General features: G+C 41.6%; 4 protein-coding genes across 9 annotated transcripts; 2 read left to right on the forward strand and 2 right to left on the reverse strand.

Annotated features, from left to right (window-relative positions):
• Positions 1-11,733: 11,733 nt before the first annotated feature.
• Positions 11,734-27,832, reverse strand: NSUN3 (NOP2/Sun RNA methyltransferase 3; the record flags this gene model as incomplete). The annotated part of the gene is made up of 6 exons (XM_081908529.1): positions 11,734-12,001; positions 20,384-20,505; positions 21,366-21,520; positions 23,303-23,646; positions 25,225-25,334; positions 27,695-27,832. 6 exons carry the CDS (start codon positions 27,830-27,832, stop codon positions 11,740-11,742), a joined length of 1,131 nt encoding a protein of 376 aa, XP_081764655.1. The 3' UTR covers positions 11,734-11,739.
• A 671-nt stretch (positions 27,833-28,503) lies between these two features.
• On the reverse strand, positions 28,504-68,140 carry ARL13B (ARF like GTPase 13B). 6 transcript variants are annotated; one of them, XM_081908516.1, is made up of 12 exons: positions 67,980-68,133; positions 67,256-67,416; positions 65,777-65,847; positions 61,320-61,569; positions 43,014-43,119; positions 41,763-41,965; positions 38,209-38,323; positions 36,062-36,317; positions 34,186-34,302; positions 33,128-33,199; positions 31,965-32,008; positions 28,504-30,097 (listed from the first exon to the last, which is right to left on the reverse strand). In XM_081908516.1, exons 2-11 carry the CDS (start codon positions 67,312-67,314, stop codon positions 32,001-32,003), a joined length of 1,257 nt encoding a protein of 418 aa, XP_081764642.1. In that variant the 5' UTR covers positions 67,315-67,416; positions 67,980-68,133; the 3' UTR covers positions 28,504-30,097; positions 31,965-32,000. The 6 variants fall into 6 exon arrangements, with proteins under 6 accessions (XP_081764642.1, XP_081764641.1, XP_081764643.1 ...); XM_081908515.1 differs by lacking the exon at positions 31,965-32,008 and having other exon boundaries at positions 67,980-68,132; XM_081908517.1 differs by lacking the exon at positions 33,128-33,199 and having other exon boundaries at positions 67,980-68,130.
• STX19 (syntaxin 19) lies at positions 43,482-53,964 on the forward strand. Its single transcript, XM_081908557.1, has 2 exons — positions 43,482-44,218; positions 50,792-53,964. Exon 2 carries the CDS (start codon positions 50,848-50,850, stop codon positions 51,721-51,723), a length of 876 nt encoding a protein of 291 aa, XP_081764683.1. The 5' UTR covers positions 43,482-44,218; positions 50,792-50,847; the 3' UTR covers positions 51,724-53,964.
• Positions 68,141-69,689: 1,549 nt separating the features above from the next.
• Positions 69,690-101,875, forward strand: PROS1 (protein S). Its single transcript, XM_081908471.1, has 15 exons — positions 69,690-69,956; positions 77,208-77,365; positions 79,251-79,275; positions 81,924-82,010; positions 85,466-85,588; positions 85,729-85,860; positions 86,704-86,829; positions 90,994-91,115; positions 92,577-92,695; positions 92,907-93,096; positions 93,650-93,817; positions 96,077-96,245; positions 97,797-97,948; positions 99,620-99,836; positions 101,338-101,875. Exons 1-15 carry the CDS (start codon positions 69,878-69,880, stop codon positions 101,523-101,525), a joined length of 2,055 nt encoding a protein of 684 aa, XP_081764597.1. The 5' UTR covers positions 69,690-69,877; the 3' UTR covers positions 101,526-101,875.
• The last annotated feature ends 42,304 nt before the right edge of the window (positions 101,876-144,179 follow it).

The following is a 144,179-nucleotide window of genomic DNA, read 5'->3' on the forward strand; positions in this document are numbered from 1 at the left end:
ATCCCTCTGTGGAACACTTCCATTCGTATAAGCTGCTTCTAGAAGTAAGCATGTAGACAAGTGTGGAACGTTCCGCAAACTCATACATTCTTTACAGACTTACATGAATCCAAATATAAAACTTACAAAGGGAAGATGAAAGAGACTTCATATAAGAAAAGGTTTAAAAAGCTGCATTGAAAACAAATTTGATTAAAAACTGCTAGAGGAGTGTTTAATCAGCAGTTATTCTACATGAGGACTGGAATTTAAGTATTGTGCCAGAAGCAGTTTAGTCATGCTGGCTAGCCACATGACCCGGAAAGCTGTCTGTGGACAAACGCTGGCTCCCTCGGCCTGAAAGCAAGATGAGCTCTGCACCCCATAGTTGCCTTTGACTGGACGTAACCATCCAAGGGTCCTTTATCTTTTTAAAGGTAAAGGTAAAGGTAAAGGTAAAGGGACCCCTGACAGTTAAGTCCAGTCATGACCGACTCTGGGGTTGCAGCGCTCATCCCACTTTACCGGCCAAGGGAGCCGGCGTTTGTCCGCTCCACAGACAGTTTTTCTGAGTCAGGTGGCCACCATGACTAAGCCGCTTCTGGCGCAATGGAATACTGACATCAGAGCAGTGCACGGAAATGCCATTTACCTCCCACCGGAGTGGTACCTATTAATCTACTTGCACTTTTTGGTGTGCTTTCGAACTGCTAGGTTGGCAGGAGCTAGGACCAAGCAATGGGAGCTCACCCCACCACAGGGATTTGAACCACAACCTTCTGATTGGCAAGCCCAAGAGGCTCAGTGGTTTAGACCACAGCGCCACCTGCGTCTTTCTACCTTTACCCAAACCAATGGATTCAAATTACAAGAAAGGAGATTCCAGCTAAACATTAGGAGGAACTTCATGACAGTAATAGCTGTTTGACAGTGGAAAGTAGACAGTGGCCTACATTGGAAGGTGGTGAACGCTCCTTCACTGAAGGTCTCAAAGCAGAAATCAGATGGCCATCTGTTAGGGATGCTTTGGCATTTCAGGGGATTGGACTTGATGGCCCTTCCAACAATCCAGTTCTCTGATTCCAACGCAGGAACTGCTATCACAAAACAACCATAACGTGCAATTCTTATACTTTAATCTATTGGGGGGGGGCAGAAGTGAAGAACCAGTGTAACCATAGTAGAGGCAATCTATCCTCTTAATACAGGAAATAGCTTCTTTTCATGCTCATTTATTTATTTATTTTCAGCTTTGACTTTGGCTTGTTTTTAATCTTTGAAACCTCCAGAGCTCACGGTATTTTACAGCCACCACGGTGGCATCTGCTACTGAAGGTGAGGAAAATTAATTTGGAGAGTACCAGCAGCTGCTGTGTATTGCCAAACAGAGTACGAGATGAAATGCCATAACCATTCCCTTGATGCTGGATTTGAACTACCTCATGCAAAAATAATCATTTCCCCCAATTAAAAGCAAAGCACACAAACACATACTGTAGTCTTAATAAAAATATACTGTCACAGCTATCCTAGTTTTAACTGACAAGCATGTGATCAGAGTAGAATTATTAAAATGCTGCTATAGGCAAGGGAGGAGTTGTTTTTCATACAGTGTCTCTATCAAACACTCTGCAGTCTGATCCAACCAGAGTTAGCTTCGGAAAATGTAAATGATGTCCAGTTTATGTCACTGGCGCTAACCAGAAAGCGTCTGCTACTAGTCATTAGCTTCATTCAATTGTCTTCTAAGCAATAGTGGGTAAGTGGAGAGAAAGAAAAAGAGACTTGCACTTAACCAGAAACAGCAGAAACAGTTTTCCATGATGATGACAATGATATTAGAATTAACAACAACAACAATTTATTTATACCCTGCCCGTCTAGCTGGATTTCCCCAACCATTCTGGGTGGCTTCCAACAAAATATTAAAAATACATTAAAACAGCAGTCATTAAAAACTTCCCTAAACAGGGTAATGGCTGACCAATTCTCTATTGCTAAGCAAATATCCCCCATTTTGATATAGCAACATGCTTAGGGCCCAATGGGATGTGACAGGACAGTCACCCCTGTCTTCACTGTTCACATGTAAAGCAGGGATGGAGGAGGGTGAGCGGCTCCTCTTTTCATGAACGTGAGTTAAACTGGTTCTTCTATCACCTCTCCTGTCTGTGTTCCACTTCAGGTGTTTGGGACTACAATGCTCATCATCCCTGGCCCTCACAGCCATTGTGCACCAGATTGGGCTAGAGTGCCTGAATTTCAAGTCAACTCCCACACCTGAACTCAGAGAAAATGTGCAGCATAATGGATCACAGTGAGATACGTTAGTGGAAAGGGGCATGTTTTAATTCCCCCATCCCCCATTGCACATTTTTCAGAACAAAATAGACCTCTCGCATTCCCCACTTTAATTGCAAATGGAAGAGATCCATGGAAAAAATGTATGTGGCAGCCCTGTCATCTATAGTTTGGTCATCTGTGCTGTCTTTGCTTTGAAGATTTACACATAAATAGAATCACCATATTTTATTTTATTTTTTGCTGTCCTCTCATTGGCTTGTCTGTACATTGAACAAACACACATTGATGTAACACACATTGAAGTTATCCAAATTACCCCTCTGTTGGCTTTCATCTCTCTTGATTTGTGAAAATGTCCCAATTGATTTTTGAGATTTATTTTCTGACCTTAACTGTCTCTGTTAGGGATAGAGAATTAGGATAAAATCATGTCAAGCTATTACTTGATTGCATGGATGCATGGTGCTGCCATCATCAGTCACCATAAATAATTTCCATTTATCTGTCAGGCATATTATCTCCAATGGAAGCCTAGCTAGGAGATGCAAATAAGGGCTTCACAATGTGTCGGTGCACACTCAATACTTTAAATATGTGAACTCCCATTAGGTCAGGGGTTGGGATCCTTTTTCATCCCAAGGGCCTCATTTCTGGGGGCCTTAAATACAGTGGTACTTCAGGTTACCACTGAAGGTTAACACCTCGAGTTACAGACTCTGCTAACCCAGAAGTAGTACCTCGGGTTAAGAACTTTACCTAAGGATGAGAACAGAAATCTTGCGCCAGTGGTGCAGTGGTAGCGGGAGGCCCCACTAGCTAAAGCGGTACCTCAGGTTGAGAACGGTTTCAGGTTAAGAACGGACCTCTGGAATGAATTAAGTTCGTAACCAGAGATACTACTGTATGAGGCCAGAATATGGATGGGACTAGAGGCAAAAATGGACAGAACAGTGGACAGAACCTTTGTATCATAGACTAGTTTCCACACCTACCCAAGCAAGGTGTCCTGAACCCCTGGCCTACTTGGCAGCAAGTCAGGATATCAAGTCCCCAGTCCAGAGTCAACCCACGTGTCCAAAGTCCAGACCAAAGCACAGTGCCTCAGAGATCCTGGTGCATTCGAGCTAAAGTCTATCAACATAGGCAGTTGAGCAGACCCACCACTTCAACTCTGCTGCCCAGTTATACTTAACATGATGATTGTAGCATCTGGGCTTGATGAGGCAGGTGACCCTCACCTGTTCCACGCCTACTCCAGCTGAGGACTCACACACTTCCTCCTAGAGCTAGTGAACTGGGCCGTGGGCCCATGCCTGCCTCTGCCTCCTGGAGCACCCCACACCTCAGAGCCCACTATGTTTATGGAGACAGCAGCTCCCCTGGCTCTCAGAATGGGTCCTGCTGCTCTGTTTCCTGTGTATAGGCCTCCATCCCCTTGCCATCCTCCGTGACCCTGTGAGTACTTCCTATGTCAACCTCTCCTCCCCCATCCCCAGCTTGCCCCAGTGTGTCCCAGTCCCAGCTCCATCCCTCGCCGGGATCCTCTTCTTCCCCACAGTCTGCCAGTTCATGACACAAGAGACATTATCATAATTCAAGGACACAGGACAGCTGGTCAAAAATTTGCAGGGTGTGAAGCAGGGTGAGTCAGGAGTGTGACCTGGCAAGGAGTGGCCTAGAGACAGTTATAGGAGCCAGATAGAAAGGCATGGAGGGACACATTCGGCACCTGGGCCTAAGGTTCCCCATCCCTTCATTAGGAGGCCAACTAATACGAAGCATGATCTGTTAGTCTTATCTAGGGTCACTCTAGACTTTAACATTATCCCTATTTGGAAGCCCTCACCGTAGCAGCTCTCCCTGTTTGCAGCATTGGATGTAGCACATCCCATGTTTATCCTTACCCCAATTGCAATGTTTCAAGCTGTCCAGTTCTTTGTGTTATTTATTCCTTTATTTTCTGTTAAGATTTAGATTTATTAGTTGGATTTTCTCAAGGTCTCCAAGTGACTTACGTTTAAAAACACGAATACTGTTAAAAATTTACATAAAACAATAACAATTCTCATACAAAACGCAATTCATACACAAACACACACACACAAGGACCTCCTACTGGAGTCAGAGGCCAAGAAATTGTGGATGAAACAGCTATAATGGACAGTTTTTAAACACTTGTGGTCTTGAGTTCCATCCCAGAGTTATTAAATGAATGCTGAACCACTGGCCGTGAATCACACAGGTGTTCAGACTGTAATATGAAATATTTAAGGACTATTAAATATTAATAATACATAATCCAAATTGAATATTTTTTGGATAAAATAAGTGTATAATTGTGGGGGAGTGGGAGGTATCTCTTTGTTGCATGTTAAGGGGAAGGCTGTAACTCTGAGCAAAAACTAGAAAAATTCAGTGCACATGCACATAAATAATGAAAGCTATACCAAGCTCGGTTTTATAATTTGACACCAGCCCCTCCCCTTGAGAATGGTTTCACAGCCACTCAGCCATGAAAGAGAGTTATGACATTTTTGCTGAAGAAGGAAGTCATTTTATTTTAGTTACTACCTACAATGCATTTTAAATAGGGCCCTCTGAGCTGTGGGATGTCTGCCACACACTGCATGTGGTTCTGTAAACTGTAAGGGGTGGGGGAATCAGGAATATTATATATATATATATAGCCAAGCCCACTACACCCCCTCAAGGGCTCAACAGGCATTCTGGGAAGGCTGAAAGACTAGCCGATGAAAGTCCTTTTTGACAGATGTCTCTTTGCTGTTAAGAAACAGTTTATGCAAAATTTTCCTCAGTCAAAATTGTGTATTGGAGACACGACACAGCTTCAAAGATGAGAGGAGCTCACGTGTAGTCCCCATGCTTGCCTTTTCAGTTTGACAACCTGATTACTGAATAGGTAAATAACTTCCACATTTACCTTCATTTGTATTTAACAGTGGGACGCTGTCAGAACCGCACGAATCCCCGCAGCACACACAACTGTGGAAGGCTAGGCAGCAAGGCTGGATTCATGGTCAATAATACTTTGTCAAGTTTCCTACACAATGCCAACTTGAGTGGCTTTAAAAGACAATTAGACAAATTTGATTTGATATTTGTACTCTGCTTTTCCAACAACAAACATTAAGCTCAATGCAGTTCACAACCATCACAACAACATTATAAAAAACACACACCAAACAGCACGATTATTGTAATATCAAACACAATATTATGTAAATAAAGCAAACAACAGCAACAAATTCATCAAAACAACTAATACAAATTCAATAACATCATAGTAACTCAGAGACAATTACACAGGGGAAAGGGCTTTGGGGAAATAGATTTAACTGGTTGCTGTATAGCTACTTTTGTATTGGTTTCCATGCAGCTGAGACGGTTCTTGCCTTGCTTTATTTATATGTTGTAGTGCTTGTTGTATTCTATAGTTATTTTATTGCTTATCGTATTTTTATGGTGTTTTAAATTGTTAACCGCTTCAGGGTAAAGAAAAATGAAATGGAGTGATGAGTTGGCACCAAGGACATGATTTTCCTAGAACACATTTTGTATTATTCTAGGACTGTGGAGGACACAAGTGTCTCAATACACCTTTAGTCAAATACACCCATTCTTTGAGATCACATTGTCTGGAAATAGGAATTGAGAGTGATTGAGAATAAATTGCTCATTTATGTATGCAATTAAAAGATGTAAGCAAGTCTGAAGGAAATACTGTATAGAGATGGCATATGGAAACACCATTTGCATCCCAACATTGTGCACACTTACAGATAACGTGGCTAAACATAGACCCAAACAACCATTTACTACTGTTCCAGGCCTTCTCTTTTTGCTACTGACATAATGCTATCAATCTAGCCCTAACTCCCCATTTAAATACAACCTCCTTGCTTAAATCATGGTTCTTTTGCTGCCTGGTGGTTGTTGCTCCTGCTACAGTTGTCATTTTTTGCTTTCTCTCCTTCCATACTAAAATTCCAGTGTCCAGATTGCACCCAATTGTACAATATCCACATTCTTTATTTCTGGTCTGGGCAAAGCTAGGCAAGGCAGCTGAAACAATGAATTAACTGTATATTAATTGTCATTGCCCATCTTCTCTTCTTCTACTTTTATTACACGCAAAAAAAAAAAATCTGTCTAAAGAAACAGTAGGGAAAATGGGAGAGAGGAACAGGCTGCAAATCATTTAGGAGACCACCAGCTGTATTTTTTTCTTAGAACACTTCATAGGAACATAGGAAGACTGACTTGCTAGGCTTTCAGATGGGAGTTTTTCTCAGCCTTATCTGGGTACTGATGTTCTAAGCAACACATCTCAATGATTTGTTACCATACATTTCCGCATCTCCTAGGACATTTCCAGACATTGCATTGCTGGACTCCAGTGTGCGCTCTCTTTCTTGTGAATGGTTAATGCAGTGTTTGACACAGAAAAAGCCAATTCTAATTCTAATTATGTAATCCCAGAAATGTGCTTATTAAATTTGAGAGAAAGAGGCCTTTTAAAAATTAAAATAAAACTGCTCTGGTGATAACACACAAAAGGTATAGCAAATGCATGTCTTGTCTTTCTTCCATTTGAGTCCTTCCAGTTACCCTGGCAAAAAAAGCTGCCTGGCATTCCCTGAGATGCTTTTGTTGTTGCTGTCTCAGGCTTCTCATCCTCAAAGGCAAAGCTAAGAGTGCAGCCTGGCAGCTCAGCAGAAATCTCTAGTTTGTATTAACCATATCAATCACTTTGCAGGCACCCTGACAGGATCCCTTTAGACTGGGAACTGGAAGCTGTTCCCAGATCTGAATAGGATGCCAACTCACTAGATCTTTGCCTGACCCAATCATGGCTGGTTTTTTGTGGGGGGGGGTTTTGTGTGACGGGTTTGCCAGTTGCTGGAAGTTTTGTTTGTTCCCTAGTTTTTAAGAACAATTCCTTGTATGTCCAGGTATGACTGGAAAACAAACACTGGAACTTGCTGTGAGCTGGATGGACCAATTGTTTGACTTCGTTCAAGGCAGTGCCCTGTGTACAAGCTGATCATCAGAGTCATAAAGGTTATAAAATTGCCCTTGAAACCTGAAGAATAATCACACGAAGAAACACAGTTCCTAATACATTCAGATGACAATCTGAAAACACCTAACAGCAGTAATCCCTAGAATATTACATGTAATGCCAGAATTTGGAATCATTTCAAGATACAAATTCAGCTGGGTGAATCACAATATCCCCGTTGCAACACTTTCCATCAGTTTCATTTACCATGTAGAAAGTGTAGCAGAAAAGCAAGAATATATTTTATTCAGCACACAAATCAAACACACAGCTGAAAATAACTTGAAGCAGCATAATCCAAAATACAGTGGAAGAATGTTTGAAAAGCTGGGCTTCATTACAGATCTGCAATCTCAGGCCCACTGAAATCAAGGTTATTTGTTTTTCAAATAAGCATGGGTAGAACTGTGGTGGAGAACTGATTTTAATATGGCCTATGGTCACAACCATACTGTTCATTGAAAACACATTCATAGGTCATTCTCTCAAAGAATCCTGGGAACTCTAGTTTCCACCTCACAGAGCAACAATTCCCATCACCAGTAAGTACAGGTCACAGGATTCTTGTGGGGGAAGCCATGTGTCATTAGGCTGATAAATGCATGTTGACACCTAGATGCGGTAAAATCCATTCTGAGAGCTTTTAAGGGTTAGATTGGGGCGGATTCTGTGTTTAAAGGGCCTCTGTGGTCCGTACAAACTTTGATCTGCACATTTTTATTATTTTTGGCAGTTTTATGTGAACATGTTGCTTCATGAATTGCTGGGTTTTTAAAAATTATGTTATAGCTTGGTGGTGCCTTTTAATTGCTTCGCTGTTATGTGGGCTGAGGGAGCTTTTAAACATGCTGTTACTAAATGCTGTAGCCTTGGAGGCTAGCCCAATCTATTGGCACCCTGCATGGAGGACTTCTTAGTCTTAAACAACAAAGGCTGCGAGGCTGTGCAGTTACTTAAGAGCAGGCCTCACTGACCTTACTAAGTAAATACCAGTATGATGCTAAAGGAGACACATAACCATTTATGGTGGCGTGAATTCCTGTAAACAGTTTTAGTAAACTGTGGAGGTAGAACATATCCATCAGTGACTACTAACCTTCATGGATGTGTTCTGTCTCCATAGTTGGAGTATGCTTTCCATACTCCAGAAGGGAAAGCACAGGAGGAAAGAGTGCTGTTTTGCTCAGATCCAGTTTGCGGGTCTCTCATTGGGCATCTAGTTGACTACTGTGAGAACACGATGCTTGACTAGATGAGCCACTTGTCAGGAGCTCATCCTACTCTTGAGTAGGACCCTTGCAGAAACACATGCCAGAATGGGGTCAGTGTGGTGTAGTGGTTAAGAGCGGTAGACTCATAATCTGGTGAACCGGGTTCGCGTCTCCACTCCTCCACATGCAGCTGCTGGGTGACCTTGGGCTAGTCACACTTCTTTGAAGTGTCTCAGCCCCACTCACCTCACAGAGTGTTTGTTGTGGGGGAGGAAGGGAAAGGAGAATGTTAGCCGCTTTGAGACTCCTTTGGGTAGTCATAAAGCGGGATATCAAATCCAAACTCTTCTTCTTCTCTACCTCCTGGTATTTTGTTCGGGAGCTTCAAAAGCTTTCTTCTGCCCAAACATCACAGCGACCAATGCCAACAGACATCGACACACTTAGGGATCCACAGAGTCTTCGTAGCTTGCATAACAGACCTCAGCATTTTGGCTAATCTACTTTATTGAGATATAAACACTCAAGGAGCACTGCAACATGGCTCCCTCTCTCTCTAGCATCAGACAGCAAACAGAAAAAGAACAAAGGACAATAGTCCCACTTTATGGAACACAGTAACACAAACATCCTGTCTCCATCACTTCCCACTCTGTGGAGTCAAAACATGCACCGTCATGTGATAGACAAAAATCCCATGACTGCAATCATGGAGCAGGAATTCTAACACCACTCACCTAATCCAGCAGACTCTTCTTAGGTTTTAGGAGAGCTATTCTGCACATGAGTCAGTCTTAGGCTGTCCTTGTGGGAAATCCTAATGGCCTGGGAGCATAGGTCCATTGGAAGTGGCCTTGGTCTATTGAAGTATTGGTCCATCTATCACAGCATCATGTATCAGGGACAGGAAAGCTGTGACCCTCCACATGTGGTTGGACTCCCAACTCCTCAGCCCCAGTCACCATGGCCAATAATGGAAGTTACAGTCCAGGTGTTGTGCCCCTTTGTTGTCATTACTTGGGTATCTCAACTCTATTTCTCTTGTGTATTTTGCTCTATTGCTATTGTAGAAAAAGGTGGGAGGTTTTTGCTGGGGAGAATTGAGGCAAGGGTTGATGTCACTCGGAGTGAAAACCTGGCTGGATCGGATACTGAGAGTGATGGGTGGGAAGCTGCTCATAAGCTCTAGAGTGAAAATCTGTTGGCACAGAGTAGTGCAGCCTTCTTTTTGTGAAAAATAAGGGGAGTGGATTGCTCCAGTTGAGAGATGGGATGGGAACAACTGCTAAGGCCGTTTGGTTGTTTCACTTTGAATATCCTATTTTCTATACCCAGATACTTGGTTAAATTGGAAATGCTAATTGTTGCCTTAACATCAGTTTAGTTTTGTTTTATGATGGAGCTGTTAATTTATTTATCGATTGTTTCTATGGATTCTGTAATATTTGTATATTATTTTTGGCATGCTGCTATTATTTTATTTCATCATTCCCTGCTTTAAAATTGAAATATTCAGTGATGAGCGGGTGATCAATACTGAAGAAATAAATATTAGTATTGTTTTGCAATAATTCATAAATTATGAGTGGACATTTGCTTGAGAGTGCCATTTCTTCATTCTCTCTTGCTTTCAGAATAGAGCTGACATTGCTTTAGACAAGCCATTTGTTCAGGATTGTTTATACCAGTAATTATGGCTGAATTTGCGTAGAAATGCTCTTGTAACACTGTGTGGCGGCTACTGCCATTTGTCATCCTAGTTTCATTTCAAGTATTTTGTTTTGCAGCTGCCAGATAAGATGCATTTATGTCTCCAAACTCCATGCCAAAGCACCACATTTGCTTGACAATCTGCTGTTTTAGAGGCCTTTCAACACAATCAACTCTTTCATTGCATATTCTGACAGAGGTAAAAGCAGTAACAATAAGCAGGTCTCCATGTGTCATCTAGAACCTCCAAGGGAGGCAGAAAACAATCCTCTACGGGAACAAGTTACTTCATAATAAAACTGATTTTGTTGGCACATGACACAGCTTCACCATAAAGGGACAAGTTCTCCATATAAACCAGATGCTGACTTTTTAAAAGTGCACAATGATATGCGTAATCTGGTGGGATAGTGGAAAATAAAACGTTAATAACTTTAAATCAGTCTCTCATTGTCCTGAAAACTGTTCCAGCACATTGCATCTGAAAATCACAAAACCCAAGTTACTTCTTTGCGTGCAAAAGAAATGCTATCCAGCGGCTGAACTTTCTATTTAACATACTTACTTGCTAATAAGCAGTCGAAAGTTAATGTTTCTAGAGCTAGCTAAAGAGATGCCTGCTCAGCAACTTTTCCCTGTTAAATGAGGTTGATGGCGGCTGTTTAGGATTCACTGAACATCCTTGGAAACGGAAGGTTGGTGAAGCAATTCCAAAACAAGACTATTTTGGCAAACCAAATTTGAGCTCTGCAGCTGAGCAGAAGGATCTTGAGCAAAGTGGATTCCAGTTGTCATTATTTGCAGGGTGCAGGTGACACTGCATTATAGATTAGTGTGATCTAGGTGTTAACTTGCTGTCCACTGCTCAATGTGTGCGCAGAACTAGAAGATACCACCAGAATATCCAACTCTACAATTCTACGATTCTAATAGGAAGTCTCCACTCCTGTTCTATTAAAACAGAGAACATGTTCCCCTGTTTTGTGTAGTGAGGTGCTGTGAATACATGAAACAGTTGCTTCCATTTTTATAAACTGTTTGCTCTTAGTGTCATCCTGTGTTCAAATAAGTTTCTACAAGCAAATATATTTAAACTGGATTTAAAATGAGTGCTCAAATTCTGACAATTCCGTTACAAGCTACAGGCAAGTGCACACACATGGCCCACAGACTAGTGAACTGGGTGTTCTTCAACATGCCTACAATTCACATTCGGAATTGGAGCAATTACTGAAAACACATCTCTGCGTGTCCCATTGGGCATCCCCCTGTTCCTCCCCCAATCTTCCAACTGGGTACCGAAATAGAAAAATGGAGGGGGATGCTGCCAGCAAATAGAAGAGATTGGATTTCAATCTCCTGTTCAAGTTTTCACTTCAAAAAGTTGTAACCCCGAAAAAAAGGATTGGTCATTATGACCTGAAAGAACTGCAACCACAAGAAGAATATCAATCATATTTTCTTTAATTTAGATACATACATTGGTCCCCAAGCTTTCCCCCTTTCTGGAAGTACTAGAAGTTCATGCTGCTGGACACCAGAAGCAAGAGTGAATTCCTGGGATGCAGAACTGGCCAGGGCGCTCATATCCACTGGACAAACATTGCTGCAGGAGTCGAGGATGTGTGTTATGACATCACTATTCTCTGCCTTAGAAAGAGTGCATGTGGAATAAACCAGAGATCCTCCAGGGCGCAAGGCTTTAATTGCAGACCTGTGTGCAAGGAACAGGAAATGTTGAGTTGGATTGATTCAGCGTATGCACTTCAAATGAGGAAGCCTTGTAATAAGATCCACACTTTCTGTGGACTGGGCATTGCCTAGCTTATCAGCAGCAAGTCATACACTTCTTAACAAGCAACTAAGGAATATAAAATCCGATTTAATTATATTACAGAAACCATTAGTGTGTTATTTCAGAAAATACTTTTAAAGTCTTAATTTTGTATCATTAAATTTTCTATTAGAATAGCATTTTGGGGTTCTTATTATTAACTGCATCATGTTATACCTGCGATGCTGACTGTGCACAGAGAACTGCTAAAACCAGATATGCATACTGAAAAATGAAGTAAGTCACATGCTCATAAAAAGTCCTCATTTGTGTTTGCATTTACAGTTGTTAAACATCGATTATGGTGCATCTCTTTCCGAAACTCACACCCAATATTGCTTTTCACTAGAAACTCGCCTTTTCATTTCACCATCTTACAATGTACCTATTTTGAGGGCACCAGCTTGCTTAGCAGTACAGCATTCTAGGGCACAATGGGCAGACTATCCACATACACTCCTGATGCAGAAATATTACATATCCTCATACACTGCTGTTATTGGGAATGATATTACATGCTACTATTTAAATTGTGCTGTAGAATACGAGGGACAAGGTCAAACTGGCTTCTGTGTATCAGAACTTCGCCAAATGATAAACCATCAACAAACGGTTATACAGTGTATGTGAAAGTTTTAATTTGTTGAAGAGTTGTAGTGAACCAAAATTCCGTAGCAGTAACCTGCCAACAAACTGGGAAAAGACATCACGTAATATAGGCCATACTCTTACATTTGGTTGATTTGTGCCAATGACACTAAGACTACTTTTAGGGAGACGTGATAGAAAGGACAGGGAGATAGAAGGAGGTGGAAGAAAACATATCTGTATCCTGGGTCAAATCCACACCATATATTTAAAGCCCATGGCTTCCTCCTGAACAATCATGGGAACTGTAGTTGAAGGGTCCTGGAAACTGTAGGTCTGTGAACTACAGTTCCCAGGATTTTTTGGGAGGGCCATGTGCTTTAAATGTATGGTGTAGATGTGACCCTAATACAAAGTAATTTAGTTGCACTTGTATTCCATTGAAATCACTGAGAAACAAGTTGCAACTACCTTGGCCCAATGTTGGCATAACCAACTTTCTTGAATCACCCCTTTACTTCCCCCACAGACTGTAATATGGTAATAATACTGGTCAATCCTACAGGGCTTCTTTAAGGATTACTGATATAAAATGTGAAGTGTTTTAAGCATTCTAGGAAAGGGCTATGTAAATTATATGCAGCATTATTATGAGTTTAAGCAAGGCTCAGTTAATCGCAAATTTAGCGCCAGCTCAAAGAATGACCGTTGAACACGATAAATGGATCGATCACAAAGCAGGGAAGTTGAAGAATGTGGATTTAAGCCATGGATATAAATGGGACAATAAACATTTTTTTATCCCAAGCGCTCTGAAGACTTAAAAGCTGTTAACGCATTCTGAATATCCTTTAAAGGCTTCCATTAGCAGTAGCTGGAGAAAAAACAAACACGAAAAGAAAAAAAGAAAGGCAAGAAAAGCAAAAAAAAAAGCAAGAGAATATAGGAGCAATAAGTATCACTTCAAATTCTCACCAACTTTGAAAAACTTGACATTTTAAATGTCAGCTCACCCTCCCTCCCAATCTTTTGTTGCTAGGAGTTGCCAAAAAGCAACTCCTTCACATAAAGGCACATTAAACTTCGTGATAGATTGCTATTTATTTGCTCTTGGTCTCTCTCTCTCTCTCTCTCTCTCTCTCTCTCTCTCTCTCTCTCTCTCTCACACACACACACACACACACACACACTGTATAGAGAGATAGGCATACATACATACAGATAGGGCAATAGAGTTGGCACAGTCATTCACATTACAAACTCCACTTCCTCAGCCCACTCCTTGAGAGACTAATTGCATGTTCTTTATCCTGTTAGAAGGACCAGCATTAATTATGTCCCTAATTTATCCATTGTTCGTATTAAAACAGCAGCAAGAAGAGAAAGCAAAAATTCCAGGCTGAGTTATGGGAGATTATGCTGTACTTCAACGCTGCCATCTCGTGTTTGCTATTAGAAGTCGTTTTCTGAGAATGCCGGGCTGCTTCTGATCAGCAGAAAAGCAATCCCCTCTAAGCCACTCAAGCAGCTGAAATCACATTTACTTTCATCCCCACATTCCTTCTTATGAAAGTGATCATAGATTTTGTTTTCCTTTTAAAGATCAACCTGTCCTAGCCACATCACAGTCACTCCACTTACATTCCCCAGTTATTGTAGGCTTTCCCCTCCCATACAAAATCAATCCGAAAAGGCCAGAAAATCCCTTCTGTATCCACAATATGCAATTTATCATATGCCTCTGAAGCGTGGCGACATGCTGGCATTGGTGATGTGCCAAAAACAGTGCCAGAAAGCTTCATACATGTCTCACCTCTCGTTATGGAGGTGATGATAGCTCCTTTTGTATAAAACTCAGCCAAGAGAAAACAGCATTTTAGGTTGAAAGGGATACATAGGAAGTTGAAATATTAGCTGAACTGTTATAATTCACAGTCATCCACTGTTTTCATCTAATTTTTGTTATCCAAAACAGACCATGCCTAGGGAGGGAGGGGGAGAGACAGAGAGGCTGCAATCTTGATTAATCTCTACATTTTAGTTTATCCAGCTGGTATAGCTACAATATTGCTGCCCTTAAAGCCGTGTATAAGAAGCTCTGTAACTTAGTGTAGCTTTTCAACCTATGAAATGAAAAAGAAAGATTCTTCTGTTTCCTGGGGGAGGAGGGAAGCATTGGCAAAAAAAGGGGGCTTCTGTGGGGGATCTGTCACCGCTCTCAGTTTACAGGGTTCTACAGAGATGGGAGTGTGCATGTTGCGAAAAGGATTTGTGTATGTGTGTAAAAAAAGAACAAGGCTTTGATGGATGCTGTAGGGAACTGTGGCTAGGGCTGAAACCCGACTGAACTGATCATATGAGTTTTAGCTGCATCATTAAATTTGCATAGAGGTTGCAAAGCATTTTTTCTGAAGTGTTGTTTCTTTGTCATAACGGCATCAGAAGAGGCATTCATCCTGTGCATGAGAGAAGGGGGAGCACCTCTTCTAAGATGATGCTTATATCCAAACATACATTAAATTCCAAACCTAAGTCCAGTCTATATATCTTTTATCTAGAGCACTGACAGCATTCTTGGAAATCTGAATGGAGGCAAACCAAGAGAGGTATTAATAGACCCAAGGGACAGAAAACAAATACTGAAGAAATTCCCATCATTCCTGACTGCTGGTCAAGCTGAAGCTCATGGGAGTTGTGGCCTAGCAACATATTGAGGGCGTCAAATTGGCTACCCTCGTAACACACTATGAGTTAGTCAACTACCTGGTCCCGCAAGCGGAAACCCATATAAGTCCTTCTCCTAGGGTGATGGGGCTTCACACTAAATTTCTCTACATGGTCCAATATTTAGTTTGAATGGGCACTAAAACTCAGCACTCTCTCGTAAGTAGTGCAAGGTGAAAGGAAAAAAATATGTATTTTGAAAACATGGTTGATGTATCTTGTAGCTATTTTTGTTTTATTGTACATTACCCTAGGATCTTAGGAAGGTGATTAATGCAATGAATTAATAAATGTAGCTCCACCCCTTCTCCTAAGAACATGCCCAATTAACACTTGGCCATGCCTGCCTTTAAAGAAATGAAAGATTCAAAGGAACATCTGATATAGACGGCTAGATTAATATTCGTAACTCCAAACCAGAGAGAAACTGGTGCCATACTTTGTCCAAACTATAGATAGAACTATACCTAGAGAAATGTTTGAACGATCACAGCAGTACTTTGTGCCTCACTGTACATCACTCACTTCTCCCACTGTGTGTTCCAGCATTGCAGCCATTTATAACATGTGGAAAAAAGTAAAGCTCTAAATTACTGTGATTCTTTGATCAAAATGAAGTGAGCTGTTAGGTCCGTTTGCATGGCATAGGAAAACCACGGTCTGGCTACCAGTGCTATGCCTCAAATCTGTGCAGTCTCACCCTCCTTCTTTCCCAGATTAGTTCCAATGTACTCCTTCACTTTCTGGCCTCCAATAACTTTGAGGTTACCATAATGTCCAAATTTAGCAAGCTACGGTTACCTGCAATCCAGACCCGGAAGCACAGTTGAAGCTAGCATTCTTCACGGCCAACTAAACACCGAGGGCTGTGAGCATGCCAGCCTACCCCCTTCTTCACTGTTGCTAACCTCAACAAGTGAGAGGGCAACTGTGTGAAGTGGGAAGCCAAATATCACACTCGCCCTCCAACAGTCCCTCCAGCCAAACCATGAGCTGTAACCAAAATTTGTTTGGAGGAAATGAACACAAGCTCAGGGTTGACTATAACGCTAAGCCAGACCACAGCCTAGACCTGGTTAACGCGGCAGCAAGACCTGAGGAGAAGCAGAATGGCGGTGATTTTCGCTCCAGGACATTAGCCCTTAGCCAGCGTGTTAATATGTTAATGGGTAATAAACCACATGGAGTGATCTCATGCACACACATACGCTGTAAAATCCCACTGTTTCAGAGTCTTGCTGATTCATGGCAAAACAGTGAAATGTTATAGTATTAATAACTTACTTTTATTTGTTTTAGCCAGAAGCCATAACAGAAAAGGGATGTATAACAATGGATTAATCAATGCATTTATTGTTTTATTTATTTATGAATAACGAGAGGTGGGTGGCTGAATTAATATTCAAAACTATAGCAGAAAAGTTATTGGTTTGCAGCTGCTATTGCTGTAGCCTGGTATGCTTTCATCAAACACACAATTTCTCTCTCTTCTAGACAGCAGGCCCAATTGGATTAAATGTGCTTTGGGGAGATGGGCAATTTTGGTTTGTTTGGATTTTCCTCTACCAACAAGGTTCCTGCTGTCAAGAATGTTCCACTTCAGCATTATAATCTAGAATGATTTATACAAATTTGCAAAAAATTCACTGAGTGATGTATGCTTCCTTGAGCCAGGAGTTCACAAATTGGATTTTACATGTCAAATATTGGAAAGAGAAAACTGAAGGAGGTCAGTGTTTTAAATGTGATTGATTTCTCCAAAGGAAATGGGTGACATGATGCATTACTGCAATAAGACACTCATATTTCGGTTATAAATCACAAGCTTCCTGTAGACCTTTTCTTGAGGAAGTCATGCAAAGAAAAGGGGGGAAAACAGTCCCCAACCTTCTCTTGTGCTGCCATTTATGAGAGCGTTCCATAAAGAACACTACTTTTAGGAAAACAAACTATTTTATTTCTCTCTCAATTCATCCTGACAGCTGGGATACTTCTGAGGTGAAACATAGCACTACATTAAAAAGCTTTAGTATTTGATCAATAGCCATAAAATAATATATAGCAGGAGAAAACGAATGAGGAAGAGGGGGGGGGGGTCCTTGCTTAACTCATTGGCCTCCTCTTTCATATAACCTTATCATATTATATGGCTCTACATTTTACATTTCTAATCATTTCTACTTGCCTCAGTAAAACATAAGGCAAGGGCAGCAGTATAAGCAACAGTAAACCAAATACACCTAATTCAAGCCATGAATTTTCTTGAGGACAGATGAAAAACCTAAAATACATTATTTGGAAAATTAATCTAATTGTATAGGTTTGGCTAGCAATAACCAAGTGCTGTTGAAAGTTGCAATCCCACATAAAGTAAATCAGGATATTAGTCCCACTAATTTTGATGGTACCAAAGCAGGAATAATGTCCTCTGGACCCAACCCACTTGTTTTAATTAGGCACGCAAGAAAAAAACCTTCCTGTTAATTGTTTATCTATTACAGCTCCCTTCTCATTTTTCTTGAGGATTTCTGGGAATTCTACTTCTGAGAGTTGGCTAGGTACTCCACACACAGCCTAGATCCCCACCCTCAAGATTTTCAGCATTGTACAGCACTGTACAGTCCAAACTTACGATTCCCAGGAGGTTTTAACAATGAAAATAGCCTGAAATGGGTTCTTGTTTATAGTGCAGGCCAACACTATCCAAGCCCGATGTTGGCTGGAAAGAGACCATGTAAACACCACCACTCTCCTGCTGGCCTCATGATCTGGCTAGGAACACTGATAAAACACAGCACCAGGGCTATACATGGTATAGTATAGGGTCCCACTGGGAGCATTTGTGAGTATGCTCTTAGGGCAAGATCCTAGCTGAAAATGCCTCCTCTGGATAGAACATAATTTTTCTTTATGACGAAGTAAGTGATGCCCTATTGTCCAATACAGTGATGCCCTAAAAGTAAGTGATGCCCTATTGTCCAATGCAGTGGTACCTTGCGAACGGGATCCGTTCCGGCGGCCCGTTCGCAACATGAGATGAACACAACCTGCTTCTGCACATGTGCGTGACGTCATTTTGTGCGTCTGTGCATGTGGCAGAACCTGGAAGTATCCCTTTCCGGTACTTCCAGGTTGCTGCAGGACGCAACCTGAAAAGGCGCAACCTGAAGCAAACATAACCTGAGTTATGACTGTATGACACATGGAATACTATAGAATATATCCCATATTACAAAGTTGGTTAAATTAACATATTTGGTAAGAATTGGGAATAGTAAGATAAGTAAGCCCTTTCCCATATGAGCCTGATTAGATACAAATAAGCAAATCTGATCCGAATTTTAAAACCCTTTTCCCCCAATTAGAACTTGCCTTGTGCCCCAGCAAACCTGTCCCCTCTCCCATCATAGCCAGTTGTAGAATTTATGTTGAGTGATACGGATTCTGCTTCTGTGATCATTTTGAGGCCTACATCTGTAAATGTTTGCAAGCAACATGGACCCTCATCTCAACAGGTGGCCAGACTTAATGGCAATTTCCCATCAAGGGCCTTTAGGTGATCCCCTTCTTCTGTTTACAGGAAGATCTTTCCGAAATGTGGTGTTGGGAGTTGCCTCAAGCCTCTTTGTGAGCAGTCAGCCTGAGCGGCTCATAATCTTGGCCAGCTTGGTTGAACAAGAAACTTAAGAACCCATTTACAGGGTTTTGCACAGAATATAACAACTAACAGCTTTCTGATCAGTGTGCCGCCAGTCAGAAGGTTGGCTAAGGAAAACATGACTCGGAAAAACAATCAGACCAGAAATGTGGCCACAAACCCTTGTCTACAAATCCAGAAGTGTCAACAGCAGCTTTCTTGGTTTAGAAGACTTGACACTTTTGTTACGTGCCAAAAAAAGAGAGAGAACAGTGATTCTCTTCCCTTCAGTGCATAATGATGCAGCAATTTCAGATAGAAAGCATGAGATTGTTCTTTATTATAATAAAAGAGAAAGTATTGTGGATAATTCCAAATGCATGATCAAATGGTGACCAATAGTGGTTCCCCTCTCCTCCCCTCCCCAAACATAGTACGTATACATTTCCTGCTTAAATGCTGGTATTATTTGGAAACTGAACAATCTACAATGGACAAAACAACCCCAAACCAACTCTTCCTAACAGATCTGGAGGGGATCAAATCTTAGGCTGAGTCTAGAAACATACTCAGCTTACCCGAAATGTCAAGAGTAATGCCCTACCACTGCGGTCACCAAGAGAAGGGCAATGGCAAAAATAATAATGCAGCAGCCAATGTTTAATGCATGTTAATGATGCAATGTGCTATTTCACATTTTAGAAACTGCAGGGTCAGTTAGACGCTACATGCCATTCTTGTAGGTGTACATACTTAACATTGTGGGGTACTGTTGACCCGCTGACTTACAGGCAACAATATTGTTATACCGGAAAAGGGAAGTTCTCAATACAGGTGCAAATGGTCTTGCATTTCATACCTTCACTCAGGTAATGTATTTTTTATGGCTTTCTTAGGATACATTTGTTCCCCCAAACTGTACTGAGGTGATAAAAAATTGTGTTATTTTTTCTACAGGTAAAGAAAAAGCTTTTTGAAAAAAGGTTTAGGAGACTGTGTTGTACTGAAGCACATTAAAAGGCAAGTAAGCGCAAACTTGTCCCTCTGCCTCCTGTGACTGTCCTAGTTAAAGAACTATTGCTCAGCATGAAGAGCAGAATCTCTCTCTCTCTCTCTCTCAACCATTCCAGTTATTGGGAGACGACACTGTAGCTGTATGCCTTCTTAAATGATGACTGGCTCTGTGTGGCTGCATATGGAGAGGATAGTATATGGGTCACACAGACACCGAGCCTCAGAATACAATTCAGCACGTCCTTCAGTGCAGGGCTGAGCGTTATTGAATTTCAGTCGTCTTCCTTTGTGTTTCTTACCTTAGCAGCTGTATCTGTATAGCAGATAATGCCTTCCTTTGTGCTAATCGGAGGGTAGCCTGCCGGGTATCGGAACAGAATAACCAACTTCTGTCATTTGAGCATGGAGCATCCACTAGTACCTGAGTGACCAATAGCAAAGTAAAAATAAACCGAACATGGAAACTCTGGACAGAAAAATCTCATACTGTGAGAATACACCCAATGACAGTGCCATCTCCCTACAAATCAAATATATATATTTTTACTGCATTTCAAGCACTACATATATTTTATTCAAACATTTATAGAAATGCAAAACAAAAATGTTTATTAAAAAGTTACTAAAACAGTTTGCACAAAAGGTATCAAAGCAGCATACAACCATTAAAAAAATAAAGCTTCACAAAACTATGCAAGAAATATATACGCTATACACTACACTAATAATAAATAGCGAGCCCTTATGTTGGTGATCAAGGGTCCCCAAAAGCTTGGATGAGCAAGAACGTCTTCAGCTGCTATTGAAAACTCAGCACTGGCGGGGTGTTCTGGTTCTTGGGAGTGGGGAGGGATTGTTCCATAATGTAGGTGCCATTGCGAATAATGCCTTTTCCCTAGTTGATGGCAGATGAATCAAGGCAGGCCACGGTACCACCAGGAGGGGTTATTCTAAATATCTTAGAGAATCATATAGTTTGAAAAAGCATACTTGTTTTTAAAATATTTTCATATTGCTGTGTCTGCCACCCTGGGCTCCTTCTGGAGGAAGGGTGGGATATAAACTGAAAAAATGATGTTAATATCAGTGCCCTGATGAGAGATCTGATGAAACCCTCTGCGACCCAAAGGATAAATGCATAATTAATAAATTACAGTTTTTATCTTCCTATTTTATTCAAGAGCCATCACTGAGAATTGTGATATCCCTGATTTGAAAAGGGGTTGATGGGAGAATGAGAAAGTCTGAGCCCCATGAAGCTAGCAGCCATGATAGAGATACCTTATCGAAGCCTTCAGGCTGAAGATTTCCAATTTGCCTTCCATCCAACTGTGAAACAGTAATGAGACTCATCAAAGATTCTGGGATGAAGGATTCTAGTGTCTGCTTCAGCCAGCGTGATCTCAAATGGTCATACTCATTGCAGTGCAGAAGCCCTAAAGAAATAGAATCTCAGATAAGTTAACACATGCAGTCAATTTGCCACTTGTCCCAACAAACTTGGCAAGGTGGCATGCAAACCAGACCATCAGAACAATCCCTGTGAAATTGGAAGCCGAAGCTAGAAGTAGCAACATTGTCTCAAGAATTAGTACTACTTTAAAAAACACACACATCAGCATGTAGTGGTGAAGCAATCAATTGATTGGTCTCTCCCATTGCCAGATGATTTGACAGTACACAATACGAGGAATGGAAACAATTTGCTGAACAGTGATCTAGCCCAGGGGTACCCAAAACCTGGACCACTGCTTGGTCCATGAGCTTCATTCAGGTGCTCAACAGTGTGTCTGTGGATCTGCGGTTGAAGGCAGGAGACAGGAAATCCTTCACATTAAATATCAATACTAATTTTAATTGTATTTCACTTGCTTCTTTTATTTGTCACATTGCATTTTACTGTATTACCATTTGAATTCTATGTAAGAAATAAAAGAAGCAATAAAAACATAATTAAAAATAATCATACAGCCCTAGCACACAGCATTACATTTGCTACAACACAGAGAAAAATCATTTTCAAGTTGTTGGGTGGGAGATGGAGGTTTGGGAACCACTGATCCAGCCAAATGGTCAAGCAGTCTCTTTTGGAACACATATATTGACAGTAGTATAAAAATATTGTAAGAATTGCATTTGGTGGCAAACTACATTATACTCCAGGTGTGTGCAATGAAGCACCTACTGTCCCTTTTTTATTGCAAAGCACCCACAGGAAGGGATGATCTGAGGGTGATGACAGGACAGCATCCTTCACCAGGTCTGAGGGCAGCAGGCTAGCTTATGGGAGTATAGGGTGGGGGAAAGGTAAAGGTGAAGGGATCCCTGACCATTAGGTCCAGTCATGACCGACTCTGGGGCTGCGGCGCTCATCTCGCTTTATTGACCGAGGGAGCCGGCGTACAGCTTCCGGGTCATGTGGCCAGCATGATTAAGCTGCTTCTGGCAAACCAGAGCAGCACGGAAACGCCGTTTACCTTCCCGCTGGAGCGGTACCTATTTATCTATTGCACTTTGACGTGCTTTCAAACTGCTAGGTGGGCAGGAGCTGGGACCGAGCAACAGGATCTCACCCCGTCACGGGGATTCGAACTTCCAACCTTCTGATCAGTGAGCCTTAGGATCTGTGGTTTAGACCACAGTGCCACCCGCGTCCCATAGGGTGGGGTATGTGCCCACAAAGTATTGTCCTCCAATCAACTTCCCCTGAAACATCTGCAGCTTGAGGCAGCCTCCCCAGTCTGCCAAATAGGAGCACTGCCCCTGCTAATCCTCTTACATTCTCTTTTCCTTTGCCTCGTGCACTCAACAAACTGGGAAGTGTTCTTTTAATGTATCAGCACCTCGTGAGCATGCCAAGGTTGCGTTGTTTCCCTCTCTAGCTGACCCTGCAAAATTAGAGTACCAGGGTATCACAAAGATGATGTGAAAATATCAGAGGACCGCAGAGCACTTCTTTTCATGTGCCTTCAGACTAATGCACAGAAAAATTGGTGTCAGGCAGCAAGGGCATAATATGCAGATTGCGTTTGAAATAAAAATTAGACAGCTCCGATTCCAGTTCCTGATGTGCTGGGTTTTGACTGCAATAGGGAGGGGAAAGAATGCCGCAAGAGCTTTCTTAATGAATGCCTCTGAATAACCTGCTTAATAGGTTATTTAAGCAATCTAGCAACCAATTTGTGTGTTCTAATTGGTTTAGGAGTGCAGGGGTTTACCTGGCCAAGCATACTGAAGCGTTGCTATCGATTTACCCCCTGGAGCAGCGCACATATCTAAAACCTTCTCTCCATTCTCAACTTCCAGGGCCAGCACAGCCAGAACTGACGCTGCATTCAGCAGGTAATATTCTTTCAGTTTGCCAGCTCTGTGTTTCTGAGCAGGGAATCTTCCAGGACTGCTACTGATGTAACACTTGAGTGACTGCCGAAAACACGAAGAAGTTTCCGGGAAAATGAGGCGATAGCCCTTTAAGCGCAAGTCATTCTCCACTTCAGAGGAAAAACTGAATTTATTAAGGAGGACAGCATACTGCCAGCACTGAGGTGTTGAAAGCACTTGACTGGAGATTAAAAAAGAAATATACATGTTACACATAGGCATGCACTGGGATATAAGAAGACAAAAGTGTGTCAACATCAGGAAAAGGGGAGAGGAAACAGCTCAGCACCAAGCAGAGATTTATGCTAAAATGATGGGCTACAGTTAATTTGCAGACTGCATTACATGTAAATGCATTTTCATCATGATCATTTGGATCAATACACTGAACGAAAGGCTACAGGAGGGTAACATATTGCACCTAATTTTTAGTCTTGAATGAGTCACTCTTAGCGTGAGTTGGATTACAGAAACTGCCTTTGAATTTTTCCATGATCACATGATTTATTTTCTGTTTTCTGTGGTCTTACAGGAGAGTCAGAGCGGTGTAGCGTTTAGTCGTGATGGTGAAGACACAGGTTTGAATGGCATGAAGCTTTCTGGGTCAGCTTGGGTGGGCAAGTCACTTTCTCAGCCTCGCTAGCTGGCCACTGGGAGAACAGGATGCTAGACTGAGTGAGCCATTGGCCTGATCCTGCAGGCTCTTATTATGTTCTTAACAGCACCCGAGAGTTTGAAGTAAAGCTCAGGGAAATTTCTAAAATGAAAAGTTCTAGGCTGAAATCAGCCTTGTTCTTCTGTCCCAGAAGCATTATTCCAGATCTACAGGTTGGTTTGCATCATCTATAAACAAAGAAAAGGCATTGTGCAAATCCCCAAAGGCTATCTTACATTGCAAGAGTCATTTTTTTAAAAAAGTGCACAGCTTAGTCCTGGCTGAGCAAACCCAGACAAACATAGAATTTAGTCCATTTGTCTGTATTAAATAGAACTGTTCCTGTGTCATTTGCATGCATACTAGGCTTCCTGTGTCTAATTATGAACTCTTCTTTTACATTAGGGATGGCCAACTAGCAGTGAACGGATCATATCAAATCCCTGGGACAATTCTTCCAGTCCCTGGTGATCCAAATTTAATCAAGGTATATTCAAATGCTTACCCATAATTTCATTTGCAACAGTAACAATATTTTCAAGTTGTTAACAGTTATACTCTACATCTTATTATGAAACCAGAAAACCGATGAACTGCCATGTGAATGTTTTTGTTTTTGCTTTGAAAAACAAGGTATGTCTTCCTAAATAATTAGATAAGTAAGGTACATGGCAAAATGTACTTTCAGCCCCGGACTACTCATGAAAAATAGAGCAACATGGTGCCATCCAGATGCTGTTTGACTTCCATCAGAGATCTGCAGAGTTGGAAGGGACTCTGGTGGTCATTCTAGTCCAATCCCCTGCATTGCATCCTTGACCACTGGCCATGCTGGCTGTTGCTGATGGAAGTTGAAGTTCAACACTTGGAGGGCATGATGTTGGCCCCTAAAAACCCAGAACTTTGTCATCCCTTTTTTATGCAGTCATCAGATTTGTCCCCCGCCTTCTCAGTATAAAAGACTGAGGAAACAGAAAGCACATTTGAAAACTCAAAACTTTGCATTAGTTTGCATTCTGAGGAGCTATGCTTACTGTAATTATTTTATGGTGCATTGAACAAGGGGGGGAGGGTGTGAGAAGAGAAAAGAAACAGAAAATTGACCTGATTGAGTTCCACACTTCTCCCAACTCTTTGGAGTATTGTTTCTCAAAATGACTGAGAACAACTTGGCATATTTTCTTTTGAAGCTTTGTTTCTGATTTTGTTTCCAACTTGGAGAGAATATGAAAAAAAAAGCATATATGAGTACCAATTACCCAAAGGCTATACTGTACTTATACTTTAACTCTATGTGGTACAGTTTAAGAAGCTGTATTCTCAACAAGTAACTGATGTTTCTATGTCAGCATGGATTCTTAAAAGGTTAATACAAAAAATTTGTGAATAAGTTCCCCTTCCACTTCACTTGAAAATAACTCTGTATTCCAACCCCCCTTACCTAGGAGAGGCCTGATTAATTAAGTAATGCTTAATTCTGAGCAGACATGGTTAAGATTTCACTGTAAGTTGTTTATTATTACTGGCTTGCTCGTTGCTTCTTACCAGGTTTCCCCTCCCCTCCCCCCAAGCATTTTACAATACATTTACACATATAAAAACGCAGAAGCAACAGTAAAAAACCTCTAGAATGTGGCAGCAAAAACCTCTAGTATAAGCAAGCAAAAGACTGTTTCTTCCTGCCTGTCCACAGAACCAGTTCAAAATATTTTGCAGCCTGAGGCAAAGGACAAGATGGTCCATTTGCCCCCAATTCCACGTATGGAAGCTGACAACACTGGCAACAGAATGGCATCTGTTGCACCAGGGCGTGTGTGTGTGTGTGGCTCTGATCTCCAGCAGAGGGAGATCAAATGTCAGAGGCTCAGGAGTGCTAAGGACACTTCCCTCCTCCAAGTACTTGCATCTGAGGTGATTGCCTCACTCTGCCTAACAGCAGGGTTGGCCCTGCTCAACCTCAGCCTTTGTCAGGAAGGGCTGAGGTCGCTGGGCCCAAGTCCCCAATGCTGCATCATCCATACAAGAGCCAGCCGGTGAGAGGACAAGCCAGCTTCCCCTTGCCCAAACTTCCTTGCTGGACCCCAAGCGGCAGGAGGAAGCAGTACACATACTACTGCTCTCTCAAGGATGCATCACGCCCAGTCTTTCCAGTCCTGGTTCCCCAAGAAAATACACACAGAATCCATCATTTCTACCTACTTGCTTACCCCCACCCTCTCTCTTGAATGGGAGTGAGAGCAAATGGACCTCTTAAAACACCTGCTGCCAACAATCTGCTCATAATCTCCTATACCAGCTGTGCTAACCGGGACTGATGGAAGTTGAAGTGCAAAGCATCTGAAGGTCACTCGACTGGGGAAAGGTATTCTAGACAGATAATCAGACGCCTCTCTCCAGTTTCTCTTTATCTTGGTGGGTGCAGTTAAAGGGATGGAGGCAGAACCATTGTGGTTACTAGGATTGCAAGGAACAAGGCTCAGGGGAAATCAAGCTTCAAATCCCCACTCAGCCATGAAGCTCCCTGGGTGACTTGGTTTCTCTACCCAAAATTAATTAACGGGCTTGAAGGGGAGGATAAAATGGGGAAGGGGAGAACCAAGGAAGCTGCCTCCAGCTTTTTAAAGGCGGGATATAAATGTAATAAATAAACATGGCTGGAGTTGGAACTGGCCATGCCTGATGATGGCTACTTAAAATACCATTGGCAGATTTACTCTCCACTCGGACCCAGTTGGGAGACAGGTGGTGGTGAATTTATCAGAATTCTGTTCCCCATCTTCTACTGTGTTCACAGACAGCAGCGGGGGGGGGGGGGGGGGAGGGGCTTCAGTTCTTTGTAGCTCAGGCTGCCCGAGAGTGGCTGTGCAACTTGGTGTGGAATGAATATTGCAGGGTGGGGTGGGGTGCACACTGAAGCTCAGTAAATAAGCAAGCAGCATGCAGCAATCCAGAAATATAACGAAGTGCTTAAGGTCGCCTCTTGGAGGCGGGGCCGATCCTTGGGTCTCCAGGCCAACCTTTCCCCTTACCAAGCAACCCGGCAGGTTCCCTACGCGTCTCAACCCCTTGCTCGGTCGCGCAGAGACGCCTTAACGCACACGCAGGAAGGCCGAGTTTTACGCGCGAGGAAATCCTCTGCAAGTCTCCTTCAGAGTAAGCCGCAACTGCAGCCAGTGAAGGAAAGCGCGCAGGACTGCAGCTTCCGAAACTCTAATGAAAGACCCGCGTGCAAGAACTGCAGCAGCGCCTCGCCTTTTTGCTACGACGCGGGGTGGGGAAAGAGGGGGGAGGCACGAACGCCAGCTTTAAAATAACGGATGGATTTCAAGGGGCAGCCCTTTAAGGGGGAAAGAAAAAGTTCTATCGAGTCCGGAAATTGGCGCTGCATCTTTCAATCTATATTTTAATACGTCTATAGCTGCTTCAAGGAGTTTTAAAAGCCTTGCGGGAAGAGGGGAGGAGTTAGCGGCGCGCGGCCGGGAAGGCTCTGCTTTGCGATTGGTTCCCGCAGCGGCCCGGAAGCCCGGGCTGCGCCTTTTTCCGATGGAGGAGGCGACGCCCGCTCGGCGCTCACCTGCTCCTTGGCCGAAGAGTGGGTGTCTCTCCGGCGACAGACGTCTATCCAGCCACGGAGCCGCCGGGCGAGCCGGCCCAAGCGCCGCAGCGCACGCATGGCACCCCGTGGGCCCGCCCTTCGCAGCGGAAATGGCATCGCCGAGCGCGCCGGGTCATCCGAAGGGCGGGGCTGCAGCCCCTCCTCCCGCGGCTGAGAGCGGCTTGGCTTCTTCGCTGGGTTTCACAAGGGACCAGGCAGGGCAAGGGAATCTTTCTCCCGACGTGCAGCTCGAAGCTACGACCCGGAGGGGAAAGCAGCGTGGTGCTGGGCAGGACAGTAGCTTCCTACTTCACAGGGTTGTTTTGGCGAATTAAAGGATTAAGAATGTAGGCGGGAGGCAGCGGGAGACAGGAGTGCCTGGCATGCTCTGGTCCATGCGGTCACGAAGAGTCGGACACAACTAAATGACTAAACGACAACAAGAATGTAGGCCACTTCTGAGATCCTTGGGAGAGGAGAAAATGCAGGAAATAAATGCTTTTCAAAATGATGCTGCCATGCTCTACCACCACTTTGGACAAAGCATGTTTTTATCACAAAACACCCAGTTAAAATACCCCCCCCCCAAGACAGGATCATCCTCAGATCTGGTAAGAGCTGGTCCTGTGGTTCCTTGCTTTTCCCAGGCAAGGGGAATTAATCAGTCAGTGGATGGATAACATCCACATGCAAATAAAGTTTATATTCACACAAGTTTTTAAGTTAGATATATTTCAAGGAATGAAATTTACAATTATGCAAAATTCACAGAAGCTGAAAGTCAAATGTGAGGCTTCAACTGTCAGTTTTATTTCTGGTGTACAAGTTATTCTCTTTAACTGATATCCAAACACACATAAACATAGTACCAAAGAATTATTTTCATGTTCCTTTCCTGTCCAGTTTGTTTAAAGTTTAGAAATACGTTGTCAGAACATGACCGTTTTCAGAGATCCAGAGGGCTCCAACAGGAGAAGAGATTTCCTTATTCACTTTAATGCTAGTGTGAATTTGTACGCACTGTGCACAAAAATATTCAGAGCTGCGCATCATACTTAAATGTACAGGGGCTTCCCTGATCATATATTCTCATATGCACAAATCTGAACACAAAAGTGTGAAAAAGTACCATTTCAATGTTATCTTAAGAAAAATGCATACACACTAAACCTGTGGCCCTCCAGATGTTATTTGACTGCAACTCTCAGCCAGCTGCAAAGTGATGGATGACAGAAGCTTTAGTCCAACAGTATCTGGAGGGTGACAGGTTCCCAATTTCTGCAATAAGTGATTTAATTTTCCAGGAAATTTAAATTATTTTCAACTTTTTATTGCTTGTAGTTTCCATCCTTAGACCTTGGGGCTTTTGTTCTCAGATAATTCATTTTAGGTTACTATAGTCAAAATCAAATGATTCCATGAAGAAAACGCTCATAATTTTGGATACAATTCCATTTGTTGCACAAGAGCAACACAATCTAACAGGAAGAAATGAAAAATCAATTCCAGGAATGGTCGTTGCACACAGACTATTACTAATAATCTGTTTGAAATCTTGCCTCCAGAAGATAGAAATGGTACTATTCCAGAAAGTCTAGCTGTGGTTCACTAAAGACATGAGCACAACATCCATTTGCACTCACATTTCCTCTTGGCGGATCAGAGCATGGCAAAGTAACAAGACAATTTGTGAGGCAAATCACATGCAAGAGTGAAGTGCTGTGAAAATGTGACATTCTTAAATATGTTCTGCTTATGAATATAGCTATGGACTTCAATATTTCAAAATAGTTCTGTTAACCAAATAGTTCTGTTAAAACAAAATACTAGAAAAATATAAAAATAGTTAAAATGTACACTTTATACCCCCCACTTGAACATGCATGTATTTTACAACTCCCCAAAAAGAACAAAAGAAAAAAAGTCTCCTTGTTGCATTGAGCCAAACTTAAAAACAGTCCTTGCAGGTGCACAGTTAAGTTGCATTTGGTCTTGAAAATGTTTTCTTCAGGATTGCAACTATCCTTTCCAGAAATGAAAAAAAAGTGTTCCATTTCCCAAGAGTTTTACTTATGTAAGTTCTCTTGTTCCATATTAACCCTGAAGAAGAATTGGTGAGTCAAGAAGGAAATAGGATAGTTTGTGAGGGCCATCTTCACGGCTGAGATATCAAGGCAGCCTTACTGTCCTTGCCCAGCAACGTTTAAGAAAAGCAGGTGTCTCTGGAAACAAGAACACAGTGTCTTATACAGGTCTTCCCTTTACATGATACATGCTTCTTTAAAAACTGCCACATGACTGTTGGTTAAGAAATTACTTCATGGGTATCGCTGTTAGGTCTTTGCCGTATAGTCAGTGGAGGCAGCGGCTTTCCATAGAAATCTAACACATATCAGAAAAGAAACCAAGTTAATATATAAAATACCATATATCTAGCCATTCTTTTGAAGAAGAGGAACACCAATGTCTGCTGGTTTATTAAGTATGGGGGCATGGCAAAACATACAATACTGAAAAGGTATACCTTTGCCTGTAACCTTTTTAACCCATATTTTGCAATTTCTCCTAGTGACATTATTTTCTCATGAAGGCTTGCGGAAGAAAAATGGTAATGCTTGAAACATTTCACACCAGCAGATACTTTGTCTACAGGTTAATGTATTCCAGCGAGAAAAATCATAGTATGTTAAGGAAATATAGGAATAGGGTCAAAATGTAATATGAAGAAAAAAGGGGACGGAATTGAAAACTTGTCTAACCTGAATTGTTGGGGTGATAATTTTGATTATATACACAGGCGCACCCCAAACTGTTGCTGCTGCTATTTCCCCCAACTGCTTTATAGTTAACCGTGTGAAGCCCACATTGACCAGGAGCAATAAAGAAAGGGGAAGGAAGAATTTCAAGCGACCATTCACCTGCAGGGTTCCCCCCTCTCTTCCACTGTTTTCCACATCAACATAGTTAGCTAGAAAGCAGCAGCAAATTATAGTAGGAGCTTTTAAGTGGACACCTTCAACTGTAATGTTGTCCAGACACACTAGCTTCAGATTTGCTTGTACACTTCTGAATAGTCATTTAGGGAGTTCTTTTTTTAAGAAATACAATGTGTTTCCTAAGATAAACAGGATTTGGAAAAGGAAAAAGGAGACATCCCACCCCTCACAGCCAAATTAATAAATATAGCTAAGAAAGAAGGAAAACATTCATCTTTACACTCTAAAAAAATCCATGTGTGAGACATGCAAGCTTAATACGTGCAAAATTATCAAGTAAGAAAAAGAAAACTATTGGTTTATGTGCTCAGCAGGAAAGTAAGAGAACAAACAGGAAAAGTGCATGCAAGCAGCTCTTAGGATATTTTTGAATCTGTGGCACCAAAAATAGATGGTAAGCTACATACATCTTATGCCCCCTAGTTTTGATTCAGTTTGTCAAGTTAATTATTTTTTCATACATGACGTTGCATGACGTTAAGTATTGTCATAAATATTTGCTACATAGTTTTCTCTAGTAAAAATATACATGAATCCAATGGCTTTTCTTTCTTTTTTTGCGTAGGGGAGTTTTTAAAATGGTCTGAATTTTAGGGAAATTGTCTCAACATCCCCCAAACCTTGTGCCTTCCTGATGTTTTTAATTACTATTCCCATCAGCCCTGGCTGGCCATGCTGACTAAAGATGATGGGAAGTGTAGACCAAACCTTTTGGAAGATTGATGAAGTCTGTTGTTTCTCCTGAAGCTGAAAAGTATTGGAATTCTGGCAAATGCACACTTTCTAACAGAAGATTCTAAACTTTCATTAGTGCCCATAGTAGCATCAAAAAAGCCATGGCACATGACTCTCTGTTTGTCCCCAGATTCTGTTTTATCATCTCAAATCTAAGTTGTGGGTCTTCGTTAATGAAATGTAGACAAGAATGCAAGGAACTCAATGACAGATAAACATTATTAACTGTATTTCTGGGAATCAAATCTATGGGTGATGAATACCATATGTATTCTTGTGTCAGCAATTCACCAAGCTGAGTTACCAAGTGCAATCAGAAGTATTTCTTGCATGAGAAGATTTTCCATTTTGGCTCTACACATCAGAAACAGAGGGAAAGTCGCTCTGTTTTGGGTCCAAGGATATATATATATATATCTTTGATTTCCATTCTCATGCTCCAGCCACAAATCGGGCTGCCTTGTTTTGAGCAAAGGGAATGAAATCAGTAGATGCAAGCCCTTCACTCTCCTCCCTACCTCTGTTGTTCTCTCTTTTCTCTTGCTTTCTTCTCTTTATACTCCTTAAAAAGAAAGATGCATTTTGTTACACAATTTTGTGGAAAGGCATATTACGTAACTGTTTCATTACAGTGCAAAGTATTTGTGCTTACCACTACAAGTATTAACATTTTTAAAAACTTTTTTTGGAAAAATAATAGTTCTGCAAATGTATGAAGCTGCTTTCATCCATCTTGGTATGAGCTTTCGTGTGCATGCACACGAAAGCTCATACCAAGAACAAACTTAGTTGGTCTCTAAGGTGCTCCTGGACAATTGTTTTTAAAAAAATTATATATATTTCTACTGCGTCAGACCAACACGGCTACCTACCTGAATCTTCATCCATCTTAATATTACGGTACCTATTCTGGCTTGTAGCAGTTCGCTAGGACATAAATCATTTGCAGCCTTTTCTAGGGGAAATACTTTAAAGTAGAGATATGAGGTCTGGCCTTGTATATACAAGGCATGTGCTCTACCACTGATCTAAGGGCATCCCCATTTTTTTGAAATATTGCTCAACAGAAATGCTTAAGCAATGAGGATATGCTATAGTGCAAAAACATCTGGATGTATTTCACAGGTCTTGAAATACTTTCCCTCCATTAGTCATCTGAGAAGAAGAAAATGGCAGCTGAATTTTTAAAAGAATCGGTTCATTTATTGTACAATCAATGAGATTTAGGACAAAGGTCTATTTTAAAACAGATTTATCCCTACACCCCACCTGAGCTTTAGGAATTCATTGATATATGTAAAGCTGGCAATATATGCAATTTGTTTCATTTTTTCCCCTCTGATCTATACCTAAGTACATATTTAGTATTATATGCAATGGGATCCGTTACCACGGGGTGCTGGTTGCTTTATTTGTAAATCATGGTGCAGGGGCACACCAGAGACCAATTTGTATTGAAGCAAACAGAATGAAGCAAATACTGTATAAGCAACATGCAGCCCACACTTTGCTTTAAACAGGAGAGGGGGAGCTAGAACAAAGAATGAGCTCTTTTCAAAACTTGAAAAAATATGCTATTAAAGCTGCACATGGTTAGATGAAATGAAAGAAAAAAGCCAGCATGCAAAATGGAATAGGTTTCTGAGGAAAACCAACAAATTGTGATCTCCTCTGAAATTACCATTACGACGGGTTTCACCAAGAGGTTCAAGTTTTCGAATTCTGTTAACTTTAGTAGGAGTTTCCCAGCCAACTACAGGAAAAAGAATATCAAAGAGCAACACCACATTGTCAAACAGAAATCTACTGATGCAAACATTCATCTTTGTGAAGATGGAATGTATTCATTCATTCATAACCCAGAAAAGGTTACACGCATATATTTAAAGGCAAACAAACAACATATCACCGAGACAATCAAAATATGCAAATTACACAATCTCACTGAGCATTTTCCTTTAGGTGTCAGTGGGAACCAAACACAACATGTCTGCAGAGAAATTCATAATATAAATAAACTGTGCATTGAAAATTCCATTTTAAAACAAGCTGCCAGGGATGAGAAAGAACGTAAGAACAGTAGTGCTCCTTTTTTGTTGGTATTAATGACAAGTACCATCTGTAATGGGCCATTTAATCCAGTTTTCTGTCTCTAGCGGTAACCAGCCAATATTTCTGGGAAACTTGTAAGCAGGGCATGGAGAGAAAGAGATTCCCTATATGCCCACAGTCATCAGACTATTTCTAATCTGTGTCACTTTCACATCTGTTCACTTATTATTCATTCTGTCATGTTTCCCATTAAAGGGCACAAATGCTTGTATATTCCTTCAATTTTTATTCAATATTTCAATATGGCTTTCACCAAGAACTGCCACCAGAACATTTGGGAAGTGGAAAAAGTGGTGGTTAATCCATTAACCCCAAGAGTTTTGAATCAGGTCAATTATTGTCAGAATTATGGTAACGGAGATCCAATTCCTCAAGCATCTTAATTCCAGGAGTTGTAAAATGATGCTCCCAACTATCTCCCAGTGTGTGCTGGGTGGGGTGGGGTGAATTCCTCCTAGCAAGAGTATTGTTCACTCTGGAATAAAATCCAACAGCAGCAGGTTTATTCTTAAAATTTCTGTATGTTATGAAAAAAGCCATGTGAGATCTATTTTCTTATTATCTGAAAGGTCACGTGAAATGGCCTTTTTGAAACTGACATACCAGTAGTTATTCATGTTTACGAACCTGGTGCAAGAGGTGCTACTGGTGTAGGATTCGGGGAAACCGTCTCTTCCGTATTGACTGGTTCTACTCGATGGCTCCTTTTCAATTTTAGTTTCTTTGTTTTCTTTTTGCTGTTCTCTAAAGCAAAACACAAGCAGCACTTGCAATTTAGCATTTGCATCTAACCAACTCTAATGTTTACTTGTTCGTTTAACAAACAGGTATCCTGCCTTTCTATTTTCAGAACGGCTTATAGTTTCCAAATGGTAAAAACGGTGTAATCCTTTGAAACGACAATCAAATAAAAACAGCGAATAAACTGCAAAATTAAAAACGACCTTATCAGAGGTTAAAAGGCCTGAAAAAAGAAAAAAGTTTTCACCTGGTACTGAAAGGACATCCACATGGACATTGGGTAAGCCTCCCTGGGGACAACCATTGAAAAGCTGGCTGTCATAATCAAGAAGGCTATCTACAGTTTTCTCTCACCTAAGATAATGGGTACATCTTAGGGAGAGCCTCCAAAGAGGCAGGCCAATCTGGGAATACCTGACGATTTTCAGGCTAGCCTTCCCTACCCTGGTGCCCACTGAATATTTTGTTCTACAGCTTCCAACATCCCTGACCGCAGACCAGAGTGGAACATCCTGATGGAAGTTATAACCCAACAACACCTGGGGGGCACAATGTTGAGGGAAAGTTAGTTTTGATTAAAGAGCCTCTGACTAACAGCACAAAGCAGAATGCCCCAGCAAGTGTGTTTAGGATGCATGGTAAGACTTTTGACTTTCCATCAGGCAGGATGAGCAAGGTTCCAACTTCTAGCCAGAATGACCCTATCAATCCAATGCCTGCTTGCTCAGAACAAGCACAAGTGCACTCTGTGAAATATAGAGTGGTACCTCGGGTTAAGTACTTAATTCGTTCCGGAGGTCCGTTCTTAACCTAAAACTGTTCTTAACCTGAAGCACTACCTTAGCTAATGGGGCCTCCTGCTGCCGCCACGCTGCCAGAGCATGATTTCTGTTCTTATCCTGAAGCAAAGTTCTTAACCTGAAGCACTATTTCTGGGTTAGCGGAGTCTGTAACCTGAAGCGTATGTAACCTGAAGCGTATGTAAGCCGAGGTACTACTGTATACAGAATTGCAAACTTATTTTGGGTTTGTTTTATTATTGTTGTTATTATTATTATCATCGTCATCATCATTCAGAATAAAAGATAAAATTTGACTGTGCCCATCTGGCGGTATGGGGAAAGGGGAAGTTCCATTCCATGAGTGACTGTCTGCTTGCATGATGTTGGGATGTCATCTTATAATAAGTTACAACTTATACCATTACCACTTTGCCCTTAAATAAACAAGGCAAACTTTCATCCTAACGTACCACAGAAACATATTGCATACCTATTATCCAATTTAAACAGTCCAATCTAAGTTTAAAAGCAACATTTGTAACATGGTATCACAACTGGAACCCATCAGCTTACGAAGGAATTAAAAATAAAAACCCACTCAACAAGGGCCCCCTTAGGCAACAAAGATGAAGGATTTAGAGCAGCTTTTAAACCCCCAACCCATTCACTTCATCTCTGAGCTGAAAATTACACTACAGTATGGAAGCAGGAATCTCTTATGCCATTTATCTTCTGCAAATGAAGTAAGAACCCCTACATTTCACCCAAATCCTGTTTAATCAGAAGCAGGAGGAAAAGGCAGCTATCCTGCTGGGTCTTCACTTCTCCAAACTGTAGTGCAAGTGAAAAATATTTCCTGCATTTCATCCAACCATTATGTGCATGCTAGAGGACGGAGAAGGGGAGTTGTGGCAAACACAATAGAAGCTGGCTAGCAAGTGAAGCCAGTGTTTATACTACAAACATGAAACTCAACCCACCTATTCCAGAATTCAAAGTGGCATTATCACCAGAGTCAAGACTTTCTGAGATTTGCTGGTCATTCTCATCTTCATGTTCCAAACGTTGTGTTAGTGCAGATTTATAGTTTTCTACCAATCTACTCTCATTTGATCGCTGGCTGTTCAGGCTCTGAGTGTCCATTTGCTCCTGATCTGTTTTAGGTTTCAAGGCCATGGAAGACTTCTCATTTTCCTCCCGCTGCCTCTTCTTTTCTTGTTCAATTTTCTTTTCATTCTAACAAAGCAGAGAAAAAAATGCAATTTTTTGTAAACCAGCGGTGCAGACATGAAATTTTGGGGTGTACAGTGGAACAGGGGGAAAGTCAGCAAAAAGAAAAACAAACAAACAACTCTACAAGGATCAGTGAAAATATATTATTATTATTATTATTATTATTATTATTATTATTATTATCATTTGTAGCACAAACTAAGCAAAACGTTTTATAATTGTTTACATTCAGATTCAGCTCAGTAATAAATCTTCAGAGAGAAAAAGGGTTCCTCTATTTGAAGCGAGTTCACAGTCAGCCTAGATTTTTTATTAATCTCCTAGGTAGCACACCATCCTTTCTGCTAGATCATAATCAATAATATAAAATGAGACTTCAGATATAGAAGACTTAATCTCTGAATATTAATTAATTTCTGTATTCTTAGTAAAGGCATGCTATATGCAACTTTACATTTTAATTGTTTTTAAATGTCAGGTATTTAAAGGTTCAGCTTTACAAATATTTTCAGTAGAGTTAGTTTAGTTCCCGTGTATGTACACAGAGATTACTGGGGGATTCCACAAACAAACCACTGTGTATAATGTACTTAGACTTTGTAATATAGCTTCTTCCTTGCTGAGAATACTAAGCTTTTAATCACTTACATTGATTTCGGAAGCTGAGCTGCTGACATTTTTTGGTAATGTTATTCTAAACCAGTTTAACTAAAAAAAAAGTGCTGCTATTATGAAGGCAGTTCTGACCTTAATATATGCTTCCAAAGGTCTTTGACTCATGAGGAAAGGAACAATCAAGAGTAGTCTGAGTACAAGGAAGCTGATTTTAATGCAGCTCTTTTGTTAACACTTGTATTTGTTTTGAATTATATTTTATGTTTTCAGCAAACTTGGAAAAGCAGGAGCATATACATTTTCAAAGAAGCTCATAGAAATGAAGTATCTATAAAAAGTTAGATTGCATAGATGTAACAAGCCCATACTTAGTATTTTTCCTAGAACAATGATGTCTATCCTATAGAACGAGTGCAATACCTGGTGCAGCAGCAGAAGTTTATGGCACTCTTGGATAGGAGCCAAGCCTACAGTCCTAAGTATGGCACTCTTGTTTGCATTACTTGCAAGGGGCTGCTGCCTGATGTGCAGACATGGAAGAGGGGTACTGGACTGTATATGTACAGTACTATAATATGAAATACCAAATAGTTTGGGATTAAGTTTTGGAGAACTGCCAAACGAGATGTCCACCACAGTCTTCGCTTGACTATTTAAGATACTGAGTTGTAGCTAATGCTGCTGTTCAGTTTGTACAGCAGAGTTCCATTTGCACAACAGAACTTCCCCCTCCTCTGCCTTGAAACCTCCCGACACCCCCACATTCAACCTCAAAATTTGCTCCACTGGGTTGAGGGACCGTCTGGAGCAGATTAAGGAGAGGCACATGGGAAGAGGAGAAGAAAGGAAGTCCAGTTGCACAAGTGGAATACCGTGCTCACGCAGCACTGGATACAAACCAGTTTTTAATATTATACATTGAATATTTAAAATACGTTCCCACAGTCATACTAGTCAATGTTAATAACTTCCAAGTAAACAATGGTGATGATCATGTTGAAACTCCCTTACTTGAACATGTATACTGTAATGTACCTCTTTTAAGACTTCTAGACCATCCTTTCAAACCCAAACCAGCACTTATCTAGGATTCTTGATATTGGTAGGGGCAGTTGCTGTGTTACTCCAAATACTTTTTCTATTAAGGGGAAGGTTGAGCAGGAAAAATCACTACTAATCAACACTCTGACTCAGAATCCATATCCATTATTGAACAGTATCAGTCTCAAATATATGGATTATCAAAAACATTTTTTAAAACATACGAATGTTCCGATACCTCAGTGATTACAGCTGATATAGGCTGGAATGGGTTGCCTCTTACTGGTTCAGTGTCATCTTCATTAGGAACACTTCTTCCTTCACGTTCTGCTTCTTCTCGCTCTTTCCGATCTCTTTGTTATTGTTGTTTTTTTAAAAAAAGACAGAAGATCTTGAATCAACACGATTCCAAAGGAAATGCCATTGAGACTATGATCCTTAGCACATTATAAGTGTTTAAAGCATCTCGTGTACATTATGTCAGTCATCCTTACAACACCCCTTGTAACAAATGTGTATTGTTCCTCAAATTGCAAAGAACGAATGTGAAGGTGAGAGCACTGGCTTTTTTGAGGCCAGCCAGCAGGGGCTGAAATGAGATCCAATTCTGAAATGTCCTGGCTGATGGCACGCACTCTTTTAGCTATTAGCACCACCAGCTTTCAATATGCATTTGAACATGCATTCTGTTCTATCCTTAAGGCAAAAAAATGAGTGCAAATCAGAACAAGATAAAATTCAATATCCCTATATTTTCCAAAGATTTTACCGCGCACAAGACCACCACCTGATTCTCATGGCAGGTTTCTCCAATTTTGTTGTTGTGGTATTGTTAGCAGCACCTATTTTGGATGATTTGAGACTTGCCTGTTCTTTGAAAGCACACAAGGGCAGCCTTATTTACCAGGTGCAGCGAGTAGGAAGATAGATAGAAGGGAGTTGAGTGTGTTTGGGAACCTCTGATACAGCACACTCCATAAAGAGGAATCATTTGACTAGCTTGGAGGTAGTCCATGTGGTGCTTCTGGACAATTTAATTCAGACAAACAACAGTCAGGAACCAAAAGGAAAATAAAGGCATGGGGGCAGCTAGGGAAAAGGTGGGGAGGAGAGAGAAGAGGAAAAACAGCGGCAAAGAGGCTTGTGTAGGAGAAGGGGGAGAATTAAGAAAGGAGGTTATGGTTGTCAACCATATAAAGTTTTCAGTACACAACACTTGTGAGTTAGATCCAGTTTGATGCACTTCTTCCAGTGGAAAGTCTCTGCTGGAACCAAATCTGTATTTCAAAGCACTTTTCTGAGAGGTACAAGCTACAAGAAACATACTGATCTTTTGTTAAAGTTTTGAAAACTTTTGTAAGAGATTTGGTGTATGATCAATGTACATGCCGCATCAACTGTAACTTAACTACTTGGATATTACATGAATTTTTAATCTTTCCTACATTATCTCACCTATGTTTCTGCACACCATATACTAAAATGACCAGAAAAAGCAAACACAATGCTCCCACAAATTCCACAGAGACTTGTAATACTGTATATCCATTGTTTGCTTTAAAAAATATATATATTTTCAATCCTAGAGACAGCAACTGTAGAAATCATGGGGACAGAAGTGAAAGAGGAGAGCAGAGAGATTTGGAAAACAAGTCATTACTATGATCAAAATATCAACATCTCTTTTCTGTTATAAAGCTTCAGTTTGGAAAGAGATCACTGTCTGGACTTCTGTCTACAAAGCTTTCTCCGAAGCATGGTACTATTTTCACCTAATTTATCATAGAATAGGAACAGAAAACTATAGGAACACGAGACTACTGAGCAGCCATTTCTAGGATGCTGACCTGAAGTGAGAAAAATTGGTGCAAAGTATCTGTCTTTTACCGCCTCTTGATGAACCATGCAGAATTTTCTGCAGCTGCCTGCCTCTAATCTTTACTCTACATGCTTTACTGCATGAGGAAAAAGTGCTCCCAAATGCATGCAGTCATGGAAATAACTTGATACTGTGTAATCTTACATCATCTACAACTTCTACCAAAAACAAGCTTACAGGGCAAACCTAATCATGTCTACTCAAAAGCAACTACCACTAAATTGAATAGTGCTTATTCCAAGGTAAGCAGAGTTAATGTTGCAGCCTCAATGTAATGACCATGCCTGGTCATTAGAGCAAGCAAGGCTGATGCTTGAGAACATGGACTCTGTATGCTCAGTGTGTAAACACAATGTTTCTCTGCTGCTTTTGAAAGTTTAGAAACTGCACTGAAGCACAATACATTTAAATACATTTATTATCTGGACTGATTAAATGATACTGGAGTGCTGTACTTTAGAATGGTCATTTAATGTGTGGACAGTACACCCTGTGCTGAATAAAACACAAATCAGTGGGAAAGATTGGTATGTTAAGGAATTATGAACACAGATTTAAAAAAAATAAAATAAACAAAAACCTCATGTGTTCCGTCAATAAAATCACTCATGGTTGTTTTACTACAGAATGCTGTGCATATCATAATAACAGCATGTAAGAACCTGAATCTAACCCTAAGATTTTGCAAGGAACAGCAGGCACCACCACAGCAGGCATCACTGTAACTCTAATGATGCTCCAGGTTCTGACGAAGTAGTTGACGACTTCTACCACATGATTGGGACGCGGGTGGCGCTGTGGGTTAAACCACTGAGCCTAGGACTTGCTGATCAGAAGGTTGGTGGTTTGAATCCCCGCAGCAGGGTGAGCTCCTGTTGCTCGGTCCCTGCTCCTGCCAACCTAGCAGTTCGAAAGCACGTCAGAGTGCAAGTAGATAAATAGGTACCGCTCCAGCGGGAAGGTAAACGGCATTTCCGTGCGCTGCTCTGGTTCTCCAGAAGCAGCTTAGTCATGCTGGCCACATGAGCCTGAAGCTGTACACCAGCTCCCTCGGCCAATAAAATGAGTTGAGCGCTGCAACCCCAGAGTCGGTCATGACTGGACCTAATGGTCAGGGGTCCCTTTACCTTACCACGTGATTACCAATACACTTGGAAAGTGACAAATAACAGCTCTGGAGGGTAGGACTCAAACCAATGGCTTCAATTTACAAGAAAGGAGATTCCAACTAAACATTCGGAAAAACTTTCTGACAGTAAGAACTGTTTGGCAGTGAAACAAGACTCCCATGAGAGGCGGTGGACTCTCCTTCCTTGGAGGCTTTTAAGCAGAGGTTGGATGGCCATCTGTCATGGATGCTTTAGCTGAAATTCCTGCATTGCAGAGGGATGGACTAGATGACCCTTGGTCCTTTCCAACTCTATGATTCGATGATTTAGCAATCTCCAACACATGTACTTTTCTAGTTCAGTTAATTAGTAACTTTAACATTGTCATGGAAGATTCATTGACTGTTCCCCTCCAGGGCACCCATAAAGACATCAGTAAACAAGGTTGAGCACGTTACACTTGTCTGAGATACGATGTTGTTTCATGCTGAACACAACACTACATTTGGTATGAGGAAAGGCAGTAGAAAAAATGTTTTATGTAACTACTTACATATCTTGGTAAAGTATTTTTATTTCCCTTTGGGGTTGCTATTATATTTATTTCAAAATAAATATTTTAAAGTAAATAAACGTTATTATGTTATTTCAAGTTGTTACGTTACTTCAAAATAAATAAATGAAAGTTATTATGCTACTTCAAACTAAACAAATGACATTCTTTAAATAACCAAATATATATTTTTTAAAAACTTAATAGTGTTCTTTCATACAGTCCCTTCTTATAAAGCAAAACAAACATACCTTTCTTCCCGTATCTTCCTCACTCGTTCTGCCCGCTCTCTTTTCTCTTGTTCTTCAGCTGCTTTTTGCTCTATGGTGTCTTTCTGGATTCGTTCATGTAAGGCATCAAAATCTTTGGCTATAATATGTAACAGCCAGAGTAAACCTTTCTTTATAGATTTGTCAATTTTCTTTCCATAGCCCATGATCGCTGAACAAGGCTCCTATATGCAAGAGAAAAATCAGCAGCATTAAGTTGTTAAATTACTATCAACGTGGATGAAGAGATCCTAACTCACTGGCAATTATACAGGTGCTTGTCAGTTGGAACTCATACACATTTTGATTCATCTCCGTACTGAACTGTAAAGGCTGCAATCCAGAGAGATGCAGGTTTGCCTACACACTCCAAAAATGGCTTTCCCAGAAGCTGCCCTCATATATATTCCCAAAATATGAGGAAAAGGATCACTTTGGCAATTTGGTACAAGAGCAATTTAAATGAGGATTTAGACACTGGAAATTTTTTCCACTAGGGTTCTTCGAAAGCAGTACACATGTGGCATAACATTAATGGAATTTAAAGCACTGTCATCTTAAGTGAATCTGCCATGTCAAAGAATAAAATGGGAGAAAGGATGACCCCACCATGTATTCAAGGGGCGTGTGAGGACGGTTGTGGGGCTGAGCTTACTAGCCCCGCTCCCATGTGTTTGGAATAAGTGCACACCAGCATATCGCACATATAGAAATGTTCCAACAAATACCACAACCCTGGAATAAAACTTACGGTGAAAGACATGTTGGGAAGATTTGCCATTGCCTAAACTATTTCACTCAGTTACTCTAAAGGTTACTGATCCCCCACCACACGCCGTCGCCACCTTTTATGAGCAACATTTGTTAAATAAATAAGTTAATAAAGCTCAAGAACAGCAGTTAAATTCAGTGCAATGATGGACACTACAGTGGAACAGTAGCCTAAAGCATCTGAGTGGTGGCAAAGGCTAGGGTGGGTTTGGCCTTAATTTCCTTACAGCCTGGATATTAAGCCGCTGAAGCAAGTCTACCTGTCTTGTATTAAAACTGGTGCAGCAATCACAACCAGAGCTCAGGAGCACAGAAGAAGAGAAAATGGCTGATTGTAAAGTGGATGGGAACAATGGGATTACACAATTCTAGTTTCAAAGTTCTGCTCACACATCAGGTTTAGGGAAGTTAATCAATCTTATTAAAATGAACCTACAATTAATCTTATTAAAATGCACTTACAATCTGACAGAGACATTTGTGCTCGTTGACAAGCTTTTCGAGAGATAAACACTCAATTACATCTGCTTCTGCCAAGGCGCCTTCTTTATCCTGCTTATTTGCTAACCTAAGAAAAAGAAAGCCACCAAGTGAGAAGATGCAACAGCGCTGTTTACATTAGTAAAAGTACAAGACAACAAGCAATAGCAGAAAATCTCAATTTATGTGTGCAATAGAAGGCAGTAACAGTCTCCGATATTGCCCATTTACAATAATTACTCCTCAGAGAAATAGGTTGCACATAATAGTTAATTATCAGAAAAGGAAAATCATAATATTGTATTAACTACTCTTAAAACACACAGTATACACTTCTATTTTTTTGAAGCAGGTGAATGTCAAGCTTATCGTTTTGTTGTAAATTGTTCCAACAAAAGGAATGAACAAATTCAAAGAGTTATTTTTAAGTAGAGTTCAAACTTGTGCATCTTCAGTGGCCAGAACCAAAATCTCTGTACGGTGTTTCATGCCTGCATGATAGCTATTCCTAAGGGTTGGTCCTCTCTCTCGCTCTTGCGCTCGCTCGCTCTCTCTCTCTCTCTCACACACACACACACACAGCATCTCATGTGAAAGGATGGCATGGAGTGGGGAGGGATCAGTCACTCTGTACATTCACATGATAGCACTTTGTGCATGCTTGTTGGCCTCTGAGGACCCCAGCATTTCCTCCCCTCTATATCATCTGTGATCCCTGGCACTGATATGCAGAGTCTAAAAATTCCTCTTATTTGCATGCCAAGTGTTCAAGGGATTTATTTTTAGGAGTAGAATCATATTAAGCAACAGGCATTTGCAATGTAAACCAGCAAGTCCAGTAAGGAGGAAGGCAGGCAACGGCACTTCCTGGTGCTGCCTCATTAGAATAGAATGGCCCGCCTTGAAAGCAAGGCTGGGTTTCCAACAGGCAGAACCAGATTCCCCAAGCGTAAAGTAAGCAATTTGCTCGGTTGTACAACGTAACTAGTGAAGGCTCTCATACTCCACAGCTTTCTAAGATGCACTTTCCCAATGATCATTAAGGTCTAGGAGGATTAAGTAAGCAGAAACTGTTTTAATGGAAATCACACTCCTGCCCTGTTCTTTACCCTCACAAGGATATTGCAAAGCATCTTGAAGCACCAGATCCTAAAGAGGCTTCCGGCAACTCAGGATTTTAAGAAAAGGTAAGTAGTTTGGTTTTATTTTACATCAAATAATACAAAGTAGAACACTGAGTAATTTAAAAGCCCCCAATGTTCAGATGTGTAAAGAATACAGGAGACGTCTGCCCTCTGCAAAGTTTGAAAACATTTCCAATAGATATGTTTGTAGAGCTTTATTACTTAGGTACATGAATACTAATCTGCTAGACGTGTTTTATGCACCCAAACTCGTTTCATTTGGAAGCAGGCCAGCAGCAGCTTAAAAGATGAGAGTTCATTTTTAATTTTCCAAGTCAATAAAACTATTCTTTGCACAAATTCCTCATTTTAAAACTGAGGAAGGTTCACAGCAAAATATATACTTGAAGCAATATTCTGGGAGGTGGGTGGTTGTAAAGTTAAGAATACAAAGCTAAACACTGCGTGAAGGATTCTTGTTTTATTTACTTGTATGCCTAATATACCTACTTGAATATGGTGTGGAATCAAGGAAACAGAAAAAGGTTGTAAGAGCCTCGGGGGACTTTATTACAGTTGGAGAACTTCAGCACTTTTATTTTAGGAATCATGGGAAAGGGAGTGTATGTGTACATTTGACAGAAATGACATCATCTTACAATTATGAAAAAAATATGAGTACTGTATGTGGAAACGTTTGCAGTCAAAGGTCATGCTCACAGATAACAGATGTAATGAAACTTTACTCCAGGATTTCCTTAATCCTCAAAAAGCTGGGTATTATTATAAAAGGTTAAAACATGATTTTTTAAAAAGTTCAGCTAAACTTGCCTGCTGCAAGCTGCAGGGTTAGCACAATGTAATGCCTCAGATGGCACTTTCATTGATACATTAGAAATTTCCTATAAAGTCTGGCTTTACAAGTGATTTAAAAATATTCTGTTTCTGTACTCTGAATTTAGATAGCGGCTTTTCACATTTTCTGCATTCAGAAACTGCCTTGTACACCAACTTGTCCGTCAACAACTCCCCTAAAACCAGAGAGTATTCTATCAGGGCATGCTGGCAAGAGCCTTCACTGCCAGGTTGTCCAAAGTCACTTCATATTCCAGAATGCTGGTCTTCAGATGATGAGTCACAGCATGACCTAAAGTGGGTCTCAACTGTAACATTACCACCATAGAAATATACATTAAAAGATTAAGAAGTGAGCTCTGGAAAGCCTTGTTGGGACTAAACAATGGATCCCAAGTCTTAAAAGGTTGAAGATTGCAGCTCTAAAACACCTGCAGCATTTCATACACTGGGGACCCACCTTTCAGAAATATTTTTTCTGCCATTCTTGTTATTCTCCTAGAGAATGTCAGGGTTCCTCAAACTACAGTTTGGAAAAGGCTGTTCTAGACAAATGCTGCCATGTTAACACTGCAAACACTCAAAGGAAACATTAAATTAAGTTATCAACAGATTTTGTATCTCTTAGCCTGATTAAATGTGCAATAACCACTGTAAAGATTTCAATGACTAGCAAGTCCTTAGAGTATTTCACCAATACAGAAGTAGACATTTTGTTAAGCAGCTGAAACAGTTCAAGACTCCGTGTTTACCAGGGAAAGTGTCAACAAGGGAACAAATCATGCCTGCCCTGCAAAACTCGCAACACAAAATCTGTCTTGCAATGACAACCAAAACTCTTGCAGAGAACAATTCCTACCTAAAAGAGTATTGGCACAGCCCATATGAAACTGTTCATAACATTATTCAACAAACAGTACAGTTGCAGTTACAGTTACAAATACAATTGATTTTTCCAGTCACCAAGAACATTAACTGAATTTATTTATGGCTCTTTCCAAGTAAGGCATACATTTATGGTGCTGGTTTTTTCAAGTTTGTTGCTGCCGATTGGCAACTGGAGCTCTGGTTTCATTATGAGCTGTTTCTTATTACGAAGTGCTTCTCCTCCTCCTCATTTCTGAATCACACAGCCTTTCTCTGGGAGTATTCATTTAGTGATCTCCACCCTGTATCATTTGGTTCTCACCTCTGGAATAATCAACTCTCATCCAATACTTCGTTATATAATAAAGCTGTTGTAAAAACGATACATGTGTTGACCCAGGTGTTGACCAACAATCCTTAATAGAAGGGCAATGCTATTCTTGAAAAATGAAGATATTCTATTCCTTATTTGAGACTTTGAAAGATTGAGGCAAGGGGAATGCAAACTTCTGTCATAGAAAAAAGCAATGTAGAATCTTCACAAGGCATTTTATATACACACACACACACACTTACTGTGTGTGTGTGTGTGCGCGCGCGCGCGCAGTACTGCAACAGAGTGGTAGGAGGGGATATATTTACAATTTCAAACATTTTATATTTCTTATATCCCAGCAGCCTACAATAGAATGATAAAGCAAGCAGCAAATATAAAGTTGTGGCCAATGAAGTTGCTACATAAGGACTTTTGCTGGTGCAATAGAACTTCCATTTCCTTTCCTCACCCTGTGCGCCAGCAAATCTGTTCTAGGGGTTCCCCCAATCCTCGGGAGCAAATGGGGGGGCTGAGAGGAGAGGAGATGATGAGGAAGTTCTACTGAGCCAGCAGAAGTCCTTGCACCAGTGGGATGAATTCAAAGAATACTAGCCTAACATCTCAAAATGTTGCATACTTTTTAAAAAGCAACAGCAGCAGAATGATAAAATGCCAAACAGCAAGTATCAGAGGGGGGGAAAATTGTCATTAATAATAATAATAATAATAGTTTGTCCAGATGCCTAAAGAAAAGGATGGCCTTCAGAAAGAGTGCACCCAGAATGAGATAACACTATTAAAAAATTTAAAGAAATCTATTCCAGCTGCTAGTCACTTCACCCTTGGAAATGGGAGCACCAACAGAATAGTGTCTTGAGGAAGATCTTAACACTCAGGCAAATTCATACAGAGGCAGATACTCTGATCCCAAACTGCACAAGGCTTTTTAAGTTAAAACCAGGGCAATCATATTGAGTTAAAAGCAGAGTTTTGCATTGTTCCTGGAAGCAAAGGAGGCTAGTGCAAAGTCTATTACAGCCATTTTCTATTCTTTGATGTGTAGACTTGTGTTTCACAGCTAGAGAGATGTAGCAATGGAGTACTGAGCCTCTTAAAAAGCATATGAGCAACAGCCAACTTTTAAAGGTTTTATTTTTAACTGTAATAACAAGGCTTCAAGAATTACAGTTTTATGCAATCCAAGTTAGTGTTTTCCGTAGGTGACAAAATAGAGACTATCGTTCTGCCACTTAATTACTAAGTGGTTAGACATACTAAATTAATGTTGGCAAGGGATGTGTTGGACTGCGCTAAGAGATATTTTCAGGTTGGTACCCTGAAGTCTCAATTTAGTACATCAGTTCATTTTTACATGCACCAAACTGATCTAAGAAGAAAAAAGAATATGCTAAATTGTACCAAGCAGTTTTGTAACATTACTGAAGAAAGTCATCATAAAATTTTCTGCTCTAGAAGTCACAGCATTTTGCAATGTATTATCAGAACACAGCTTATTTTTCTTGTAGACTGCAAGTTTCCAACAACTGGTCCTGAAATATGCTTGCCTATTAAGTTCCAGAACACTCATGGTATTCTAAGGAAATGGGATTGGAGATTGCACTTTAGGAGAATGATACAAGGAGGCACAGAAAATTATACCTCAGTATTAAGGAGGGAGAAAAACACATTTGAAAAGGGACTAATAGGACATACTCAGCAGTTGTATCAATGAATTAGGTGTTTCCCACAGAATCATATGACAAGCAAATACAGATCTCAGGCCATAAACCCCAGCTATATAATTTTCAGATGCTCAAATGGTTTCATTAATATGATTACAACAAGGTACCATATTGCTGATACTTACTTACCACCTTCCTTAAAGGCAGTCTGTATGGCGTCAGATAAGAACTGCTGCCAAACCCAGTTTATTAAATTAAAATATGTATTGCATTCTAACCAAATCATTAATTGATCTGGGAACTATTCCTGAGCCAAGCACTTTAGGGAAGTTCCACTGTTTACAATTGCCAACTGAGACAACTGAAAACTGTTTCAGCATGGAAGCATTCTACCATTGGTCCTGAAACATTAGACTCATTACACAGTGTGTGTTAGCCAAACTGAGTGCAAAATCCTGACACCAGAACTGCAAATGCATTTACTTTAGATGTCCTTTGTGATCTGGCCAAGCAACATAGTAAGTGGTTTTTGAGTATCAAAAATTGTGCTTCATACAAAAGTAAAGTTTGCATTCAGGCAGCAATGTCGAGTGAACCAATGTATGGAAAATCCCACTGAGTACAGCTCAAAGCCTACAGCCCTTGCCACCCAATCCTTATCCAGTTTTTACAGTTAAGTCCACAGCATATGGGTACAGGATATAGTTACAATAAAGGGACACCATAGATTATACAGCAGCATACAGAAATGCGGTAAACAACAGAAAAATCAGAGTGAACCAAACCAGCAAGCATAGCCTTAACATGAAGGCGATGCACCAAAAGGTCAGTCAAACTGAAGCCTACCAAGACTTTTGCTTCTTTCTCTCCAAGGCCATAAACCTTCTCCTTCTTTCCCACCCATCTCTCCACAAATAAAACCCTTCAATGAAAAACAAGCATCACAAGAGCTGGAATTTGGAGCATAATCCTGTGAGATGAACACTTTTATCAAAGGGCCATGGGACTGCATGTTAGGGCACACTCTACTGGGAACAGTTACAGATAGGTAGCCGTGTTGGTCTGCCATAGTCAAAACAAAAAAAATTCCTTCCAGTAGCACCTTAAAGACCAACTAAGTTAGTTCTTGGTATGAGCTTTCATGTGCATGCACACGAAAGCTCATACCAAGAACTAACTTAGTTGGTCTTTAAGGTGCTACTGGAAGGAATTTTTTTTGTTTCTACTGGGAACAGTTCATTTGCAAATGTCAAAAACATGAATAGAAGATTTTCCCCAAGGGATTGGATCCTTAGTCAGCAATCAACAAGCTATTTAATCTTCAGAGAGTAGAAACCAAAGAGTAAAGAGACATTGATATTACTTCCCTCAGTCCAGTACAGAATAAAGCATTTGTGAATAACAAGTTTTTATATATAATCCTACTCACATTCTGGTAATGTCATTGGCAATTTGAACAGGCTGAGCCATTCTTTTCTTAAAAAGAAGTTATTCAAATTGGGAGTGGTCTGTGCATGCATGTGTATCTTTCAAGACACTGTTTACAGATGTGTAATGAAAAAAATCCCTACAGTATCCAAATTTCCAATATAATGGGCTGGGTTTTTATTATTTTTTTTAAGACCTGTATTTTTATCTGCCTGTTTTATCTGCTGTTTTATACTTCATATGGTTGTTTTATCTTATTTATTGTTTGCAACCTTGGGCACCATTGGGTGGAAAGAGGATATAGATATTTAAATTATGTAAGGCAGAGGTGGGGAATCTCAGGCCCAGGGGACAAATATGGACCCCAGCATGTGCTATCAGGCCCTTGGGACCTTTGTAGACCACACCCCTTCTCACCAGCCCTGCTCCATGCCCTCAGTTGCTTTTGCCTGACTAGAATGCTTCCATGAATTGTGTTTGTTTGCCTGGATAAAGTGAAGTATGTAGGCTCCTGTGTGTGTGTTTGTTGCGTGGATGCAACAAAGCCTAATGTACAAAAAGGTAAGAATCTCAAACCATCATCCCACTCACTTTTGCCTGTCATCCCACCCAACCCTCTCATGCATTCCCTGGAAAATGTGGCTCCCAGGTTGAAAAAAAGCCCCCCATCCTTGATATAAATAATCCACCATCTCCAAACTAAAGTAATGACTCTTTAAATTTACCAAGCATTTCAGGTTTTAGAAGCAACAGCTGTATCTCTTCTTGGGAAGTACAAAATAACTGGACTGCTTCCATGCCAAAAAAGAAACAAGCTTTTTGTTTTTCTTTTTAATGTCACAGATTTAGTTCTTTCCAAAGTGCAGAAGTAATGTTTCTGACTTTGTAGTCATGATTAGCAGATTTCCATGCAGATTTCTTGCACAATCTTACCTATTTCATTCCTTTAATAAATACAGTTGTATTTATTAATAAATACAGAAGAGTATATTGTAACCAGACATGGTTATTCTTTACTTTCATATAATGTTTCACTACACCAAGCAGTTAGCTCTGCAAAGTTTAGACTGAGAAGGTAAGAAGTGAAAGATCATGCAAGTCTCCAATTCATGATTAGGATTAAAAAAAAAAATGTTTACATGTGTAATTTTCAAGATATTGTCAGCCTGCAAACCACTTGAGTTTTCCTTCTGCCCATCACACCAAAAAAATAATAATAAAAAGATGTAGTACAATATTGGACCAGTATTAGACAGTCAGCAATTATGTGTATTTCCTGCACATTTCAAAGAATCTTGAGGTGGACCAAGTATTTCAAAGAGCATGTCTAGGGGAAAAATAAAATTTGCTTTATGTGCAACCTATTTATGCTGCTTATGCTGCTGCATTTTTCTGACTCCCCCTCCCTCTCCGTTAAAGGTTTTCTGCCATCCTTGTAATAGTTCTGTGGGTAAACAACAGCTTACTAAAGTGGTTTTTAATCCTTAGGTTTACACAACTGTCTGGTTTTAAAAAGAACAGAACCGCAGAAAACTCTACAGAAGATGAAAGACCGCCTTCAAGAGCTTAAATTGCGAGCAAAGGAACTGCAATTAATAGAAGAAAACAGTCGTTCTCCTAGTGTTGTGGCAGAGGAAAAAGAACTTGAACAAACAGCTGTCATTTTTGAAAAGGAGCCCATAACTGAAAGGTACCTGAATGAAATCCAGCAACTTCACAATGATATTAACAATTTGGCAGCAGACGTCCAAAAGTTCAGCCAGCAGCAAAAAAGCCTAGTGGCTTCCATGAGGAGATTCAGCGTACTTAAAAAGGAGTGCAGCATCACAAAAGGGATAAAGGTTCAAGCAGAACACATTAGCAAGTGCTTGGACGACTTGTCAAAAACACTGAAGAAAGCAGAGAAAGAACATGGTTCATCATCTGCCATTATAAGGGTTCTGAGTGCTCAGCGGGCGGTCCTGTTCCGTCGCTTCCAAAATATCATGTTTCTGTACAACGCCGCCATAACAGCCAAGCAAGAAAAATGCAAAGCTTTTATTGTGCGCCAGCTTGAAGTTGCTGGGAAAGAAGTCTCCGAGGAAGAAGTGAACGACATGGTTCAGCAAGGAAAATGGGAAATCTTCAACGAAAACTTGCTCACCGAGGTCAATATCACAAAAGCTCAGCTATCTGAGATTGAACAGAGACACAAAGAACTGGTCAATCTGGAGAACCAGGTGAGAGACTTGAAGGGCCTCTTTGTCCAAATCTCACTTTTGGTGGAAGAACAAGGCGAAATGATCGACAGCATCGAAATGGAAGTTGTCAAAACTCAGGACTATGTTCAGACGACAACAGAGAAATTCAGGCTGGCGGCAAGGTATCGAAAGAAGCATCCGTGCAGAGCAATATGCTGCTGGTGCTGCCCCTGCTGTTAATAGGGGTTTTTTTGCGGGGGGGGGGGATACAGGCAGTGAAATGTTCTTTGCTATAGCCCTAATCCAGTATGTAATGAACATAGGTGACCCTGCTGGGGGGGGGGGTGTTGCACTATCAGGCAAAGCCACAGTTTGATTCAACAATCTCTTTTTCACATGCCCTGAATGCTGCAAATTTGGCAGGGGATCTAAGGAACAAAAGGGGTGACTTACAAGGGAACAGGCAGACTTTCTGACCCTCATCCCCTGCCATTGCTTTTTAAGATCTAGTGGAGGACTTTGCTATAATAGTGAAGAGTTTCTCAAAAAAGGGAACAAGGTAGTGCTGGGTGTAGCAGGATGGAGTTCTGTTACCAGTCACAGGTCACAGGAACTAGTCAAACGGGTGCTTGTGACAACAGGTGCAACCAAGTGCCACACAGCACTCGCCTCCACATTCGATTCACTTCCTTGGGAAGTGACTGTATGCTCCTAGCAATTTTATTCAGCAGTTTAGATGAAGGAAAACTGCAAGCCCAGTGTAATAAGTGCTAGGACAATGTAATCCAGAATGTGCTCAGCAAATCTGCAGCGAGTTCACATTCCTCTGTTGTCTGGCTTTTCTAAGAACAAAGAGTTTGAAATAATTTGTGACTGTGGTATTTGACAAAATACTATTTGAAGAACAGGGAAATAGATTGTTCAGCTAAAAGAGCTGCACTGAAACAGGTTAAAAGGGGGAAAGGTTGTTACAAAAACATTGTATGTGTAAAATCTTTAAGAACGCAGTAAAGGATATAGCTATTTTTGTATGTTACACGTTTTCTTCCATGTCATTTGTATAAACTTAACAGTTCTATGATATTTTGGGAGATGTGCATCTGTAACCAAGGTCTTGGTTTATACTTTCAAAACATAGTAAGTTTCTTCAATATATATGATTAAAAAAAAAACAAAAATTGGTGCAAATGCATAGCATGCTTCAACCAACTTTGAACATTTGTTATTCCAAAAAGGGAATTATTCTCACAGCACAGCTTTTCTGTGTCTGTTAAACAAGTGTTAGTAATACAGGTTTATTAATTTCATCCGAAGACTAGGGTCAAAAAGGTAAAAAATAAAAATGGGGGGAAAGGCTATTTCGTACATTATACAGGGAAAAAATTGTTTGTTCCTTCCTTGTGGCCAGTTCCAGTTTCCTGGTGTAGAGGGCATGTATAAGCTGCTATCATGCCACACGCTAGGACCAACAGATCTATTTTTGGCATGTCCAAAGGCTTCATCACCCTCAATAGATTTTTTTCTGGTTGAATCACAATACCATCCACTAAGCCATTTTATTTTTAAAAAAGTTATTTTCAAAAGTTCTCTCTGTTCACCAATGTTTTGCCATAGAGCATACAACACAAGCTGAAAGTTGTATTGGACACATAGAAATAGGTATGTGGTTCTTTGACCCTGAGCATAACATCTGTTTATGTAAGCATTGCAACAATTAGACCATAAAAGGGATCGGTCCGTTTGTGGGCATGAGATTCTTGTGGTCATCCCATAAATATATTTCCCCCCACAATTATGCCAGAACACAGTAACATGACACTGACTACTAAAAACACAAAACTAAAGACTTATTATTAAGGAGCTTAAGTCAATTGATTACAATTGAGTCTACTCTGAATGTGGTTTAACACTAGAGCCATAATTATTCAGAAACGAAAGAGCTATTGTCTGCAGAAGAACTTTTTTTGCTGCCAGCAGCTTTAGCTCTCCATAGTTGTCAAATTACCACATTTCACAAATGCTAATTTAATTTATTTAAAAAGCTAATTTATTTTTACTCAGAATAGAAAAGTAAAAAGACTATATTACCATATATACAGTTTGTTACATAAAGTGCAAACCTATCACTAGTGTGAGACAAGAATGAAAAGTATGTGTGGGGAAGATTAAATTAAACCATGTTGCCAATTTACATATTAGAAAACTATATAAAGAAAACACGTTTTGTTGTAATTATATGAAAAGGCAGTAACGTATTTGAAATGTGTAGCTGAAAGTTAAAAGTTAAACAGGCCTTAAAACAGGAAAATAAATGTTGGCCTAAGTATGCAAGAAAAGTCACTGGACATTGTCAGGTCAAGAAAATTATACATATTTACTATTCTGCTCCAGACCGATTTTATAAAGGTTTTATTATATGCAATATACTGTAATTGATAAGTACTTCATACATGTCATATTAAAATGAAGCTTTTAAAATAAGTACTTAACAATACAGACTACATTCAGAGCAGATTCAAGCATTACATTTTGAATTCTAGTACAAAATGTGCTGGCTAGGTGTCCCCCACAATTAACATGGAAGGAGCAAATGAGATCTGGCCCCATCTGCAGACCAGGTTCAGACAACCTTTCAAAAACCATGGCTTATGAATCTGGGAATAAGTGTCAGGGCTAAGCAAAGAACACTCCCTCTTCCATTTAGCTTTGGGCAATCATTCCTTGCTGGTACAAAACTAGAGGGTAGCATTATATTAAATCACTTTGTGCATGGAAAAGCCCAGAGTTCTTTCCTATGTCCCAACCAGGGAACTGTGTGCTATCAGAAAAAGAAGAATGTACCCTTTGTGACTAGTAGGAAAATGCAATAGGCTAGTGGAATCTAGTCTGCTTAATAGAAGGCTTTAAAAAAAAAGTCTGCCAAGAGGTTAGAAGTCTAAGTTCCCATGTGAACTGCCAAGTACTGTATGGGATTTTTCTTCTATGGACAACATGGAAATGAAGAGTGCTAAATTTGTAGCAGGCTAGCACCTTCCTTTTGTTGGCTTATTTCCATGGCTGACTTACTCATCTGTTAACAAGCCAGGACGGTAAGACAAGATCAGATCCATCTTAATACCCCGGTCTGTTCACAGAGATTAAGCCACTGTTCCCATTTTTGGAGAGAACAAAATGGGAATTGACTCTACAATAATTTGAACCAGACATGTAAAATTTAGGACTCTTGTATCAATTCATAAAGGAAAGCATGAACAGCTGATGCTGTTGTTCAACCCTAACACTTAAAATTCTCCCCCACCCTGGCAGCATTTTTTTAAAAAAAACAGTCCTTCCCATTTTGCAAGACTAGCACACAATAGTCACTACCAAGCTAGTCAGGTTTTTCAAACCAAGCATGTCCAGTTAAAATCTCATATAACATTTTCTTCCAACAGCAGCGTATTTACATTCATGCAACCTTGTAATTTAAAGTAACCTGAAGGAATAGCTGTGGCAAAAACATAGCAATACAACACCAAGGATTTTACACTTGCCATTTACAAAATTTTGTACTTAAAAGCAAGGGCTTTTCAGTTTAAGGAGGTAAAAAAAATGATAAAGTATGGTTTATGCGATGAACTGGTTATCCTTATAAGACTCTAGGACAGAGTTTCCCTCAATTATTTTTACAACACCCGGTTTCTCCACCCCCTCAACCAACCAGCCATTATAGCTCCTTAGTGTAATGGCTATATTTTCTTCCTACACTGGTCTCATTCACATATAACACTAAGCCAAACTGTGGCTTACTGTGAATGAGCAAGTGTGCTGCTGCACAGTGATGAAACTGCAGCCACTTAAGTTCCTCCCAAACTCCTCTACGCTACTGAGAGCTAAGCCATGGCTTGGTTTAGTGTTCTGCATACCTAGGATCCTGGGCTCTCCCAAACACACTTTGAGCAAGGGACCAATAATAAATCTAAGTTACTGCTAACTTAGTCAGGCATTTGGAGTCAGGCAAACCACAAGCTCAAATTTGGACCCAACAGTGAGTGAAACCATGGGAGAGGAAAGAAGCAGCCACTGTTTCCTCCTGGTGCATCAGCACACTTCCCCATTCATGGAAAGCCATGGGCGCATGGAAAGCCATAGACACAAACACTGCCATGTAGTTCCTACGAATGGTTATCAGCTAAACATGCTTATAGGTCACCAAGATACAGTCATACCTTGGGTTGAAGTCGCTTCAGGTTAAGCCTTTTCGGGTTGCGCTCCATGGCGACCCAGAAGTAACAGAGTGCGTTACTTCCAGGTTTCGCAGCTCACGCATGCGCTCAAAATGACGTCACGCGCATGCGTGGAAGCGGCGAGTTGCAACCCACGCATGTGGGTTGCATTCGCTTCAGGATGCGAACGGGGCTCCGGAATGGATCCCGTTCGCATCCAGAGGTACCACTGTAATCCAACATGAACTGAAACAAAAAGATACCAGAAAACACATCTGTTACATTATTGACAGTCATTCTTTCCTAGTCATACTCCTTCTCTTTGATCTGCCTCCTACTGACTCTGTACTCCTACTCCTCCTACTTACACTGGAGACAAATAAAATAGTCACGGCATGGAATAGTCCACAACACTGTAGGAACAGGCATATACAAAAGTAAAGACAAGTAAGAGACCATTCTTGATCCACTATAACTGGCTGCAACTGATATTTACGCTCACTGGCATAAAGAGTCTAAGAAAAAGTGCCTGAAATAGATTACGGCAGTGGTACGGGAGTCTCTTTTTGGAAGGTTCAGTAGTATTTAAATAACCACTATGTAAGTGGTTCAGAAACCATGCTTACTTATTACTTCACCACCACTCCTAATCTCCTAATCTATGTGGCAAAGTTCTGTTTAACCGGCCCTGTACATGAAGTATCTGGCTTTAGCAATACCTTTCCCTCCCCTCCCCTGCAACTGAACATACATCAACCTAGGGAAACAATTAAACATTTTCAGAAAGAACAGACAACGATTTTTGCCTTGGCATATTACAATATTGCAAGTTGTATGTTGCTGTGATTCAGAACATTTGCTTAAAAAGTACAGGATGTACTGCTGAATTTACTACCTAAAAATCTCTGCTTTTATTATTAGTCATTATTGCTACAAAAAAGACACTTGAAACCTCAGACTCAGGAGTAATTAAATAATTTTAAGAATAAGAGCTATGTTACAGCACCACACACATCCTATCAGAATAATTCTTTTGCGTGATTTGGTAAACAAGTTCCCTTCTGAAAGGATGTGCTACTCACTTATCTCTTCCTGACTGTGACAAGGATGCCATCTAAAACAAAGCTTCAAACATCGTTTGAAGGAGAACATTGTTTATGATTACGGAAAAACATTGAGCTAAGTTTATTTTTACGGACAAGAGGGACAAAAATGTTTCTATCTAGAAGTAAACAGTGGATTTTTTTGCAGGCCACAAAATGTATTTATAAAGAGTCTCATATCTCAGAATAGCACATCAAATCTCCTGCCTGCTTCTGTGTCACTGGCCCTAGCTTACCAGAAGTGCTGGTTATGACCTATAAAACCCTTAACGTCCAAGCTTTCTGAAAGATTGTATTCCCTCACACAAATATGACCTGGTTTTGAGATTTTCAATGAAGCCCTTCTCTCTGTCCTACTACCTTCACAGGCATGCCTGAAAGGAGGAAAGGGCCTTCTTGGTGGCTGCTCCCAGACTCTGGAACTCCCTCCCTAGAGAAGCTGATTCACCCCGCAAATGCACATTTTTTGCTGCTGCTGTGCCTGCAGACCAGCTGACTGCAGCCAGGCAGGGGGAGATGCTTGTTGCCAAGGGTGGCACCCAGACATCATCCAGTCGCAAAAGGCCACTTGCCAGTCAAAAATGTGACTGGCGCTCAGCTAATTTCGAACGCTGACTCCAAAATACAGTCTGGCTGATGGAAAGCTCCATACGGTTTAGAAGAGAACTCCTAGTACAATCTTGGAGAAATCTACTCAGAAGCAAGTCCCACTGAATTCAATGGGACTTACTCTCATTTCTGTGTATAGGATTTCAATCAATAAACATTTTAAAAAGTCTTCTAATCCCCTTAAAAAGGTATTGCAACTCTAAACATTTGAATGATTCAGTACAATAACACACATTCAGAATGTATTCACTTTTATCTACAACTTTCAGCACTGAAATCCTCACATCCTTCTGAAATAGTTTAGGCTGATATATAAATACCAGAGGTAATCTATAGAGCTTTATAGCCAGATAGGTATTTGTAACTAAGCCTTCAATATTAAATTCCTGTGTTCTATACCAGAATGGCATTTTCTTGTTTTACTAGGATTGTGCTCACAAATATTGGTCAGTGTAAAAAGGGGCTTTTGGCTGAAGAGCACTTAGTCTGAGAATATCTTTGATTCATATAGGCAGCAGGTCCATTCAGATACTGTGCATGCTTTAATGCAACAACCATGCATGCTTTAGTGCAACAACATGATCCTAATTCCCCCAGCCCAGCCAGAGGTGCAGTTAAGGGATATCTGTTATGCTATCAATAGGAGGCATGTATAGCATGCCTTTCCAACCAACAGTGATTTACAATTAGGTGCCACTAAACAGCATCCAAGGTAATGCTACAGATATGGTCTGATCAAAATATATTAAAAGGCACAAACACGTACACTAGAATAATTGGTCCAACCAGTTAAATCAGGACCCACAACTAGTCTCTTTCTGACTTCATATGAGATGCACTAATATCGTAAAACCACTTTCAGGGCTTCTTTAACATTTGTTTTTCTTATCAGATAAATAAGGGGCATAGAAAAGTGAAAAATAGCACTGATTTTACCTAAGATTGGGGTATAGTAATCTGCCATTAGACTACAAGAAAGCAGAGCCTAATAGGTCACCAGATGCAAAGGAGGGTAGAACTTGGGCATGAAAGAGAAAAATTCAGCCCATTAAGTATCTGCCAGAATTCCTTTGGTAAGAGATGGTGGGAGGGAGGGAGATGGGCAGGCGTGTGCACATATAATTAAAACTGCGTGCCAATTTGACCTATTGGTTTAAAGGAGGGAGCTTTTGGTATGAAAATGTTAAAGATGGCTGCACTAGGTAAGCTGGAAAAAAATACAGTATTTGTACAAACTTGGAAATTTAGAGCATGTTTATATTGAAGAAAGCCATCAACATGTTGAACATATTCATATATCAAGACTTCAAGTGAAAATATTATGGACAACTAAGATGTACTTTTGTACATAACTACTTTTGCCCAGGGTATGAAAGAGGAGGGCATCCATGGGCCTGATACCTCACAACCATTTCAGTGTTTTTAGATTATAGTGGGTGAGTCAATCTCGTTCTCAGTTTCTACAATTTAACATAGGTCACTAGTAAGACCGATCATGTCACCACCAAATCCTTTATACCAATAGGTACAGGAAGTTGTTTGAGATAACGGGTAAGTATATTATTATGTGTCACAGGGAAATACAAGTACATAGGCATACATCTCTCTCTCTCTCTCTCTCTCACACACACACACACACACACACACACACACAACTACACATTCACTCTTTCTTTGTGGCCAGTGAAGACAGATGGACTTTCAGCAAGTATTGACTGAAACTTCAACAGAGACAAACAAATCTAATTCTGGATAGTGGCCCAGAAATAATAATAAAAAAAGGTTAGATATTCTTCTGCAAAACCATCTATCCTAAAGTTACAACCTTATACTAGCTTAGAGGGATCATAACAAGTAATTGCCTAGAAGCAAAACTTCATTCATTTCACCCTAATTGTTTTAGAGCAAAATGTTGTCAGTATTTCAGTTGTCTAAAGTGAAGATGTTAGGACTAGGAGTATGATCAATTCCCTCCCCCAAACATGTAGCTCAATAATTAAGTTAAGAAATAAAAATAGCAGCTGGCAGCTATAGCTAACTCATTCCAAAACAAAACTCTGAACAATTTTTATTATAAAATGATTGAAGTAACTGATGACAAGATCTTCACCTGTAGGGATTTATCTATAAACAAGAAGCTCCTAGACAGAAATGTGGAAAGAGTTCTAAAGCTATATTTCTGAACCTTTAGCCCATGCCCCCTCTCAGATTATATAAAAATGTTATGCCCCCATCCACATCTGGTGCCCCTATTTTAATTTTTAGAAAGTATTGAAACATTGCTGACTTTTAATCATAAACAGTATTTTGGGGCTTAATTAAAAAAACACTTCACGAATACTTTTTAAATGTATATATATATTCCCCCAAAAAATTCAAAAAATGCACATGAAATTTAAAATTTCAAATAGCCAGATCTTAGAACACTTTAAATATCCAGTCTGTTGCACAGCAAAATCAGATTAACTAAGGCATAAATTGTATAATGATGTGGAGAGCCTTTCTCCTGTTTTGGGATATACAGGGAGATATTTCAAGGAAAATTTTTCCAAACTGAATTTCCTGAAATCCTCATCAGTTGAATCACATTTGAGTTCCAAAAATCCAACATCAGAGATAAAAGATTATTCAGAGTGTTCTCTGCAATTGGCAGGATGGTTTGCTCAGTTTCCTCTGCCAGTTATTTTGTACAGTCATCAGAATTAAGTTGTCAACCGGAAGAGTAACTAGGGTGGTGCAACTGGTGTCCGAACAATGAGTGCAAAATGAGGGAGGGTGTGAGATTGGTCACAGGTGATGCAGTACAGAAAGTCATTGTAATAGCACAAATTTCACACAAATACAATTTTCATATTTATTTTTTTACCAAAAAATTAATACTAACCATGGGTAATTAATACAAAAAATTAAACAAGTTAACGGTTTTAGTAATTACATGAAACTTTGATTTTTTTAATAATTAAACAATATGAAATTCATCTCTAAATATCTGGGATTTGTTCAATTATATTTTAAGCACAACGTTCCTTTCAATTAATAAACCCTCTAGTAAGTGATGTATTAAGTCTTGTTGTGCTGAAAAGGCAATATATTAAAAGTTGCAGCCCTATCAGATCAAAATGTTACCAGTTGCTATTGAGTGTCACTTTTCTCATTTCATTCTAATTCTAAATTCATAGTTCTAATTTAAACTGACTATCAAGCCCCACTGCTTTCAATGGAAGAATTAAGAACATGTAAGTTAGCATTACATTAAAATAGACTTAAACCTGCCTCACTGTGGCTGGATCATGACCATATTGTTCAGAACGGCAGAAGGGTATTTTACTCTGCAGGTGTCTAAATTGCAGTGCATCCACTTTCTGCTACATCATTACACTGATGTTGGAATTACATGTTGGAGAAAGACCTGCACACATCCCAAGATACAGAGTTATGCATGAGACAACTTCAGTTTCTAGACACCAGGTTCTTCTGATAATGCATCACTTGCACCCCCTGGTGTTAAACATGGAGACCTCATTAATACCAATGGTTAGCTAATAACATGCTTATGTTAGACAACACAAGGGTCATATTACTTGTGTTGACATCGTTATTCATCAAAACAATTATAGAGTTATCACTACAGGCAATAATGGAATGTTTGCAGAAATTATATAACTCATTTCAAGAGTGTTTGCACAGACAATAGTTCTGCCATATTGAATGGCAGATATCATTTCCATATTGAAGTCATTTCTAATGACATCAACAGCAGCACAATACAATTTAATTTCTCTGCTTGTTTGGTTGGAAAGAAAATATTCCGCTTTAAAGGCAACTTAAGGAAAAAGTAGTATCACAAACTCAATGTTTTAGGAAATATATTCAAGTTATAGATCAGTACTTAAAATAATTCTTGATTTTTGTTACTTACACCAGTACAGGTTTCCCTGCTATCTTGGGATGCTTTAGAACTTCCGACATAGTTTCTTTTGTCTCTTCCATTCTCTCAACATCACTGGAATCCACAACAAATATTACCCCGTATGATTCAGCATAGTAATTCTTCCAGATAGCCCGGATTCTCTTGCCACCTCCCAAGTCAAAGATTGTGACTTCAAACCGGCCTTGCTTAAGATCAATTTTAGAAAAGCCAACAGTTGGGGCCACATCCTCTGGGGACTCTGATGAAATTAAAGAACAAGTTATGAGACACTTGTGATACAGTTTATCTTTTTTGGGGGGGTTGTGGGCACTTTAAGACAGAATACTGGTTTTTCAAATTGTAAAGTGTTACTTTTTTTTTACATTAACAGACACACAAGCATGTGTGAGCACACACAGAGAGACACTTAAAATGAATATCGGGAACCATAATCCTCAAAGTATCAAATAAAGGAAAGGTAAGAAGAGGGTAATGTTTTCCAACTCAAGATCAAGTTTGGAGAAAGGGAAACCTATTTCCAAAATGTTATTCTTCTCCAGCCTATTTTTGATGAGGTGGGGGTGGGGGCAATGCATCAATCTGGTAAGAGAGATTGGTGTACTTACAGGATCAGAATAACATGAATTTTACAGACCCGTTTCTAGTTTTTCTATGTATATAATGGCTACAAATATTACAAACATGGATCACAAGATGTCATGTGGACAGACAATAATGCATAAGCTGCTGTGATCACAATGAATGCAAATTAAATTTCTTATCACCTGTCTTGCTGCGAATTATGGTCTAACTGATGGTAGGCTACCAATTTCAGCCTGTAGAACAGAACTATACAAATCCTGGACATGTTTAAGGCAATATTTCACTGTGGGACTAGAAATTCATGTTAATAATGTCTACTTCATATGCAAAACAATGCCACGTTTATGAAGAACTGAGAGAGCTAGATACCATACCCTGAGTAGAAACCTTGAAGAAGCAACCCAATAAAGACAGGTGGAGGTGACAAACTCCTCATATTAAAATGATCTTGTTTCACTTGATTTCATATTCCCACATTTCAATCCAGATTTGTTTTTAATGAAGATAATTTGTTGCTGGAATGCTTTCTGCCAGGGCTTCATAACCCAAGAAAAGTTAGAATGAGAATTTGTTTGGAGCTACAGGCATCACTGTGCCAAAAGATGCCCATGCCAAGAGCTTTCAGGGCAGGGGAGAAGTGAAGTGACTTTCTCTTTTCACCAGTTTCAGTTGAGAACCATAATGAGGAATACCCTGATGTTCACAGCGACTTTTCAGTTGTCAGGAGCTTCCACTGAGATGCAGAAAATGAAAAGCCCTTGCCCGTGGGTCCTTTGGATCTGGGTCATATTGAAGTCATATGATCTTTTCACCTAGAAAAGATACTCACTATTTCACATATGAAAAATCCACTGTTATTCTGGTCTGGATTCATCCAAAATAATGTGTTCGTGTATGTCAGTAAACTGTTAAGCACTCAAAACAGACACTTCTGAAACTTCTCCCCAGCTGAAACAGAAATTTTATTTGATGCTAAGCTTGCATGCTGTTTTATTGGAGCTGGCAGAGGTGAGAAAGTGATGCTAAAAGAGATTTTTATGGTTGAAGAGATAAAGGTGATCTGGCAAATTGTTGGTACCTTCCCAATTATAAATAGGGATATAAAAATATCATTAGAATAACACTTTGTTATGCACATACAATTTCCTTCTTTCCAAATTATATCACAAGTCAATATCATAAAAAGGTAATACCTACAACATTGATTTTTAGGTAAAATTTACTGATGTCTGCTCATTACTGTGCATTTCAGCAAATAAGAGTTACTGCACATACAAAGGGGGGAGGCAAAAGGGAAGCATTGATTTTCTATCCTAAACTAAAATGTGAAATGCCTCATTAATGTGGATATTTTATATATGTGCTATAATTAAAAAATAATTTATGTCAGCAGTTCCTCAAATGCTTACCAAAGATGTTTCCCTTCCATTTTATGACACAAGGTGACTCCTAACAAACATTATTTTTCTCTACCATGATAGAGGCACCAATCTTCTCCAACAACTGTCTGTAAACCCTTTACTTTGGAAACATGCAGTAGTAGTGTATATATATTGAAGTGCATATATCTGAGCGTAACAGCCTCATTTTGCATCTACATTGCTCCCAAAGTATTAGTGATATCCAGAGGCTCTGGAAGCACTAAAAATGTGCATGTGGCTAACGATGTACAAAACAAATGAAAGCAATGCTCAAAAAAATTGAGAAGTTCTGACAGCGATTCACTGCACCCTCTATGCAGGCATACTCAGAAGCAAGCACAACTGTTTTCAATGGGGCTTGTTCCTTGGTAAGTGCATGAGATTGCAGCCCAAGTGGCTATGGCATCTCCAAATATAAGCCCAATCAGAATTCAAAGGAGGGGCACAGCCATACAACAGAAGTTTTGCTTTCAACTAGAAAAGAACCCACATTCAGCTTAAAAAGTGCAACTTGTAGCAACAAACAGAAAGCAATTATCCTGCTATATTACATAGCTTTTCTTTTTTTTTTTAATAATAATTTTTATTGGGTTTTCACAACAAGAAGCATAAAAAGAATACAACACAACATAAGAGAAAGACAAAACATGTACACAAAAGAGAAAAAACCTTACAAACTAAAAGACTTCCCCATACCTCTCCTACTTTGCATCCTTGTTTTACAATTTTTTAGCAACCCTTCAGTCCATTTCTATATATCTCCTCCTTAAAATTTATTCCCTGCAATTTATAGTTTACAGCTGTAATTCTTTATATCTTACCCCTCGACATCTTATCAGTCCTTTATTTGACAACAGTTCTCAAGATACACTTTAAATTTTCTCCAGTCCTCCTCCACCGCCTCCTTCCTCTGGTCGCGGATTCTGCCGGTCATCTCTGCCAGTCCCATATATTCAATCACCTTCGTCTGCCATTCCTCCAGAGTAGGTAGTTCTTGCATCTTCCAATACTTTGCTAGTAAAATTCTTGCTGCTGTAGTAGCGTACATAAAGAATGTCCTATCCTTCTTCGGTACCAATTGGCCCACCATACCCAAGAGAAAGGCCTCTGGTTTCTTAGGAAACGTCCACTTAAGGACTTTTTTAATTTCATTATAGATCATTTCCCAGTAGGCCTTAATCTTTGGGCAGGTCCACCAAAGGTGATAAAAGGTTCCTTCAGACTCTTTACATTTCCAACATTTATTCTCGGGCAAATGATAAATCTTAGCCAGCTTGACTGGGGTCATGTACCACCTATAGATCATCTTCATTATATTTTCTTTCAAGGCAGAACATGCCGTAAATTTGGTACCGGTGGTCCATAACTGTTCCCAGTCATCGAACATAATATCATGACCTACATCCTGTGCCCATTTAATCATAGCTGATTTTACCGTTTCATCCTGTACGTTCCATTTCAGCAGCAAATTGTACATTCTAGAAAGATTCTTAGTATTGGGTTCCAATAGTTCTGTTTCTAGCTTAGACCTTTCACTCTGGAATCCTATCTTCCTGTCTTGCTTAAATACTTCATTTATCTGATGGTAGTGCAACCAATCTCGAACTTTAAACCTTAGCTTCTCATAGCTCTTAAGTTTATATTTTTCACCATCATGTTCTAGAATTTCACAATATTTTAGCCAGTCAGAGTCCATATTAAGTTTTTTGACTGCCTTTGCTTCCATTGGTGACAACCATCTAGGGGTTTTACTTTCAAATAGATCCTTGTATCTAATCCAAACATTATACAGAGCCTTTCTGACAATATGGTTTTTATATTACATAGCTTTTCCTAGACCTACAGTGGTACCTCTGGATACGAATTTAATTAGTTCCAGGGATCCGTGTGAACCCCGAAACATTCGCATCCAGAGGCGCCACTTCTGCACATGCAGTGGTAACCCGCTTCTGCTCATGCACGCACAGTGGAAACCTTTCCCATTACTTCCGGGTTTGCTGCGTGAGTAACCCGAAGGATACGTATCCAGAGGTGTTCACAACTGGAGGTACCACTGTATCTGTGGTTTTGGTCACTCATTTGTATTTGGTCCCTCCTTAATGAAGTAACGAAGTGCAGTATCTGTAACGTATGCCTTAAAGTGTTAAATATCCCGAGTGTAATTAAACAGTATAGCCATTAACAGAAATTCTTTTTTTATTCAGTTGGGGGTTTTGTATTTACTAGCATTATATGGCATCTTGCAGCACAATCCTAACCATGTCTACACAGAAGTAAATCTACTGAATTCAGTGTGGTTTACTCCCAGATAACCAGGACTGCAGTCTTGGCCTTGTTTTAGCCAAGGGCAATAAATAAAAAAATTCCTCCTGTGCAAACAATATTTTTAAAAGCTCATTTTAATACTTTTATAAATACAAAAATAGTTTAGATATTACTTACCTCCTTGGATTCCTTTCACTGTTGCTGTTTTTCCAGCGTTATCAAGACCCACCATGATTAATGTCACACTCCTTTGAATTATATACAAAGAAAAAATATTTTTCAGACTTTGTCTTGACTGAATGCCATATAGAATTTTAGGGGGGAGGGATTGAATGTATCTTCGAGAATCATCAACACCACCAAGTACCTATTACTTATATGCAGCACCATTTGTAACTGTAATCTTACATGGAAGCAATGGAGAGTTGGGAATAGAGGCATTGGGAAAACAGAGGAAGAATATGCAAAAAAATTCAACTACTCATACCATAGGGTAGCGTGACTAGGGGAGATACTCCAAAGGCTTCCTGGAAAATGCAAGTTTTGAGAAGGGACTTGGAGCACAGAGGGATCCTGAGATGCAGTTACATAAATATGAAGAAGTAGAGGTCTCCCTGTGTACTTAAATATGTTTTTTGTCAAGTTTCCCCCCCACATTTGTACAAACTTTGAAATATCTCTGAGCATTGTGTTGCTTTCCTCTCGTGCTATGTCCAGATACCTGTGTTTTTATTGGGCCATACTGTGGCACTGGAAACAAGTACCAAGGGAGAACTAGCAAGCTTTGGATATTGAGTTGGGTAGAAGAAATCATTTTTCTGCTTAAAAAAAAGGACAGCAGTGCTTCTCAGCAAAAAAAAAAAAAAAAGAGAGAGAGAGAGAGAGGGGGGGGGATTCTGTTTTTGCCTTTTGATTAATGTGGATAGATGATGTCAATTGTAGCACTGAACAGAAATGTTGTCGTGGTTTCCTTGTGCCATGTTGCCATGCCTTTAACCACCACATTTCCCCACATACAGATTATGTTCCCCCAGTTAACAAAGACATCATACTCATATCCAGAGGTCTTTGTTCTTGAACTAATCTCCAGCAGAAAGTGCTAGAGACTGAATACTGGTTCAAATAAAACCCTGGGTTAGTGAAAATGGAGAGACACAGGGACCTTTACCTGCAAACAGTTCCAATAAGTTTTTAAATAAGACTGGGGAATAAGAACAGGCACATGAATGCCACTAATAAAGGTCTATTGTATTTTCACATCCACATGGCCTTTCAAAGTGCACATTTAATGTTACCAATTTCTTTTACCCTCTTCAGTTCACAGTTTTAAAAAATATACCATTTCAAAATGGTTGGGCTATTGTTGTTTTTAAAGCCTTTGGGTTGTATCCATTGCTGCATGAGTGGCACTCCACTTGCACAATGTGTTCTCATTCACCCTAAAATCTGCTCTAGAGGGATCCCAGGAACAAATTTTGAGCTTGTGCAGTGGCCTGTAGGAAAATCAAAGCTCCTTTGCACAAGCAGAAGTCTGCTGCACAAGTAGAACAGCACTGGGCATATTCATTCTCTTTGTGACACTTGCCAGACATAATACAATCTTCAGACTACTTCAAGGTATTGAAAAGGAGATGGTTGTAACGTCTAGTAATTTACCTGACAGGTTCTCGCCACCGCTTTAGCCAGTTGCAACAATTAGCCATCAGACTATACATCCCTATCTAACAGCCATTCAGCACACCAAATGAATTAAGGACGCAGCATGTAGACGGATCCTGGAGTTCCAAGACATAAGCAACTCGGATGCTGTTTTACACCTAAAATAAAAAAAGGGAGGAGATACCGGTACAATGAATAATGAATCACCAAACTTTATTATTCCAAAACCAACTCAGAAATCAACAGCTTTTATAAGGCTGGCTTTCAAGTGGCTACCTCACAGGAAAAGTTGCAGTTTAAAAAAGCAGGTTTTTTGTTTTCAGTGTAGTGGAGCATCATCTCTTCGCACCAGATACACAATTTTGTAGCGCAGAGGTGCAAGCTGGATCCTAAGTTTTCCTAGATAATGGATACAAAATATTCCCAGAGGTTGGATTTTAACCTCAGGGAATATTTATCCGGCACCCCACACTGGATTGAGCCTCGTTTCCCTAACCAAGCGCCCAGAAGGCAAATGGGCCGAGCGTAACGAGCCCCTTTTACCAGCGCCTCAGGGTAAGAGCACGTCAACTCACCGAGACAGGTCCGCCACCCCCGGCTTCCCCATCACAGCCAGACCCTCGCGGAGGGGAGGGGCGTCCTCTTCGAAGGCGCCGCGCGGGACTCGCCGGCCCCTCCCTCCCTCCCTCCCTCCCCGCTAACCGCCCTTTCTCCGCCTCACCCGTCACTCCGGGAGCCCCCAAAGCGGCCGCCGGTTCTCAAGAGCGGCCCGTCCAACGGAGCCACGTGACCCCCGCTGCTTTCGCCCCGCCTTCCCCTCTTTCACGTGACGCCTCGGGAGATCGCTTATTGGTTCGGGTCCCCGAAGCAGGCCGATAACGACGCGGGGCGCGCAAGGGACGCGTAACCAAGCCGGTTTCCAATGGTTACCAGGAGAGCGGAGCGAAGGAAACGGGGGGCGGGGGCAAGGAAAGGAGCCAATGGAGAGTGGGCGGTGGCTGGATTGGCGGCTGCCCGCTGACCATTAGTTGCGAAGGAGGCGGGGAAGGGTTTCCAGGGTGACCAGAGCTCGCGCGCGATGCGGATGCGCAGCAGCAAAGGCTGCCTTTTGAGAGGCGCTTTCTCGTCGTATAAGACTGTTCTCTCTAAGCACGTAAAACCTGTGTTACCACCAGTCGACACTTTTTTAAAAAAATGCATTTATATCCCATGTTTTTGCCCGAGGAACTCAAGGTTGCACGCATAGTTGTCATTTAATTCCCAACAACAACCCTGCGAGGTAGGTAGGTTTGGCGGAGAGGCAGGGAGTGACCCAATAAATAATAATTCCTCCCTAAAAGTCCAATGCCTACATCATATGGAATGGGCTTCCTGCCAGCATGAGTCCCTGGGCTAGTACGCTCTATGTGGATTGGGTCCCTCCGTGGATTCCCATCTCAAATCGACTGACAAGAACGGCAGCTTATGTACACACGGTAACTTAGAAGGTAGCCTACCTTACAGGACTGTTGTGAATTCACAAGGCGGAGGGGAGGAAAGCGCACACAGCCTTGAGCACCTGGATAGAAAAGCAAGATAGAAATATGCACAGAGCATAGTTTTAACAATGAAAGACACTTCCATGGGAAGTGGTGATGGTCATCATCTCCGATGGCTTTAAAAGAGGACAGATACAAGGATGATGAGGCTCTCCAATGATTGCTAGTCTCAGTGGCTAGGGCAGGGGTCAGCAAATTTTTCAGCAGGGGGCCGGTCCACTGTCCCTCAGATCTTGTGGGGGACCGGACTATATTTTTTTTTGGGGGGGGAGGATATGAATGAATTCCTATGTCCCACAAATAACCCAGAGATGCATTTTAAATAAAAGCACACATTCTACTCATGTAAAAACACACTGATTCCTGGACCGTCCGCAGGCCGGATTTAGAAGGCGATTGGGCCGGATCCGGCACCCAGGCCTTAGTTTGCCTACCCATGGGCTAGGCTCTGTCTCCAGTACCTTCTGAAGACTAGCTGCTATCAATACATAAATAGAAACCAAAGTCCAGTCAAACATAAACTCAACCTAGCAGCCTTTGATTTGGGGAAGAAAAGCAGGATAAGGCCGGTGGGCCGGTGATGCAGTGCAATGCTAAAGAAACCAGTGGGGAAACATATGATGGAAAGGCAGCTTTGTCTCTAATACTGTATCCCTCCTCTCTCTCTCTCTCTCTCTCTCTCTCTCTCTCTCTCCCCACCCCCACTGTCTTCCCCAGTCAGCTGCTGGAAACCAGCACCAGGGAGGTTCAACGGCCTCTGAGATATGGACTCGAGGTTCCCTCCCGTGCTTCCTGTTTACCCACCATGTGAAATGCAGCAGGAATGTTTCCTGGAAATGCCTCTGTATGCAACCAGATTCCAGCCCCCAGCCAGTCTCCTCTCCCTCCCCTCCCTCAGCAGGGGGAGGAGGTCTGAACATTTTCCCTGCTCCTGCCTCCCTGATTCCAGGCACGGTGTCAACTGAGAAGCAGCAGCAGCAAGAAGGCGACCTGTCAGCAAATGCAAATAGCCCCCTCCCCTTCCTAACCCCCAACAGATACACACGCCCTACATAACCCACTGCAGCTACTCCCCCAAAGGATGAGGCTTCACTGCGTGGCTTGCTTGTTTATTTCCTGCCTGTATATTTCAGCGATCGCTCTCTCTGAAGCTAGGACATGTAAGTAAAATCAGTTGGATTCCCAACTTTAGTTAAAAGTTCGTTTTTGTTTGCTTTTCCAGTGAAACTCAGAATTGTGTCCCGGTGCCCTCTTGCTCCAGCTTGGTGCTTGTAGTGTGTAATGACAATTGCAAAACCGTTCTAAAAACAAAAAGGGTGCGAAGGATGTATCTTTGCATCAACAAATTTCTGCAACAGTAGAGATGCAGCACATCTTCTTTGTGTGTTTACTCAGGAGTAAATCCCATTGAGTTCAAGGAAATTTGCTCTCCAGAATGTGTGTGGAGGACAACTGTAAACTTGATTTGGCTCATTTGTATCAGGTATGGCTGAGAGATGCTGATTTTGATTGTAAAGAGCTGCTCTTGTTGGAAAAGTGACCCTGTTCTGCTCAAGCAAATCCCCATCCCCCATCCTGCAGCAATCAGTTTTTGTGCAAAGCAGAGCTAAGGACTAGGAAGCAATCAACGTGCTGAAGAAGTAATTAGTAATACTGACAAATAAACATGTTTTCCACTACTGCAAAATAATGAGGTCACTTAAAAAGCAATGCTGTGCTGCAGAATGTTTATGCAATATCTGACACAGGATAATAACAAAAAATAATAATGTTTCTTTTTCTGATCAAGAGTCAGTTCTCTTTTTGTTCGAGTTTTTGGCAGTATTCTTTCACCATTACATTCTTGGTTCTTTCTTTCTTTCTTTCTTTCTTTCTTTCTTTCTTTCTTTCTTTCTTTCTTTCTTTCTTTCTTTTTAAGTACTGTGCTATTTCTATCACAAGAGGTATGCTATAGTAGCCTGTCACCTTAAACCATAGCTAAAAACAAATTATGGTTTAATGTGAACAAAAAGCGTGCTGTTGCATGCTGCTCAAAAGTTCCCATGATGCTCCTAACACACACACCACACTGTGGAAACAACCTCAGCTTATGGGTTGTTTCTAAGGAAACCATGATGGATTTGTCAGGTTTTTTTTTTCTTGGTGTAGCAGCAACAGAAGTAGAGGAGGAGCACCACAGGAACTTTTCAGCAGTATGCAACAGCACACTGCTCATTCACAATAAACCATAGTTTGCTTTGAACTATGGCACAATGTGACTTGCAAAGTGGGCCTAAGCATGGGCATAGCCAGGATTGGGGGGGGGGGGGGGAAGTTGCTGAGCTTTTACAATAGAGGGCAAAAGGGAAAGGCATTTTCATAGCCTATGACCACAATGCCCACTAGCCTAATGTAGGAGGATGAGGAGAGATTTGTTATCCATGGTAAATGTGTTTAGGATTGCTTGTTCAAAATGTCAGAAATATTAGCTTTCAAGTAACACAGAATTTACCTCTGCTTTCAACATTGGTATCCAAAACTAAGACTTAAAATTAAATTAAAAGAATTATGTTACATAGCTAAAAAAGCTGGGGGGGGGAGTTTAAGATAGCAGAAAAGTTTTATTATTTTTATTGTAGAAGTCTGACAAGCTCTTCTGCATCTCAGCGATCTATGAGAAAACACTTTTATTTGATGGACATTTTGATTGGAATTGTTTTCATTCAGAAATGATATGCTGTACATAGAAAAGTTTTTGCAAAGTTATAAATCTTAATAGATTTGCTTTCCTGGATATATTACTTCTGGCAGAATACAGAAACAGATTTTCAACAAATTAAACAAAGACAAGGATCCAACAAGCAAATGCCAACTGACTTTTATAAAGCAGAAAGCAACTTGTGTGAAACTTACAATTGTATTAGTAGAACTGAGATATATCTTGAAAGTGCAGTGTATGCCATGCTGCTGTAAAAAAATGTTTTTGCCTCAAAAGATCTGCATTGGAAGGAAAGTTATTTGTAACTCAAAGCATTCAATAATTTGAACATGGGGCTAATAAAATGTTTCACTTTTACTTTTGTTTTATTGAACTATGAAGTCCATATCCGTTGAAAGCCAATAGCAAGTGCCCTGTTCACTTGAGAAAGAGGCTAGGTCAAATAGGTGGCGAGGAGTACCTCTGATCAACTTCAGCTGTTCCTGGACAGGGGTAACTTGTATCCACAGCAGTTCAGGCATTGGTGATGTCAGAGATCGATTACTGGTTGCTCTGGTCTCTCCAGCTAGCTCAGAGTGCAGCAGTGAAGACTCCTGACTAGAACAACCTGTCATCAGTGGCGTAGCGTGGGTTGTCAGCACCCAGGGCAAGGCAAGTAATTTGCGCCCCCTAACCCGTGGATTTTAGCACTCGAGTCTCTTCCACTAGAGGTGCGAGTGCGAGCGCCCCCCCCCCAGATGTTGTGCCCGGTGCGGCTGGCCCCCCCTGCACCCCCATGCTACGCCACTGCCTGTCATCAGCATATAATGTTGCTGAAATGACTGCACTGGCTGCCACTGTGCTACTAGGCCAAGTTGAGGTCTTTCTAATACTGAAGTTGTACAGTGGTACCTCGGGTTAAGTACTTAATTCGTTCTGGAGGTCCGTTCTTAACCTGAAACTGTTCTTAACCTGAAGCGCCACTTTAGTTAATGGGGCCTCCTGCTGCTGTTGCGCCGCTGGAGCACGATTTCTCATCCTGAAGCAAAGTTCTTAACCTGAAGCACTATTTCTGGGTTAGTGGAGTCTGTAACCTGAAGCGTATGTAACCTAAAGTGTATGTAACCTGAGGTACCACTGTACACAATTTGGGACCAGCGTATTTGAGGGACTCCCTTATTTCCTGTGTGCCAGGCATTCCAGTTTTCAAGTGAGGCACTTTTAACTGTTCCACTCCATAACCACTCTGACATTAATTCCATAACCACCAGGAACAAGGTATTTTAGCATTTCGGAAAGTCCCTATGAACTTCTGCCATTGAAATCCTGGTAATGTCCAGGCATATGGCAACCCTAATTTAGTGGAATTCCCTCTTTTTGGATATCCAGCAAGTGTCCAATGTGCTTTGCTTTGGAGCAGGACTGGACTTCAACTTGCACCAGCCCCAACCTGCATAGCAAAAGGTCAGGGATGATGGGAGTTGTAGTTCAGCAACATCTGGAGGGCTCAGGTTTCCCATCCCTTCTTAGACCCTTGTTAGAACTTTCTTATTCTCTTTCTTATTGCCCTCTTGTTGTCCACACTATTGAAGATGCTATACAATGGTACCTCGGTTTAAGAACAGCCCTGTTTATGAACTATTCGGTTTATGAACTCCACAAAACCAGAAGTAGTGTCCCAGTTTGTGAACTTTACCTCAGTCTAAAAACAGAAGCCGAATGGTGGAAGGGCACTGGCGGCGGGAGGCCTCATTAGGGAAAGCGTGCCTCGGTTTAAGAATGGTTTTGGTTTAAGAATGGACTTCCGGAATGGATTGAGTTCATAAACCGAGGTACCACTCTACAGTTTTTTTCTGTATTTTATATGTTCTTTCAAGACTCAAAATGTACCATTTTCTAGCATTTTCTATATTGAGCTGTATAGAATTTCTCCCAAATAGATAAGAAATTAATAAATATACTCTCTACTTGAAGGGGCCCAAAGCTCATTTGATTTGCAGGCCTCACTGCATTGCAGTGGAGCACTTCTAAATGGGTCAGTTTCCTTTCACTTGAATCGAAACATATGACCTACATGCAAGAAGATTTCTTCTTTCCCTGACAGTAAAAGCCTTATTCATGAATCACTTTTCAGTGACTTTCAACTCCTAAAGCCCAAGCCAGTGTTTTTTTTTTCTGGAAAAAAAGGTGGGAGGACTCACCACAAAGTTTGTTTGTTTGTTTGTTTGCTTGCTTGCTTGTTTGCTTGTTGTGGGACAGTTGCAGTGCCATACACATACAGCAATGGCTAAATGTAAGATGTTATTAATAAACTCAAGCAGACAGTGATCTGGATTAGAAATGGCAACAACTTTATTGATTTTTGGCTCAGGCATTTGGGGGTATATCAATTCCAGCCCCCACAGGACCCCCTTCAAATTATTTAATTTAAAAAAGTTAAGGGAACTCAGCTCCCCTGAGTTCTTACTCAACTCCCCCAGGCCCAAACCAAATCTTATTTGCTCAGAAGGTGTCCCACTGAAATAGGGTTTTATTTTTATTTAGAAATGCAGCCTTGTTTATCCAAATTACTCTCCTTGTCTAATATCTGAATAATGCTCCTGATTATGGAGAAATGCTCTGGACCATTCGGACTAGCAAAATGGATTTTAAAAAAATACCTTTTAGCAGCAGTTGTTGTATATCCTACAACTGTGTATCCTAACATATATATTTTTGTTCCATAAGTAACCTTTTGTTCCTTAAGTAACCAAAACAGCACCATTCACAACAGGGTTCAGAGAAATCCAAGCTTCACAGAAGTTTTTAAAAAATACAGAGGGAGAAAGTCTAACCAGGGAAATGAGACACCCCAAAATAGCTCAAAGCAGTCTTTACATTCTAAGTGGCCACAGGATGCTGAGTGTTTGTTGTGGGATGGGGAATATAAAACCAGGCGGTAGTGGTGGGATGGTGTGTCTTTGGGAAAGTCATGTCTGGTACCCTGAATAGGAGCACTCCACAACTATCTATTGTAGGCCCACTTGTATGATATATTGCTGCATGTTCCCTCTGTCAGGAATATAAGATTTTAGTGCTTGAAGAAGTACTAGTGATATTGAAGTTATGCTACACCCTCCCCAGGAAGGCTCAACAGATCATTTTATTACTTAGTTTTAGGTGGCAGTGTTTGTTTCTTTCTTAGTAAACACTGGTGTGCACATTTTGCTAGTGCTATACAGTGGTACCTTGGGTTACAAACGCTTCAGGTTACAGACGCTTCAGGTTACAGACTCTGCTAACCCAGAAATAGTACCTCGGGTTAAGAACTTGGCTTCAGGGTGAGAACAGAAATCATGCAGCTGCAGCGCGGAGGCAGCGGGAGGCCCCATTAGCTAAAGTGGTACCTCAGGTTAAGAACAGTTTCAGGTTAAGAACGGACCTCCAGAACGAATTAAGTACTTAACCCGAGGTACCACTGTATTATAAACCATGTAATTATATCCTACAGCTATAAGCACATTCATTTACTAATCTTATAACTTTTTAAAAATTTGTAAAATATATTGAGTTCCAGTCTAAAAAACCATACAAAGAAGAGTCTATTAAAATTTACATAGGGGTATGGAAGATTTTTACTAGTCGCCTTCCTGCCTATTCACTACTTGGATTTTAATCACAGGACGTTATTAACAAGGCAAAAATATGGAAAGAATGCACAGTTCCAGATAATCCCACATTACAGACACAACTATGGAATGGTCTTGCTGTGCAGTTGTACAGGCACAAATCTGCTGTTTTTGTATTTGCCAATGTAGTATTTTCTTTACTAAGTTGTGTCTCTGGTATACAAAGCTGCATAACTAGGCTATTTCAATATTTTGTTCATTTTACCCAGTCACCTAGTTACAAGTGTCCAATCTTCTTAACCCTTCTCACATATACATATCAATACCCACAGACCAGACCAGTCCAAGCCAGTAGGAAGAAGTTGAGCCTAGTTTAGCTGGAGTGTCCTTGTTCTCTCCCTTGAGTGCTTTGCATGCCAATCAGTCTCTGCTGTCAGGGGCCTCTTTTATACATCCCTGCCCAGTACTCAACAGTATGTGGGAAAGTGAGCTTGTTCATTCCTGCTGTACAGGCTTCATTGCTTGCAGATTCCCTCCAAAACAGTATTCTTAAAGTTATCCTCTTTATCATTTTGACATATAACTAACACAAGCAACTGTTCAGTGACAATCCATTGGTAGAGTAGGTAGGTAGGTGAATAAACTCGCTGCGGAGGGCCAGCTGATCAGTTTCTCCATTCCATGCCATTTTCTATCTGTCACTGAATAGTCTGTGGCTGCTAAGCAGTTCAGTGCTCATTGGGCTGCTGTTGTTTTTAAGGGGTGGGGTGATCCTTATTTCTTACACTTTCGCAATCTCAAGGTTCCCCCAACCAATTTGATACCACTCTCATAGTTTTCAGTGGCTGGTCTTTTGGCTCCTTTTCTGCTGGTGCTCAGCCCCCTGTGTTTACTATTAGAGGGGATTGCAAATGAAAGACAGTGCTTAAAACCAGAGTACTACCTTTCCTTATGTATAGATGGTTGCCTATTCACCAGGATAAACCAACTATCCCCTGCCCGGTTTGTCCCCCAACCTGAGCCAGGGGAAACTCAAGAGTGGCTATTTTTTTTCACAGTGGTCACATCCATACCATACACTTCAAGAACTCTTATACCACTTTAACAGTCATGGTTTTCCCCAAAGAACCCTGGGAACTGTAGTGCTAACCCCCAGGCCTACATATCCTTGCGCCCTTGAGAAAGTACAGTTCCCAAGATTCTCCATGACTGTTAGTGTGGCATGGATGTGGCCAGTGTTCTCTCTTATGTGGATGCACATCACATGAGGAGCCTGGTCACCATGATACTTTCTGTATGAAATGACAGGTTATAGGTGCCGGAAACTTGCTAGGCTGTTGGGCCCCACTGCCCTGTTCCCACTCACACCTCCAGCCATCTGGGGAGGGGGGGCGCAACTCTCCCCCATGGCGCTGCAGGAGAGCGATCCCCGCAGAGGCTTATGGTTGGCAGGGCACAGCTTCCATCCTAAGCCTCTGCGGGGATGCAGGGCCACCCAAGATGGACAGGTCATAGCGGAGAGTTTTGACCAAACATGATCCACCTGGAGCAGGAACCATTTAAAGCACATGGCTTTCCTCAAAGAACAATGGAAACTGTTGTTTAGCTACAATTCTCAGCACCTCTAACAATCTACAGTTACCAGTACACTTTGGTGAAAGCCAGGTGCTTTAAATGTATGGTGTCTGTTCTATTGAGGATGTATGGAGGGTTCCTGCTTGCTGCTGTCCTGAAAAGCATCTTCAGGTCTAATTAGTTTCATGTCTAACTGACTGGAAACAAGAATTCTGTAGCCATGTGAAATTGACTAGACCAGAAATGGGCTGCTTCTGTGGAAGATTTTCCAAGCTTCATGGCACTCCATAGGTTCATTCTTCATTATCCCAGCTGGCTTTATCAGGAATTTGTCATGTTCTTAATATGTTTAGCAGGTTCTTAATGGGTTAGAATGTTTAGCGCACACACACAAAACAAAGCAATGCTGACATTTAATTAGTTATACTGCTTTAATAGTGGTCCATGTGGCCACCAAAATCTTAACTTTAAATCTTTGTTATAATCTAAGACATTGCTTGGTTGCACAGCAGAGCCTCTTACATGCAAAATGCTTGTTGTTGTTTTTTAAGTTTTATCTGAGCACCATGCATCAGAGTTTCTTGCAAGAAAACGTCGAGCAAACTCCTTTATGGAAGAAAGCAAGAAGGGGAATTTGGAGCGGGAGTGCATTGAAGAATACTGCAACAAGGAAGAAGCCAGAGAGGTCTTTGAAAATAACCCTGAAACGGTAAGCGCTCTTAAGACTATGGACAGTTTCCAGTTACTAAGGGTGGCAAGTAGTCTTGGTAGAGCATAGCCTGCTTCTGTGATTTATAGAATCATAGAATTGAAAGGGACCCTGAGCGTTGTCTAGTCCAATGCCCTGCAAGCAGGAATCTAAACTGAAGCATCCACAACAGATGGCCATCCAATCTCTGCTTCAAAGCCTCCAGTGAAGCAATGCTCACCACCTTCCGAAGGAGTATGTTCCACTGTTGAACAACTCTTACCATCAGAAAGTTCTTCCTGATGGGGAGTCGGAATCTCCTTTCTTGTAACATGAAACCTTTGGTTTCTAAAGCAGGAGGAAACAAGCGTGCTCCATCTTCCATGTTGACAGTCCTTTAAATATTTGAAGATGGCTATCACATCTCCTCTCAGTCTCCTCTTTTCCAGGTTAAACATACCAAACTCTCTCAACCGTTCCTCATGGGGCTTGGTTTCCAGACCTTTGATCATCTTGGTCACCCTCTTCTGCAAACATTCTAGCTTGTCAATATCCTCCTTAAAGTAGGCTGCCCAGAACTGGACATAGTACTCCAGGTGTGACCAAGGCAGAACTGTTATTTATTTATTTCAACAATTTGTATACCAGTTAATCACAGTTGTCTCTAACTGGCGTACAATAAGACTAAAAACAAGTTAATACTATAAAATCAGAATTCAGTTCAGTAAGCCTTCAGTAAGCATTTGATAAGCACTGGAAGTTTAACATGGAGGGAAATATCTGACTTAACTGGAAGGGAGTTCCACAAAATTGAGCCCTGTGCATGTGTGGCTCCTGATGGATATGAGCCATGTATCCAAGCCACAGGGGACCACTAACAGTGACTCCCCAAAATACCTTGGTGACAGCGCAGGACATTCTGAGGTTGTTAAGGGTCTTGTAAATTAATGCAAGAAACTTGAACCAAGCCTAGCAGTGTAAGGGCAGCCAGTAACATTCCCTTCTAATGTTCAATATGTGCACATACACTTATTTTACAGCTATCATTAAGCACATATTTATACACTATTCTGAATTTTCCAGCAAACCTAAATACTAGGAGCCTTTGTTTAGGGTTTGAATAGTATATCCAATTCCTATGTACACTTTCACATCATTAAGCAAGTGACGGTATATGGGATTTCTCCATATTATGGCTTTAGTTCAGATTTATACTGCTCTTTATAAGGCTCTTGTGTCATTTAATTATTGCTCATATTTCATCTTCACTCCTGTTCCACTTTGATAGAGAATGACCATGCAACAGAGCTTTTATCAGGTCTTGTTATTGATGTTTTAATTTTCTGGGGCAATGGCTGGGGCAACCTAGTCAGATGGGTGGCATATAAATAATAAATGATGATGATGATGTCAGGTGGTCCTTAGCACTTGACCATGTTCTCAGACTATACAGAGTATACATTGATGTCTTTAAGATGTAACTTTAAAATTATGGAACCTCCAGGTTCTAGAGTGACCAAGCAAAGATGCTCCCATCTTGTTCTTTGCAATCACAAATGAGATTGAATAGTGAGCTCAGTTACAAGTTCTTAGCCACATAATTAGAAAGGATAACCTGATCTCAGCTTGTTGGTTCCTCAAGAAGTATTTTCAAAGTTAGGCTGTTTTGCCACACTTTACTTAATAAATATTTTGTGAGTTGCATTAAAAAACAATTTAATTAAACTATTAAACAAGCGGCAGATACTAAAAATGGATAAAATCAATTTCTTTATGACCTATTACAGTTACAGCACAAGCAGATTTTAATTATCATCCTAAGCAGTGCAAACAATTAAGCTGTTTCTCCTATTTGATTTACATTCTAATGGGATCTGTCTTTCTTCCTTTTTCTTTTTAAACACAGGATTATTTCTACCCCCGATATTTAGGTAAGTTTCGTTTTTAAAAGTGCAAATTTATTTACTTATTTAACATTTAGATGGCAAAAAACCATTTTTTCTTTAAAAGATTTTAGGAGAAAATTGGAAGGTGGCTGCAATGAAATGGTTTGCAGTCAGTGAGACTGCTTAATGTGATTATATTTGCAAAGCATATAAGTACTCGCCTGTGTGGGCAGCATCTCCCATTATAGCTGCCCCACTGTGACACTATATGGGATGTTTTTCATTGAGGGCAGGATGCACAGCACAGAACGGTTCTCTGTTAATGCCATATTTTCTTCAATCCAGCAAGGCTAGCATCTCCCTATGAGATCACCCACTGCCCTGCATTCTAGTTTCTGTCTGCAATAGCAATTATATGGAGAAAGAAACTGCATCTGAAAGTTTTCTTGGGAGCAATTTTGTCATTGAAAGATGACTGACTAAAGAGCTCACCAAACGGCCTCGGCCCAGTATACCTGAAGGAGTGTCTCCACCCCCATTGTTCAGCCCAGACACTGAGGTCCAGCTCCGATGGCCTTCTGGTGGTTCCCTCACTGCAAGAAGTGAGGTTACAGGGAACCTGGCAGAGGGCCTTCTTGGTAGTGGCACCCGCCCTGTGGAACACCCTCCCACCAGATGTCAAGAAATAAACAATTATCTGACTTTTAGAAGACATCTGAAAGCAGCCTGGTTTAGGGAAGTTTTTAATGTTTGATATTTTATCATGTTTTTAATATTCTGTTGGGAGCTGCCCAGAATGGCTGAGGAGGCCCGGCAGGTGCAATACTCCCACCCACCCACACATGCTTTCCACATGCTTTTCCCATGTGGTGGCAATCAGATGGGAAAGATTCATGAAATGGAACCTACAAGTTGAAATAGTTACCTTGGCAACTTCCTTCCATATGAATTTCATTGTGGTCATCAGGCATCTGGCATTAATGGGGACATTTTTGTTGATTCCAAAACACCTTCCCCTGGAAACCTGGCTGACCTCTTTTCTCCCTGCCTTCTGCAAAAAAGTGAAAAAAAAGCTGCTCTTTCAACAGGCCTTTGCTACTGGCAAAGTTTGATTATCGAGTGACATTCAGGCTGATGGATATTGCTTTTTGTTGGTGTGATTTTAGATGGTTGTACTGTAACCTTAGCTGCCCTGGAGGTCACATTCCTGGGACAGAAGGGCAGGACCACTTATTTTTTGTCCAAATAAATAAAGCAGCAGCTTTGTGGCTGTGTCTCATTCCACAGTAGGCCTAGCAGTGTGGGGATTGATCTAAAAGCATTGAGGGACACATGAAATGGCAGCAAGCCAGGTGTTGCTGTCTTTTGCTGCCTGATTCAATGAACAATTTGAAATAATCTTAGCTGGGACTTTCATGGGACTTGCTCCAAGGTAAATGTGTTTAGGATTGCTGCAATACTAGCCAGTTTTTGGGCTGTAATGGCTGATTACTCTGAGATTTCTCCTTCTTTCCTTACTTGTACAACATAAAGCACTCTTTTTATGCTTGAGGAATCGTATTCCTTGTCTACACCCACCTTCTGTACCTGGGAGTGATTTGTCAGCTTTCTGTTGGTGGGCGCACTATAATGTTGTACTGTCTTGACATGCTTTTTTTAAAAAGAAAAAATAATAATGGTTTAATCGTATTTAGCACATTTGGTATTTTGTTTTTTGCCAGAATCAGATTGCTATCAGTTGTGAAACCATGCAGAAATAGTCAGATATGGAGTACCAAAACAATGTTACATAACTTTACCACTAAAGAGCAGCACTTTTTTCTGGAAAAATAGTTGCCATGAAGTTGTCACAGCAAGTGCCACACTTTTTAACAACAACAAAAAAGAGGTGCTGGTACTGTGTACCCTGGAGTACCCTCTGGGAAAAAAGCACTGCTAAAGAGTATAATATTATTCAAGCTCTAGCAAAATATGCTACCCATCACTAGCTCTTATAGATTTCTAGCGCTTGAAGGAACTTAGTTTGAACATCTGGGTGGCCTTCATTTTATTCCAGTCCTATGATCTCTTTTGTAATAAAAAAGAAATGTGCCTCTTCTGATTCTGACAGGACATCCGTCTGTGCCACAATTTCTAGGCCCAGGTCCATGATCTGTAGGCACGGGTCCGAGCACTGTTGATTTTTTGTCCTGCCCCTCTCCCCAGGGAAACCTGCTTTAGACCCATGCCCACAAATCACAGACTTGTGCCTAGAAATCGCAGCACAAACAGAAGTGCGGATGAGCCCTGAGCTGCGCAAACAGCAAAACCACATGATTCTACCATTTCACGTTCAGTCTACAGGTGGAGGGTCAAGTGTTTTATAGTTACCTGTGCACATGAAAAGCCAGCATGGAAGGGAGAAGGCTACTTCAAACTCTTTTTCTTTGTGGGATGCCTTTAAAAAAGCAACCTCCCTGCAACTCACCAATAGTCCTCTACAGTCTGAAGCAAGACAATGCCAGAATTCCTTCACTGTGATTTAGCTGAATATGGAACACCGTCCTTAAGAATCTTTAGAATAGTAGATTGTGGTTGCAGTGGTTACTGTCTTTCAATATGCAGCTTGATTTTCCTTGAGAGGGACAGCCCTGAAAAACAGCCCATAAAGATAGTAAATAAAGAAACATCTAAAATTGCTTGTGCTTTCACAGACTGCCTGGCTTCATTTCGAACGGAAATTTTCACGAGTCCATTACAGACTTCTGGGATTCCAGCTGACCTGAGGTCCTGTGTGAAAGGTAAGCATTTGTGGTTATGTATGCCATACCTCCTGAGTTGAGAGGTACCTTTATTTTTTCTGTCCCAGCCTTTCTTGTAACTGACACCAGTTGGTCTACCAGAAATACAGATTGCAGATAACACAGTTACTCATGTTGTGTAAACCCAACCCCCTCTCTGTTTACTCTGCTTCCAGTGCATTCAGCATTAGTCAGGAATTATATCTATCCTGTGTATGTCTGTGTATCTGAATGTCTGTGTATCTGAAGAAGTGTGCATGAACACGAAAGCTCATACCAAGAACTAACTTAGTTGGTCTTTAAGGTGCTACTGGAAGGATTTTTTTTGTTATATCTATCCTGTATCTATCCTGTCATGTCTTGTGTATTGCTGCCCTGGGATGTGCTTTCCTCAAAACCGTATTCAATCCAAATTGTGAAAAAGAATGACGCAGCTGCGGTTTAAGCCATTAATGTCTACACAGACTCAGTTTCTCCAGTGCTTTTCCAGCAAGAAGAGAACTTGATCTTTATTCTGAGGCATAGCATAGAACTCTGCAAGTGCTGCTGAGGAAGTCTTCATTAGGGACCTTAAAGGACTGGACTCTCCTATTAATGCTGATTCAAAAAAGTGCGGGAAATTTAATGAAGATAATTCAGTATGATGCTGTGCTCTTGAGCTGTGTTTCTCCTGGCCTCCTTCGTGTAGTCAGGAAATATCATGATTTTATCACTGTTTTGGCCCCATCTTAGCTCTCCATGCCCTCTGCAAGAAGTCTTTTTTGACTGGGTATCTAAGAACTTTGACCACAAAGTCCCCGAGATTACTTTCATCATGGGGTTGAGGAACTGGGCTGTGGTGTGCTTGTGCAGTCTGAGGCATAGTACTCTGAGAGGGACAACATCTCCCTTAATAACAGGGCTACCACAAATGTTGAGGGCTTCCCCTGTCTTGGCCCTTCCTGAACCCCAATAACAGGTCAATTTCTACAACACGAATTTGATTCTAGGGGTCTGAAAAAGTTGGAGACCATTGCACTAAATTCTTGACTGATTCTAGTGGTTCCTTTCTTTTTATCCTTAAAAGTTCCAACTCCAAACATTGCAGTTCATTCAGTCTGTTTGATCAGGCGCAAACAGCTTTGATAACCATTGTGTCTGGAAAGGCAATATATAGATTATTTCAAATAAACAAACACATCCAAAGTATGGTGTAAGACATGAGTAGGAAGCAATCCCTCAGAAGCCGCTTCTCTCCTTTGCTGTAAATGCTCCTTCTCATTGTTCTTATCGCAACATTTTCGAGGTGTTTGGAAAGCGATCCCAAGCGAAGCATACATTCTAATCCTTAAGCATCTGTCTCTGTCTTTTGTCCTTGAGAACAGATAAGGGCAAAAAGGAATCCTTGATCATTATCACACGTGCAGTCAGAGATGGAGCGTGGCTCCCAGACTGCTGTGCTAGCATGCCTGCAGTCACAAATTAAAGTGTGTTCTTATTCATCCCTTGTTTCTCTCTTCCTTACTCTCATTAGAGGCTCTTGGGGGGTGGCAGGGAAGTGTGAGCAAATTATCTTGCTGAATAGTCTCTAGTGAGGAGCGTCGCTGTACTTGATGTTAATTTTATTCCTCATACGTGCTTGTGTCATAAAACGGTTGTCACAGATTACCCACTGGAGAAGCTCTGACGATATTACAAGCAGCAACAACAAAAAAATGTTGTAACTGCGACTTCATATCCTGGCAATCCAGTCCCAAAAATTCTGTAGCATCTTAAGCTAATATGACAGGCATTCCCAAACTCAGCCCTCCAGATGTTTTGGGACTACAATTCCCATCATCCCTGACCACTGGTCCTGTTAGCTAGGGATGATGGGAGCTGTAATCCCAGAACATCTGGAGGGCCGAGTTTGGGGATGCCTGCAATATGAGATGCACCGGGCTTGCAGTAGCAGTGATGTGCCAGGAGTATCGGAGCCCCATGCCCTGCAGCAAGCACTTTGTGTCTCAGCATTACCACAAGACTTAGCATTGCCACATAAGAATTTTCGAAGTGGTTGGTTGATGCGCCTGAAATCATAACACTTGATCTCACGGTTCGGTGAATCCCAAGGCTTAGGGACACTATGGTTGCCTCCAGACTGTCACTATTTTTACGGGAGAGATTCAGGTGCATACTAGGTATTTAGTTTTGTGCAATTAAAATGGATTAAAGTGTTCTGTTACCCTGGCGCAATAAATCCACTTTAAAAGAAAAGACTTTTGTGGTTAGGAAAGTGCCATGGAAATGCATTGGAAATTGCGGGATGGACAAATTATTAATGCGAGAATGAATTAAAAAATATTAAAACGTTTATTGGCAGCAACAGCCTTCTAATGTGTTCTCTGTTATGTTTATACGCTTCACAGTTCCTTCCTCCCCCGCCTCCACTTCCTGGTTTTCTGCTTTCCCCCTTCTCTATTCCACCTGCTCTTTGACAGCAATTTCAAGAAGCTTTTACAGGCTGTGTAAGCATAACTGGATTAAAACACAGATAGGTCATTCGGTTTCTCATTTTAGATCAAAACTGGCTTGGGGGAAATGAGTAAAAACTCAGTGGGTGCTATCCTGGGAACTGTAGCTTCTTAAGGATGCTGGGAACTGTAGCTCTGTGAGGAGGAAATTCCAATTCAGGATTCTTTGGGGGAAATCACATGATTTAAAAGTACAGTACATTGGTTAAATGTTTAATGTAGATCTGCCCATTCTGTTCTAGCACACACACTGATGCTGAATGAAGTTCTCAAATTCATTGTTCTGCAATCTGGTGTCTTGACTTTTGTTTGTTCTTGTATTCTTTCATATACTGGTCGCAAAGGAAGAAAGGCCTACTATTTGTATTGTGTTGTATTTTTAATTTTTCAAAAAAAAAATCAGCCTGCCTTTCAACCTGAAGGTTCCCAGGGCAGCACACATTTAGTAAAACATATACATTGATACAATGCTCTTAACATTAACAATATATTATTTTTATTTATTAGCTTTATATTCTGCCTTTCCTCTCAAAGGAGGAAGGATCGGAAGAAACAAAACTAACAAAATTAGATCCAGCAGGAGATTATGTTTTATATCAACTGTTTCTATAGGGCTGGAGAGAAAAAAGGTCTCTGGATCTAATTCCTAAAGGCTGCATATGTAAGGGGCAACAATAACTCTTCAGGAATTTCCACTCACTTCATCAGAAATAGGAAGCTTACTATTGTTCAGACCGGTGAAAAAAGTTGGAAATAAAACCTATGTCAAACGGGCATCCATTAGCTGTGCCCAAAGACCATGCAAGGAATAAAATACATTTTTCAGGGCTGAATTGGCTTTGTCAATTATTGTTCTTGTAGATAAAGTTTTTCCATTCTTAGAGAAAAGATGAACTAACAAGATTAAGCAAAGGTGGATCATAAGACTGACACTTTTTCTGCTTTGTCTACCTGCCTTTGCAGTAATATCAGACCAGTGTATTCCACTGCCATGCAATGAAGAAGGTTATAAGGAATGCAGAGATGGGCAAGCCAAGTTCACCTGTGTCTGTAAACCTGGATGGCAAGGAGAGAAATGTGAAGAGGGTACGTAATCGTAGGTTTTTTCCCCTCTCCCTACGGTGGAAAATAGAGCTGGCTCACTTTTAAATATATCTTTCCATATCAAACCAGCACTATTGATGCAAGCAATTTCTTAGTAAAGGTTTTGTTTTGTTTCCCCCTAGATATCAATGAATGTGAAGACCTAACAAACAGAAATGGAGGGTGTAGTCAAACTTGTATTAATTTTCCTGGAAGCTACCGTTGTTATTGTGAAGATGGTTATTATATACATCCAAATAAACTGGACTGTGAGGGTAAGGAAGAAGCCCAACATAGAAATGTCAGCAACACATAAAACAAAAAGACAGTCTTATTATGTAACAGGATTTATACCTATTGATTTCAGTGCTAAGGTCCATACGGGCAAGTTTCAACATGTTTGTCTTATATCTTAAATGGAACTGTGTGTATTAGCAACCTTGGCCACAGGAGTAGCAAAGCCTTAGAGTTTTGGCACACACCAGTAAATCCACTAATGCCTGGTGTGACCCGTGTGTTCACAATTTGCCATCTGCCTAGCTTGCTGCTTAACCATCCACCCCATGCAGGGCCCTGGATTGCAATCGTACTGCTTAATTAAAAGGAAATGGGGGAGCATGTACTTCCAATATCAAAAATAGCTGCTTAGCCTGATCACATGGAACCTTGCCCCATGAGTAAGCACATGCAAGGAAAATATAGTGCCCTGTGAGATAATATGAAAAATAAGATAATTATCTCTGGAAAACTGCCCATTCTTATGGCTATCAACTTTTTTGAAAATAGTAAAATGTCTAGATTCTGTGAGTTTATGGTTTATGCCAGTGATGGCCAAACTTGGCCCTCCAGCTGTTTTGGGACTACAATTCCCACCATCCCTGACCACTGGTTCTGTTAGCTGGGGATGATGGGCATTGTAGTCCCAAAACAGCTGGAGGGCCAAGTTTGGCCATGATTGGTTTATGCTGTTCACATTTTACATATTTCACCATTTCCTATTGTCTCTTTAGATGCCTTCTACCCTTGGGGCAAGTGGCAAGAAACAATAGCCAATAGCAGCAGAAATCAATCCATTCTGTTTTTTGTGGGAAATTGATAATAGCATTTCGCATTTACAGACATGAATGAATGCATGTTGGACCCAAAGATTTGTGGGACAGCACAGTGCAAGAATACTCCTGGGAAGTACGAGTGTGAATGTCCGGCAGGTTATGCCTATAACTCAACTACAAAGAAGTGTGAAGGTAGAACTTTTGTTTTTAAATGATGTTTTAGCTTACCTTTTTTGACATAGTCATCATTATTTCCTCAGATTTTCCACATTCTATTTAGTTTGCTTGTGTGTGGTTTGTTTTATAGATTTCATGTTTTTTTTGGTAATGCATAGGCAGTTTAGGTTACTTTTCACACAGATTGCAAATGTCACAATATTGGGATGATGCGACCCAAATTAGCCCTCTTGAGTTTCTACCATCTTGTTTCTAAAACATAAAGTAAGCTGAAAGAAGGGAATCTTCTTTAAAGAAAACACCATAATCCATCAATATATACAACCCAGCAGTGAAGAAGTCAAATAAATATGTGGAATACAGAAAAAATATCTGTATGTACCATCTACACGATGGGACGCAGGTGGCGCTGTGGGTTAAAGCCTCAGCGCCTAGGACTTGCCGATCGAAAGGTCGGCAGTTCGAATCCCTGCGGCGGGGTGCACTCCCGCCTCTCGGTCCCAGCGCCTGCCAACCTAGCAGTTCGAAAGCACCTCCGGGTGCAAGTAGATAAATAGGGACCGCTTACCAGCAGGAAGGTAAATGGCGTTTCCGTGTGCGGCTCTGGCTCGCCAGAGCAGCGATGTCACGCTGGCCACGTGACCCGGAAGTGTCTCCGGACAGCGCTGGCCCCTGGCCTCTTAAGTGAGATGGGCGCACAACCCCAGAGTCTGTCAAGACTGGCCCGTACGGGCAGGGGTACCTTTACCTTTTTACCATCTACATGTGAAGTAGTGAGCCCTATTCTATTGCCTTCCTTCCTCCAGGGCTAACCCTACCATTCAGCAGAGTGATGCAGAGGCCAGAGGGGCAGAAAGTAGCTGTAAGATGTAGGACAGAGCTGTGTGTCCTAGCCACCCAAGGTTCCATCAGCTGAAGGGGTTGGGAATAAAACAATAAAAACAGTTTAAAGCAGCAACACTGGCCTGCTCTGCACCCCCTAAACTACCCTACTATTCAAAATTGCAATGTCTTATGGTTGGTGCTGAAGTAAGATTCACCTCCCAGTCCAGTTAGCTTCTGTCCCTATGTAATCTTTTACCATGTGGTTAGTGATGTCTGTTTCCACTGTTGAGTTATTTGCATCTCATCCTTCCTTAGGGAGGCTCAAGCCATATTTTTTGCTTCCTAATAGCTCTGGTGTCAATTAGGTTCCGTTGCTCCTACGTTTTCAGTACCAAAGGTTTTAAAGAACCTTTATGCTATTTTTTTTTTACATTATTTTAAATCACCTAAAAAACTTATCTTGAAAGGCTACATAGAAATGCCAGGAAGAAAGAAACAAGCAAACTTGAACTCAGTGGGACATGCTTCTGAGTAGACATATTGAGGATTGAACTATAGGAGCACCATCTGAGCTTCAAAGCTGAGTAGGAGTTTGGATGTGCCTTTTCTGTATCCAGACCCAAGATCAGTAGTCATCACACCACACGGATTGCCATGCAAACTTCCTTCCAAAGTTCTCGGAACATTTTACTAATTTGGTTTGGTGAAAGCAGTTACATACTTCATGTGGCAGATGTGACCTGGAGTATGCTGCAATGGCCACTCAGAGACGAGATATTTCCAGTTGTGGCACCCTGCTGAATGCTTAAAGCTGTGTCCCACAGGCTACACCTGCCTCTTTCCCCCAACAGCTCCTTTGTGGTACCATCATGCCAAAGGGCTTTCTGTGACATCCCAAAATTTTGTCAACTTTTATTTTTTAAAAAAGACTCTTTTGTACTGTCCACTCCTGCTATGGAGTGTCCACTCCTGTCCACTCCTGCTAGGTCCGCTGCTATGATTCTGTGATGTCAAAAGGAACTCCACATTTTCCCATTTATAAAATACCAATTGGCCACACCCATTTTGACTGCCCCCTATAACACCCCCGCATGTTGCTGATGGGTGATTGCCATACTTAGCTTGAAAAGGCTTAACCACCCGCTTTTAAAGCTATTGGTATGACATCCATACATTGTAAAGTTCTACTGCAGAAAGACTGGTGTAATGCTCATGTATTCACAGAACTGGCACCTGCTGTGTAAAGGGTAAAACCACCCTTAGTCAATGAATTTATTATCTAAGTAAATTTCTAAGTATCTTCCATTCTATCAGTTAAACTATATTTTACCATGTTTATGTGACCCAAAATGAGGCAGAAATATTGCAAAAAGCAATATTTTTCTGCAGCTGTGGAAGGGTTATAGCTACTTTGCAGTTTAGAATACACTGGAAATTTTTAGCTTTCCAAGTCAGACAATTTACATAAATGCTTAGGTTGCTGCAAAACCAAGCTCTGCAACTTACATTTTATACATCTCAGGGCATGATAAGTCTTTATCATGCAAGCGTGATATTTTAGGAACAGGATTTGCAAGATTTCCTGGGCTTGATCCCAGTGGGATCTTCTCAGGCAGTGGGAGTCTTGTTTACTCTCAGAGAAGGCAAGTTACTAATGCTGTCTTTCACACAGCCTTGCACTTCTAAATTATTTATTGTGCTTAGCCAACAAAGCAGAGAACGTAGTCAGCTTCGCTCAGTCAGGACAAAATGTGTTTTGCCCTGGTCAGCCCACATTTCTTTTCTGAATGAATGCTTCCCGAGCCCCCTGGGCTTTGCAATTTGGCACGCACACTCATCTCCCACTGCAATTGTACCGAGCTGATTTTTGCTTCACAAAGGTAGCATGTATGTATGCGGTGCATAGTGTTTGAGCATATAATAGGGACCATTTTGAGATGCTACATTTTTAAAAAATAGCAATATATCATATCATGGTTAAGGTACCTTGGTCTGAGCTTGCTCACACAATTTACACTCTGATTATTATTGTTGTTATTTTTTAGCTTTGCAGCTTATTTCTGTGAATATTTTTCTACAACAGTTAGTCATGGTTATGCAGTTCACAGCCACCATAGACATTTTCTAGGCGATTACATTGTCTCCCGGGACAGACGGATGCCAACAAGAACATATTTGTATGAGTGGAGTGTGGTTGGTTGGGGAAACTGCTCTGGAGTTGCTGTGATTGAGAAAGACAGCCACATAAACTGGAAGCCTAGAGCTAGAAGCAATAGTGGCTGTTTCCCATTAAGGGTGGTAGGACAGAAGGCAAGGTGGCCAAAGCTAGGCGGAGCCAGAACCAAGAATCGGCAGAGCCAACTAATTCTGCTTTTATTCCCCATCCTCCTCCCTGCTGATTCTTACAAGGGCAAAACCACAACTAGAAGAAGGAAGCAGACAGTCAGTGCCAACTCCCTGGAATAAGAAGCCAGGCAGGTGATGGCTGGCTGAGGACAGACGGAGGCTGGTGGGGGAGTGCTTCATTCATTCACCGCCTCCACTAGTTGAAAGGGACTCTAGAAGTCATTGAAGTCCAAGCCTTTGCTCAGTGCAGGATTTTCAATGCAGGATGCAACTGCAGCATCCCTGACAGATTGCAACTCAGCCTCTGCTGAAGTACCTCCAGCAAAGGACCGCCCGAGGCAGCTTGTTCCACTGTCAGGCAGCTCTTACCATTAGGAAGTTTCTCCTGATGCTTAGCCGAAATCTGCTTCCTTGCAATTTCCACCCATTCATTCTCATTCTGCCATCTACAGGGACAAGTCTTCTGCATGTTCTGCATGGCAGCCTTTTGGGTGTTTGAAGACACTCTCGTGTCTCTTCTTAACCTTCTCTTTTCTCAGCTAAACATAGACTAAGGGAGTTAGATTTGCCTATCGTCCGTTGCACATAATGTGAAATTTCATGCATGCTGCTCCTTAAGATGCATGAAAATATACGTGCAGTAGGCTGGCAAAACTTGTAACAAAGTTTGATGAAGTTGGTGGTGGTAGTAGTCTAGGATTACAAAACTGGAGTGTGGGTGAAGTATCTGCTAAGCTACAATACCTAACCAGTGGGCTGCATTTGGGTTTGTTGTCTACAGACCGTTCAGTTTTACGGTAGATGAATGCCAAATTCATTTTGGGAAAAAGGCACGGGAACCATGGAGCCATTACCTGGAACTTGCATGCCATGTAACTTAACAGTAGATGTGTTGAGCAATCCCAACACTGCCTGAGTTTCATGCCACTTAAATGTCAGTTTCCTTCCCAGGAGGTTGGGCTCGTGATAAGTGCAAATGTCAAGCTGCCTTTTCCCATTTCACTGCAGATGTGGACGAATGTGCTGAAAATGCCTGTTCCCAAATGTGTGTCAATACTCCTGGAAGCTACACCTGCTATTGTGATGGCAAGAAGGGCTTCAAGCTTTCTAAGGACATGAAAACCTGTGAGGTGAAGTATCCCCTCCTTACTTTCCTTGGAAAGTAATATTTATCCCCAATGAGGCTGAGAAAAACCACACATGCACCAGCCACTTGTCCAAAATGGTCCAGAATATGGCAAGGGAATGTAAACTGGGTCCACATAAAGCTGGTCCTCGCTCCCTACCTCAGTTGCTTCCAGTTCATTTCCAGACCCAATTCAAAGGGCTGGTTTTGACTTATAAAACCCTGTATGGCTTGGAACCCCAATAGCTAAAGGAACATCTCATCTCATACATCCCTACCTGTGCCCTGAGGTCATTGATGGAGACCCTTCCTTGAGTGTATCCATAAAATTAAATTTGCAGGGGTTGTCCAGCACATCAGAAACTTCAAAATCCTGTTTGACCGGAGACAACGAAAGGGGAAAACAATTAATAATGCCATGTCCATATCATAACACTTTCAATAGTCCTGCAAATGATTGTCTCTTTCTCTGTTCTCCAAATAAAAAAAAATCCTTCCAGTAGCACCTTAGAGACCAACTAAGTTTGTTATTGGTATGAGATTTTGTGTGCATGCACACTTCTTCAGATAGTTCTCCAAAGGAAGTGTTTAATAATAGGTTCAAAGCCTGTGTTTGTACTATCCATCACTAGTATGGTTGTTTTATAACGTTAACGTGTGGCTCCGCTTTTTCAAAAATAATTTAATTCTCTCGCAGCAAGCTAAAAATTCGTAAGAGGTGTAGTAAGTGGGCAAAGCAGTTTAACATGCACACTTCTTGTTGAGGAAACCATGAGGCTGTGCATGATTTCAATGAAAACATTCCTCTATGAATAGCTTCCTTTATACTTCTTTGGCAAGGCTGGGCATGTTGAAATGTATTCAGACAGCTACCACTTAAAACAAGCTTTGACGCAGTTCAATGTAGTGGGGCTTAAATAGTTCACAGATCAAAGGTTGCTATTGTGCTTGAACATACTTAAGAGAACCTAGTGAGTGGTAGTTAACTGTGATTTAATGATTAGGCAACCTGGAGTGTGATTCCATTCCCTGAAGATAATGGAACTGGCAAGCAGGCCATTTATCTTCCGAGTAAATATTGCCCTAGAAAATTTCAGCTTCACAGGTTTATTTTTTAATACTAGGCAGAATAAACAGAAGTCTTTGTTAATCTGGGCAGGATTATTAACAGTCTTCCCTTTAGCGGGTAGGAACTGTTTCCAAATCTAATGTGTGGGAAATTCAGTACCAGGAACGAGTTAAATTAAATATCATTCCAGTATAATCAATATTATTGCTTATGTGTAAAACCTCCTCACTGCATGGTGACTGCAAGAGCCATCGTACATGGAGATAGTTGGGGAGGAGGTAGTTGCTTGAATTCATCCTATTGATTTGGAATAAATTACAAAAACTGGCTCAGAACAGAAATGTGGACTCACTTGATCAAACCATAATGTAACATTTCGTTTTCTGTTATGTCTAGGTTGTGCAGAATTGTCTTGCCCTGAATCTTGAAAAGTATTATGAATTGCTTTATCTGGCAGAGCAATTTTCAGGGATCCCTGTTTTGTATTTAAGGTTCAGATTGCCAGAAGTTACAAGGTAAGTATATATCAGTATGAGTGCACATTTAAGTAGATAGCAGTATGAATGCACATTTACTTCTATTATCAGTGGCTGTTGAATAAAAGTGTGCAGCTCTCCTATCAGTACCATTTATTAATTGTATTGTCATTCTGTTACAAAGTTCTTAAAGAACAGATCCAGTTCCTTTATCAGTCATACTTCATTCTCCCCCTTCCTAACAACCCAGATTTTCTGCAGAATTTGACTTCCGGACTTACGATAATGAGGGTGTGATACTGTATGCCGAATCCCATGACAACACAGAATGGTTTTTGCTTGCACTGCGTGATGGAAAGATTGAAATTCAATTCAAGAATGAACTGGCAGCCAAAGTAACAAGCGGTGGCAAAGCCATTAACGATGGTTTGTGGCACATGGTAAGCCGCCTCCCCCATGAGTTAGGAAACTGAACATTGAATTGCTTATAAAAGAAGAAGCCACTTTTAAAGCCCCTTGATGAATATGCACTACTAGCTTCAGATTGTCATTTTCACAAAATACTTTCATGTCCTCAGAATACTTCCATGTCTTCATAATAAAAGAACCCTCCGTTGGAGCTCTGAGTCTAAGATTCGAGACAGTTCCTATTCTTCATTCAGACAAGAGGAGCTCATACTGGCATTTTCTAAAGAATGGCAGGAAAAACTGGAAAATTCACTTCTAGCAGATCCTGTCCTTTGCGAGCACATGCACTTGTGTGGATATTGTTTCATGCTCCCAACACTTCTGTATATGGATATATGCACATACTGTCAGTGTGCACATACCCTGGGTGCTGGACACAGGTTTTTTTGTGTCTTTTTAACCAAACTGAGCTCCTTTTTCCTTGTGCCAGTCAAAGCAGAATGCTTTCTGAATACAGATCCCCTTTGTTGGTTTGGGACGACTTCTCTCAACATTCACAAGTATATCTGTTTCTTTTACCTTTAGATTTCCGTGGAAGAACTAGAGCACAGCATCAGTGTAAAAATAGCAAAAGAAGCAGTTATGAGCATCAATAGCCCAAGAAATCTTTTTAAGCCCTCCAATGGCTTTCTGGAGACAAAGGTGTATATTGCAGGACTACCTCGCAAAGTGGACAACACTCTCATTAAACCGGTAATTGTTTTCAGTGCTAATGTCACACATCAGGTGTTGCGTTATCTCCTTTATTGTAATTAGAGTTAATGCATTCCCCCTCCCCTTTTAAAAACATCACCATGGACAATATTTCCTGAGATCTTTTACGAAACTTTGTACCACTGCATTTGTGGCCAGTGAGAGATTATCCTTCCAGGTAGATTTGTGAATTTCATTATTTAGTTTTATTCTTAGAACACACATCCACTTTGTAGATTAATCTACAAGTCTGTGGCCTTCTTCATTCCAGGTAATTCCAGACCCCAGATTAAAAAGAAAAGAAAAAAGGAAACACATTCGTTTGAAAGGCATTCAAGTTGGGGAGAACAGAAACATATATTCAAGGATGCATGCAACCAATTGTATCTACTGCTGCAGATTCAAATAACTTCAGTAAAAAGGGAAGGCATCCTAGAATGGAGGAAAAAGTGGTCCAGCGCATTGAGGGTTATAATGGAAAGGACTAGAATAGGGCTACTGAGCTTGGAAACACCAAATCTGCAACATGCCCATTTCTGCTAGCAGTTTTGTGCTAGATTTATTTATTTAGAAGATTTGTATCCTGCCATTTGGCCACATTATAGCAGTTTACTATATTATATGTATCATAATAAATATATGCTACTGTAAGACAAAGGAAACGAAGTGCAGGTTACCAGAGCAACAGTAAACTAATTGTAGCAGCAGGATGCAACTTAGAAACAGTCGAAAAATCCAGTGAAATTCAAGTGTTTTGACTTAAAGATTGAAAGAGAAGGAGCTTGCTGAGTTTTCCAAGGAAGGACATTCCGTAGTAGTAGTAGTAGTAGTAGTAATTTTATTATTTATACTCTGCCCATCTGGCTGGGTTTCCCCCAGCCATTCCATATCCTTGAAACCACTCCTGCAAAGGCCCTGAAACAAGGGGCAGATAAAAGAAGCAGCTTTAAGTTTCAAGCATCATAGAATTGGAGAGGGTTATCTAGTCCAAGCACTCACAATGCAGGAATTCTGCCCTGGGTGGGCTCAACCCCTCACCTTCTGGTTAACAACCAGATGCACTGACCCCCTGGACTCTTGCGGCAACAGTGGTAAAAAGGAAAGGAATTTAAAAGGTTCTTAGACTCCTGTGCAGCATTTGCATACAAGCAAACTGTGGCCGCAATGGAAGTTGTCCATTGGAAGTTGTCCAAATGGAAGTTGTCCATTTGGGTCTGCACAAAAAGAAACCAGCACACAGGTTAAAAAGCTTGTAAGTGTGAACACTGGCCCTATGGAACATTTAAATTGAGGGTTCTTTTTATCTAGCTTGATAACCAGTCAGCCCACAGAAAGCTGTCTCCATACTGCAAGCTCTTATTTTACAAGAGTTATATGGAAATTGGCTTGTCCAAAAATTAGAAATCAGGTCCTTTTGCTCATTGCTCTTGTGTAGCTTGCTGTCCAGTTGACAAAAAATAAAAATAAAATCCACCTCTCTGAAGAAAGAGCGGAAAGCAAAATTGAGCTGCACCACACAGGCACTGACAGTTCTTTAGCTAGATAAAACCTCACTGTGTGATCTAAAAAAAAAACTTTTGTATCTTACTTCAGAGATGGACAAAAAACTCTTGATCCCAAGCAGATTTTTCTTTCTTTCTTTCCTGAACTGTGATGGGGGTGGAAGCAGACCTTCCTTGAATACCACTGCACATGCTCATTGCAATTGCTGTGTCAGGGTGACTATGCATTTTCAGAATAAGAGAAAAAGAACCGTGAATCTATCTTGTCTCACCTATAATTCTTTTCTTCTGCTGACGTGCAAACCTTGTGACATTTATCAATTCTTGTAGAGGGCGGAAACTATAGTATACATTATTGGATTTATGGCAAGTTAGGAACATAATTCATTTTTGCAGCTAAGTACATGATCTGGGAAATCCTGGGTACTGATGTAAAGTCTGTGGGATTTCTGTGGGAAATAGAGAGCCCATGTTCTATTTTTGTGGTTGGTGGTGAAATATTTGGGCAAACTGGGGAAAAAAATGCTTACTTTCCTAAGAAACCTCAATGTACTAATTTAACAACATATACCATTTATAATTTTGTTAGCATATAAAATTATACTATTTGGCATATTTATAAAACTTACTAATTATTTTTTTTCCGAAAAAGAAAGAAAGAAAAAGGTGTCTAGATGACATCTGGTAACATGTAGTATGGGATATGTTTTTGGACCATTGTGGATTGCCACAAACAATGCTGCAACTTTTTCTTCAGATTAACCCACGCCTGGATGGGTGCATTCGTGCCTGGAACTTGTTGAATCAGGGAAATTCTGGTGTAAAAGACATCATTCAACAGAAAGAAAGCAAACACTGTTTAGTAAGCGTTGGGAAAGGATCTTACTATCCTGGCACTGGAGTAGCAAAGTTTCATATTAACTACAGTAAGTAATTCTCGTACTTTCTCTGAAAACATTTTTCAGCTGGGGTAGTTACTACATTTGGGACGCAGGTGGCACTGTGGGCTAAACCACTGAGCCTCTTGGGCTTGCCGATCAGAAGGTCGGTGCTTCGAATCCCCACAACAGATCTCCCATTGCTCAGTCCCAGCTCCTGTCAACCCATCAGTTCGAAAGCACGTCAAAGTGCAAGTAGATAAATAGGTAGCACTCCGGAGGGAAGGTAAATGGTGTTTCCATGCACTGCTCTTGTTTCGGTGTTCTATTGCGCCAGAAGTGGCTTAGTCATGCTGGCCACATGGCCTGGGGAAAATGTCTGTGGACAAACGCTGGCTCCCTCGGCCTGTAAAGCAAGATGAGCGCTGCAACCCCAGAGTCGTCTGTGACCGGACTTAACTGTCAGGGGTCCTTTACCTTTACCTTTTAGTTACTATATTTAAGGAACAGCACACAGAGAGGGGAGGGTGTTGCCTTTCACTTTGCCCTCAGTGCAATCAGTGGAACTATAAAAATGTTCTCTATCTAACCATGTGGGTGGTAGGCTTGAGGTGGTACCAGAATACCCAAAGTAGGAGGCAGCGTCCTCTACAGTGGTACCTCGGGTTAAGTACTTAATTCGTTCCGGAGGTCCGTTCTTAACCTGAAACTGTTCTTAACCTGAAGCACCACTTTAGCTAATGGGGCCTCCCGCTGCTGCTGCGCCACCAGAGCACGATTTCTGTTCTCATCCTGAAGCAAAGTTCTTAACCCGAGGTACTACTTCTGGGTTACCGGAGTCTGTAACCTGAAGTGTATGTAACCTGAAGCGTATGTAACCCCAGGTACCACTGTATTTAGTTTGAGTTATTTCCCAGGCCTCAGCTCTGCTTCTGTGTATGGCAGATGAAATGTCAGAGCACATTTTTAGTACAAGCCTCCTGCCCCATTTCATTACTAGGGAGATATATAGTGGCTCCTACCCTACCATCTTTCAATACATCTTTTCAGTTCAAAATATTTAAGAAGCAGCATTCTGATTTTTTTATATATATAATTGCTTTTGCCCTGAGAGGTGGGACGTATTTTTTTTGAACATATATAGGTAAACACTTGTAAATCACACCATCAAGGGAGGCAAAAGGAAGTAGGCAGTCCTTCAGATTTAGATGGCCTAAATTGTTGTCAGAATGTGATTCTAACTAGATTATCGGGTGAAAAGCTTCTTGTGATGTGCTGTAGATCAACAGCTACCTATTTTCTGTGAACACTGCAATCATACAGTTTGACCAATAACCAAGAATAAGTATGTCAGAGCAACTGGCACACTCTGATCCTGTTCTTTATCAGGGCTTCCTGGGAGGCTTAGAACCATCAAAAGGGGGATCTCTGAGGAAATTACATACTGGTCGTTAAACAAAAAAGTTCAGGATGGAACAAAACCCCAGTGTTAAATATTTGGTTAGAGAGTCAAGTTTTCCAAGAAACCTAGAAAGCAATTCTTTTGTGGCTTGCTAAATCGGCAATTTTCTCTTGCTTTCTTTGTTTAAAATAAAACAGACAGCAGCCTGAACAACGCCGAAGATTGGTTAATAAACGTGACCCTGGCCATCCGGCCATCCACAGGCACTGGAGTCCTGCTTGCCTTGGTTTCTGGTGAAACGGTGCCTCTTGCTTTGTCCATCGTTGACTCCAACTCCAAGGGCACACAGGTAGTTCTTCGTGCATGGTGGACAGAGCTGGCCAGATTCTTTCTTTTGCTGAGTGGGGCGGGGGGATAATTTGTTGAGGGAAAGTGTGGATACTATTTTAGCCCTCAACCTTCCCATGGCATCTGATCTGACTGAAATTCAGTATCCTCCTCCACCCGCCACCCCACAGAGGCTTAAAGCAAGGTGAAGTCTCGAGGGACAGTTCTACTGTTAGGACTCGTGAATGACTAGGCTGGTTTTGGAATTGTGAATGGAGCTTTTCCACTGAGAGTGGTGAACTCTGAGGTGACTCAAAGGGGCAGCTTTCCTTTCTCGGCTGCACCACTCCAGAATGCCCTTGGGAGATGACGTGCTTGAAAGTTTGCTGTTGAAATCTCTCCTTGACCTGCTAGCTTACTATGTGCAGAATTTTTACGACCTGATTCTTTAAAGCAAACTCTTCTCTGGATGATAGTACAGTTAGTGCAGTCCTGCAAAGGTTCTTTTACCTCATCAGAAATAATGATGCTGAGCTTGAAGTTCTTTGAAAACGTTGTTACAGTTGGTTCCTCGTGTGCTACAGTGTGAAAATAAAACATGTAACAACTAAAGGTAGTAGACCAGAGATTCCCTTGGCACTGAAGTACAGCTTTGTCCCCTTGTGTGGACTCCCCAGGCTGGGCTGCAGTCACAACCAGTACTGGAGACAGCTGCCTCCAGCAGCTCATCTCTTTATGTTCCCAGTCTCTCTTTTTCCGGTGGGAGGGATTCAAGCACACACTGTAAATTTAGGTTTGTGCAGTTAAAGCGCTCTCTTGCCCTGGTGCATCAAATCCACTTTAAAACAGCAACAGCTGGGACTTTGCAATTGGGGAAGTTATCGCTGAAGGCACTGGAAAATATAGGATGAATGAATGATGAATGACCAGAAAGAGTGCTCACTGTTATCCATCCCACATACAAATCACAACAAATGCTCAGTAAAGACTGGAACCTCCTCTAGCCACTGTGTAAGCTTTGTACAAGTAAATTAGGCTGAATGTTCAATAAACAGGTTGTCTAGGGAAGCCCCTGGTATCAGCCATCAGGCTTGCCATAAAGGTCTATTGGGGTATAATGACTCTCAGTTCCCTATGATGAAAGAGTACTAATGGGTGCCTCCCTGGTTAGAGGATCTTGTGATTAGCCTGGCCATTTTGTTAATAAACTGCCAGGAGCCTTCCCATAAACACCTGGAGAGAGGATTCTCGACTAGATAGGCCTTTAGTGTGATCCATCAGGGCTCCTCTTTTGCTTTTGTTTAGCTCCTGCTGGCTCTAGAGTGGATTTGCCAGCTTTAATGGTGCGTCACAATATTTTCAGTATATTTTCAGCTGGGGGTTATATTCCACTAAAGCACATGTCCCCTTGTTGTTTATTACCATGGTTTTGCTGTCAGGATGCATTGATTGAATATTTATGAATTGTGCATTATTTGGTAAGTGATGTTTCCCCCCTTGGGTATTTTATTTATAGGGTATTAGAGCATTTGTTGATTTGTTGTAACTATTTTCATGTTTGTCTGTGGATTTTTGATATCGCTGTCTTTGTTTTACTGTTCTACTGTCAACTGCTTCGAGTTTCCTTGTGGATAGAAAAAAAAGAAATAAATAAATTCAATTAACGAGGTCATTCTTTGCTTCCGGTCCATAGGATATCATTGTATCAGTTGAGAATGTCATTGTGGCCCAGTTGGAGTCAAAGCAATTGTGTACCTCAGGAAGAACGCTGCTGAGACTCAGAGTGACTAGACAGCAGCTTGAACTTACAGCTGATTCACACACTCTGCTTGCCTCCTTGGAACAGGAGCTCTCTGCCCTGGATCAAGCGATGAATGGCTCTATCGATACCTATTTAGGTGGCATTCCTGGTAAGTGTTGTTCCCTTTAATTAATTTAATTGATTAGAATAATTAAGTTATGCTTTAATACTTTTTTGTTTCAATTTTATTTGTCCTTTTGTTTCCTTTAAAACACTATTGCATAGTTTCTAGCGAAACCTGGTATTGCAATAGTGGTTAAAACTGCATTAGTTTAGCACTGATAGAAGAGGACTTTCTCTCACAAAGTCTATTTTTGGACATGACCCTAGGGGACCTATTTTCCCTCCTTCCCTGCCCACTCCTTTATGTTTCCCCCCCTCTGTAATCTTATGAAGCTGTTACAGCATACCTTAAGTGTCCTCTGCTGGCTAGACTGAGGAATTACATGTGAAATGTAACTAAGCTAGTGTATTTTGCAACCTATTATTTCCATATTAATAATTTGGAGATGTGTGAAGGAAAGCCTTTTTATGAAAGGCCATCCAAAATGCTACCTGCTATTATGATTTGGTGAACTTCCCTGTGTGTGTAAAAATGCTGTGTGTAAATATCAACCTGGAAATTGTGAATAACTGAAATTCACTGAGGTAACATTAATAAACAATGTTACCTAGCTGGTGCAAGTAAGCTTTGAGTTTAGATTAGCTATGGGTGGAATCAGCTTCAGCACATTGTATGGAAATTTCATATTCTTTGCTATCCAGTGGTCAGTAGTTGCCCTTTTGTGTGTTTTCCTCTCATTTGAGAAAGGGGAGATCAGCTGAGAAAAATAATGCTGCTGATCTAAACCTTGGCAATAGAAGTAATGGGGAAAGAGCAAATTAGAATCACATGGAACCACCACGTGCTTCATAGTTCTCAAGGAGCATGAAAAGAATTAGCACACACAAAGAAATAATCCAGGTACATAAATCAACACAACAGAAAGTCAAAGGGCACATCACCTATAGTCACATTTTTGGCAATGGGAAATTCTCTGGGAAAATCCCAATCTTCTACCATCAATTGCCACCTAAGGGAGGTTTCCCTCATAGTTTGAGCCATGTGGCTACAGTTTAACCATGAGATGTTTTAAGAAAAGAGATTGGGAATGACAGGATAAAGAGGAGCTTTTTCAATAAGATTTACTCCCCATCCCATTAGCCTCCTTGAAAAGTGTTCCAGCTTGAAGTTCATGTGGCAAAATGAGGCTTAACAACAAAACCCATAACAAAAACAAAACAAAAAAATGTGATGAACACATTATGAATGGGTACCTACAGACTGTCACTGTTTTGCAGAAAAGATTGGAGCCCAATGTCAGGAGTATGCAGAGCATTTTCAATAGCTGAAATGTTTGTCTTCCATGTTATTTCATTTGTTTAATCTCTGTGTGTGACATTCCTCACTCTTGTTTGATTTCTACATTTATTTGAATATGTGTGTGTGTCTATATGTGTAATACGAGATACACAACTGAATACATCTTTTAGCATTTATACATGTCGAAAAATAAAAAGAAGCATGGATCAATATTTAAATAAAGAGTGCTGATTTTTTTTTAATGCAGATGTTCCACTTGAGGCAACCCCTGTAACAGTGTTTTATAACGGCTGCATGGAGGTGAAGATCAATGATAAACAGCTGGATCTGGATGAAGCCATCTCCAAAAAGAATGACATTAGATCGCATTCATGCCCATTGCTTATGGATGAGATGCTGAGTGTTGCTGCCACTGATCTCCCATCTGTTCATTAATCTCTCATGAGAAAATCCAGATTGTTTTGCACAACATGAATAAGGACAGAAATTGAACTGTAAAGGTTCTCCTTTTCTAATAATGTGTTTTGAGAACAAAAGAATTGCATCCTTTTCCAAAATAAAGGGACTATACCAAGATTAATATTTCATCAAAATAGTTTCAGTTATAACATTTCAAGAGTTTTTAGTTGAATTGTTTGCTGTTCAACAATTATACCATTCATATTTTATACCTTGGAGAATAAATCCAGAAACATCTATCTGCACTCAGTTTAATGTTTTGGTTCTAATATATTGTATTGTGGCTGCAAATAATCACACTGAATAAACTGAACCAAGACATTTCATTTTTTTCTAAAGAATGTTATTGCACATAGATCCTTCGAAAAGAGTGTTACAGGTCTACAGAGGTAGAGCAAATCAAGTATATATGAAGATCCTGTCTCAAAGGTAAATAATAGTGACACAAATATTGAGAAGAAAATTACAAATGAGACCCCCCCCAACGCATTTTTACTATTTTTAAGCAATTATATTAAATGGGTCCAACCTCTTTCTCAGAGCAGATCTATTAGCAGCAGCAACCAGGCTACAACTTCTATTATCAAAAAGTTGCCATAATAGAGTAACCTGACATTCCATTTATAAAACATTCTGAGCCAGGAAGATCTCATTGTACTTTATATTTCAAGTTATGATATTCATAGAGGAAGATATGATGAAAGTGATATATCTGACTTATTGGACAGGTTGAAAGTCTGTATGGATATTAAAGTATGTTGTCCATTCACCATGAGGGATCCCAGCTTTCCGCTTCACTTCTAGGAAGAATGCTATATTTGTTTTATTAGCGAGCAGCGTGATGGACTCCTACACATCCCATTTAGATTTCTTCATAGCATAACACCTCTGTTGCTGAAAGAGTATGCTCCTCCCATTTCTAAGTGGAAAACATGCATAAGGCTTGAAACCTGCCCTATATTTTTAGCCATGGCTAGAACATAGCTCAGAAACATTATATGCCGCTTAAGGAACTTTGGATGCCAATAATACAATAATTTTACAAATTTGATCCTTGACACACATAAGTAGGTCCAATGAAATCAACCACGGGAATGTGTTTAGAATCATGATTCCAGTGTGTCAAAACTTCATGATTCCAAATGGAAACCTGCAGTTTCAATAGAAGTCAATTATATGTCAGGGGTAATGACCCTCCAGCCTCTGGGCCAAATCTGGGCCCATTTTGGCCTGCAAGGCTATTTCCTCCAAATCACATCCATATGCGACATCAGATGTGGGGTAGGTAGATATGTGGCTGGATTGGCTCAGCAACCAAGTTCACACGGTCTATCCATCCAGGAAGAATGGTTGAATTCACTGTTCATCATTTGATCTGGGAAGGGGGGGGGGGTCAGCCTATGGAGTTGCTGCGCAACTGAGATCCCCAATCCTTGCAGAATCATGCCTAGGATCATGGCTTAGATCTGAGCCCAAACCTTATTTTTGATACCTGATCCTACCCTACACATATTTAAAGATACACATCCCCACTGTTGCTAACAGGAATGACTTTCAAGTGAGTATGCTTAGGATCGCAGTCTCAAGAGTCTAGAGCTTACAGTAAGTGTTAACGGAACTTATTTTTGCATAATTGAGGTTGTAATTCAGAAGAGCCAAGTAAAAGCTTTTCAACCTAAGTCAAATAATAGTACGAGCAGTGTTTTTTTTCCTGGGGGCATACCCCTAAACATTTTATTAATCTAAATTAGGCCTCATTGGGGGGCAGGATTTCAGTATGAGTAGGAAAATGAGATTACCCCTGAACATTTTTTATTTTATTTTATTTAGTAAAAAAGCACTGAGTTTAAGTAATATGGTGAAGAGGGCTGGTATCAGCACCTGACATCCTTGGACAGAGCCCAGCATAAGAAATGTGTGAAGACGCCCAGTTTTTGTTGCTTGCTTCCTTTCGAGAGCCTTACAAACTCAACTGTTCTTGATGAATTGGTTTTCATTGTTTATGGCTGGTGTTTTTATTGCCTTTTATGATTTGAATTGAAATTGTGTGACTGTTATATGCAAAGTGGCTTTGAGGTCACCTTTGGCAGAAAGTGATATAGATAGGCTCTAAATAAAGGTATTAAAAATGATTTGGCAGGCTGAATTCCTGGGTGCAGTGACACCAGATAGTCAGATAACTTCTTTGCACTTATCTGTTTGAGGTTTTCTGACATGCTGCCACAGTTCACAGCATTGGAACCATACTCAACATATTGGTCTTGTTCAACACAACAGCAAGCCAAACTACAGCTTAGCAAGCCTGCACGGACATGCAAGCTCCCTTTTGGTCCAGCACCATGCTGAGCTAAAGCAAGAGCAAACCTTGGTTACAGCTTGTGGCTAGGGAGAACAAAGTTTAGCCACAAGAGTGGGTTCAGACAACTTGCTATGCCAAACCTTGGTTTACTGTGTTCTGCAAGTCATGTGCAGATTGCAAGTTTGTGTCATGGACAGAGGCTTTTTTTTTTGGTATAGTTTTGTTTGTAAATGACATCTTTCTAAGAAAACTAAATGTAAGTAGTAGTTAAATGCAAACAGTTAAAAAATATCACCAAACAAACATCTCCCCTATTTTTTAAAAAATGCTGCTCTTTTTAATAGTAGCAGTCATAGAGTGTAGTGGACAGTAATTATTTTTCAGAATGAGATCTGTTTGAGCAAATATATTGCTACAGAAGTTTGCAAAACCAATTAATTGATTTCTATTTTGTTTTTCTGTATGGATATTGTAATGTATATTACAGAGGTGGGTTTTTCACCAAAGTGTAAATGCTGCTTTGTTTTAACAAAAAATAAAATAAAAAATAAACAAAAACCTTTCATTTTCTTTCCCTATGCTTGTTGCTTTAGTATTATTAATAATGTAGCCTCATCCCTGTACATTATACTTTACAAAGAATGAGTGAGCTGGTCCCTGTCCCAAGAGGCTTACAATCTAGAAACAGACAAAAATGTGTGTTTCCTCTCCAAACATAAAAGCCCATCTTCTACACCCCAGAGGACAGGATCACACTTCAAAACGACCTTGACAGATTAGAGAACTGGGCCAAAACAAACAAGATGAATTTTAACAGGGAGAAATGTAAAGTATTGCACTTGGGCAAAAAAAATGAGAGGCACAAATACAAGATGGGTGACACCTGGCTTGAGAGCAGTACATGTGAAAAGGATCTAGGAGTCTTGGTTGACCACAAACTTGACATGAGCCAACAGTGGGACGCGGCAGCTAAAAAAGCCAATGCAATTCTGGGCTGCATCAATAGGAGTATAGCATCTAGATCAAGGGAAGTAATAGTGCCACTGTATTCTGCTCTGGTCATACCTCACCTGGAGTACTGTGTCCAGTTCTGGGCACCACAGTTCAAGAAGGACACTGACAAACTGGAACGTGTCCAGAGGAGGGCAACCAAAATGGTCAAAGGCCTGGGAACGATGCCTTATGAGGAACGGCTAAGGGAGCTGGGCATGTTTAGCCTGGAGAAGAGGAGGTTAAGGGCTGATATGATAGCCATGCTCAAATATATAAAAGGATGTCACATAGAGGAGGGAGAAAGGTTGTTTTCTGCTGCTTCAGAGAAGCGGACACGGAGCAATGGATCCAAACTACAAGAAAGAAGATTCCACCTAAACATTAGGAAGAACTTCCTGACAGTAAGAGCTGTTCGACAGTGGAATTTGCTGCCAAGGAGTGTGGTGGAGTCTCCTTCTTTGGAGGTCTTTAAGCAGAGGCTTGACAACCATATGTCAGGAGTGCTCTGATGGTGTTTCCTGCTTGGCAGGGGGTTGGACTCGATGGCCCTTGTGGTCTCTTCCAACTCTATGATTCTATAATTCTACACTGATTTAGAGTTTTGAGTAGTTTTGTTCACATTTGCTCAAAGCATCTTCACTGCTATTCTTACTGTGACTATTCATACGAATGTCTGTTTGTATATTTTGCTTTCATTCTTATTTGTCATATAGCCTTTCCTGCAAGAGACAGAAGCAGAAGCCAGCCAGCCAGCCTTGTAGGCTTTCTCTCTGCACCAGTCTACCAGGGGTGCTTAACCTTTCGGAGGCCATTTGATATTTTGAGGAATTGCTGTGTGAATCCCAGTCGTGAAATGACTGTTTGGGGAAGGGGCGTGAAGTAGCACAAACTGACTGCTGCATCAGAAAGAGCAGGAAGGAAAAGGATCACAAAATGATGCAGCCTTGCTCTCTCTCCTCCCATCAATGAAAAAAAAAACCCCAGTGAAATGTCGGCTTGCTTAACAGGATGTGTTCAGGATGTAGGAGAGGTGAGCCCCTATGCAAAGAAGAAACAGTCTCATATCCTTTGTGGATTTTTCAGGGAATATTCACTGAGAGATTTCACACATGCAGTAGGAGGTACTGGTGGGCATGTTGGCACCCAAGGGTGTCAGGCTGTCAACCCCTGATGCACACAATTCAGAAAAAAAGGCTTATATCCCTAGTATAATGCCAAAACACAGTTTTTGCACAGGCACTCAATCTTACCTGGGTGCACAGATAAACAGCCCTATATGCCTCATGCAGCTGTCATCTCTCCTTCTCTCCCCCACCCCATGTTTTTCTTGCCTACTGTCTGAAACGTAGCACTGTAGCGAAGTCAAGCTTACAAGATCCACTGAGAGTTTTCAGCTGGTGAGAACCCAAGAAGCAGGTGACTCTGCCATTTCTCTTCAGCCTGAAACAGAGATGTCACTTTGACAGGAAAGCATGTCTTAGTCCATCCGGGCTGCTCAGATTCTAGCTGGAGTAGCACCAGGGGGTCTTTTTTAATAGCTCAGCTATGAACTCTTTACAACGCTCGGCTGAGGAATATAAACGGAAAGCCGTGCAGTTTACAGGGAATGGGAACAGCTGTTAAATAACTAAGTTTTAACATCTTAGTTGAATCATGAAGCAAGTTCTCTTTCTCTTTCTCTTTCTTTTTTTGGGGGGGATAAGTTTGGATGTGTCCTTTTTAGTGAAATACAACCAGTTCCATTTCTGTACTCTGTTTGGGTATTTTCATGGTGCCATGTATGGCGACAAGAGATTAATATTATTGTTTCTGGTGGTATGTCTTATTGTTCTTCTAACTCTTGCCATACTGAGCAGGAATGATCATAGTAATTGAATCTGCTATTTGCTTAGGGGTTTTGAAGTCAGAACAGGATTTTGCCAATTTTTAGTTTTTAGGCTTTTTTACAGCTGTGTTCAGTTTTCTCTTTCTGTCTTTATCAGTATTTTGTTTCTTGTGACTACATTATACACAGTCCAATACATTACTATTATGACTATTATTTCCAATTGCTAAGCAGCCACCAACCAGCCAGCAATACAATAGCCTAATTATGTGGCACACACTTCTATTTTCTTCTCACTGATAAAAATTATTATTATTATTTCCAATTGTGAATATTATTATTATTAAATAGTATTTTTATTTTTGACTGTCTCACTGCCCTCACAGATAGGTATTTTGCTATGCCTTCACAGCAGGGTCGACCTTTCAGTCTGGAACATCTGCTCCCTCCATTGCAAACATTCGTCTCACTACCCTTCAGCAGACTTTAGCATACACACTACTGTTACCCACATTTAAACACCACCAGTTTCCCGCTTAACTGTCAAGGACAGGCTATGGGCAGCAGTCCAGAGTGAATTAGGATCTGTGAGCTGTAAATCAGAATTGGAAAACAATTGCGATCAGAGGACAACACAAGAATGCAGAAGGGGTAGAACCAGCCAGGAGTCAGGACCAGAGAACAATCAGGAACTTAGGAAGCAACTTTACACCAAGTCAAATCTTTGGTCGACACTCTCTGGAAACAGATCTCCAGCATTTTAGACTGGGGTGTTTCCCAGTCCTACCTGGAGATACTGGGGATTCTGCATGCAAAGCAGCTACTCTACCACTAAGCCCAGCCCTTCCCCAAACAAACAGCATGTAGCTTGAAAGTCACACTTCCCTTGGTGTAGCATGTAGCTTGAAAGTCACACTTCCCTTGGGTGGGTTTGCCAAATCAAAAGATGGTCCAGTGAGATTTGTGGCTAGTGTGGTGTTTTAAGCAAGTCACCGTCTGAGTCTAACCTGTTTCAAATAATTGCAGCGAGCCATTTTGAACTCCTTGTAGGAAGGGTGGAACAAACTATTTATATATCAATCTGTCTATTAGCTTCGGTTTTCTTTGCAGGGATGGGGGATAATGATTCAGAAAGGAGAATGGATTATCCATGCATTTTGCACACTAAACATTGCAATATAAATGATTGCTAATGTTTCATAAGGCAGCTATACAACCAAAAACCAAACTCCACTCCATCCATGTACATATTAAAAAACTGGTGTTGTGCATTTGGAGACCAGAAGATGGAGCTGAGTGACTGCAATAATTCAGTTCAAATGATGCTAATAACTTATGAAAGATCATTTCACTAAACACTTTGGACTCTTTCTTATCCAAGAAGTAGAAAGCAGATTTTTATTTAAACCCAAAATACCTTTTTCAAAATCTGGCATTTCACCATGAACATTGTTGTTTGAATATTCAGAAATGGTGATTATGGACTTAAACCATGTTATTTTGGGGTTTCCTTTGCTTTAAAGGCCCAGTCAACTGAAAATGTACCTTTTCAAGCATATGGGAGCTATGTAGGTGCATCATTACAATATTGTGCCACTAATATTCCTTTCAGGGAATTATTGATTGCAATGAGCAATTGCTTATTTTCACAATGTGTCTTCTTTGCAGTTTACTTTCATGACTTTTACCAGCTTAGGTTGGCTCTCCAGATGAGACCCTGTCTGGAGAAATCAGTTTGGCCATGGCCACACATGTGTTGGTTACTTCTGGACCAAATGACGGTCATGCTCTCTGCATAGGGCTGCTTTTAAAGGTTTGCTGGAAACTTCAGGTGGTGCAAAATTCAGCTGCCAGAACGCTGATGGGACCTAGGCAGTTTAATCTTAACACACCAGTTTCACAACATTGTTGCATTGTGTACCTATTCATTACCAGGCTCAATTTAAAATTCCAATATTAATCTTTAAAACCCTGAACCATTTGGGACCCAGTCACTTGAACGACTTCTTAAAGCCATACGCCCAGGTCCTAAGATCAGCCTCAGAGACCCCACTCTTTAAGATTTATAAAGTTGGTGGATACAAGGGTCAGGCTGTTTCCACCGATGGCCTCATGCACTTGTAGACTTCCCTCACCCAAGAACTCTGCTTTACCTATACAGAGTAACTATACGGAATGACTTTATTCTCCTAAGATACAGTATTTATTAATTTTACTGCTGACCCTCATATGAACGATTTTGTCTGATGCGGTTTCTTCTTCTTCTTCTTCTTCTTCTTCTTCTTCTTCTTCTTCTTCTTCTTCTTCTTCTTCTTCTTCTTTATATTTGTTCAATTGCTTTGTTTTGTTCCCCAGCAACCAGCTAGCAGATCACTATTGGTAGCTTGAACTCAGAAAGGATGATGACGGGTTTCTGATGCTTCTCAGGACTATAGGATGCAAAATAATTTTGAATTTAACGTTTCCATATCTGAATCCCAGCACCTTGAGCTTCCGAGTGCTGAGGCGCACAGGAAGTGAACACAACAACCTTCCCTGACAGTTTCGTGAAGTAGCAGAATGGGGATTGACTACTTCTGTACTGTGTCAGTATCAAACTGCTCAATGTATATCAGCACTCAGAGCTGGCTGCTGACCTTGCTGCCCAGGCTATCACTGGGTGATAACACACACGCAGCAGTTTTGCCCCTTTGCTTTTCTAGTAACAATCCTAAAAGCAAAAGTCGGTCACCTTGGGTCTGGTTGATTGGGTCTTACTCTTCATATGCAGATGAAAAAAATGTGGCGGAGCTGATTCCCTTAGTTGTAAGGATTTCGAATAAGCATCCAAAAATGCAAAGATTCAAGCCCAGTTAAGGACAATATATTAGTGGCTGAAAGAAGTGTTTAAATAATATGTGTGTGAGAGAGTGCCATCCCCTTAACATTTGTTGCAGTCCCCTTAGCTATGTCTTTAGAAGCCTAAAGGAGCCATGATGGGGCTAAAGGGGGGGGGGAAGAAGTTTTATGAAGACCCCCACCTTTTCTCCAAAAATTCAAACACTGATTGAAAGCATGACAGAAACAAATAAATAACTTTGCCAGAGTCAAGGAAATGATTTATTTTTTATTCTATGCTGTTTTGGAGCACAGGAACTCTGGAACATTTTTGAGCACATGCACACTGGTGTAGCACAAAATCAGGTTTTCTCAATCTGGAATTGTTCATGCTTGTCCTCAACATACTGTTTTCAGTCTAGATTGATTCTCGATCCTGCCATCCAAAGCGTGGGTGTGAGTACTTAAAATGTATTTTAAAACCCTTCCCTTCTTTAGGTTATCAATGCTTTTGTCTCCCTGCAAATGCTCCAGGTGAACAAATAAGGAGTGATTACAATCTTGTTATACATCCACCCAAAGTATCTCTGGGCTGCTGAGGATACAACTCCAATAGCCCAGACCCCCTACATCCATTTTCAAATAAGCACACTGCTGGGTAATGCAAAAATCAATATGCAGTGATATTTCATATTTGGAATGAAGCCAGTTTCTCAAGAAGCACTTTTCAAGGGCAAAAAGGAAAAAGAATACAATAGATCTAGGCTGTGTGTGGACAAGTACTCCATCTCCATTGATTCTAGAATGAAACATGGTGTTACACAGCCTCAGATTCACTCTCATTGTAAAGACTGGAAAATATGCAGGCTGCAGTCCAATACAGCGGTACCTTGGGTTACAGACACTTCAGGTTACAGACGCTTCAGGTTAGACTCCGCTAACCCAGAAATAGTATATCAGGTTAAGAACTTTGCTTCAGGATGAGAACAGAAATTGTGCAGTGGCAGCGCAGCGGCAGTGGGAGGCCCCATTAGCTAAAGTGGTACTTCAGGTTAAGAACAGTTTCAGATTAAGAATGGACCTCCAGAACGAATTAAGTTCTTAACCTGAGGTACCACTGTACGCATTTACCTGGGAGTAAGTTCCACTGAACTCAGGGAGAATAAGTTGCAGAGGGGCTTACTTTTGAGCAAACATGCATAGGGCTGTGTGGGAAAAAAGATTAAGAAATATTAATATTAATTTAGATTCAACCCCATAAATGAAGCCAAGAGCTCACGATAGTAGAGTTATAGTGATATCAGACCTTTAAAAATATGTAAAATTATTTATTTGGCTTCAAATTGTACTTGAATAAAAGTTTAACAATGTAAGTAAGGAGAGGTCATTAAGAGGTTCCACATTACAAAGATAAATCAACTGTATATGAGATAGTTAAACAGCCCCTCTTTCATAGATAGATAACAGCCATTTGGGATAAATATTCATTTGGGATGACTCTTCTGGAAGAAATGAGTCACTGCTTGTGCTCTTGACCATTACCGGTACTTATCACAGAAGGAATACACCCATAAGATTGGCCAAGCAAACCAGTGTTTCTCACATATTTTGCTCTGGGGGGCCCCTTTCTAACCTTCATTTTACCTTTCAGGACCTCCTCCTAATCACGCCAGAGAATGGAGTTGCTTATGCTTACTGGAATGTGCTACAGTGCTGCAGGTTAGAATCTGTGGGCCAAATTGAACAGATATTACAATTTCAGGGAAAGTGTAATCACCTTCCCTTCAACCCCGCTGTTGCATACCAAGAGGGCCTGTCTGACAGTAGCATACAAAGCATGTTACCTTAGATTTATCACTGTTACGAAACCATCTTACAATGGTTGATTTGGCTAATTAGGATTTTGGCCAATTAAACAATCTATGCTGTTTGAAACTGGGGGACGCTATTGTTTTGTCTTTTATTATATTGTGGATTTTTATGCTTTTACACTGAAAACTGCCTTGTAATCCTTGGATGAAGAGCAATATATAAAATAGATAGATGATAGATTAGATAGATAGATAGATAGATGCTGCAAATTTCCAACCAGATATTTCAAATAAACTAATTTGGACAATGTCAGGTTTATGGAATCTACTAAAAAAAATAAACAAATTTATAATGGAATGATGTTTCCCATCAGCCAGGAAATGAAATGGCAGCTGGAGGGCAAGTCCAGCCACAAAATGGCAGCAATAGCCCATAGGGAGATTATCCATATACAGGGATAATCTCCCTATGATTACACTTTTGGGACCTGTGATGGCCTGGGAATCCGATTCAGAGGCTGAACCGGAGGAATCCCAGCCTGCACAGGAGTCCCCGCCTCCAGGGCCGGCTGAACCGGGGGCAGGGCCTTGATTCTGAAGTGCCTGCACCTGTGCCGGATTCACTCTGGCTCTGGAGGTGGTTGAGGACTCAGTGCCTACAGGTGAGTCTCCCCCTGGGTCCAGTAACCCTTCAGCCTTTCCTGAACTGCAGAGGCTCAGGGCAGAGAGGCGAAGGGAACTGGTTTCTCCCAGAAGGAGTGCTCGCCTTAAGGCCAGGAGAGGTGGGTCTCCTGGGGGCCGGGACTGCCCCTGGCCTCAGAGAAGATAAAGGCCAGTCAGCCCGGTCCCAGGTTGTGGGAGCAACGTCGTTGAAGAGCTGTTTCGTCCAGCATCCAGTCCTGTTCCCCCAGAGTTCCTGTCCTTGCCCGGCTTCTCGCTGTGGACCCCGCTTCGCCCGAGGAGGACTGTCTGCCGACCCTCAACTCAGGTCCTGGACCTCGCCCCACGGTAACCTCCCCCCCCCCCGGACAAGCACAGGACCATTGATCCATCTGACTGGCAGTGACTCTCCAGGGAACATTCTCAGCCCTACTGAGAGGCACCAGGAACTAAACCTGGGACCTTCTGCATGCAAAGTAGATACTCTAGCACTGAGCTAATGCCCTTCCAAAGAAATTTCCTACCACCAGAATGGAAAACTATGGACTGTAAACTTCAAATATGTGCTTCATAGCTGGTGCTCACATTGCAGGAATCAGAATATTTGACTGAGGGAAGAAATTCTCCTAATCATTTTTGATGTTAGAAAATTACAGTTTGCATCACTTCTATTTCCATTAATAGAAGTCCTTTACAGTGGCTTGTGAAAGAATCTTCTCACCAATGGTGAGTCTAGAGAGATTATAATGGGGATGCTAAATACTCCTCTTCCAACAAAAAAATAAAACCAGGGCCAAAATATTAGCTTTCCCCAGCTAATACAGCCCACCTTCTGGTATTTGTATATTTCTGTATAGTTGATCTCTGTAAGATATGTCCCAGCTTTACCCTTATTTTAGAGTCAAGGAGCTTGGGATGGGTCCAATGATAACGAAGCAGTTTTATTATAAACCATTGTTTATAAAAGAATGATTTAATACCATGAAAAAATATGTGTGCTGACGCTCAAAGCAATAGCAGTATCGGCAGCACTCAGAACAATTCTTTACCCAAAGGCTGTAAAGCCTCAAAACCACATAAACTGTTAGTGGTACACGAATTGTCACTGCCAAGATGTCCTAACTACTGTGCAACACATTTTTTAGTTTGTTTTTCATCAGGCAAGAGTTTGTGTTTTCTAGCTAAGGTTGTTCTGCTTTGCACTGGAACTTTCATCTATGATGTACTATGCAGGATGCCTCTGGTCATATACACCCTTTTAAACTGAATGGTTAAATAAACTAGAGGAGGAACACACCCAATACATTCATATTACAAAGAAAGAAATGTACCATAGCTTTGTGGGATGCATAATTGGGCTTAATGTGTTCAAGAGGTCCCATAATTGCTGTTGATTTCTGCAAAATGTGGAGTAGCAGTGAAGAAAAGTGTCCCAGAATATGTAACTATGCACAAATATCCTGTCCTCACCTACTTAGGATAAGGGAGCAAAGCTTCTAAGAACTGATCCTAGGCAGTCTTCAGTTCTGACATGAAAGCCAGGGTGAATTCACACAACCACACTTTACATGTGGCAAGAACATGGGTCTTTTTTCATCACAAACAAGCATTTCCTGCTACCTTTTATTAGATAATAATGGTGGTAACAATTTAATTATATACTACTTGATGGCAAAATAGGCTTTGTAGCTGTTTTACAAGTATATAAACCAATTAAGTAAGTAGTAAAATATGAACATCTATAACTAAAATGCACATATTATGAAAACTTTACCCATTCATGAGGGAGGAAGGTGGCATAAGGTTATACGTATGACCCTATACATGTACTGTAGTGGTTAAAGTATCAGACTAGGGCCAGGAAGAATCAGGGTCAAATCCTCACTTAGCCATGAAGCTCACAGGGCAAGCATGGGCCACTCACTGTCTTCCCATGATTATTGTGAAGATAAAATGGAAGACTGGCGGGGAAAGCCATGTTTACCATCTTGAGCTGTCTGGAGAAAAGGCAGGGTAGATTTTTTTTTAACTAGGTCAGGACCCTTTCAGCTTTGCTATTCACAGAATCACAGAACTGTAGAGTTGGAAATGTAGGAATCCTTTGCCCAGTATGGGGCTCTAACCCACATATTGGTTTAATGGAGTCTTTGATTCCTTGCATTCTGAGGAGCCTGGCTAATATAACAAATGAAATCCTTCAATCTGATTGAGTTAAACATGAGCAGTTCTTATACTCGGAAGCAACTGACATGGGACATGGAAAATTCCATATTACACAATGTGAATTAAAAAAAAAAAAATTAAGTGCCTAGAAGATAATACTATAAATTTCAGTGTAATGCTGTCTGTCTGCCTCAACCACATTCCCCACTAAAACCACCACCCGCTTTTCTAGGTGCTTTTCTTCTCCATAGCATATTTTGTAGCACTGCAGAATATCTTTCATACATGGGGATCCCAAAAGGCAGAAAGATTTATCAGTTCTTCCCTACCCGCTCCTTTCCAATATGCAGAAGAATGTCAACTTGCAAGTTTGAAGGTTTTAATCAGATCTGAAGAAGGGGGGGAAATGAAAAGAACTTTGAACATGAAAGTCCACCGTGGAGCTTACTTTAATGTCGATATTATAAGACGCTCTGAAGAAAAGAGAATAATTCTCAAAGTGTGCAAAAACAGTTGGCAAAGGGTCTTGTCCTTATAGCTATGGCGATTCCTGAATGTGTGATTTAGTTAAATTAGTCAAATGCCGAGCTTTCATCTTCTGAGCTCCGGTTTATACCTTTCTTAAGGCATTAATTAAAAGTGCCTTGACGTTCGGCTCTTCATGCAATTAAACTTGCACATACAAGAAGCATAACCCAAGGTAACTAGAAAAAAATAATAATGCAAAAGGCCAAACTCAGGCAGAACAAGGGGCAAAAAGAGAAGAAAAGACAGCACCACACAAAGGTGTCTGGTACCTGACAATGATACTTAAATAAACTATAAAAGAACATTGCAGAGAGAGAGACGTGGGTCTGTGGCAGAATGCACATCAGAGCTTAAAATGCTCATGAAGATTCACAACTGGAAAAGAACATAGAAAGCTTCCTTTTAACTGCTTCTCATTATTGGTTTAGTATTGTCTACAGCGACTGGCCGTGGCTTTCCAGGGCCAGTCTGTATACGCAACAGATAGCCAATGTGGTGGTGCTCTGATATTGGACTAGGGTAAAGGGACCCCTGACCATTAGGTCCAGTTGTGACAGACTCTGGGGTTGCGGTGCTCATCTTGCTTTATTGGCTGAGGGAGCTGGCGTACAGCTTCCGGGTCATGTGGCCAGCATGACTAAGCTGCTTCTGGCGAACCGGAACAGTGCACGGAAATGCCGTTTACCTTCCCGCTGGAGCGGTACCTATTTATCTACTTGCACTTTGATGTGCTTTCAAACTGCTAGGTTGGCAGGAGCAGGGACTGAGCAACGGGAGCTCACCCCGTTACAGGGATTCGAACTGCCGACCTTCTGATCGGCAAGACCCAGGCTTTGTGGTTTAACCCACAGCACCACCCACGTCCCGATATTGGACTACAACTCCCATAATTCCTAGTCATTGGTTATGCTGGCTAGGGTACCACATTGGCTACCCCTGGTGTGGAAGAGATGGAACTAAATATAACAATGGTCTGACTCAATTGTAGACGGTCTCCTCCTCACTAGAATCCCTTTTTTATTTCAGTGTTGATCCTGGGGTAGCAATAACAATAAGGGATTTAGAATAGGTTCCTTTCCCTTAATCAACCACAGTACCCTTTCCCCACACACAAAGGAGAAAGGAACAAACCTTCAAGAGTTGGTCACAGGAAGTCCTCAGACACTAAAACCTGTACAGAGTGCATTGTACTCTTAGAATTGTAGAGCTGGGAGGGACATCTAAGGGACATTCCACGCGTCATCTAAGGCCAACCCCCTGCAATGCAGGGATCAAGCTGGCAGCTTGCTGGTAGTCCTCGATCTACATTTGCTGCTGGATGGCCAAGACAGGATCTGGGGCTTGCACTGACTTTTTCCAACTTAAGTTTGTACCGCAGCTGCATTTTCTCCTGGAACTGAATGAACTGACCGTGGTTATCACCAGCAGCTTGCACGGAATATTAGAAATAGAATCAACCATTAAAAACTTCCCTAAACAGGGCTGCCTTCAGATGTCTTCTAAAAGTCAGATAGTTGTTTATTTCCTGGACATCTGATGGGAGGGCGTTCCACAGGGCAGGCACCACTACCAAGAAGGCCCTCTGCCTGGTTCCCTTTAACTTCACTTATTGCAGTGAGGGAACCGTCAGAAGGCCCTCAGAGATGGACATCAGTGTCCGGGCTGAGCGATGGGGGTGGAGATGCTGGGCTGAGGTCGTAATGTGTGATACACAGGGCTACCATTAAAAAGTGAAAAATCTGGCAAAGAACATGTTGATGGGGTGGGTTGTCATTATGAACATATTTTTTTAAAGAACTTCACTAGCTCACAGTATGTCCAGGTCCATTTAAAGGTGATACTTCTGAGCTACCAAGCCCAAATGCTTTTGGACCATGGTGCCTGAGCATGGGCATTCACATTGGGGAGGGGGAGTTGTCCCCTAAGGTGAACCATAATCTTCAGAGCTCCAGCTTTCATTTTAAAGAAGTGTTCATTTATATCATTTGTGAAACTTGAGGTATCAGGCAACCACCCTGCAGATGCCCATATACCTGAGTGATTCTTGTGCAAACTGCAGTTGGAATCTTTGTTAAAGAACCCTTCTCCAGATGCTACCACATCCATTTATCAGGTAATTGTTTGTTGGGAAGGAGGTTTCAGTGGTTGATATGCATGGTTTCTTCTTCTTCTTCTTCTTCTTCTTCTTCTTCTTCTTCTTCTTCTTCTTCTTCTTCTTCTGGCACCAGGCAAACCCTGTTCTGTTTTGCTGACTTTTTAATATTTAACTTATTTTTGCTTACCAGCAAGCTTAATTTACTTTCATTGCTCTTTGTTTTGGTAGTACAATGTTCAAAATTGAACTTGCTCCTTTATTGTCTCTATCTCTCTATATATTTGCTGTTATATATTGTGACTTTTATGGACACAGGTGGTGCTATGGGTAAAACCTCAGTGCCTAGGACTTGCCAATCGTATGGTCGGTGGTTCGAATCCCTGCGGCGGGGTGAGCTCCTGTCTTTCAGTCCCAGCTCCTGCCCACCTAGCAGTTTGAAAGCACCCCTAAGTGCAAGTAGATAAATACGTACCGCTTTATAGCGGGAAGGTAAACGGCGTTTCCGTGTGCTGGTGCCGGCTTGCCAGAGCAGCTTCGTCATGCTGGCCACGTGACCCGGAAGTGTCTGCAGACAGCGCTGGCTCCCGGCCTCTTAAGTGAGATGAGCGCACAACCCTAGAGTTGGACACGACTGGCCCGTACGGGCAGGGGTACCTTTATTGTGACTTTTACAATATTGCATGTTATGTATATGATGTCTTATTTGTTCTTATCTCTCTTGAATATCATTTGTAGAAATATGGCATAATTATACTTAATGAACTTACAAACAAGTAAATAAAATGAAGAAACTGGTTTCATTTTCAGGTTTTCCTTATCTTTGTCTATAACAGGGATGGAGAACTTGTGACCCTCCAGATGTTGTCAGAGTCCAATTTCCACCAACCGGAGCCAGCAGGCCTAATGGCCAGGGATGATGGGAGCTGCAGTCCATCAAGATCTGGAAGACCACAGGTTCCCCACCTCAATCTATAACATATCTGGGGGATTTCTTCTGGTGGTTGGAAACAGTAGACTGACAACTCTATTATACAGTCTGGAATGCAGATATCTTGATTAGGAATTGCCTTAAATGAACATGAAACATTAGGGAAGGTGATTCTAGCTGAGTTTTTCACTGCACCCACCAGAACCCTGCATTTCTAGTAGAGCTGGCCTGCTATTCACCATACCTGTGCAAAAATGGAAGTATCATTCAACAACTTATTCAATATCTTTCAAGTCAGTCAAAGTCTTCTCATAGGCGTTAATAAGGGCTGAATTGAGATCTGATATACGGTGAAAACTTTGATATCCTGTTAATTTTATCTCCGTACATTTTTAATGTTCTATCTACTATTATTTTCATTGTGATCGTCTCCAAGAATTTAACCGGATCAGATATTTATGTAGGTGCTACTCAATTATGCCCTTGGGAAGTGTGCTTAATGAATCACAATAAACTGCATTCCAAGCAAATTGTAATTACTGCCCAAGAGAGGGAACACCAAGAAATTGTTTCCTCTGTCGTTTGTGGGAACTGGGTATTACTCTGCCTCTGATGAAGTAAAAGAAAATACGAATCAAGTAAGGTACATAGCTTCATATCCATGTGCCTAGATTATTATTATTTTTAAGTCACTAAGAAGGTTAAATATAAAGAGGAGTGCCCAGTGGTCTGGTAATTATGGTAACATGTTCTATACAGGAAACCAGTTGAACATTTTCCAGCAAACTCTGGGCCAGCCTCTTATTTGACCTTATTTTCCCCTCTGAGTCACTCCAGTTATGTTCTGTTGCGATTTTCTTTTAGATTTTTAACAGCCAAAACCAATGGAGAAAACTGACATGGGTCTTATCCATGACCAATTATTTGCCATCTGTTACTGATCTTTAAGATAGATGGTTAGACGTGGAGGCTGAATCTTCAATAAGGGTTGCCATACATATGGGATTTCCCGGACATACCTGGAATCCAGCTGTCTTAACAACTTTGGCCGAGAAAAGCTCAACTTTTCTGTCCGGATTTTCACTGTTTTAAATATGGCAACCCTACTTCAATGATGTTTGAGACCTAACTCTCCCTACATTCACTGCTTGGTCATGATAACAAGAAATACTGTAGTTGATTTCTCAAATACCCATGGGACAAAATGTGAATATTTACCTATCTGTGATTTCAGGGCCATTCCCTCCCCCCTTTTCTGGAAAGTGTGCAAATACCTGGAGCAATCATTCAGGCTTATCTGGAATTCACCCAATGACAATTTTTGCAGCTATATTGTTTCCTGCACAGTTGAACAATTTGGTCCCCATGACCAATTTTAGAGGCTTTTTCGCTTGTAAGGTTTGAGGGAAAAGATGAATAAGGGAGGCATGTGATAGTGGTGTATCCAATTGTGCATGGTATAGAGAAAGTTGATAGAGAGAAGTCTTTTTCCCTTTCTCAAAGTTCAATGTTTCAGAACAGATAAAAGGAAGTACTTCTTCCCAGAGTCAACTCTGACCATTGGCCATGCTGGCCAGAAATGATGGGAGCTGGAGTCCAACAGTAGCTGCAGGGCCCCAGGTTCCCAAATATTTGGGGGAAGGGGCATAGCTCAGTGGTAGAGAACCTGCTTTGCTTGCAGAACTCCCAACATCTCCACGTAGGGCTGGCTTGGAAAACCCCTGGCTTGGAACCATGGAGCCTGGATGGTTTGTAAGTGAAGACGATGCTAATATTGATCATGGAACAATTATCTGACTTGTTATAAGGCAGCGTCTCACGTCCCTTAGTGCCAAGTGTAATCCATTGCTCTCAATATGTATATGTAAACTTGTTTGCAGTTTTCAGGAGAAGAAATAACCCCCTATCATCTCAATGGATAGGTATCCATACAAGATGAGTATCAAGCTCCTATACCTATATTTAAAAGATAGTAAATATCAAGAAGCCATTTGAAATGATGACTAAGCTTGGGCCTGAGGATATAGGCACAGGTGGGGCCATTTAGCATTCTGCAGTTAGCTGCACATAAGCCATGAATCAATCTACTTTTGGGATTAAGCTAATTTAGATTTGGCAGCACTTGTCCTGTTAATTTGTTTCCCAAACACACACACCAGTAGGTGGATTCATACTGAATTATAGATGAAATGGTTATTTCTTTATTAAATGAGCACGCTCTGTTCCATTCTAAATTGTTTTTCTTAGGAACCAACCTGGCAAAAAATCCCCTTGCAAACGGAATCCTCACCGAGTCTCCCTTTGCAATGCATTAAAGCTGACATCTCTAATTCATTAGAACACAGGAGAAGTAGGAACGGAACAAAAATACATATTAAGGTAGGGTCTGAAAATTACAGCCCAAAAAGAAGAAGAAGAAGAAAAGATTCTATGTCCTTTTGACCATTATCACTGAAGTACCCAGGTTCAGTCCCTGGAATCTCCACCTAGAAATAGTAGTTAGGGCTGCCATTGTGCTTACAGTCCCAAACGTCTCTTACTCAATGCACGGCTGCATCATCTTGGCCTCCAGACTGCACAAAATTATAACGCACAAAGCTATTATTTTATTGTGTACTAATATTGCTTGTTTTCGCACTATTGCCCATTGCTGAGCCTTCATTCAGTCTATCCTTACTTTCTCTTTCAAGTGCATATTGGAAATTCATGATTTCTCAATGAACGACGCTATTCTATTTCAGTATATTGCCTTGGCTGCTCTTGCAATTTTGATTTTGGATGGTCCTTCCAAAGAAATATTGAGCATAGCACTATGCATTTTTATTCATGTCTTAAACCTGATCTGAGAGATCTGAGTGCTAGGTGGGGGCCAAAGATGGACAAACTGCCTCAGAAGGAATAATACCCCTCCCGTAACACACCACACACCACAAAAGGTGGCACTGAAGCTCTGTTAAAGGGCAACATCAGTATATTCCACATTCTGTACACATGGTTTAAAAACAAGTATTCTAGGAGCTATTAAAGGGGTACAAATCCCTTCGCAGCTCTGTACACAAGTCTCAGAAGAACACATGCCGCAGAGGGAGTTGGATTCATTTGAAAATCCACCCCATGCTGAGGTTCTTTGAAAATTTTGGCCCAAAATATTATTTGGAAGTTTGATGCAGTTCTCTGTTTGTTTGTTTTAGATGTATTTCTACCGGGGGCAGGGGGTGGAAAGCCTTTAATGTCATTTTTCAAATCTCCTGCAGATCTGTGGATCAAGAGGTTACATCATGTTCTTCAGAACTGTTCCAAGCACCAGTGCTTAGTGAGTTAATCCTTCCCCGAATGCACGTTGATGTGTTTCAAATTAATGAACCTTTTTCAGGGTCCAAAGAAAATCCAGGCCAAAGTGAAAGTTCAGGGATGTTTGCAGGCACCCCATATTGGGCTCAGCAGGAAGAGGAAGGTCAAAAGTTGGTACGAAATAGCTGAGAGATGAGGTAGAGAGGATCACAACTGAAAGAGGAAATGTTAACATTGCTTTGAAGGCCTGTTGCTTGGTGACAATAAGATGATACTTTAAGCAAGAAGTGAACATTTCTGGAGCAATGCCTTTGAAAGGATGTAGTATTCTTTCTCATCTTCCTCATAAGGTTTCTCAAGCCAGCCAGGGTTGTCTCCTGCTGACTCAAATCTGTATAGGCTTCGATCTCAGAGTAACTATCTGGGCCATGGGTTGCCATGCTGATGTCCTCAAGATGTTTTGAACTACAACTCCTGAACTGGCTCAGCTCAATGGAAGTTGGAGTCCAAAAAACCCGAAGGGCACCAGGTTTGCAATGGCTGATATGGGGCATTTGTTGACTGGGACATGACGATATTCAAAAGTCAGTAGTTGGGATTGAAAGAGCCTCCTTCAAGAACTAAAAGCACTTCTCTTTGATCTCTCAGCCACTTTTGACACTGTTGAGCACAGTATATTTCTGGGACCTCTGAGGGGGTTGCAAAAACCATACTGTAGTGGTTCTGCTTCTACCCCCAGGGCCATTTCCAGAAAGTAGTCATGTGAGGCTAATATTCAGCACCATGAGAGTTGCCTTGTGGTGTCCCACAGGGTTCCATCTTGTTCCCCATGCTATTTATATATTTATATGTTGCCTCTGGGAGCAGTCATCAGCAGATTTGAAGTGAAATGTTACCTAAAAAGAGCCGAGGTGTCCTTGTTTAGGACACACACACACACACCTTGTGTGAGAGCCAGTGTGGTGTAGTGGTTAAGAGCGGTAGTCTGGTAATCTGGGGAACCGGGTTCGTGTCTCCGCTCCACCACATGCAGCTGCTGGGTGACCTTGGGCCAGTCACACTTCTTTGAAGTCTCTCAGCCCCACTCAACTCACAGAGTGTTTGTTGTGGGGGAGGAAGGGAAAGGAGAATGTTAGCTGCTTTGAGACTCCTGAAGGGGAGTGAAAGGCAGGATATCAAATCCAAACTCTTCTTCTTCTTCTTCTTGTTATGGTGGTAGGAAACATGGTATATGCTAGGACAGTGGTGGGCCCAGCAACTGCTCAAGGAGGTTTCCTTCCTCAAAATGCTTGAATGCAGCACATTTCTGTGCTTCATTGAACCAGAAGTACACCTCCTCCCTTCATGATACATACACCTGTCTTTTGAAGAGATGGATCCAACCACGTAGTAGTAAATAGCTGACAGTGAGCCCAGCAAACCATCTGCAGGGCTCTCTATTGATAAAGAAACGAGAAAAGAGATCACACTGCTTTACTGCAGCGCAGTGTCTTTCCAAATTGACTTGGGATGCCCTTTGAGGAGTGTGGTTTACACAAAGCTAAGCGTGTCTGTTATTTTCAGATGATTTACTTGTCACAGTTGCTCATGACATAAAAGCCAACCATCAGTCATTAGAGCAGAGGTTTTTTTTTAAAAAATAAATAAATCCCAGTGTATTATGTATTGTGTTTAGACAGTGAGAACACGCTGCTATTATTTATTCATCTTGCTGTAAATTATTCTCATCAAAATGAACCCAAGTCACGTAAATGCTGACTTGGAAAGTAACGGCTGGCCCTTTGGTTACTCCCATGGCATTTATTTACCTTTTTAATCAATTTGTTCTCCTACAATTGAAAGCCAAAGATTAACAGAGTCGAGGTGTCTTAAATCAGTGTCCTGCAATGAAACAGCACAGTGAAACATTTATTATGTCAGGGGTGAAGTCACAGCCTATAAATTGTTGGTGCCTGAACATTATTTCGTTATTCGAGCGTTAGGCTTAAGCTGGCCTGTTCAACGATACCCTACAGGAAAAAGAAAGAAGTCCTTTTCTTGTACTTAAGATCTGACAGTATGGCAGTGCAAAACAATCTTAAGCCTGACTTGGATGTAAGTTGACTTACAACTGGACTTACTTCCTTTTACAATCTTGCTCTTTCCATCAAAAAGTGCAACAAAATGGCAGATACCAAGATTCTGGATGTGTTCATGGTCTACCTTCAAACCACAGTCAAAGCCTCCTCCCCCCCCCAAGAATTCTGGTAACTGTAGTTTACTCTTCAGAAAGTTATAATTCTAAGCACCCTTAACATACTATAGTGCCCAGGACTGTACCACTTTAGCAGTCATGGCTTTGCCCAAAGAATCTGGAAACTAGTTTGTTCAGGCTGCTGGTAATTGTAGCTCTCTGAAAGGTCTTCTAAGAACTCACAGCACCCTTAACAAACTACAGTTCCCAGGATTCTTTGGGGTAAGCAATGACTGTTAAAAAAGATACAAGAGTGCTTTGAGTGTGGATGACGTTAGTATTGGGCCCTGGTTAGGGTGTGGCCCACCACAGGTACCTGGTGAAGGCAATCCTAAATGGTGATGCTAAATGTAGGTTTGGTGGCTGAGCTGTGACAAGCTCTAGATCAAATTCTATCCTAAAAAAATGGCAACTGCAAATGCTGATGCCAGTGCAGGATATGGTCCTATGGCCAAAAAACAAAAATGCAAAACTTGTGCATTTGAATATTTCCCCATCTGCATAGTTATGTCTCTGTGTCCACTTTTTTTGTAAACTCACCAGTTTCATAGAACATAGGTCCAGGAAAAGAAGAGGAAACAGAGTGTTATTAACATAGACTAGGAATTAATGGACATGGCTAAGTTAGGCCCAATAATTTTAATGGGTCTATTCTGAGTAAAACTTAGTTGAAAACCAACCATGGTCTTTTAAGTGACAGTTTCCATAAACTTCCATCAATAAATCCAGAGTCAAACTTATGCATCCACTTAAATTTAATGTGAGTGTAAATGTGGCTAGAATTTGATGCATGTCCTCTCTTTCAAATAATCATTCATCTGGGCACTAAACTATTTCCTATAAACTTAAGCCCATCCCTCTTCTCCTTGTCTTTCATTTTCATTCTTTACATCTATATAAACAAACAATTAGGGCATCTATTATCCAATCCATATCTTAGTTTTGTCACTTTATTATTAATAATAATATTCTGTTGGGAGCTGCCAAGAGTGGCTGGGGAAACCCAACTGGATGGGAGGGGTATAAATAATAAATTATAATTATTATTAAGTTATCCAAAGTTATTCAAGATTTTGATTATCAAAATCCTCCCTACATTGATACAAACTTATATAAACAGCTCAAGGCTCCTGTCACCTGCAAGCTTTATTGCGTGCTGAGGTCCCCAAGACACCCCAACCCCAATAACTCAAACATCACACAGTATTTTTGTTTAAGGTTTTTGGCATAATTTTGGCCACAACTTTATTATCATACAAATTGTGAGTGGTTGCTTAGGCATTGGTTAGACTAGCTGTCCCCCCCGCCTTGGGGGACAGCACTGACTCCGTAGCCAGTGCGGAGGAGCAAGATCAGGGTCAACTGGAGCTGCGAAACAGACCCTCAGCTAATTCCCGCATGCTCCTTGGAACTTACTCGGCCCGCACCCTGCACCAAGGGTTTGGACGAAGGGGATGGTAAGATCCAGAATTCCTTTAACGGAATACCCGTGCAGCAGCAGCATTGGAGGGGCAGGCCCAGCCTATCCATACCCCTCCACCAACCAATTTTAACCAATGCCTAACCGCCACCCGAGCCTCTTACGCTCGCCGCCAACCACTCACAGACTAAACCACACCCTCAACTTGGACACCACTGCATCCAACCAGACATCATTCCCCAACGGGGAAAGATGCACCCCATCATCCCTGAATAACACAGAGGCCTTAAACGAAATCAGAGGGTGAGGAATCACAAATCCGCCCAAACCAACCACCAATTTGCCAGCCGCGGAATTAATCCGCTTCCTAACTCTTTCGGTGGCCACCGGGCAAGGACTACCCTTCCAAATGCGACGTTTTAGCAGCTGTGACCAAATTAATGTGGTTCCAGGCACCAGGGCCGCCAAATCCCTCAAGTCCAGCAATATGGCAGCGCGCAGCCCAAAGCAGGAAGAGGAAACCACATCATTCTCCCCAAGCTGCACAACTATCGCCGTTGGAGGGCCATCGTGGAGGACCCGTCTGTGCATGAGAGGCAATAATTCCCTCCACAGCATCCCTCGTCTGGAAATCCAGGACACCTGCACGTGTTGCGGAAGGCCCAAGCCAACTCCCAGACCGGATTGACGAGCTCTGGCAGCGGCCCAATGCACAATGCTGTGCCCCACTATCCAAATACGGATAGCCGCCAGACCTAGGGTTAAAACACAACATGTCAGTACAAATACCTATGATTATTTTCGTACGTATACTTTGAATGCATCCGACCTCCACCGACCCAGGTCCTTTATCCTCCTTGCTGACAAACCCCAATGGGCGGCTGTCGTTGCAGCACCAATCCGGAAGGAGTGAGGAGCAAAGTCCGAAGCCTCGAGGCCACAGGCCGCTACTACCTTACGCAGCACTTTAGTGAATTGATGCCGCACTAAAGGGTGCCCATCTTCATGAATGAATAGGGGCCCCTCGCCTGCCGGCCGTAAGGACAAATATTTCCTAAGATCCTTTACCGGGCAAGGGCCCTTCTCCCCCGTTGCCGAGAGCCGGATAACGGCTCCCCTACCCAGCTGATCTGTCTTTGAATTCCTGATATGCACCCTCAGGTCGGACTGTGACATGCTCACGTCATGAAACAGCAGACCCCTCGAACCTCCATCCCGCTTTTGCTCGAGGACCACCTCACCTACTCTCAGGGCCCCAAAGAATGCCAAAGAAAAGGCTGCGGAAAATAAACGGGCCTCAAACTTGGACCAACAGATGCTCCGTAATTTACTGCGCATCTGTACCAGTAACTCGAAAGTGATGGGACGTCTAGGAACAGACCTAGATGGAGTGAGTCGGCCCCAACCTTCCAATGCCCTACGTACCACAAACTTCCCACATGGGTCCTTGTCAAAAGCGGCCCTACTAAAGAAAGAAATTGCTGCAGAATGGAGTCGCAGCGTCCTAGCTGCGCGCCGCATCTGGAACAGATGTGCCAAATACTTAAGCACCTGGGCAGTAGAATGGGGGGTGATAACCGTCCCTGCCGATTGACCATTAAATAATAGAAAATCAGCCCAGGCCTTCTTATAGGACCTTAAAGTTGAGGGGGCAACCGATGCGGCTACTCCCTGTGACACTAAATGCTGCCAAGGTTCCAGAGATGATCCGGGAATATCTCCGGACGGTCTCGAGCCTCTGGCGCCAATGCCCTGAATCGCTCCATCTGAAAACGGGACAGAGCATCAGCAATCTTGTTAGAAATACCCGGAACGAAGCGAGCAGAAAATACAATATTAAAACGTAAACAGTGCAAAACAAATGCCCGAAGCAAGGCCGAAACCCTAGACGACCTTGATGACTGCTTAGCTAAAACAGTCACCACTGCCTGGTTATCAGACCAAAAACAAACCCGATGGTCCTTAAAATGTTCGACCCACAAATGTACTGCCACAACAATGGGGAAAAAAAAAACTCGAGAAAGGTTAGGTCTCGAGTTATCGCTTCCCCGCGCCAAGCATGGGGCCAAGGCTCGGCACACCACCTGCCATTCCAATACAAACCAAACCCTAGTGATCCTGCCACGTCTGAGGGCACCTGAAAATCATTGTGGAGGTTCAGTGTCCTGCCACAGTGATACACCATTAAATTCCCCCAGGAACTCCAGCCAAACGCGGAGATCAGCTTGGACCTGGGTCGACAGGCGGACCCTATGATGCGGGGCCCGCAGCCCCGAGGTAAGCTTGGCCAAGCGAGAGCAGAATGGTCGCCCCGGCGCCACCACCCTGCAAGCGAAATTCAAATGACCTAGCAATGACTGAAGCTGTCGCAAGGTAACCTTCCTCAACGGGAGCAATTCCTCAATGATATTCCGCAAAGCAACTATCTTATCAGGCGGCAGACTAGAGGTTTGGGCCACGGTATCCAATAAGATACCCAAATAGGTGAGTTGCGTGGTAGGACCTTCGGTCTTTTCCGCTGCTAACAGAACACCCAGCTCTCCAGCCAAGGAAGCAAAGGCCCGCAGCAGAACCACGCAATTCCCCGTATCGCTCGCGGAGGCCAGTAAAAAATCATCCAATAATGGGTGACCCCGCCCAAACCGGTTCTTTCACGCAAGGCCCATTCCAAGAATGAGCTAAAACGCTCAAAAGCCGCACAAGCTACAGAGCAGCCCATGGGCATAGCCTTATCGAAATAGAATCCCCCGTCAAACTGGAAACCTAGCAACCAGAAATCCTCAGGATGAATTGGCAACAAGCGAAAAGCAGATTCGATGTCGCACTTGGCCAGGAGGGCGCCAGTCCCAAATTTCCTTATCATCTTGATCGCATGATCAAGAGAGGCATACTTCACCGAACAGAGCTCCGGGGGAATTACATCGTTTACTGACGTGCCACTAGGATGAGAGAGGTTATGAATCAGGCGAAACTCCCCAGGGGCCTTCTTAGGAACTATACCTAACGGTGAAATATGCAAATTAGGAAAGGGGGGGTCGCGAAAGGACCAGCCATACGACGTAAAGCCAGCTCCTTCTCAATTTTCTTACGCGCCACCCCAGGCATGGCCTTAACAGATTTCTGATTCCTAGGATTCTGGGCTACAGGTGTCAAAACTACTGGGATACGGAACCCCAGCGAAAAACCATCACGCAAATAAGACGCTGACTCTCTGTCCGGATAGGATTCCAATAACGCCAGTAACGGCTGTAACCGTACCGGAGTATAAGCTAAAGAAAAGGTATCATTTTCCTGTTCCGGGAACAGGAGGCTGGGCAGGGGGCTTCGGGGGCTGCTGGGGGGCCCCCCCTTTACGAAAGGGCCGTCTGCTCCCAGAGCAAGTAGAAGACGCGTGGCTCCCTGAGCATTTGTCACAAAGGTGCGCGTATTTGCAGGCTTGGCGTTGGCAGACACCCTTATTGAAATCCCAGCAGAACCACTTGCGCCCGACTTTTTGGGGCGCCGGCTTGAATTTTTGCAATTCAGGAGCCTTCTTCTCAATACGCGGTGCCACATAAGTGGTCCACACATCCAAGTCCTTCCTGTCCCAGCGAGCCGTAGGTATCTTGGCAGCCCTACGCCTGAAATTCTGGTCATAAGACAATGCAGCAGTCTCGCCAGCCATCGTAAAAGCTGAACGAACAATAGACAAATAAACCCACAAGTGCAAAGATCTCCTAGGATAAGCTGCAGAAACCACTCCTGCGAAGACCTGGAAACTGTCCAACCAGCGTTCAAAAGTCCTATCCGCTTTCGCTACAATCACCCGTTTTTTGGTGGCAGGGAGGCCCTTGTCCAGCGGCTCCTGGCCCTCAAGCGGCGGAGCCAAGCTGAAAATATCCACGTAGCGGCCATCCAAGATCCTGGACCGCAACTTGGCAGACAAGTGGGCACCAGGAATAATATCCCTAGCGGAATTGGTGGAGACTCTTACGTCAGGCACCAAGACCCCTTCCTGACACTCCTGTACAGCACCGTACTTGGCCCTATGAGAATTCGCCCTTCGTTCCCAAACCCACTTTGGCAGCCCCGACTTCTCTCCAAAGCCCCAATAAAGTTTAAGGGGGGCCCCCTCATCACTACTGGAGCTGATGGATGAGGTACCTGAAGTGGATGACGATGTGTCCCTTCGTCTCCTCTTGGAGTGCCTCCTGGAGCCCCTTTTCCGGCGACGGTGCCCACCAGAAGAGGACTTTGGAGGAAGAGGAAGGCTGTCTTCGACCGAAGATTCCGATGCATCACCCTGTTGTACTGCACCTGAGGCTGACTGAACAGAGACAACATGTGAGTGAACCGGCATAGGATGCCCCAGCGCTGGGGGCCGTACAGGTGAGACCCGTACGGCGCGGCCCCGGACAGAAGCCCTTCTTCTGGCACCGACCCTGGAATGACAACGGCCCCTCGGCGCTGCATCCTGTGATGCAGGCAGTACCGAAGACTGGGCCTGTGGAGCATCTGGTAAGCAAATGCCGGCTGAAAGTGGCTCTCCTTCTTCACCAGATGATGAAGCAGGAGACGAAACATCCACCAGTGGAGGCGGGAACGCAGATGACGTTGATGGGGTTGAGCAGCGGTGCAGCAAGCCGTCCATCTCCGCCTCTACCCTTGCCAGCGCCACCGGATCACCAGACAAACTTGAGACCATAGCCTGGATACGATTCAACGATTGACCAGGCTGCGGAGAACGCAAGGCCTGGGACGGGCCTTTTATAGGCCGCTTCGAAGAGCGGGCTGGAACAGGCCTCCCTGCTGCCTTCTTAGGAGCCATTCCTACTACTGGTGAGAAAAAGAGAATAAAATAAATAAACAAAACCAAATAAAATTATTTAATACGCTAAAACTGGAACAAAATTAAACAGGAAAATTAAAATAGTTAGTTAAATTTGGAACCAAGACCGAAAGAATGACACACCAGTAGGCAGGAGGCAACCACTTGCCACTAAATATACGATGGTTCAGAAACCAGGAAGCTGCCAGCAAGATCACCAACCACCAGGAATCAAGAGCTGCTCAGTGTGGGAACCAAACCTGCAACCTTGTGCTCCTCAGCAGCACACACTCCAATAATAGCCAACCAGGCTGCAAACTAATGGGAAATTAAATGTCTGCAAACATAACAACCGCCACTAGAGGCCGCAGTGGTACCAGATATCCCTAGCTAAGAATAAAGCAAGCACCAGGCCCTGCAATTACCAGGCCTGCACGTTAGAGGCCGCCACGTGGCCGGGAAGAAACAAAATGGCGCTCCCGCCAAGTGAGGCTGCAAAATGGAGGAGGCCTCCCACCTCCTCCTCACTCAAGGCCCTCCTGGGGACAACCAGCAGCACCCCACCACCAGCGACGCCAGCCGGCTTCCAGGGGCCTAGCCAAGGGCAAGGTAAGTCGCCCCTATAGCCAGGCAGCCCGCAGGGTGGCAGCCGAGGCTCAGCTCACAATTACCGGGGGGGGGGGTAGGAACGGGGGGGCCCTAAAAGGCAGGCCGCGGCACGACCGCGGCGCCGGCGCAAGCACCCCCCAACGGAGCGCACACCCCTTGGCGACAGCCAGGGGATCGGCTCCCAAACAGGCCTGGGGAGGGCGAAAATAAAAACAAGGCCCAGCCGGGCCAAAATTAAAATCGCCGGGCGGGATGCTATGTACCCCAAGCGGGGATGGGACTACAAGGAGGCAGGGGAAAAGGCAGAAGGCCCCACAGCCGCCCAGGCCGAGAACTCCCCCCCACCCCCGTGAAGTTGAAGGCAATTAAAATAGAAGGGAAGGAATAAAATAAGAGAGGATCCTCAACTCTAAGGTAAAGAAAGAGGAAAGGAAGGCGAAAACAGAAGGGTAAGGTATACGACCCAAATTTCTGCTGGAGACACTCAGAGGTCCGATGAGATCCGATGTCCACAGCAAAAGGGAAAGAGAAAGCTGTGGACCTTACTTAAATAGCCACTGACCCCACCCCTAAATTTGCAACATCAAACTTACCACAGCAACAAGATCCCCAGTCTAAACAAGTCCTGATCTTAACTTGCCCAGTCATCCTGGAGTGCCTTGTATGGCCCCATCCGCAACCCGTGCTCTCTTTCAGTGAGAACACGCTTTATTAATATATTTGATACACCCTTGATTAAAAAAAACCCTTGTCTTGTTTGTTAATCTAGATAACTACAGTATTATGTATTAGAGCCACACTATTATCATCCATTTGAAGCCAGCTTTTATATAGCAAAGCAGTTACCATTTCTTTTTTTTTAAAAAAAAATGGTTCTGTTAGTTGGCCAGGTACTGGACAGCTTTATTAGAGTAAAATGTGGAGCTGTATGCTTCCTTTTAACCTTTTCACTATTATTTTAGGTCTCCCTGACTTTAGGGAGGGGAAGGAGGGAGGGAAAGGGGAGTTTTCTGTCTGTCTGGAACTTCACCAGGGATCTCTGAAGCAAAGCAGTTCTATCCATCACATGCCCCTTGAGCACAATTGTAATCAGGATGTGGTATCTCACACTGAAAAGAAATACTTCAAACAAGGGGGGAAAACAAAAGCAAAAAGTTGGTCACCCAGATTACTCTCCGTTCTTATCCATTGGAAATGAACACATCAGGAAACTTGGCTGAGGCAATCATTACAGATGTTGATTCAGATCCTTTGACCTTGGCTATAGTTACCTTAACTTGTGACGCTATGTCCATAACTATACTTTTAACGTTAAATTCTATTTAGTTTATAACTGCTGCTCCTTTGCTTTTCCCCATTAGCTGGTCACAACTGCATTTTCAAGACTTTTTTTCTATTTTAGTTTATTTATTGTATCAGATATCCCTTCAGAGCTGAAAATCCTCCGAGTCCCACACTTACTTCTTACTTTAGAGGAAGTACAGTGAGACCCTCTCTCCTGGTTAGCAGGTTTGGAGCAGTGATTCATCACTTTTTGGAGCAAAGATTTTATTTATAACTGCATTTTCTTTAGCAGACAGTGACCTTCAAGCCCCCTCTCTCCAGTCCCCTACCCACAAGATTCTTTCAATATTCTCTATATTCCACTGTGGCTAGTCATTGAGTTTGAAACCCAAATATCTCACAGCCCACGTCCAATTTAAATTGAAGTTTTCTTCCCAGCCTGGCTCGTCCCTGTGGGAGAGTCTCCAGAATGTCTGCTCCCCAGCTATAATATCACATCAGCAGTTATCTGTTATGTTTTATAAGCCACATTGGGAGTTTAATTGGGAATTTTAATGGCCGACCATAAAAATATGTTGTTATTATTATCTGCTACTATATATTTTGGAAAGTTCTCTCTCTATCTGCCCATCTGCTCTCTACACATTTGGACACCTCTTCTGATATCATAACTAAATTCTGTATGGTCAAAGAGCAGGTTTTCTTCTGTCTTCAGATACAATTGAATACTATTTTGCACCTAACTGGTGGACTGAATCTTGAAAGATTCAGTCCACCACTTTGGTGCAAACTCCACTGATGTTAACTACTGGTTTCAAAACTGCACTGATTTTCGGGGGCTTCTTTGAAGCCTGGAGGTGGTTGGAGGATGGATGGTGGCTAACATATTGAGGCTGAATCCTAACAAGACAGAAGTACAGTGGTACCTCGGATTAAGTACTTAATCCGTTCCGGAGGTCTGTTCTTAACCTGAAACTGTTCTTAAACTGAAGCACCACTTTAGCTAATGGGGCCTCCTGCTGCCGCTGCACCGCCGGAGCACGATTTCTGTTCTCATCCTGAAGCAAAGTTCTTAACCCGAGGTACTATTTCTGGGTTAGCGGAGTCTGTAACCTGAAGCGTATATAACCTGAAGCATATGTAACCTGAGGTAACACTGTACTGTTTGGGGGGGGGGACAGAGGGTGGGCTGGTGTGGAGGACTCCCTGGTCCTGAATGGGGTAACTGTGCCCCTGAGGGACCAGGAGCACAGCCTGGGAGTCATTTTGGACTCGCAGATGTCCATTGAGGCACAGGTCAATTCTCTGTTCAGGGCAGCTGTTTACCAGCTCCATCTGGTATGCAGGCTGAGGCCCTATCTGCCCACAGTCTCGCCAGAGTGGTGCATGCTCTAGTTATCTCTCGCTTGGACTACTGCAATGTGCTCTACGTGGGGCTACCTTTAAAGGTGACCCAGAAACTACAATCAATCCAGAATGTGACAGCTAGACTGGTGACTGCAAGTGGCCACTGAGATCATATAATACCAGTCCTGAAAGACCTACATTGGCTCCCAATACATTTCCAAGCACAATTCAAAGTGTTGCTGCTGACCTTTAAAGCCCTAAACGGCCTTGACCCAGGATACCTGAAGGAGCGTTTCCACACCCTCATTCAGCCTGGACACTGAGGTCCAGCGCCGAGGGCCTTCTGGTGGTTCCCTCACTGTGAGAAGTGAGGTTACAGGGAACCAGGCAGAGGGCCTTCTCGGCAGTGGCGCCCGCCCTGTGGAACGCACTCCCACCAGATGCCAAGGAAATAAACAACTATCTGACTTTTAGAAGACATCTGAAGGCAGCCCTGTTTAGAAAAGTTTTTAATGTTTGATCTTTTATTGTGTTTTAAATATCCTGCTGGAAGCTTCCTAAGTGGCTGGGGAGGCCCGCCCGTAATAAATTATTATTATTATTATTATTATTATTATTATTATTATTATTATTGCCAATCAATTCTGGGTACAAGGCTGCTAGTTAAGATTACTTTATTTTTCATTTTAAATATTAATTGAGGTAGCGAATGAAGGTATATATAGGCAGTGTGTATTTGAATAGAATTTAAGTACAACATATAGGGAGGAAAGGAATCTTTCTTAAAGGGTTCTCACAACAAGATAGTATGGCAAATGGGCGGGGGGGGAGCCACCCCCATTGTGTGTCCCACTCAGTAACACTTCAGGACGTACCGGGAAGCACTGCTATAATGTAAGGAGTGCATAAATTGAATCTTAAGCATCATTCCATTTCTTGTCCACAGCCATCTTTATTCATGATTTCCATTTTAGAGAGTTCCAGAAAGACATCTACTTCTGCTTCATTGATTATGCAAAAGCCGTTGACTGGGTCGACAACAGCAAACTATGGCAAGTTCTTAAAGAAATGGGAGTGCCTGATCACCTGAGAAATCTCTATGTGGGACAAGAAGCTACAGTTAGAACTGGATATGGAACAACTGATTGGTTCAAAATTGGGAAAGGAGTACGACAAGCCTGTATATTGTCTCCCTGCTTATTTAACTTAAATGCAGAATTCATCATGTGAAAGGCTGGGCTGGATGAATCCCAACCAGAATTAAGATTGCCAGAAGAAAGATCAACAACCTCAGATATGCAGATGAGACAACCTTGATGGCAGAAAGTGAGGAGGAATTAAAGAACCTTTTAATGAGGGTGAAAGAGGAGAGCGCAAAATATGGTTTGAAGCTCAGCATCAAAAACCACCTCCTGGCAAATAGAAGGGGAAGACATGGAGTCTTGGGCTCCATGATCACTGCAGATGGTGACAGCAGCCACGAAATTAAAAGATGCCTGCTTCTTCGGAGAAAAGCAATGACAAACCTAGACAGCATCTTAAAAAGCAGAGACATCACCTTGCCAGCAAAGGTCCATATAGTTAAAGCTATGGTTTTCCCAGTAGTGATGTATGGAAGTGAGAGCTGGATCATAAAGAAGGCTGATCGCCAAAGAATTGATGCTTTTGAATTATGGTGCTGGAGGAGACTCTTGAGAGTCCCATGGACTGCAAGAAGATCAAACCAATTCATTTTTAAGGAAATCAACCCTGAGTACTCACTGGAAGGACAGATTGTGAAGCTGAGGCTCCAATACTTTGGCCACCTCATGAGAAGAGAAGACTCCCTGGAAAAGACCCTGATGCTGGGAAAGATGCACAAGGAGAAGGGGACGACAGAGGATGAGATGGTTGGACAGTGTTCTCGAAGCTACCAGCATGAGTTTGACCAAATTGTGGGAGGCAGTGGAAGACAGGAGTGCCTGGCGCGCTCTGGTCCATGGGGTCACGAAGCGTCAGACACGACTAAACGACTAAACGACAACAACAACATGTTCTAATGGAGAAACAAGATGTTGGCATTTTCTGTGTCAGAGGTAGGGGAGCTGTGACCCTCTAGAGTTCAATTCCAACTCCCATCAGCTGCAGACAGCATGGCACATGGTCAGGGATGATACAGTTTCTAGTCCAACAAGATTCAGAGGACCACAAATTTCCCATTCCTGTTCTAAGCCTTGCTAAGCATGGTTCTTTCGTTAATACTGTTAATAGTGCTGCCCCTCTCTGCCATCAAAGATCTGCCCATTGACCTGTGGATTGCCCCCTCCCACACAGCATTTCAGCTCTGAACTATCCAAGGTTTCCTGCCACCCTTTTCATTACCTAATATATTTTCCACTTAACATGGTGTTAATGTGCTGATGTCAGACAGGAAGTCCACAATCCCTTCTGAACTCTGTCAAAAAAATCTCATTTAATGATTCATTTACACACACCCCCCACACACTACAATTTCTTCTAATAACTTTGATCCCTATTCTTTTAATCGGGAACATGACCTTTGAAGAAATGATTTGGACAGCAGCAGCAGCAGTTTATAAACAAGCTCACTAATAAGTTACACATTTGAAAAACAAATAATTTGGGATCGTTAGTTTATTTGTGAACAGTGGCTAAGTTTGGGAGGAAGGCATCCCGCTCTGGCCACTGGGCTGTGATAAAATAAGCAAGACAGAATTCTACACCATCTTCAAAACAGACACGAGCTGTGGGAAATAAACCTGAGATTGCCTTTTCCATGGCCTGAAATGACCTCTATTCCTGGGGATTGAAGTGCATACCAGAAAATGCCTTCCCAGACATCATTAGGACATGTAGCATGAAAATGACACAAATCAAAAGAAGGCAAGGAAATGCAGCTAAGCTGTACTAAATAATTTTACTTAGGAAGAAGAAAACGGTGTTATATTACACTGCAAGCAATATCTCCTTCCTCCTTGTTAAAAAAAATTCGCCACCACTTTCTCACCTCACCTCCCTTTTGAAGAATTACATACTCCCATGGAAACCTACTGTTCCACTGATCAAGGAGCAGGTACCGGTATTTTCATAAAATTCCATATGGTGGTCATAATAACATAGAGACTGGGCTTGATAAAGGATAATGTGAGCATTAAGCTATTAAGTGGAAGCTGGCTGGCCTCTTTGAGAAAGCTGAGAGATGGAAGAGACTGTCCAAATCAGAAGAAGAGGTCCAAGATTTGGGGAGTACATTGGTACCTTGGTTTTCAAACATAATCTGTTCTGGAAGACTGTTTGACTTCCAAAACATTCGAAAACCAAGACACAAAGGGCGGTCTGCAAATTCAGTAGAGAAAATCGGAAAAAAACTCAGCGGAAGCTGTTCGACTTCTGAAGCGTGTTCGAAAATGGAAGCATTCACTTCCGGGTGTTCAGCGTTCAAAAACTGAAATGTTCAACTTCCGAGACATTAAAAAACCAAGGTACTGCTGTAGTAGTAGCATTCTGCCCATGCCATCCAAATTTACAGCAGAACCACTGCAGCTGATGCCTGCCCTCGCCCTATTATGTTGGAACTGTAACCCACAATTTTAAATTTCCCAGAATGCCTCTGACATAGTATCATTCAGGTATATGCTATCTCAGGTGGCCTGCGCAAAATTTGAATGGTGGCTCACTCCCTCTGTCCCCAGGTACCACTGAGGTAGGAGGCGGTCTACCAGACAACACTGTTCCCAGGGCACACCCAGACCCGGAGCCAGTCTTGAAAATGTCAATAAAAACTGGCTTTATTTTACATAATGGGAGTCCAGTCCAACTTGTCCCCCACCCGCCTCATCACACATTCTATCTGGAGGGCAGGGAAGCCCTTTGGACGCTCGGAAAAAGAAAGAATAGAGCTGTACTTTGCATTTCCTCACTACAGCCTGACAGAAAATCTCTCCGAGGGCTTCTGGACTCAGCCTCTCACACTTTACTTTTCCCTTGCTGCTCTGCCATGTCTCTGTCTGCTGATGTCAGTTCTGAAGCTTCGTCTGATTGCACATGCGAGTGCAAGGAAGGGGACTGGCTGACAAAAGGTATGAAATAAAAAGACAAAAGGGATGTGGAAAGGAGGAAAGTAGCACATTCTTGCAGACAGGACTGACAGATTTCATCCTGTGAAACAGAGAGGGAGGGAATGTGGGTCTAGCAGTGAAGCTTATAGGAAAGTTACAAGTTTATCCAGCACAGCATTCTTCATCCTCAGATCCCCAGATGCTGTCGGACTACAACTACCATCATCTCCAGCCAGCTTAGCCAGTGGTCAGGGATGATGGGAGTTGCAGTTCAACATCATCTGGGACCTCAAGGTTGAAGTGCACTGAAGATGTGTAATCATAATTGGACTTTCATACAAAGTGTATATATCTTATATCTTAAATTCTTATGTTGACTGACAAATAGCATCCTGGAAATCAGATTCGTCCCCATATTAAGTAGACTTAACCTGTTCTCCTGAGACTTGAGACAGCGTCTCTGTGGAGCTGCCCCACACTTAGAATAAAAATGTTGCTGATTTTCAGATATGCACAGAGCAGAATGAATTGCAGATGTCATTTCTGATAAATGATCATAGCTGGTACCATTTGCTTTGTATATAGCTAAGAATTATCCATCTTTCCACCCATCATTTATAACTCTGGGATCGCTCATGTGTTCCATTGTGCCAGGCATTCAATTCCTTACCCATTTTTAAATAACATTGGATAGCTAGTTCAATAAGTATTTTAGCATGAGATGGTAAATGCATAATGACATGAAATTGGAGAAATCTGACACATTAGTGGTGTTGTTCTTGTACTTTGTGGCAAGGCATCAGATTGAAATATTAGTCCATAGGCATGCCTTTGAATGCATTATCCTTCAAATATAAGATTTTGCACCATGTTTAAAACAAAACAAAAAGTTCACTGTCTTTTAAAATACTTTATTTAGTTGCTAGATTTAGTCACTAGCTTCTTGGCAGGTGAGCTCTTATTGTTTCCTGGGAGGGAGAGCAGATGCGGTGAGGGGATGGTTAGGTTGGCACTGTGCAAACCTAAGGTATGTTATGCGGCTTTATAACAACTCACTTGAGGGCCCAGGGAAAGAAGATTATGTCTTCTGTGACCTCTTCAAGCTTAGCTATTTAATTTTAGTCTGAAGAGAAAGACCATAGAGTCTACTCTCCCATTTTTATTGATTTCTGTGTAATGATCAAAGGGAGATGGGAGGCCGACATGGAAGGACACGTGTGGAGAATTTGTGGCAAATTCCACACATATATGACTTGTGGCAGGTTGTGTTTGTGTTTGTGACCTTCAAGGAGGAAAAGTACCAATGCATCCATTTTTTGCTGCGTCAGTTAACATGCAATGTGCCTCTTTCCTAGGATGTCTCCACATGGTGCAGTTTACCTCAGAGCTCAGATGTGCTCATCCATTGCATCTATTCTAACTGCTATGTTAGAATCTTGGCTTGTGTAAGCTAGCTGTGAGGGATTGCCTGGGTCTGGTTAATGTCTCACTGTGAGAGGGAATGGAATCTTTCACCTTGAAGGAGAGGGTAGCATGGCCCTGCCCAAAAAATGCCCTACCAGGATCCAAAGGTACTGGACAACTATTACCTACGTAGTTGTGAATATCCCTTTTTGTTACTGGATCTCAACTCTTTGATCCTTGGAGTTGTGTCTGTCCCCTTCGTTGTTTGGATTTGGGAATCAGCTATAATACTTTCTGTTCACCCAGCTTTTTCAGTAGGATCTTGTAAACTTTGCCCTGAACACTAGTGCACGGATTTGTGTCTTTTATGCAAGTGCTTTTTTCTAAAAAAAAATGTTTAAGGGTACTCTCATTTTGACTCAAGAAAATCACAATTTTATAGTTCAAATTGGGAAAAATAAACACAGGAAATGGACAAAAGTACAAAGAACATGCATTACATCATATTACATAGCTGACAGCTCACAGTAACTTCCACACTGGCATGAGCTTGTGTGCACTAACATCTTCCTGATTCCACATTCCACACTCCTTCACACATTAAATGCTTGCCTCTGTCTGAGACTTGGGAAACACTGGGAAAGGAAATGAATCCGCCATAGGAGGTGGTAACAACGAAACTGACCAGTCACTGTGCTAGATTCCAACTCCTACTCCACACATTAAATGCTCACTTCCATCTGAGACTCAGGAAACACGGTGACAGGAAATGAGGCTGCTATCGGGGGTAGCAATGGAACTGACGATTCACTGTGCTAGGTTAGGTTCACAAAATGTTTAGGGGTACGTGTCCCCCCAGGAAAAATAACAACACTGCTTTTATGAATATTTAAGTTCTATGTTAATTTTAACCATTGATGTAATTCTGTTGTCATCCATTGTTCTACAGCACCCTAGGCTCTGTTGCAGAAAAGATTATTAATAAAAGTTGATGTTGTTTTCACTTCCTAAATGTTTCAGACTAGGGAAAACATAGCTCCGGGGCATTTTAGCCCCCAGGGATATTCAAGACTCCTTCTCTCAATATTCAACTTTCATTTTAAAAAGTAATCCTTTGCCCTTTTATTTGGGAGGATAAAGGGAAGAGTTATGCAACATTCTATGCAACTGCACACTAAAAGGTAATACAGTCAAATATCTTTACATAAAAGAGCACAACTGTGTGTGTGTTCTGGATGTCCTGCAATTCATCCTCCGTCCCTCAGGCCCCCTTGCATAATAATCCTGACTACAGACCTGCTTTAGGCTGCCTGGTGTATCCACTGGTACATTCAGTGAAGGACGCTGATGGGGGTCAATGGTGGGGCACATACAGGCTGCGCAGTACACACAGTCATTTCCCCATTGTCAGTGTGGAGTCGTCCAGGGGAAAAATGTGTCTGCCTTTCCAGAAAAAGAACAGAATGGAGCTGCCATTCTTATATTTCCCCTGGAACGTAAGCGGAGACTATATAATCATGTCTCTGTTTTGTACTCTGCCAAGTGCTCCATAATTGCTAAGTAAATGCAAAAGTAGCATTCACAGGAAATGGTTGGAATAGAACACTATTTTAGTTTCCCAGGTTGTCAACAATTTCAGATCAAAAAACCCGGAGACATTAAAGTGATATAGAGACATGGATGCAGATTACAACAAAGTCAGTGTATGATGGATGGACATTTGCTTTGTGATTTCTGTGAAATCTATGTGCGTAGCTTTCATTTGCAATTGACATAATGGGAACATTTTTTTGCCTGATCTGTTACTAGCAATAGATCTAAGTCACAGCATACTACAGAGTCCCAGTATTCTAATAAGCATTTCCTTCCGAGTGGCAATTCTATTCTCCTGCGAATTTTGAGAAGTATGCATCATATCAAAGGATAAGAATGTGCCAGTACTTTTCTCTGGCCACAAAAGGTGAAGGTTTTTTTTCCCCCACCCTGAAGAATGTCAGGTCACACCTGCTGGCGCACATGAGAAAGAAGAAAAGGAAAAATTTGAATTGTTAGCAGTGGACTGAAAAAACACACAACCCCACACCGTGTGTGTGTGTGTGTGTGCAAAATATACTGTTGCTAGAAGTTCACTTTTGCCTTAGATAGAAAAGTGAGGAAATGCTTAAATCTCAGAGTCATGGGTTAAAGTCCTACATTGGGCAAAGTCCTACATGGGTTAAAGTCCTACGTTGGACTAGATGACCCTCATGGTCCTTTCCAACTCTACAATTCTCTGATTCTATGCCATTGGTGGGTCAGAGGCAAATTTGGGTAGAGTAATTAATGTAAAGTTTACTGTGTTACAGTGGACTAGTTTCTTCACTCACTCATTCACACAACCCTCTCTATCTTCCATCCAGGCAAGCAACAGGCTTGTCAGGGACACATCCCATCCAGGCAAAAACATCTAAGGAGCTTGCAAAGCAGGGCCAGTAGGGAATGTGGCTGGAGAGGTGTGTGACCTAGGGAGGGTCCCAAGGGCTATATGGAGAAGCTTGGAGGGCTGCATTCAGCCCCATGCCTGAGGTTCACTATCCTTGGCTCAGTACAACATCAAATCTGGGTTAGGGTGTGGAGGATGCAAGATGATGGCCGAGCTGCCAACACAGTGGTTTCTGTTGCAGTGGCAGGAATGAAAAAAACTCTTAGAAAGATGCTATGCTACTGTAACTAATAGCCCTAAATGGTGAATTCACTAATCATAGCTACTAAAAAGTAAAGGTAAAGGATCCCTGACAGTTAAGTCCAGTCACTAATGACTCTGGGGTTACGGCGCTCAACTCGTTTTACTGTCTGAGGGAGCAGACGTTTGTCTGCAGTTTTTTCCGGGTGCAGTTTTTTCCGTGGCCAGCATGACTAAGCCGCTTCTGGTGAAACCAGAGCAGTGCACAGAAACGCCATTTACCTTCCCGCCGGAGCGGTACCTATTTATCTACTTGCACTTTGACGTGCTTTCAAACTGCTAGGTTGGCAGGAGCAGGGACTGAGCAACGGGAGCTCACCCCGCCACGGGGATTCAGACCACTGACCTTCCAATTGGCAAGCCCAAGGCTCAGTGGTTTAGACCACAGTGCCACCTGCATCCCTAATCATAGGTACTAGGGATATGGTTACTGCTTCTTTACAAACCTTGAATGCCCTTCAGACATTGCAGAAATTGTTCAAATCATGGCAGAGGTGCAAGGACACAGTTTTGCTTGTACCACGTGAAGGAGGCCTTCAACAAAATACTTTGATGGTTCCTTTTCTTCCTTGTTATGTTGCTCTCATCAATTAATTCTAGCTGAATTTATTCAAGACCAGACTAGGAGGATTTATTTAAGACTGGTTCCTCCATTGCTGCCACTGCAACATCTGTTACATTGCATTAACTACACTGCATGCTGAGTGTAATGTCTGCAGAATGGCTTATTGGCAAGCTGTTAATAATCATCCCATTGTCTCATGCAACCCAATGCTGTGTGTGTTTACCCAGATATAAGTCTCATTAAGTTCAATGAGACTTACTCTAGAATCCCATCCTTAGTTTGTTCCAGCTGAAGGACAGCTTGTTTTGGACCAACCAATACTGAAAATATTGGGAATAATTTTTCAAGTTATAGAGAACTTAGCTTCAGGTGTAAACATTGAGGATACGTCCAGACTATCGGCATTTTGTGGGAAAAATTCAAGCACATACTGGGAGATGTAGGCGGCGGCGTAGCGTGGGGGATGCAGGGGGGGCCGGCCGCACCGGGCCCAACATCTGGGGGGTAGGGTTAGGGGGCGCAAATCCACAGGTTAGGGGGCACAAATCCACGGGTTAGGGGGTGCAAATTACTTGCCTTGCCCCGGGTGCTGACAACCCACGCTACGCCACTGGATGTAGGTTTGTGCAATTAAAGCTGATGAAAGCACTCTGTCACCCTATCACAACAAATCCACTTGAAAAAGGGAAGACTTCATAATTAGGAAAAGGATAGGGAAATGCATTGAAAAGTGTTGAATGGGTGAATGATTTAATGGGAAGACATATAAACACTTCACAAGCAAATCAGGATGGGGACAGTTTGTTAAGGGTGCTGGGAATTTTATCTTTGTGATGGGTTTCCTAACAACTCTCAGCACCCTGAACAAACCGCAATTTCCAGGATTCTTTGGGGGAATACATGATGATTAAAGTAATATAAGCACACTTGTGTGGATGTGACCTCAGTCTGGGATGAAACCAGTGTGGACAATACTCACATTTGCCTAATAATTAATTGCATAAGCTATTGCATAGTTCAGGAATCCCCATGCTGATAGCAGAGAAAATGCATAGCAAGCCTTTGATTTTTTCCCCTCCCTATTTTCTTCCTTCGTGTTTTAGCCAAAGAAAGAAATAAACATTTACTAATGTATGTAGTTAAACAGAATAGTGCAAATCATTCTAAAGCTTGGGAAGCATTTGGGTGTTCTTATTAACATTTCTAAAAATAAATAAATTAGAATGTCCCTATTTTCATGTAGAACGCCCACCTGGGTTAGTTAATCTGGAGTATAGTGAGTTACTTTTTTGGCCTGTTTGTCATGCTCATCTTGTGAGGTGAGTAGGATAGATTTGTCCTTTTTTATAAATATTGATGGATGAGCATTTTTAGGTGCCTTGTTTTATTATTGTTTAATATGCTGTTGTAATTGTTTTTCATGTATTTGCATCTTATTTGCAAGTCAGTTTGGGACACTTTTGTGTGTGAAAGTGGATGAATAAATGCAATAAATAAATACAAATACAATAAAACATCTGGAGGTTTTGAGGTGCTGTGCTAGTAAATGTGGACAAAATACTTAAATGGGACTGATTGATTAGGCAGATAAAAAAAAATGTTGTTCTATTTCAGGGCCTGAAGTTTTCGATGTCAAGTTTGAGACTTGCCAGGGCCCTGAAAAATGCTGTTTTACAGATGAAAGGATTTTCTTGTGCCAGATGGATATTTGGGATTAAGCAACTTTGTCATTTTCTGCCTCTTCCATTGAGACATCAGAAGGCAGACACTAACGAGAGAGCCTGTTTGCTAGTATGGAACCCAGAAAGAAAGATATACGTTTTCTAGAAATGTTGAAGTCACCAGCTTTTCTCTATCAATGCCAGATTTCGTTATATCCTTTGTGCTGTAAAATAATATGTGAAATAGACCGGCCCTGACATTCCAAGATCACATTTGCAAGAAGCGTTGGGAATGTATACCTGCATTGATATATTTATTGATATTAACTGCTATGTCTGCTAAATTCTCACTGGGAAAGCATCGGCCTTAATCTTGTCGCTTCAAATGTTTAAGCTGCATCTTATCTACAGAAGTGATAAGTATGTATAATTATTTAGATGCTGATTTGTTTAAATATAAAAGGAAACACAATCTCTTCTTTGTGTGTGTGTGTGTGTGCACCCTGTCACATTTTGTCATGATTCTAAGTACATTTAACAATATGAGGTTAAAAGGGGTTAATGGTGTATCTTGCTTTAACTCAGTTTACCCCATAGCTGGTTGCAGCTAAGCGTTCACACCTGTTAAGGTCAGCCAAACTGCGATCTTGACATGGAATTAACAGCCAGCCCTCTCTATTGTATCTCGCTCATACACCAGGCTTCTCCCCCCACCCTCACCTCCTGACAACTGTGTTTTAGAAACAACTGAAACTAATGCAGAAAATACATCCAAAATAACCCTGATGTAAAATGGGATAGATTAAGTTAAGCCTTTGACCTTCAGAATGAAAGAAAGCAAAGCTAGATTAGATGCCACAGATTCGAGGCACAAAGATTCTGCTTTTCAACTCATTTAATTTATTCTTTCATTAAACTCCCCAAGGTAACCTCCGTTGGTGCTGTCTATGAAAACGAAGACATTTATGACGAGGAAAGGAAAGATTTTCAGAGGAAAGAAAGCTACTTAGCGCTATGCGCTCACACACGCACACACATACACTTTCATTCGTACATATTTTATTTGTGTCAGTCTTTTCCCCCACCACCTTTGCTTTCTCTGACATTTAA

Source organism: Podarcis melisellensis (genome assembly GCF_964234715.1).
Source record: "Podarcis melisellensis genome assembly, chromosome: 4".
Taxonomy (NCBI): Eukaryota; Metazoa; Chordata; class Lepidosauria; order Squamata; family Lacertidae; genus Podarcis; species Podarcis melisellensis.

Excerpts from the sequence above, each read along its gene's own strand:
- ARL13B (XM_081908512.1), bottom strand. The coding sequence starts at position 67,314 with ATGTATAGTCTGATGGCTAATTGTTGCAACTGGCTAAAGCGGTGGCGA. Across the intron at positions 36,318-38,208 it reads TATCAGCTGTAATCACTGAG|AATGAAAAGAAAATTGAACA; the intron begins GTATCGGAACAT and ends CTGCTTTGTTAG. Across the intron at positions 33,200-34,185 it reads AGTAGCACCTCTTGCACCAG|TTGGCTGGGAAACTCCTACT; the intron begins GTTCGTAAACAT and ends TTTTTCCTGTAG.
- STX19 (XM_081908557.1), top strand. The coding sequence starts at position 50,848 with ATGAAAGACCGCCTTCAAGAGCTTAAATTGCGAGCAAAGGAACTGCAA.
- PROS1 (XM_081908471.1), top strand. The coding sequence starts at position 69,878 with ATGAGGCTTCACTGCGTGGCTTGCTTGTTTATTTCCTGCCTGTATATT. Across the intron at positions 69,957-77,207 it reads TCTCTCTGAAGCTAGGACAT|TTTTATCTGAGCACCATGCA; the intron begins GTAAGTAAAATC and ends TTGTTTTTTAAG. Across the intron at positions 96,246-97,796 it reads AAAGTTTCATATTAACTACA|ACAGCAGCCTGAACAACGCC; the intron begins GTAAGTAATTCT and ends AAAATAAAACAG.